Source organism: Gossypium raimondii, chromosome 2 (assembly GCF_025698545.1).
Source record: "Gossypium raimondii isolate GPD5lz chromosome 2, ASM2569854v1, whole genome shotgun sequence".
NCBI lineage: Eukaryota > Viridiplantae > Streptophyta > Magnoliopsida > Malvales > Malvaceae > Gossypium > Gossypium raimondii.
This window is the reverse complement of record NC_068566.1, coordinates 35,196,323-35,340,501: the sequence shown is the minus strand read 5'-3', so window position 1 is coordinate 35,340,501 and position 144,179 is coordinate 35,196,323. Positions and strand designations below refer to the sequence as shown.

Sequence of the window (144,179 nt, the reverse complement as noted above, 5' to 3'; positions counted from 1 at the left end):
AAAATTAATTCGGTTACTATGTGAGGTAAATTATGATTTGCGAAGCATATCTATATTCGCAATAATGGATAAAATACATTTATGTAATGGGTGAATGGTTAAACACTTGGGTTAGTATAAAGTGTATATTTAGTAAGGTTTGTTGGAAAAGAAATAACAGGTTTCGGTTTATATCGAATAGAGAAAATTTGTACTATCTTTGTGGCTAATTTTGTTAGCTGTATGGTAGATGAATGGTTAATGTATGTATGTGACAATTAGCTTACTAGATAGTGAACTATTGATATACTACAATAGTTAAAAAGGAAAATTTGACGATATGAGAATATGTAATGATACGGATCAATTCAAGTACTCAGGATGAATTCAACAAGTGAGTGAAAATTTATAAATTCATACGACGAGGAAGTGAAAGATTGTGAGTATATTTAGCCAAGTAAACCCTAACTAACGACCCAAGAATAACAATTGGAAAATTTTAATTTGGATAAAATTTTATAACTCAGATTAATATGTCTATAAGTGTATTTATTCTGGTAATGCCTCGTACCCTATTCCAGCGTTGATACGGGTAAGAGGTGTTACAATGTGACATCACCAGATTTGGCCCTAATGTTTAGGCCGGGTTTGGGGTGTTACATTACCCATTCTCATAACTTGTCTCCGCCAGTCTGCATTCTTATAATCTCGGTAGAAGTTAGCTGCAATTTGTCGGATGCAGTAAACGGATCTCCATGGCATACCGGAACACCTAATGACGGTAATTAATCCTTTCTCTCTATCGGAGATGATGCAAATATTATCATTACTAATAACATACCTCTGCAGATTTGTAAAGAAGAATTTCCACGACTCCATGTTCTTCTTATCTACTATGGAAAACGCTATCAGGAGCATATTCTTGTTCCCGTCTTCAGCAATCGCAAGAAGTAGAATCTGTGTATATTTACCATATAACCATGTCCCATCTACTTGCACAAATGGCTTACAGTGGGGAAATGCACGCATGCATGGATCAAACGTCCAGAACATCCGTTGGAAAATTCTTTTTCCCGGTTGAAGTTGGTCATCCGGGCCGTAATAAGGTCGTGTCTGCAACTCAATGACAGTCCCCGACACGTACTCTCGCATAGCGGCTATCCATCACTGTAACTCATTGTACGACGTATCGAAATCTCTATACAATTACTCTATTATCATCTGTTTAGCTATTCATGCATTCAGGTATGATACTTGATACTGGAATTATGCCTGCATTTCGGTAATCAGTACCGAAACTTTAATGGTCAGTGTGTCTTTCTCCATTGGCATGATGCACGTATAGATAGTTTTGGAATCAAGTTTTCGATGATCTTCTATCATACGTGTTGAAGTGCATGTGTGAGGCCCAACAAATTTTCGTATCTCCCACATTTGCGACTTCTGGATAAATGCAGCTCGTATCTGCTAATTGCAACCTTCCGCCAACCTCCAACACTCCTCAATATATAATGTCGGTTTAGACATGGCGACTTTGTAGTCCATTGATATATTCATACTATATCGCTTAATGGTAAATACGCACTCTTCCTTACTTTCAAATCTCTAGCCTACAAACAACCCCTCAGGATCGGAATCTACGGTTAGCCGGTGAGCAGGTAGTATTTCAAGGTACTCTGGGAACTCGGTCGCGTGCGCCGCATCGGGGTCTATCTACGACATGTGTGCCCTAGGATTATTGTGTATCACAATACGATGAATCCGATTCTTACTGAAGACGCGTTAACGTTTCTATCATTATTCACGCCTTCGTCGTCAATATCATCTAGGACCTCGTCCACGTCGGGATCACTATCACTATCGACCTTGTGATCAGAAGGATCACACTATGGTATACATCATCACCAATCACATCAGTCTCGGGTGCAGCATGAAGATCAATGTCGATCCTGCGTATAGTTGATTGACTATCAACGTACAATATCAGAACCACCATACATGGCTCTTGAACTCCATGCTCTTTACCTAATGGAGTGAGATCTTCAGTGGGCTCCACACCAGCTAACTCAGCAAATAACACAATCGGTGCATTTTGGTTGCTCCGAGTCCCACAATAAAGAGTGACCATTGTCTCCACGTCTTCATCGTCTATAGGTTCCATTTCGGTGAATTTTATGGGATCCATCAAAACTGGAAACTTGTAGAAAAGTTTTGAGATCCTTCTCCCATAACATCTATCAATTTTTGCACTAATTCTTTCCTTCATATCATCAAATGAGATATTTCTATTAAATCTCATTACTACTTGTTTGCGACATTCAAATATACATCCCACGGTTGTTGTCAAAATTTCTCCATCGAAATAAACGCATACGAAAAATTGATTCACCATCTTCAATATTAGATCTGTTAAAAAAAATTCAAAATTCTCAAAACAGTTTCGAATAGCAAAAAAGTTACATAAAATTTTTAATGCAAAATTTTTCATTCATAAGCTAACAAAATTAATAACCTAACAAAATAACTTTCAAATAACAAAATTACTAACAAAACTCTCTATTCTATTTAAAAATTAATAAACTAAAATACCTTATCCTTCTTTTTATTTTCCTTCCTTTCTTTATTCTCCCTATCTTCTTACTTCTGTTCTGCTAAATTTTTTGGATATTTTCTGCTCATTTGATTTTCAGATGAGTATAAATAGGAGAAAAATTAAGTACTGGTGCCGCTTATCAGGTAGGAGTCACAGTGGCGCCTATCAGGTAGGAGTCACTAGTGGCACCTACCACACAGACACCACCTATCCTATACCACTTTCGTATGTATATACGGATCATGTACTGAACCGGGAAAAAATAATACGAGTAGTGGCCCCTATGAAAAAGGCACCACCAATAAAATAATGTTTTTTTTAAATATATTATAAAAAAAAGGTGGTGGCACCTATGAGAAAGACTCTACCCAAAATATATATTATTTTCGTAATTAATTCCATGACAATCCATTTTAAAAATTATTATTATTTTATATTATTTATGTAAACCTTTAGTTTGTCTTGTTTACCTAATAAAAATAAGCTCCGTTTTCTTATTTTAGATCTTGTTAATAATAATTGAAATAAAATTATATTAAAGAGATCATTTTCGATTAGATTTGAAAATTACTCAAGTTAATTACTAAGATACTTAAATTAACCTCTTCAACTACCTAACTCAACAATGACCTTGAGAGATTAAAACAATGTATTATTTTATATTTTAAAACTGGATTTGTAAATAGTGAAAATTAAAAATAATAAGTGAAAAACAATATATTCAAAAAATTATGTCAAAAAATTATTCTAAAGGACCAGCAACTATATCATTATTAAAATAAATGAATTATTAAGTGTTGATAATTTTATAATGCGTTAAAATATTGTGCTATCATACTTTATGTACAAAATAACGGGATTCTCCATTTAAAAGAAACATTCATGAATTCTTATGATTGGGTTGCTACATTTTGACCTCACTTTCAAGACAATTCACATTTGTATATGCATCAAACCTTAATGGTAATGATTAACTTGAATAATTGTTCCTCAACTATCATGTCTTTCATTGGTTTCACTCTAAGTCCCATTTTTTTGATTTATCCATATTTATAAAATATTTTTATTTAATTTTCAGCAATTATATATGGAGTTTGTATTGGAACTTTAAGAATAAAATATTTTGTATTATTTAATTTAGTTTTGATTTAACGGTAAATTTATGAAAATTTTAGTTCACAAATCTTATTATGTATAAATTATAAGGATTTGATTTACGAGTAAGTTTATGGAAACTTTGAGTTCACAAATTTTATTGTGTATAAATCTTTGAGTTCCAAATATATTTAGGTTCTTTCAGTCTGGTTGTAATTGTGATAAAAGTTTTCAAAACTGGATCGGTGTTTAAATTTGTCAAATCGGTCAAGCTGTTAGTTTGATTAAATAAATCACTAAAATTTCATAAAAATAAAAATATTAAAAATAAAAAACTCGTTCAACCACCTATTCAATCATTTTTTAGTCCGATTCAACTGATCCGTATCAATTCGTGAGTTAATCGATCTGATACCTCCTTCTAAATCGATACCCCAACTATTTTCAATCTAATCCGATTCAAATATCCATAAATATGATGGTAATATATTACAGTGAAAAATCATAGTAAATTAAGTGCAATTTTTAATTATTGAAGTAAAACATTTGGTACATTTTTCAAAATAGACTTTACTTTTTGCCAAAACTCCTCCTTTTAGTGTATATTTTTATTTCAATTTTCTCTAACATTAAATAAAATTTAAAACTTGGACAAATAGCTCCATCATTAATTTTAAAACTTGAGAAAACAGTGAAAAAGTCTTTGACTTGCACTTGAAAAATAATTTTATTCTAATTATTGTTATAATAAAATCGAACTAGACAAATTAAATGAAAAACAAAACCAAGGAGCAAAACAAGGAGAGAGTTAATACACAATATTGTTAACGCAGTTTGGATTCACCAAACCTATTCTGCGGAACCTCACTCAATGCTCAGTGAATGATTTTATTCAACAAACCCAAAGAAGTAATTGCAACCCCAACACTAACCTCAATTGTTACAAATCATTCAACCAAATACCTTACAATATAATCAATAAGCATCTCCGAATAATACCTAAAAAGAAATATCACAACTTTACCCAATAAAATACTAAAAACACTATAAAAAAAAACTACTTTCAAAGTGAGCCATATTGTTGCCTCAATATCTACTTTAATTTAGTACTTTGTTGTTGTGGGTTTTATAGAAATTATACTAATTTGTTTTTTTTCTCATGGGTAGTGTTCATTGGGGATCATTACAAATTTCAAGCCTCAATTATTAATCTTTCGAAGCTTAGCAACCACCTTATTTCTAAGGTATGCGATCAATTTAAATTTACATACCCCGTAAGTTACCTCTACTTTCTACCTTATCGGATGTTACTTAGTACTTCATTGTCCATTCCATATTTGTACCCATCTTACTTTGTCTTTGTTCGAGTGTGAGTGCAATTCAAATAGGTAATTTTAGCTTCATTAAAGTAGTAGTAAGAAATTCAATGAGGAGATAAAGGCAGCTATTTTTGGGTGGGGGAATGAGAAAACCCTTGGTCCTGACGGTTTCAAATCTTTCTTCTTCAAATCTACATGGGGTATAGTGGGGCTTGATTTTCTTGAGGTTGTTTAGTATTTTTTTGCATTCTTCACTCTCTTGGCTACCTTTAATGCTACCTCAATTTCCTTGGTTCCCAAGTGTGATAATCTTAGCTATGTAAAGGATTTTCAGCCTATTTCTTGTTGCAATGTAGTTTATAAGTGGATAACCAAGGTTTTGGTTAATAGAATGACTCCTTTCTACCTGTTTTGATTTCTAGTAGTCAGAGTGCCTTTGTTAGAGGGAGTAGTATCACTGATAATACCATGTTGGCTTATGAGCTAATATGAGGATATGGTAGAAGACATATTTCTCCTAGATGTGCCTTGAAGGTTGATCTTCAAAAGACATTTGATTATTTGCACTGGTGCCTTTTACTTTTAGTACTTACAGTTCAAGGGTTCCCTAAAAAGTTCTTGAAGTGGATTGAAGTTTGTTTAACTACTCCTTAATTCTCTGTCTCCTTTAATGGAAGCCTTGTGGGGTTCTTTCGAGGGAGGAAAAGTATTAGGCAGGGAGATCCTCTCTCTCATTACCTCTTTGTGCTTGCAATGGATGTGTTATCCAGGTTATTAGATGTTGTTGCCATAAATGCTCTCTTCAAGTATCATTCTAAGTGCCTTTGAGTTCGGTTGACTCACCTAATATTTGTTGATGATATTCTTATTTTTTAAAGGTACTGCTGATTCAGTGGTTGATATTTATTGTGTTCTTAAACAGTTTTACTTACTTTCTGGGTTGTAACTCGATGCCTCCAAAAGTGAATTATTTGTTGCTGGGGTACCTTAAAAGGAGTTAGCTCTCATGACTACTTGCACAGGGTTTAAAGTTAGTAGGCTACCAGTAAGGTACCTTGGTGTTCTTCTTGTTTCTCGAAAGTTGTCTCGATCAAATCGTACTGCTTTAATCAATAGGATTCTGGACAAGATTCAAGGCTGGTTTACTAAGTACTTGAGTTATGATGGTAGATTGCAACTCATTAAGGCTGTGATCTTTAGTGTGCAAGCCCATTAGAGCTATCAATTTCTAATGCTTAAGAGTGTTCTTAAGAAGGTTTATCAATATTATCTTAGCTTCTTTTGGAAATGGAAGGTTGGCTCGAGTCGAGGGGCTCGTGTTTGTTGGAAGGTGATTTTTTTCCTAAATTTGAGTGGGGCTTGGGACTAAAAAATATGGTAGAATGGAATCAAGCTTGTATTTTGTAGCTTATTCGTGCCTTGCTTGTAGGAGAGGGGTTTCTTTAGATCGCTTGGGTTAGTGAATATGTGTTAAAAGGTAAGAGTTTTCTGGATGTGGCTCCTACTTTAATGAGTAGCTGGAATTGGCGAAAGATGCTTAAGTAGAAGCCTTTGGTTGCTGTCACTTCTCAACAGTTTGGTAATGCTAAGGTGAGTACTTATCGATTGTGGGAGGCAATTAGAACTCATGATATGAAGGTGGAATGATACCGTTTGCTATGGTTTCTTTTACATATTCCCAAGCATTTTATTATTGCTTAGATGGTCATTCTTAATAGACTCCCAACCCGAGATCGTTTACTTACTTTTGGGATTTCAGTTGATACTTGTTGTTTTTTTTGCATGGATGTTGCAGAGAGACGTGATCACATTTTGTTTGAATGCAGTTTTTCAAGGAAGGTGTGGTAGTCAATTTTGTGCCTTTTCTCCATTCATAGGGTTGTCGAAATTTAAAGGCAAGAGTTAGCTTGGGCGATATTGAAACTTAAAGGAAAGTCCTTTCTTGTTGCTATACTCAAGCTTGCTTGGAGTGCATATTTTTATGTGATATGGAGACAGAGGAACAAGAGGTATTTTGGTGCATCTTTCTTGACTGAAGATGCTATCTTGGTGCAAATTGAAGAAATTGTGTGGGCTCGCTTAGGAGGAAGATCAATCAATAGAACTTACCCTGTTAATGCTTCACTTTGTGCTTCTTGAGGTATCATTAGTTAATTTGTTTGTATAACTTAAAGTTACTGTACAATGTTTTTTGTTCTTTTGTTGCAGTTTAATTGCATTCTTGGGTTAATGGATTTCATCATTCATCCCAAAAAAGAAAGTTAAATAAACATTTCAAAAGGCTTAATAACGTGATTTAGTTTTGAAAGATATAGTTGGGGTTGTGTGGACTTGTGATGGTTCTCTTGGGGAACAAGACTTCCTGCTGTTGCATCTCTCATACAAGTATTTGCCACACATTTTGAAGTTTTGCATCTCTTAAACCTTATTTCTAAGTTAGCATTGATAAGGTGTAATGGTAAGTCCATCAGAGGCCTCCAAAACTTAATGTTACAATTCAAAACATCTTTAGTTAAAGTTCTTATTTTGAAGTTTTTAGTAATACTTTGGTCCTGGGAAATGCTTTAATATTAGCTTTCATATATTAAGAATGAATTGGATGGTTCAAGTTACAATTATAACTCTCCAATGTTCTTACAAGAACTCTCTAGATTGACCATGGTGTCATGACTAGACAATTTAATAATATTGTGGCCTGATGATCTTGAAACATCTATACATTACTCAAGATCGAAATCACATGCTATCAACACCCATTCATTATCATCGTCCAAATACTTGATTTTGAAAGCATCCACCTCTAGCTTTAGCCTATTGGTTACTTCCTCTTTCAATTCCACAACACTACAACTTAAGGAACTTCAAAATTTGCAATATTTTTATTTGAGATTAAACATATCTTTAATTTTTTTTAAAATATAGTAACTTATAATTTTATATATGTTATTTTAATAAATAATATTTAAGACTTTACTCCAGTTTGGCTTACTTGTTATCTATGCCATTTATTTGAACTAGATTAAATTAAAGATTTACTGAGTTTTAGTAAAATAAAACCCATAAAAATTTAATAACTTTGCAATGAGAAAAATATTATATATTTTTAAATTGTGCTAATATTTTCTCTATAACTTTAAATTCTTTTTACAAACCTTGTGATTATATTGAAGAAAATGTTATCACGTTTCCACTTATTATATATATAAAGTGTTGAATATTTTAATTTCACAACAAAATATACATCTCTCGCCATGTTCTATTTAATGAGCACATCTTTCCCTTTGTGGCTACAACTGGACCTCAGCCAACTTCTAATTCAAATGATTTTCAGTCTCCACCTCTACACAGAGGCGATTGCTGCCACCCCCTCCCCCCCGAAAATGAAAAATTACCATTTAGGCCTTTTAATTTTTTTAAAAAATTAGTAAAGGTAAAATTGTACTTTGCCCCCCTAAAATTATAAAAATTCGATTTAATCCTTTAAAAATTATAAATATATAGACTATAAAATATTAAAATTTCATTCGCCCCGCTAAAAAATTATTCTGGCTTCACTCCTGCCTCTACAAGTGGTGTCATCATCTCGGTCCTCTCAAATCCAAATTGGTACCTTACCTTTGTTGCCTCTTCACTCTTCCACTTTAACACCTATGGTTACATCATCAGACTCTTCCAAGAATTCTCTTGGTGATGCTTTCTCATCAACTGTAGCACCTGCTCTGAGTTTGGACAACCCCCGTGGACCTCAAAGTAATGAACCAACTATGAATATTCACCCAATGATCACTCAAGGCAAGGATGGTATTCACAAACCTAAGCTGTATCTCACTACACTCCAAGTTCAAGAGCCAATTGACATGCAAGCAACTCTTGCTGATCCAAATTTGAGGGAAGTTGTTCTAGCTGAGTATGATACTCTCTTGACCAACAATACATGGAATCTAGTTGAGCTGCCACCCAAGTGCAAGCTAATTGGATGTAAATGGCTCCTCACAGTGAAAAAGAATCCGGATGGAACTGCGGCCAAATTGAAAACGAGACTCGTGGGCGTAAGTATCTCTCAAATATTAGGACATGACTATCATGATCCTTACAACCCAGTTGTGAAATTTTCAACAGTCAATGTCTTCCTCTCACTTGCTACCAACTATGGATGGAACCTTCAGCAAATAAATATCAAGAATGCATTCTTGAAAGGTGAATTATCCGAGGATGTATATATGATCCAACCTCTATGTTTCGAGCAACACCGGGCGGATGGGACTCTTCTCGTTTGCAAACTCAACAAACCCATCTATGGTCTGTGACAAGCACCTCGAAATTGGTTTTTCAAGCTTCAACAATTTCTTTAAAACCTTGGCTTTGTCTCCTCCAAAGCCGATTCATCCCTATTTATTCTTCGACATGGGTCAGATGTCACCTATATTATAGTTTATGTTGATGATGCATTACTCACTGGAAGCTCAGACAATGATGATAAAATTCATCCAACTCATTTAACAGTTAGTGATAACAATAGCTATGGTTTAATTTGATTAATTGAAATATACTAATGCTAAAATATAAACACCGTTTCTCAATTTTTTTCACTATAAGGGTCCGTTTGATTGTAGTAAAACATTTTCCGAAAAAAGTCTTCAGCCTTTTCCAGTGTTTGTTTGGCTGAAAATATTTTCCTCACATAAAATCAATTACAAACACGGGAAAAAGAAGCCTTAATTTTGGAAAATGTCTTACCGTTTCTAATTCGGTAAGATATTTTCAGGAAAATTAGACACCGATCTTCCCTTTCCTTTTCCCTTTCCCTTCCCCTTCCCCTTCCCCTATCCTTGACACATGATCTTCTGCTTGCCATAAGCTAACACCGATTCTCAACACCAGACACTGGCGTTCATCAACCTTTTTTCTATGTTTTGATTTCGGAGCAATAATTGAGGGAATCAGAAAATGGAGAAAACTGATGGAATTGGAAAAGAAAATGGAAGCACAGAAGAAAAGCAAAGTTTCAAAGATGGATCATTTTGTGGGTATAATTCACTTTACCACCTTTTGAGCACAAATCTCAAGCCTCAACTCTACCAGGTCTTTTCTTTTTCTTTTTTCTCACTTTCTGGGTTGTAATTTATATGTCTATTCTTTGTTGATTTAATTGGGCATTTTTGTTTTTCTTAATCTGGCCATGCATTGGGCAAAAAATTCCAATCTTTCCTGCTATTTTTCTTGCTTATATATATATATATATATATATATATATTGTAAAAGCAAATTTGATCATAAAAAAGGAAACCCCATTTCAAATTGTCTATTATGAATCGATTGGTTATTTTCATTTTGGTCAGTTTTTGCCACTGAAATGATCATTGCAGTCGATCCTAGAATTTGTAAACAGTTTATCTCATTAACAAGTAACATGTTTTGCCTATTAAAAGTCAAAATCTCTGATCTTATTGCTTTGGTGAAAGTAACAATCTTTTGGAATTTTGTTATGGTTTATTAACAGGAAGTCAGCCGGTTGCTTCTTGGGCTGAATTGCGGAACAACACTTGAGACTATTGTTCCACCTGGATCAGCTAAAGCCCTCTCTTCAAAACATGAGTTTGATCTTCAGGTGCCTATTTATTTATCCAACATTACTGCATTAAAACGATTCGTTGATATAGAGATCCATAATCTTAGCTCATCAGTATTGGAAAACAATAACCACAAGGTTGGCCTGGCTGAAATCGTAATACTCTTATAAAACAATCAAAGTGAAGGAACAATATATGTTTTGGACACTTTAGATATACAAGGCACTACCATGCATTTTGACTGCAACTGAAGATTATGTTAATCTTTAGGTAGGGTTAGTTAAACTATGTCATATGTTCTGATATTTGTATGGAATATTTTTCTTCCTCCATTTTCCCCCTTTTCCAGTTTCTAGTTCATACATTTGAACATTTGGTTATAATAGTTCTAATGTATAATTTTAGTACTACCAGGATCTCCTTGAAAGATGTTGATTTTCATTCAATCCACTATTATCTAAGTGGTTGAAAAATATCCCTTTTCTCATTACAAAGTTATTCTCTCACCGACCTGACCTGAGCATACTTGTAGCTATTATCTCCGTAGATTTTTGTCATTTCAATACAAGTATGTTGTAGAAGGCAGTTATATGTTCTTTTCCATTTCAAATCATTCTAGGCTTTCAAATTTTCTGCTGACAAAGAGTTGTTAAGAGAACCCTGGGTAAGGGCCGGTCTTATTAAGAACTCCATTGCTCTCCCAACCACTGCTCCCTTTTCAGACCAGAAAACAGCTATATTTGAGAAATTGGGAGCAATAATTGATGCTGCTAGTACTTTAGGAGTCAACATACTATGCTTGCAGGTATGGTCAATTTTATTGATCGATGCATAATATTCTAAAAATGTAAATTAATGAGTCTATGATGCAAGTTCAGGAAGCATGGATGATGCCATTTGCCTTCTGTACACGAGAAAAGAGGTGGTGTGAATTTGCAGAACCTATTAACGGGAAATCTACACAATTTCTTCAGGAATTTGCACTCAAGTATAACATGGTCATTATAAGCTCAATTCTTGAGAGGGATATAAATAATGAAAAGACTCTCTGGAATACTACTGTTATAATTGGAAATCGTGGCAACATAATAGGCAAGCACCGTAAGGTAAATGCAGTAGTTTATCTGGGTTTGGGTTTATGTTTCTTGAATTTTTATTGATTTTGCTTAATTGACTGGCTTCTGGCAGAACCATATTCCTAGAGTTGGGGACTTCAATGAGAGCATGTATTAAATCAAAAGATTTAAATTAGGGACTTCAATGGAGCCTGTTGCCTTTGTTGATTGCAATTGCTGATATTTCTAGTATATTGCTAGTTCATTTGCTTCATAGATATCAGATGGTTGTCTACCTCTTTACCTGGTTGTATTAAATCAATAGATGTCAGTTGAAAATTTTGATTGTATGTATCATTCATTTTGATTTTACTATCAGTTTTATGAAATTCTTTTTTGGGCCATGAGTGATTTTTTCTTACTTGCGTGAGCACGTTTCGCCATATGACCATGAGTGTTGGCCATATTACGGCCAATTTGTTCGTGCACTTTCTCAGAAAAATTGATTGATGGTTATCGACCCTCATAAGATATTTTGTAGTCCTCTTCCTGTAACATAATATCCACTTCCTCAAATTGGTTTTCGGCCTTACATCTTCTTTCGACCTCATTAACATATCCTTGTATAAAGTTTTCTACTTTTCCAAACCTCCACCTTCCATCACTTCATAATCTGAAAAGGTCACATTGCTCCTTGTTTCTCACCTTCTTCGTAGCCCTTCCAACTCCAACGAGGTAGGATACCCTGGCCGTTCATGACTTCTAGAAGGGAAAGTTTTGGTTCATGACTTTTTTTTTTTCTTTTAATAGAATAATTCTTTTAGATGTATACAATATTAATAATAAACAATTGCTACATAATACGATTAAAACACAATCCATATCATTAAGAAAAAGTTAAACATGTCAACTCAAAAACCTTACTTAAATCACAAGATTGAACCCAATCTAAATGACAAACAAATTTTCTTGATAATTAAAAAGAAATGAGAACGATTCAAAACTAAAATTATGATAATGACATTTATAGCTTCTCATTATTATTATTATTATTACATTTGCAGTTATAATTTGAAATGATATTTTTAAGTATATGTAATTTAATCAAATTCTTATTTGAATTGTGAAATAAAACCCAATTGCTTCCTATAATGATTTTTTTAAAAAAATAACGTTTAACAAATTATTTGAAATTTCAACATTTTAGGCATTATATTTCATAAATAAATATTATTTTAATTATATTTCAAAATTTTATAAAATATATTTAGCTAAATTTATATATTTGTCCATCAATTGTATTTAAAGATATATATATATATATATATTATACGAAAACGTATAGTTATTATTTAAATCCTAAAGTTAGATTTCCCAATTCATAAGTAAACCTGAGTGACAAAACAATATATTTCCTTAAAAACCACACTTGTAAAAATTTACAAATTGTTTATATAATATTTTAAATACAAGAGAAATTATAATATTATTAGATAAATCCATATATAATCAACAAAATTCAACTCAAATTAAATTTGCAAAATTCACAAATCTCATTAATTAATTTTGTGTCATAACCTCCTATATTCTTCCAAAAACAAAAGAATAATAGTAAGTTATTAAAGAAAATCATTTTAAATTGTAAAATCTTTGCTTAGAATGTAAGACAAATTAAATGTACCTTTTAAATCATAACCTCATAACAACCAAATAAATGTAATTTTGCTTCAGCCTTGAGCAAATCAATCTCATTTCTTCCTAATCATTTTCTTTATTGCTATGTCATTAATCCAAACCATTTACTATATTTCACTTTCAAATTAAAAATAATTATGATTTTTTATAATGTAAAACTCAAATACCTTTAATTTTATATTTATTAAACTATTTTTATTTGAGTTTTCTTTTAACAAATTTCTCAATTTAGTTGTTGTCGTTTTTACTTATGATACCAATTTTAACATTAAATTCATTATAGATTTTTATCATATATTTTTTGATATAATGTCTACAATTACTCATAAACTTCTCAAGCTTTAAATAAGAGAATAATGTATTTTAAGCGCACTCGAATGCCTATATATTCTATAATTTTATATAATAATTCATATTTATAAGATTTAACGAATTTTATGGTCACATTACACTTAAAAGTTTTTTTTCCTTTCATAAAAAAAATTGTACTTATTAACAAAATCCAATAAAAAATGAAATTAATATTGACAAATGGATATTCTTTTGAGGGAAGAAGTTAAAGGAAAAGGGTTTTACGTTGGGTGATGATAAAGTTAACGGCTGTCATCATTCACACGAGTTGGTCACTGAAACTAAAGAACTGAATCCACACCTTTGACTCACTGGACTATGTGTGGTCAATCATCAATCATAGCCACATGATCTGCAAGATATCGCAACTATTGATTATATTACCTATACAAAAAATAAACGGTGTTAAGGAACGGTAGCACGTGGAAACTGATGTAGCTGAGAGAACTTCCTTTGCTACTTTTGATTTTTAAAACTATTTTATATCTTTCACATTAGAAAATTTGCAAAAGTGGAGACCCTACAATTTTTTATAACTTATATAACCGTTTGGCCCTTCTGACAATATTTTTGACCGTTATAGCCCATGGCCCCTTCACCTTTTCAAAAATGTTCTAAAAACCTACCCTCCACTTTTTGCTTCTTCCACACCACTTGAGATCTAAATATTTTTCTCCAAGATGCATTTTGACTTTGAATCATTTAAATATTTGTTGATACCAGAACTCGGGTTTAACCTAAATAATGGGGAGATTTATATATATATAAATATAATAAGTAGACTAAACATTAGCTTGCATTTTGAAGATGTATTATAAGAATAATTATTTGAATTTAAGTATTTTAATATTATTTTTCGAGTAGGTTATAAACTTAAGAATTTTTTATTTTAAAAAATGTTTTTGAAATTAGATGAAATTAGTCAGATTTTGAATAGATATTTTAATTTCTAAGTGGCGTCAAACTTGGAATAGAAGCGATTTTAGTAGGTTGGTGAAGCAATTTAAGTGTAGTTAAAGAGTTGGAATTTAAAAAAATAAAAATTGAGGGAGGTGGAATTAAATATTGAAAAGGATGGAGTGGGGATAGCGTTTTCAATTCAAAAGAATTGATGTTCCAAGCTTTACGACCAACCGTTGATAACATCACCATCAGCCCATCGCCTTTGATATATTCCCTATTCTTTCCCTCTCTTTTAGCTTTCTCTTCTCCATTTCCAAATCTTCCATTTTTCTTTTCCAGGATAATAGTTTCCTTCCTACATTCTTGCATTTTCAGCAGTTTTTTTCTCAATTGGGTGTTTAAAAAACCCATCTTTGGGTATGTTTGGATAGTGAGAAAAATCATAGAATGCCAGTATCAACAAGGTCTCAGATCAGCAGCACCCAAGATGAGCAGCAAAGAAGTAGAAGCAGAAGATCAAATGAAGAAACAGAAGAAGAAACCCAGATGAGCAATGTTACTAACAATTTCACATTCAGGAATCCACATCATGGGTTGAAGGAGAAAATGAGAGCTTTAACTCTTTTATATGAGCAACAAAAGAAAGCTTCTGCCATTGTTAGGAACAATAATATTAGTAACCCATCATCATCCCCAAAGCCTGATCAAGAGAAGCGTTCTACATCTCACCCAAGCGCTGATCTTCTCACTTCTTGCCAAAGACAAGAGCAAAAGGATCCCAAATTCAACAATGTTATGAGGGAAAACACTGTGCCACTATTGCCTACGATGGCTAACCCTACAGTGAGTAAAACTTTCGTGTTGCCTGAACCACCTTTGGATGATGGAAAGGAGAATCTTTTGATTGGTACTGATAAGATTATTGGGTTTCCTTCTTGTGCAAGAAAGGCGGAGACGGCAAAGACTACGGTGGTGAGGAAGCTGTCAATGGTGGGGACTAGGAATGTTCAAGAACAGGAGAAAATGGAGACCTATGCCAAGACAGAGAAAAATGGGAGAATTGGTGGAGATGAAAGTAGGATCCATGTGTTTGTGAGGCTTAGGCCTATGGCTAAGAAAGAAAAGGAAGCTGGTTCAAGATGCTGTGTCAAGATCGTGAACAAGAAAGATGTTTACTTGACTGAGTTTGCTAATGAAAATGATTATCTTAGACTGAAGAGGCTTAAAGGTAGACATTTTAGTTTTGATGCTTCATTCCCAGATTCCACTACTCAACATGAAGTTTATACAACCACGTAAGTTTAGCCCTTCATCAAAGCCAGTTTTGACCCTTGACATTGTTTTAATTTGGTGTGTTTAACTGTTTGGGAGCTAGGAAAATTTTCATCCAAGTTATATATGGAATCTCTTGATTGTGAATCTGACATTATAATCCTTGTTTCAATTCTTAGTTTATATTTTTTGCATCTTGCTGACACATATTTGGATATAGGTGTAAGGATACGAGTTACGACCCTCCAAAATACATGGAATTTTTTTTAAAAATGTAAACATTTTGAATTTTCAATGAATTAATTTCATAAGAACCAACCAATTTTTATTTTTCAGGACAGCAGAGCTTGTGGAAGAAGTTCTGCAGGGACGGAATGGCTCGGTGTTCTGCTATGGCGCGACAGGAGCTGGTAAAACTTATACAATGCTAGGCACCTTAGAAAATCCAGGGGTGATGGTTTTGGCAATAAAAGATCTGTTTACAAGTATTAGGCAAAGGAGCTTTGATGGAAACCATGTAGTTCAACTCTCCTATCTCGAGGTCTACAACGAAACCGTTCGGGATTTACTCTCACCCGGAAGACCTCTAGTCCTTAGAGAAGATAAGCAGGTTTGCTTTATACTGCCTTGACATAATTGATTGCTCTTGTTGAATGAGATTAGCTGAAAATACTTTCGTTTCTCGTATTAGTACACTAATATCATATTGTTGTTTTCGGAAACTTCATATGTTGTCCGCTATATCGGTAAACTTTATCCTAAGGTCAGCAAAGTGCATCAGTAACAGTCTTCTATATATTGTTTAAATTCTAATTTTAAATGCCTTGATTTCACCTCATAAAAAATGTTTGCTGAAATGTAATGCAGGGAATTGTTGCAGCCGGTATTACACAATACAGGGCTTATTCCACGGATGAAGTAAATTTCGAACTTCCATTATCATACCTTTGAGGGTTAGATTATTGATTGAATGGTAGGGATATAACAGTCGTACTTGGTTGTGGCAGGTGATGGCATTGCTTCAAAGAGGAAACCAAAACCGAACCACCGAACCAACTCGGGCGAATGAAACATCTTCACGGTCCCATGCAATTCTTCAGGTACCAATAATGATCCGGTATTGATTACTTGCCTTGATCTTCTAATTTTAAGATATTCTCATGTATATGAGTTGCTTTTCCTATAGGTTGTAGTTGAATATAGAGTCAAAGATGCTTCAATGAATATCGTTAATAGAGTTGGAAAGCTCTCACTCATAGATCTTGCCGGTTCTGAAAGAGCCCTTGCGACGGATCAGAGAACACTTAGATCATTGGAGGGAGCAAACATTAACCGGTCACTTCTAGCTCTGAGCAGCTGCATCAATGCCCTCGTTGAGGGTAAGAAACACATACCGTACAGAAACTCGAAACTCACTCAACTCTTGAAAGACTCGTTAGGTGGAGCTTGTAACACTGTAATGATTGCTAATATCAGTCCTAGCAATCTCTCATTTGGTGAAACACAAAATACCCTGCACTGGGCTTACCGGGCAAAGGAAATCCGAACCAAGGTTAGTAGTAATCTCAGTTTCATGGTACACCACTTAAACCTTGTGTTTTCTGAGTTGAATCTTTCAATGTCTTTTAACACCGTATTCCTTGAACATGCAGACAAGTGACACAAATGAGGAGGTAATTCAAGTATCCGAAACCGGAACTGATCAGGCAAAGCTTTTGCTTGAACTGCAGAAGGAAAATCGCGAATTGCGAGTACAACTGACATGCCAACAGCAAAAGTTGCTAACCCTTCAAGCACAATCTTTAGCTGCAAATGCTTCACCTCCAACCCCCTCTTCGGTTATGTCTCTCGAAACTCCATCTACAGCCCAGCCAAAAGAGAAAAGCAAACCTAGATCCACCTTCTTAACCAGAACCTGTTTCACACCAGAATCCAAAAAGAGGGGACCAGAAGAAGCGGTAGTTAAAGAGCTTAGACTGACTGTAAAGGCTTTGGAACTAGAAATGGCAAGAATGAAGAAAGACCATGCCACACAGTTAAAGCAGAAAGATGATATTATTCGCGAGCTTTCAAGAAAGAATGAAAAAACATCAGAAGTGGGTGTGAAGAAGGGTGTCACAAGAGCTAGCTTGCGGCCGAAGGAACCAAACCCTGGGGAATTGAAGAGCCCAAGTCATCGCTTTCAATCACCAGTTCCGACAGCCAAAAAAAGAAGTTTCTGGGATATAACAACAGCTAACAGCCCTTCAGTCACTACACTCAATGGAAGAAAAACTAGAAGCCATGTCATTTCAGAACCTGTTGCAGCTCCCTCTATGCTACCTCAGGTACACTGATTTTTCAACCTAATCCTTTCTTTTCTTTCGAGCAAGTTCATTTCACCTTTAAGAAGATATATGTGCATCTATGAGTCCATATTTCTGATTTGTGTTTAATGTGCATGGCTGGCTACGCAGCCGGGATTTGCTCGACAGAGACCTGATGTTCACAAGTAACGACGAAGAGAAAGAAACAGAAAAGGAAATTGTGGTTTGACAGTGTAGCATTGTCAAACCTTCCCATTTCATTCTCTACACAAACTGATTGCTCAACAATGAAGCACAAGTTATTGCTTGCTAAGTGGTGTATTGATTTTTTACTAAATATGTCCCCCTTTTTTTTTCCTCATTTGATTTCTTCTCATTAAGGTCACCAACAATTACTCCATTGATGTGTTTATTTTTTTCAAGTTGAAGCTCTTGGAGCATTTGGAGACCCAAATATTCATGTATATTTAAGTTGTTTTTATTCATAATTTTTAAAAATTGACTAATGTTTATTTTTTCTTTACAACCTCATTAATTACCAAAATAAAACAAATTTCTGTATCGAAAAGCAAAATCGATTTTTCGTAAACCGATTTCTCCATTTTTCACTCTCCAATCAACATTAATTCTCATTTCCAATGTTGTTATCGTCAATTTTATTTGTCATACAACATCAATTTCATTCCTAAAGAGCATTTCTCGATTCAAGCCTAAAATTTTTAAAAAAAAGAATTTGAGATCACAATCAAAATGATTAAAGATTAATGAACAATCAAATCAACACCAATTCAATCAAACGTCAAATCAACAACAATCCAATCATGTTGATTGAAGCTATCAGCCTTCGTAACCACAAAATCGTCTTTCAAAAGACCAATTTTGGCCCTCATTTGTTGCACCTTGATGGATTTGACGACTTGACGGTGTGTGACACTTTAGTTCGATTTTCCATCCTAAACTGATGCTGCCCAAAACAATTTACTGAAAAGAAAGGAAGAAGAAAAAGACGGAAGAAGAGAGAAAAGAATCGAGGAATAAAAGAGAATAGGGAAAGGTAAGGGTTTGAATATTTTCTTCGGTGAGTAAAAGAGTAACTGCTCTCCACCATTAATAGCCAATCACCACAATTCAAGTTTGTTAAGATTGTTACAACTAATTACTAAAGGGAAATGTACCATTTCACATAAACATTTCCTTAATAGAAAAATAACATAATTAACAGAAAATGATAAAAAGGAACAAAACACCACTTTTTCAGTTATTCAATTATTTAGCTCATATCACCTTCTCCCCTAGTCGAACAATCCTTGACCTTAAAGATTAAGGAAGGAAATTGTTGTTGCAAGTCATAAAGACTTTCTAGAGTTGTGTCCTTAGGGAAGGAATTAGTCCATTGAACCAAGACTTCAGTGATGGCTCGATTTCCCCTCTTGCCAACTCGTCTATCCACCACTGTAATTGGTTCCTTCACTATTGCCCCATCTGAACCCACCACAGGTAAAGCGGTTAGATAAGGTGCATTTCCAATGGGTTTCTTCACTTGATGAATATGGAAGGTTGAATGAACTCGAGACCTTCTGGTAGTTGCAACTGACAAGCCATTTTGCTAACCCAAGCCAGCACTGGATAAAGACCAAAGTACCATAAAGCAAGCCTTTGATTACCTTTCCTGTGAACAATATGCTACCTATAAGCCTGAAGCTTCAAGTAAACCAAATCCCTAACACTAAATTCACAATCACTCCTCTTTTTATCAGCCAAGTGCTTCATACAGTTTCGAGAACAATGTAAATAGAACTTAAGCATCTGAACAGCAGCTTCTCAATACTGAATACTATAATCCACTATAGCAACCACTAAAGTGCAAACCAAATATGGAAAATTTAATAGAGGAGATTGACCATATAATGCCTCATAAGGAGTAGTGCAAATGCCTAAGTGATAAGATGTGTTGTACCACCACTCAGCCAAAGGCAACCAACAATACCAATCACCTGGTTTCTATCCAACCATACATTGAAGGTACTCTTCCAAACATCGATTAAGCACCTTAGTTTGCCCATCAATCTGAGGATGATAGGCAGTAGAATACTTGAGCTTGGTTCCTAGCAACTTAAAGAGTTCCCTCTAAAAAATGCTCACAATATCCTATCTCTGTCAGAAACAATAGAATTAGGAGCCCCATGCAACTTAAAAACATGGTTTAAGTATTCTTAAGCCACTGTCAAAGCATTATAGGGATATGAAAAGCCCAAGAAGTGGTCATATTGGTGAGTCGATCTACCACCATTAAAATGGTATGCTTCCCTTTTGACACAAGGAGTCCCTAAATGAAATCAAGGCTGATCCCAACCTAAGCTCTCTCAGGAATTGGTAAAGGTTGTAATGAACCAGGAGAGAGGGCATTTGTTGGATAAATCCGATTGAAAAACATTTTTTTATCACAATGAAAAATTAAAAATTTGAAAATTAAGTCGGTTTATGATATTTATGTTGGAAAAATCTGGTTTGAAAACAATTTTCTTATATAGCGGAAAATTAAAATTTTGAAAACCGACTCGATTTGTGATATATATAGCAATAAACCCTAACCTAATTCATACCTGTGTTTTCGGCTTAGTTGACGTTCGTTGTTCCTAACTTTCAACCAAATGATCTTTTTCGCTATTCTCGTACCACAAATTGCTTCAAGTGTGGGCTCGAACCAATTGAATCGAAACACGAAACTAGAAAAAGTTTTATCTCCTTTTGTTTGAGGGGTGAAAATGAAAATTCTCTCTTCTTAATAAAAACCGGTAGAATTTTTATTCTGGAAAAATATATGTAACAGTTGAGAATAAATTCTCTCAATTTTTTGGCAGAATAACAATCTCTCAAAGATCTGTCAATAGCTCTTCCGGTGCCATCTATTTATAGGAAGAGAAAGTAGAACCCTTGTAGACTTGTAGAAATTTATTTTCATTAGAAAAAGAATATCCTAGTTTAACTAGAATGTAGGGGGCGACAATCCTAGTCAATAATACTACGGTTTTTTCCTCCCACCTTATTACACGATAGGCTTTTTGGGCCTTTATCACAATGGGCCCAATTACTAGTACTTCTTAAACTTTTTGACCCAATACTTTGTAATTTGATCCAACCCGATTCTGTTTTCTTATTTCCCAAAATAAACTTCAATATATATATTAAAAAATTTTCTCATTCCAATTTTACCCCTAGTAAAATTTTGACGATTTTACCTTGGTAAAATTTTGAGAAAATTCGTTCAATATTTCACAACTCAATATGTTCACTATGATCGAATGATTGATTTTCATTTTCGGGCTTCAAAATAGCTCAAAAACATAAACTTATTTTTCTAATCATTTTTAAGTAATCCATATAGAATTGCAAATGGATCATTTCCATTTCGAAGAAAACCATGATCATTCATGAATATTTTTCGTTTCTCTTTTTCTATTTATTTCGTTCATTTCTATTCAAACACACAATTCATTTTTGGTTTACATAAGCTAGCAGAGGGACTGAACATATATAGTTGAGACTCAAATGATTTATAATTAAGTTTCAGCTTTTCGCCTATTAATTATAAACTCATTTAGTCATAAAGTCATTCCACTATAGTATCGTGACTGAGCTCTCCCTAATGACATACCATTACGAAAGCAACTACTATAGAATATTAATTAGTCATTCATCACAAAGTATAAATTTTATTTTCTGGGAATAATAATGCTACTAGTTTCTATTGTGATATAATTACTTTCCTACTGAAAGAAAGAAATTGTTTCTAATTTTGTGTTTGATTTGAGATTGTCCGAGCCCACACTTGAAGTGATTTGTGGTATGAGGATAAAGGAGAAGATTGTTCGGTTGAAAGTCGGGAACGTTTAGGATTCGTCTTACACAAAGCATAGTAACTTTTCTGGAAAAGTTTATTGCTATAAATGGTTAGATTTGGTGCCCTAAGTATAATATTTTTGTCTAAGTATACTTGTAATTTTTCGACCAAATTGGATAATAAAATTTTTCATTAATTACATTAATACTTTATGTATTGTCCTCACATGATTTTTGCAAGCAAAGCAAAATGGAAGAAAATATTGCTCGCTGGTTATCTAATGCTTAACTAATATTAAATGGTATTACGTGGTCGAATCATAATACGAAAAGACAACTTGTATTAGTAGATGAACCTAAAAATGTCCTTAGTCTAATTAGAAATGAGCAAGTCGATTGAAAGACTAATATGTCGTTTATCAAGTCCAATTAGGGAGATGCCTTGTCTTGGGCATTGGAGCGATGACTCTTAGAAGATAGAGACGTAGATGTGACTGATTGGACTAATAGTACACCAGACAAGACCCAAGTAGAATAGATCCTGAATCCGTTTATGGATTTATTCACTTGAGACATTCATAGTGTGGCATACCTAAATCCTCAGTGGATGGCGGACTATGTATGCGTGACTCATACACTTTGATGTAAGTAAAAGTCTGAGTTTAAATAGATAAGGAACTGAAAGCTGGTGCTTGGGTGTGCGACTTCTACAGTATGTAGCATCATTAAAAACAGGGGAATTCATAGCTCGAGACATGGGTAACTGATATCCTCTCATTGGCATTACATGATTGATGAAAGTAAACATGGTCATGGGTCTTTCGTCTTTGTGATGAATTACTTAATTACTATTCAATCGTAATTGACTTTTCATGAAAGAACATGTAGCGGTTACCATGAGAAAAATAGGATCATATTGGGAGAATAAATATTATCCCAAAAAGATTAAGAATATCCTATGAGGGTAACACACTTATGACAAGGTCATTGGACGAGCACTGAGTAATTGCTTTCGTAATGGTATGTCGTTAGGGAAAGCTCAATCACAATACTATAATAGAATGACTTCGTGACTAAATAAGTTTATAATTAATAGGAAAAAATCCAGAATTGAATTATAAATCCTTTGAGCCCTAATTACATATGTCCAATTGGTCCCTCTGCTAGCTCATTGAAATCAGAAATGAATTGCGAGTTTGAATAGAAATGAATAGAATGAATAGGAAAAGAGAAACGGAAAACATTCAGGAATGATTATGGTTTTCTCCAAAATGGAAAAATGGAATCATTTGGAAATGAATGTAGGTTCCGAAAATGGAAATGGAAATAATCCATTCGCAATTCTATATAGATTATTTAAAAATGATCAGAAGAATGAATTTATGTTTTTGAGTTGTTTTGAAGCCTGAAAATGGAAAAATCGTCATAATTTTACTCGAGATAAAATAGGGATGAAAAAATTGTTTAATATAGAATATTAAAGTTTATTTTGGAAAATAGAAAAATTGAACCGGGTTGGATCACATTACAGAGTACTAGGTCAAAAGGCCTAGGAAGTACTCGTAATTGGACCCGATCTAAGAAAGACCCAAAACTCCTCATATAACATGAAGGGATGACAACCCTACTTGGAATACTAGGGTGTGTCATCCACCCCACTCCTACTCTAAATAAGATGTTGTTTTTCTATTTGAAATAAATCACTACAATTTAACAAGGGTTATACCTTTTCTTCCTATAAATAGATAACATCGGTAGAGCTATTTACACACAGGTGCGAAACCAGTGGGGTTGGTAGGGGCCCCGACCCCCCTAAAATGAAAAAATTTCCATTTAGGCCCTTTAAAATTTTCAAAATTTTAAATTAGTAAAGATAAAATTGCACTTTGGCCCCCCTAAAAATGATAAAAATTTGATTTAATCTTTTAAAAATTATAAAGATAGAGGCTATTAAAATGGTGAAATTGTATTTTTACTATTGTAAAAATTACAATTTAATTTCGGCCCCCTTAAAAAATTTTTCTGGCTTCGTCCCTATTTACACAACTTTGAGATATTGTTACTCTGCCGAAAAATAGAGAGAATTTATTCTCAACTATCAAATATAGTTTTCTAAAAGAACAATTCTACAGGTTTCTATTAAAGAAGAGAGAATTTCTATTTTCACCCCAAATAAAAGAAAGAGAACCTTTTCTAGTCCCGTGTTTCTATTCAATTGGTTCGAGCCCACACTTGAAGTAGTTCATAGTACGAGAATAGTGAAGAAGATCGTTTGGTTGAAAGATGGGAACAACGAGTGTTTGCTAAGTCAAAAACACATGTATGATTCAGTTAGGGTTTATTGCTATAATATCACAAACCAGTTTAGTTTTCAAAATCTTAATTTTCAATTGTGCAAGAAAATTGTTTTCAAACCGAATTTTTCCAACATTAACAACATCAACACCTTACTTAAATGTTGAAAATGATTGGACCAGTCCCTGGAATAGACTAAAATATCATTAAAGAAAACCAAAACTGTTTTCCTAAGCAAGGACTTGAAAATTGTATTCATCAAGGCCTTGAAGTTGGCTGGTGCATTGGTAAGGCCAAAATGCGTCACCAAAAACTCATAATGGACCTTATAAGTCCTGAATGTTATATTGTAAATGTCATCTTCCTACATCCTAATTTGGTGATAACCAGACCTGAGATCTAGCTTAGAAAAATACACAACATTAGCTAGCTTATCCAAAAGTTCTTTAATAATAGGGATGGGGAATTTTTCCTTGATGGTGAGCTAATTTAATTATCTGTAATCTACGCACAATCTCCAAGAACCATCACTCTTCTTTACCATAATAATTGGGGAAGCAAATGAGCTGTAACTATGCCTAATTATCCTCGCTTCCAACAATTTATAAACCATTTTCTAAATCTCATTCTTTTGGATAGTAAGATACATATATGGCCTAATTTCACCACTTGAGACTCACCCATCAAAGGAATCTTATGGTCCTGTAACCTAGAAGGTGGCAACTTTGTTGGCTCCCCAAAAACATCATTAAAATCTTGTAACAGACTATGCAACTGCTGATCCAAAGGTGCTCGAACCATTAACTCAACCTACATAATACTAGCTAAAAGATGAAGACTAGGTTGTAATGGTCCCAATAATGAAAAACATTTAGAACTCATATTATCAGACAACAAGTGAATAGAAATAGGTGTCAAACTATGCAACACACAAGGTTTCTAAGCATATTCAAACTGCATGGTAAAGGAAGTAAAGTTCTAGGTAATTGAACCCAACTCCATAAGCTAATTGTAACACCCTTCGCCCATCTCCGTCATTAGATTAGGGTTATGGGATGCTACAACAAATAAACAGACAAGAATATGCAATTTCAATCCAAAAATTCAATTTAATCATTCATTAATAGATAAACATTCAATAATCATACTATTAATACAAAACGAGACTTAAATTGAGGTTCTGAAACTTTAAAATCAATTTGGAAATAAGAAGGGACTAATTTGAAACAAAATAGAAAAGCCAGGTAAAAAAATAGGGGTCACATGATCGTGTGACAGGTTTAGGCCGTGTGTGCTATGGGACATGACCGTGTTGTTCAACTGTGTGGAAGGAGACACACTGTCGTGTCTTCTAACTATGCAACTAATTGTGGCCATGTGTGCAAAATGAAAAAAAATTACACAGACCACACGGCTATGCCAAGAACTCGTGTATGGTACACGACCATGTGTCAGGCCGTATCTCAGCCTGTGAGACCTGAAATGCACCTTCAATAGCAAGTCAAACATTTCACACTTACTTAAGCTACAAGTATTCCATTTACAATCATTCAACCTATTCAAATTACACTATAAACATACCAAAACATGTCATTTTCCTAGTTCTAACCAATATGCCATAGAACACCATCACAAACAACAATCCCAATTAACATCCAAAGTTATTTCCTAATCAATTCAAGTTTGCTTAACAATGCTATACAAAGTGTCAAATGACACCAATTCATTCACATCCAACAAACCATATATCAAAGTATATAAATAGGCATGTATTCAACAATAGCTATACCAATTCACCTAATCAAAAAAATATCCCAAATCAATAATTAAAGTACCATGTCATATCTATTAATCATTAAACAAGCAATCAAAGACCGATTATACATATATGGCATTCAATAATCCATCAACCATGCAATTTAACTTTGAAAACCATTTCCACTAGTTTATCATCACATACCACATTAACCATAATCAACCACATCGGTACATTAACAAGTTCACATGGCTAGAAAGTCTCAATCATACTCTAAACACATCAAACACTTATGTACATAACTTCACTCCTATTGCATGCCACATATCCCAAATAAACGTTTTCATAATCTACCGAAAGATAGCTGGATAGTGTGATCTTCAACTTGATATGATTTCCTGGTTTTGCAAAACTAAATGTAACACCCCTTAACTGTCTCTGTCACCAGATTAGGGTTACAGAAAATTACAATAATTAATAGAACAATCATAGATTATTTCAATTCAAAATTTTACTTTTAAAATCAATCATCAATAATTTCATTTAATAAACATGTCATTCAAACTAAAACGAGACTTAAATTGAGTCTACAAAGCATTAAAAATGATTGAGAAACAACCAATGATTAAATTAAATTAAAATATTTAAATAGTGTAAAAACTGAAAACAAGGGGGTCACACGGCCATGTGATAGGACTCATCCCATGTAGAGCAGAGATATGGCCGTGTGGCCAAACCATGTAGTAACCTATGCCTATATAACTCAGGGTCACACGGCCGTGTCGCTAGGTCGTGTAACTCTCTGAGACCATGTGAACCTAAAATCACTAAAATTAAATAGGGCACACGACCATGTGGCAGATTGTATCATAGGCCGTGTGTACCTAAAAATACCTTCAATCACAAGCCATTTCACACACCATTTCTTAGGTTCCAATTCATACATTAACCAACATCCAAACCTATTCAAAATGTGCTAAAACATGCTAAAATATACCATTTATACCAACTTTCCAAAGGCAAACATAGTCAACCTAAAAACCATAAGATACCAAAACCAAAATGACCATTTCCACATTTATTCTCCAAATAAAACACCAAAACTAACTACCATTTCAATACATCTAAACGCCAACTCATGCTTACCATTCAAATAACACTAAATATCATCTCACCAAATAGGGTTAACATGACATTTCAACTAGCTACTCCGCATTCATCACAAGTTTACTATAAAACATAAACTTAACATTTTAGAACAAATTTAACCAAGATTGCACATTCAACAAGAACTTTAAGTTCAACAACTTTATACCCTATATACATGCCACAAAACTGAAATAACAAATTAACATACTACCGAAGCAAGAGCTGGATAGTATGAGCCTCAAAGTTGATCCGTTCAACCAGTTTTGTAAAACGTTAACTACAAAAAACAAAAAAAAATAGAGTAAGCTTAAGTAGCTTAGTAAGTCCATAGATGAAATTCAAATAACTTACCTCAATTAAACAATTTGAAAACTAAATAACTTAGATTAATTAAACCTAACCATCATTTACGAAAACACATAGAATTAGTACTGAAAATGATTTATCATATGCTTCATGTTCCATATTGATTCAATTCAAGCCAATTCATATATGTGTCTATATATCTACTTTTCATTACATTAATACCATAATAAAACATATTTACATGATCATTCTTGATACAAATATTTAAACAGTTATGCATCATCATTTTAACATTAGATACATATTTTCATAGCTCGATGAACTATAGTAATAGGACTCGGATGCCCGGGTTCCCCAAAACACACCAAAGAGCATCGAAATGCTAACAGAGGCACTGAAGTGCAAACAGAAGCATCGAAGTGCAATCCTGTACAAGCGCGTGTTTAACCCTTTTGGCATGCCAATCATATCCTAATCGTTTACTACGTTCAAACGGACATTTTAACAGAATTATCACATTTAAAATTTAGAGGCACTTCCCGAAATATTCTTGTACACATTCTGATAATAAACTGAATTCATTCCAATATCATATAACCTCATTTCCAAAATATTCAATAACAACCAAATATCATCTTCTCACCTGTACTTAATTGTAAACATTTTATAATTTCAATTTAATATCAAAATTCAACTAGAATACAATTTAACCAAATCATAATATCACAAGTTATAAATATATGTACATATATTCATCTATACTATGGACTTACTTAGGATATGCTATTCGTTGACTTGTAGGACTAATCCGCGATTTTTCCCCAATTATCCTTTATACGATTCAATTCTTGATCTATATAATGATTAAATTCAATTTATCAAATTCACATACATTATCAAACTCATTTCTATTCATGTGACCTTTAAATTTTATTTTTATAATTTTCCTAAACTTTTACACTTTATTCAATTTAGTCCTTAAAACCAAAACTATTTAAATTTCATATTTAACTCCTAATACTCTCAACCAAATTTAACATTATCTTAAATCAGCCTATAACACACGAAAATTTCACAAAACACATGCTGAATTTTTACATAATTTCAAATTAATCCTTAGGTTCAAAACTATCAAAATTCCTTTACAAAATAGTTCTAAACAACAATCAAGATTACACATCTTTCAACTAACTTCAAGAACAACTAAAATTCATTAATGGAAAATCCTAAAATATTTAATAGTTTTACGAAATAGTCTCGAGGTTAGCTAGATTAAGCTACAGCAATCTCAAAAACATAAAATTTACTAGAAACAAAATAAAAATGCACTTACATGCATAAATCTAATGTTGGTCGAACCTTAAGCTATCAACAATGGGTTCTCAAGCTTTTTTTTTCCCCTGATTTCGATGGTAAAATGTAACACCCCAAAAACGGCCTCGTCGTTATGCCCTAATTCAGAAAGCTACATTGGCCACCGGAATAACCTAGAGAAACTTTTCTTGATTTCGAACTTACTTTTTTTAAACCATTTGCACAGTTCGTTCAAAACTAATAAACTCGAATGTTCAGCTTTATTTTCAATCTCATTTTAAAATAATTTTCCATGAAAATTGTTGAAATAAAATTTCAAAATTTTAAAAATATTTTAAAACTATTGGCTTATTAATTTGAAACAAATGAAATAAAACGTTTGTTTTAATTTCATAAAAACCATACAAATTTCGTGAATCAAAATAAATAATATTTCAATTGTAAGCATTCAATCATTTATTTAAAACTATTTCAAATTTTCAATCATACTTCTAAATAATTTGTCTTTTATTCAAAATTGGAGAACTTGGTTATTTATCATTATTCCGAAATAAAACATATTAACTTCATAAATCAAATGTCTTTAGAAAACTCATTTGTAAACATTAATAATTTTGAAAACTAAATCTAATTTTATTAAAACTCATTTTTCGAAAATACAATGAAAAATGTTTTATTGACAAATTCTATTTTAAAAACCGAGTTTCAAGCGAAATCTTATCAAATACTAATTTATGCAGTTTTTTTAAAACTTAATGTCATGCAAGCAATTTATGCAAATCAGAATGAAAAATCCACAAAATAAAGTACGATGCCACAGTCCATACTAAGACTTATTACAAACCCAAAATATCAAAATATCAAAATAAAATTTAATTACTTTAATTTAAAAATACTTCTGAGAAACTCCTCCAAATGCCGTCATCAAATCCTAACCTCGAGGTTATCTGTAAAATCAGAAAACTGAAGGGGGTGAGCTATAAAGCTCAGTGCGAGATTAATATAAACATAATCAGATACATATAAACATGTACATTATACAATCATAATAATCATATAAATTTCTTATAACTCAATATTTCACACTTATAGTATGCATAATCATGTCAATGCACATTTCGTAAAACGATACATATTTTATGAAAATGGTCCTACCCATCTCCACTACACACAAAATTAAGTTCCCCAGAACTCGTCCATCTAACACACCAAATTCTGAATAGTGTCTCCAAAATCGTAGATAAATTACTAATAATCAATATCATGGACAAGACACCAAAATCGCAGATATACTGCCACATAATCAAAATCGTGAACAATGTCACATTAATGCAGATAAACTGCCACATACTTCCACTTTTCACATATCCCACCCCATGCATGTAATATGACCAAAATCACTCAAATCATATAGGCATGTTTGACATGCAAATCTCATATGTACACATTGTACCAAAATTTCACAATTTATTTTCATGCTAACATTACGTATGCCATATAATCACATAATATGAGAATGAGATGTATATTATTTTCAAATCAATAATAAGCATCAATATCACACAACATGATTTTCACAACATATACGGTTTGGGGAATACTTACTCGACAAAATCCAAATTGATGGTTTATCTCTCTTTATGGATACATAAAGTATTCTTATCAATAAAATTATTTAAGTAACAACATTTTATCAATATAAAATAAAGACTTAATTTAGTTTTGTGTTAAAACCCACACCTAATTGTAGATCCAATGTGCAATAAACCTCTAAGAACACCCACACGTGGATCTAACAGTTAGACTACCTATTCAATCAACAATAGTGATCTTATGTTAATAACGATTGTCAATAAGGTTGATACAATAGTGGTGTCAATTTTTCCATTATCACTTACCCTTAAAATAATCTCTCGGATAATCGATTTAAATCCCAACATTGAGTGGTCTCTCGGGTTGATGTCGATTGACTCTTCAACAATACATGACATAAGAGATGTTAATACATAAGGAAAATAATTTACTAAGGCTATCTAAAGTATTCAACCAAGGGAAGAAAAATAAGGAGAAGAAAAATATTTCTTCACAACCCTTACTCTTATACATACTACATTGAAACAAAAGGTTCAATGGATCGTAATGATCAAGAATCGGAGGGGAAAGGATGATCTAAAAGGAGGATTATTCGAAAATAAGCCCAAGACAAATAGAGTTTAGATTTAGGTATTAAACAAAATATTTAGTGCAGAATTTTTGATTATATAAAAAAATGAACATTCAAAATGAAGAAGAAAAAGTGAAATGATCTCCATCGTCGGTGATGGTGCTACTACGACGGCAACGTCAGCGGTCTGGCAAAGGAGAAAGAAGAATATGGGTTACGTCACTCTCTAAAAAGAGGAGAAATGAGAAAAGAAAAGAAAATAAGAAAAAGAAAGAAGTTGTGCGGTGGTTGCCACAGTGGAGGAGGGCGGCGCTAAGGGTGGCGTTTGGAGAAAAATGAGAGGGGAGAGGTGGCAAGGTGTTAGTTCAGTGGTGAGGTGATGGTGGTGTAAAGCTAGGAACAGTGGAAGAAAAAGAAAAAGAAAGCAAAAAGGGAGGTTGAAAGCTAATCAAAAGAGGAAAAAAATGAAAATGGAGAGGAAATGGGTGGTGCAGCAATAAGGGGAGGAGAGTGAGAGGATGGATGAAAAAATTTTGGTCAACCTTGTCTAGGTTCAATGAACCATTCATAAGGAAAAAAATGGATAAATTAGCAAGTTAGGGGGACAAAGAAGTGAAAAGGGGATCACAGTCTCCACAATTATGGTATGTTGACCAAAAGAAAAGGAAAGAATCTTCCCCTCTTATGGCAAGCTAGGTTGGATGGCAAGAACTTTAAGCACATGTGGAAAATCACAAAAAAAATTAAATTATAAGATGTAAATGAGGAGACTTAAACCGAAGACCTTTAAGAAACATATTAAACATTTAACCACTTGACCACTTTCTTCCTTATAATCATTTTAACAAGAAAATAATTAAAACATGGGATGATCTTTGCTAAGGGTTTAAAACAAATTTGCACCAAAAAGAAATTAATGAGAGCGAAGGGATTCAAACTCAGATCATCAAGGACAACTCCACCACTTCTCAATCACTATAATTGATATTTATTTATTATCAAATGAGCAAAAGACTTTCTAAATAAAAATTCGATCGTAACCACTCTCGGTTCATTAACACAATTTTTACTAACCTAATTTTTGGGATGTGACATAAAATTCTAGGTGGAAAATGATTTTTTTATGTTTATAATTACTTTATTTAATTAAATTTATATTTTACTAATTTAATTTCAACTAAAATCTCCACTTAGCCATCCAATATACTTAATTATGGTCAAATTGCATCATAAACCCTTGCACATTAATTGATTGAGCCATTTAACTAATAAAATTCAATAGTGATTAAGTAGTCCTTTTTACTTAATTAACTAGTCAAACAATAAAATTTCTGAACTGGGCATTCATAAACCAAAGTAATAAATCTATAAATATTTAAGAAAAATATTTATGAGCTTAGTTTACAGAAACGAGGTCCTGATGCCTCATTTTTAGAACCACTTGACTTTCGGGACAAACAACTTATAATTAACTATTTATTCAACAAAAAAAAAGAATTATCAAATCAAAATTCAATATAAACTATATTTGACTCGTATAAAATAAATAATAATAAATACAGAATCATTATCGGAATAGTGGTCTCGAAACCACTTTTTTTGACTCCACTTAAAATGGGCTATTATGTAACATACTATACCCGGTCTGATCGCCAAGCCTGAATATCAGAATGCCACACCACTGTCTCACATCATACACAATATATCTAGACACTTAAAGAAGGAAACATCTTTCACTTTGACATTCGCATAGTTTTTGATCGAACATATTCTTAATTATCGGTTATACATGTTGAACATACATCAAAAGGTCTTAAAATAATAATTAAACATACATAGAGATCATTTAGAAAAAATTACAACATAAGTACGTAGGTATCGATTCTGGCACATAGGTAACGATATTTCCTTCATCTGGTATTGATACCAAATGGAAAATCGATACCAAAACAACATTTTGTTTCTAGCTAAAAAAGAATAAACACTAGAAATTATTGGTACCTTTCGAAAAGTATCAGTAATTTTACCCTGAGTATCGATACCAAATTACAATTCTGACTTCCTGCACATTTCAAAATCAATTTGGTATCATTTTTGGAACAGAATATTGATACCTCTGCTCCAGACCAGAAAATTACAACAGTTCAAAGCATGCAAACCATTCCAATTCAAGTCTAATCAAAATGCATCTTCTACCATATCAAATAAACCTCAAAACGTCAATAATAAAAATTTCAAACATCGAAATTAAGTCCAATTAATAATTAACATATTATAAAACAAATCTCATAATTTTAAGAACAAATAGACTATGGAAGCATCCAAAAACATCATGACAAATACCAATAAAATTTTACCACATTGCCTTATTCCCAAAACGTAAATAAAATAACAATAACACCTATAAAAAAAATAGAAACGGTAATCATAATGATAGAAGATTACAACATTGCCTTATTCCTAGGCCTTGTATCTCACTGAGTAGATTCACACGGCCGTGTGTCCCTTGTTCTAAAGTTACACGACCTGGGTGATATGACACGGCCTAGTCACACGGTCGTGTGACCCTTATTTCTAATATTTGCAACTTTTTTCTAAAATTTTTAATTTGTTTCAAATTAGTCCTGAATTGCCTCAAAGCTATTTTTAGGGTCTCGAGGGCTCAATTTAAGGACAGAATGCATGTGATTGAATGGATTATGATATGTTTAATTTATTTAAATATTATGATGTTAAATGTTTCTGAGACGGGTTAGGAGTGTTACATTTAGTAATATCAGAGCTACGATTTAGTCGGTTCTTAGGTTGAACGTAGCATGTATGGAGTTTAAAAACACATACCATTTTATAACTTGTGATAGTGTGATGTCTCCTAATAGATGGAATTTGCTTTACATATAGTTAAAGGATGTCTTCCAACCGAGCTAATTTTGATGATGCCGAAAGCGATACTTAGGTATCTGATTAAAAGGTTTCTAATGATGAGAAAAAATTTATAAAGGTTAGGGTAGAGGTTTACAATGTTTATATTAATAATGAATGTTATGTTTGATGTAGATACATGAGAATTAAATTTTGTGGCATTACGACCTCCAGCCCCTCTTTCTCAAAACTCTATATCACGAAATGTTTATAGTGTTTCTGTTGAGAAGGCCACAAGTGTGAAGCTGAAGAATTCAACATATGAATAAGTAATAATGTGGTCAGAGCTGAGAGTTGGTTAGTAAATAAAGAGAGTTCTAGATGAGATATTAGATCATTTCGAAGACTATTTGGGATATTCAACGTCACTACTTAAAGAAGAAGTTATTCACTGGTAATCAACTTTAACTGGAATGGTATCTAAAGAATGGGTTAACCGAGATTTCTTCTGAATTGATTACTACAATGAAACAGAATAATGTGAGATCACCGATGAATTTAGAAGTCAGTGAGGTAGTTTCAAAATGTAAATAGATCTGAATGCAACTATTGTGGCCGAATATCTTAAAATAATCTCATATGGGTATTCTATGTGCTCTTCTATCTTTAGTGGCATATGCAGTTGTTTTATCTCCAGATGTGGTTCTTATCGTGTGGGGATGCTGACTAATTATAATGATAGGCAGAGGTGTTGTTAGTCAGGCGGATTAATGATCGACATTGTTCTATTTTTAGCATTCTATTCGAATATGTTTTGGTAGAGGACTCAATGGCAAAAATCATGTGTTATTATTATTTTTCTTCTACTAGTTGTTATTCTGGTTTATGTATATGAAATTTGTGTTGTATATGTTACAGTTGGTTTTAGTGCGTTTGAGCGATATTCTCCTTTTGTATTTTTATTTGGGGTATCATCAATTTTTTAACAATCAATATGTTCTTAACATGCCACATGATCTTCAACAGAAATAGCTTTGATGTAGACGAGTGTGTCCGGAAGGCTCATAAATTTGCATATTCTGATAGTATAGAAATTAGTTATATTCTTAGGAGTTTAGTAGGGCTTTACATCTTGGACTTCTGTACCTTGGCTTTCTTATTGTTTTTATTATCTACTCTATCAGATATGGTTCATCTGCAAAGGATACATATTGGCTGGAAACTATTACATTTGTTACAGTTATAATTCTTGACTAGATCATTAGAGCGTGTTGATACAAGTCTCAGCTTGTCGTGTTGCTGCACTTATTGTTACTGGAACTACATAACTTTTTCTTATTTACTTTAGAGTATATTATTGATACTTGAGGCATTGTGTAAGCTATACGGTTGTAGCATCTATCTTATTAGAACACTGTGGTCCGTCTGAGGGAAGGTTTTTGTAAGAAGAAGTAAAATAATACTTCTAGTTCATTTGATGGTTGTGGCTCTAGTATGGTTCAATGCTTTGATGTTAATAATGGAAATAGTTTCATTATGTATTCAACTTTTAGCTTTTAAGAAGGGGTAAATAGTGGCAAAAGTGTAGACGGTGGAAGATCAAGTTTAGCATCGCACATTAGTTCTCATTACTTCAATGATATCGAACTATGTCAACAAGTCAAAACTGGATGTCATGTTTTGTATGAACTAATACAGTTTGGTATGACTTTTGATTGATATTATGAGGATTGTATGTCTGGATTATCTTGACGATAGGAAGAAAGAATTGATTTGAATTATTATTATCAGGTTGATAAAATCAACTCATTTGTTTTATTCAGAATGAATTATTCACTTGAAGAGTTAGTTGAGTTGTATGTATTTAAGTTTATCTCTACATTTTAGTATAAATTCCACGAAGTCATGAGCAAACAGACGGACAATCAGAATGAGAAATTCAGATTCTATAAGATATGATATATTGATATATCGACCAGATCCGAGATAGTTGGGAAAATGTTATTATGGGTTAAATTCGTTTTGATAATAGTAGCTCTCATACTTGTATTTAAATGATACTATTGAAGCTTTTCATGAATGGAATGTAGAACCCTGGTATGCTAACCAAATGGATCGACAACAAGTTAGTTGGGTTAGAATAACCGTAATTATTATCAGTTGAAAGTTACAGATGCAGATATGTCGGAAACATCATTTAGAATCTATTATGAAAATTAGAATTCTAGCGAAACACTATGAATTATCTAATTTATCTGGAATCTAGTGATCTGGGTTTTCCGATTATGTTTCGACATGTGATTTATTAGGAATTTCTCATTAGTTGTACTACTAATGTTGAAGCTATTACAGGAAAGCATCAAATTTGTTCAGTCAAGTTAGGAATCTATTTCTTTTAGACAATTTTGAATTATGATGGTTTGAGTATTATGAAGACGAGGGTTAAACCTTTAAATCTTTAGAGAATTTTTTAAATGCAGATAAAAATATTCGAATTGATGAATTGAACAGTTCTAAGATTTCATAGGATATTTTATATGAGGTTCTTGGCATTGTCTATTTGATTTACATCAAACATCAACGAAAATGTATAATGGCTTGAGATAAAGATACTGGTACTCAGGATTTGGACGTGAAATTTCAGAGTTATTCCGAGATATCTATTATGTTTATAACTCAAGATAGAGTATCAAGTCCCGATGTAATATTATGATCTGGTATGAGTTTTGATTGGGGTTGAGTTTGATGAATTTCATATATGGACTACCTCTAAGGTTGAGAAAGAAAAACTTGATTTGAATAGCTATTATCAGGTGAGAAATTTTGAGGATGACATTTTCGTAAGGGGGGAGAGTTGTAACAGCCCGTTTTTTAGTGATGTAAAAAATAGTGGTTTCGATGCCTCAAATCCAACGAGTAAGTTCATAAATGTTATTATTTAAATTTACGAGTTAAATATAATATTAAAATAAATTTTGAACTAGCAATTTATGCTATTTGAAGGAATAATTAGGTTCAAGTGGTATGACTCTAAAGTCAAGTGGTTTTAGAAAATGAGGTATCGAGACCTTGTTTCTATAAAACGAGCCCGTAAATGTTTTATTAAATATTTACAGAGTGTTATTAGGGTTATATTAAAATTTGGTTAAGAAATTTTAATGTTTAGATAGTTAATTAATTGAAAAGGATTAAATCGTAATAATTAAAAATTTAAGTTTTATTAATTAAAGGTGTCAAATAGTTAAGGAAAAGTAATTCAATAGACTAAAATGGAAAATATACCATACCATAAATTAGTGGACGGTTGGTGGCTAATTTTTGTTAGTTTATATGATATATTTTAATGATAATAAAGTAAATAATAGGTAATAAATAAAAAGAAAAGCAAAAACATATTTTTGCTTATATTCTTCTTCTTCAATCGTGAGAATTTTTGGAGCAAGGGAGGTTCGGCCAAACTCTCTTCAGTGCATGTGGGAGATTTTGAGGTCTATTTTTAATTATTTTTATGTTTTTGAAATTGTTTTAGCTTAATTTAGCTAACTCGGGGGTCAATTTGTAAAATTGTTAAAATTTTAGGGACTTACCATGAATGAGTTAAGTGTGTTTGTGAATTTGGTTGATAGTTTCATGAGCTTGTTAGATAAATATAAATATTTTGTTAAGTGATTTTTAATGATTTTATTGTTTAGGGATTTATTTGTGAAAATTGAAAACTTCATGGAAATATTGTGAAATGATTATTAAAATGGGTAGATTATGAACCCTATGAAAAATTTTATAGCATGAATTTTAATTAAAAAGTGGTTAAATTTCAAGTTTCGAGTTTAGGGACTAAATTGCATAAAAGGTAAAACATTTGGGGTAATTTTGTAAATTTCCTATTGATAAGGGTTATAATTTGAATTAGTTATTTTAAGCTATTTGAATGGTTTAATTAAATGAATTTATATTATTTAGATCAAGAAACACTACAATTGGATTAGTTGTTGATTCTATTTTAGCAACCGTTTCAATCGAGGTAAGTTCATATAAACTTGTGATAGTTTTAATGTTTGTTAAATTGAATGCTTACTATGTTGTTTTAATATAAGTGAATCTAAATATAAATGTATTAATTCCACGATGAATTGACGGATAACGAGTCTCGTTTGAACCTTAAGAATTCTTAGGATACAAATGACATGTCATTAGGGATTTCATGTTTCTGGTGCTGGTCCTGGTGCTGGTCCTAAATGTCTTATTGATGGCTGAGATCCTGCGTTTGTTGTGGGTTCTCCATAGCTCGTGTGAGCAGCATTTTGTAGCTTACATTCCAATCGACAGCTCGTGTGAGCATTAATGTAAAGGAAATTTTACGATTATATATAAAGACACACTATGTGTGAGCTTTCTCGAGTATCCGATGTAATTCTAAATGGTTCAACGAATAGGAAAAGGAAATGAAATGGTAAGTTCATAATTGGGATGTAACATGATGTTATAAAAAGATTGATGATTTAAATGATGTACTTGTATATGGGAAATCTATTTATGCTATGGATGAACTCATTTATATCATGGACAAGTGCACTAACTTGTGATTTGATGATGTTGTTTAGGATTATACTAAGCTTTTGGAATGTAACGGTAAGTAAGTAAATGGAATGGTTCATAATCTTTTGAAAATGTTGATGAATATGTGAAGTATCTTATGAAACCCACTTATGTTATAAATGAACATATATGTGATATTGATGAACTTACAAGCTTGTGAGTTTGACAGTGTTTTAATAGGCTTATACTAAACTTATGGCATTAGTAATGGTTTATGCTTAATCTATGAATTGTAATATTGAAGTGGTAAGCTATATTAGAAGTTTATACTAGCTTACTAAGCATTCGTTGCTTAAGCTTGTCGGAGATCTATCACACTATCCAGCAGTTAATTTGGTAGTTTTTGAGCATTTTGGCCAAGGTTTAAAATGACTTGTATAGGGTGAATTGAAATGGTGTTTTGATGAACGTGTTGATGTTGTTTTGGCATGTAGAAGCTTTTGAAAACTATGTTGGTTTGGTTCATTTTGATTCCTTACCAAGTTTTATCAATTTGGGTACTTTATTATGTTTGTTATTATGGTTCTCTTTAGTAAGTTGACGTTGTCTTGAAAATGGCCTATTGTGGTATGTTTTAGTATCTATTTGAATTAGGTTTAAATACATGTAATGTAGCAATATTGACATGTTAGGTAAGTGTTGTTTGGATGCAATCGAGGTGCATTTGAATGACATATTGGTTAGGTGAATTAGGTTGTTTAAAATTGGCATGATTATGTGTATTTGAATGATGCTTTAATCCCTTGAAAGTGTGCACAAATGGATTGAATGTTTATGCATGAATTGGGTAGGAAATGGCTTGATTTTTGGTGAATTTTTGGGTCCACACAGGCTATCACACAACCGTGTGTCATTTGAGATTTTCTTAAGGTTATAAGTTAGTGTGTTACACGGCCTAGCACATGGCCTGGCACACGAGCGTGTAGGGCAACTCAGAGAGTTACACGGGTGTGTGACCCTACTCAGTGAGTTACATAGGTGAGGACACGGGCTGGGACACGGCCGTGTGTTCTCTGGTCGAAAGTTACATGGCCTGGGTGATGTGACAAGGCCTAGCCACACGGCCGTGTGACCCCTGTTTCCAATTTTTGCAATTTTTCCTAAAATTTTTGATTTGTTTCAAATTAGTCTTGAATTGCCTTAAAGCTATTTTTAGGGCCTCGAGGGCTCGATTTAAAGATAGAATGAATGTGATTGAATGGATTATGATATGTTTAATTTATTTAAATATTATGATGTTAAATATTTTCGATTGTAGAGTAATGCTCCGTAACCCTAATCCGACGACGGAGACGGGTTAAGGGTGTTACAGCAAATACAAATAACTCGTGGCCACATTTACTTTTCATCAACCATGTAATGCCAATCAGAGGATTTCATTTACCCATGTCATGAGCTATGAATTCCACTATTGCGAATGATGCTACATATTGCAAAATTCATATACCCAACACACCAAGTTTCAATTCATTATCTATTTGAACTCAGACTTTTACTTACATAAAAGTATACGAGTCACACATACATAGCCTGTCATTCGCTCAGGATTTAGGTATGCCACATATGAACATCATTAGTGAATAAATCTATAAACAGATTCATGATCTATTCTTCTTGAGTCTTATCCAATGTACTATTAGTTTAGTCAGTCACATCTATTTCTCTATCTTCTAGGAGTCATCTGCTCTAATGCCTAAGACAAAACATCTTCAAAATTGGACTTGAAAGATGCCAAATTAGTCTTTCAATTGGTTTGTTCATTTCCAATTAGACTAACGCCATGTTTAGGTTCGTCTACTAATATATAAGCTATCTTTTTATATTAAGATCCGATCATGTAATACTGCTTAGTATTAGTTTAAACATTAGACATCCAATGAGCAACATTTGCTTATATTTTTCTTTATGTGCAAAAACCACATGAGAAAAATTATACAAAGTATATTAATGTAATCAATGAATTTATTTTATTAACCAACCGGTTCGAAACAATTACAAATTTATAAACGAATATACTACACCTGGGGCACTAAATCCAACATTCTGGGTTGAGATGTTTGCATAGCATGTGAAGAGTTATCTCTTAGCTTTGAAGCGCACTTTGAATCATTCTATTTTGAGTTTGGGAGCTCAAGTTATGACCATTTTAGTGAAGACTGCGGAGGTAAAATTTTTGGACGAGATTATTACGGGAAATTATGAGTTTCAGGTTTTAATTCAAGTTTAAATCATATTGGGTTCAATTTTTAGGCTTAATTTTTATTATATATGAGTCAAATATTTTATTTATTAGGTTTTATTATTTTATTATTTATTTATTCCGAATTTTGGATTTTAAAGTATTTTAAGCTATTTAGGAGTTTTATGTTTCTTAGTCAACAAGAAAAGTTAATTTAAAATTGTTTCTTGTTTAGATTAATTAGAGTTTCATTATACTTTAGAGTTTTATTTGGATGTAATTAGCTAGACTATACAAAGGCCTCTTCATTGTTCATTAAAAACACAATGATTTTTTATTCATAAAATTTTCAACTCTTACAGTTAGTTTCTTTTGTGCATGATTGCTTTCTTGTGAATGATTGTTTTCTTGTGATTTTTAGTAGTAGTTTTCTTCTTGATTTTTCTTTAAAGAGTTGTAGGAATTCATTCTTCATCCTTCAATTTGCCAAGGATTATTTCTTGGAGGGTTGATCAGAGCCATTAATTGAATTTGTTAGGATTTATATCTCAAAAGGTTCAATTGAACACTTATCCATCTATCCATCATATCCATCAGTTTATTTGATCCATCTTCAACTTTTTAATCTATTGTTTCTTTATTTATTCATTCTTTTGAACATTCATTCTTTGTTATTAAATTTCTTATTTTAGTTATTTTTTGTTTTCTTTGCTTTCCTAAATTGGTTTGGTTTCTTCTTTTCAGGTCAGATCCAAATCTTTCTTTCTCAAGTTGAACAACTTGAACATGATTTTCTTTCGCTGCCCCTTATCATATTGTATCAGGTTTGGGCGTTTTAAGTTGTTTCCTTGTGCTTCACCGATTTCACTTAGGCAAGTGAAAAAAGTCTAAAAAATATTCAAACAAGTGAAAAAAGTCGAAAAAATTCTGTGGGTGAAATTTGGTGTCGAAAAATATTAAATTTCATGATTTTAGCACATCAGAAACACCTTGAACGAAAAATTCAAGTTGTTTTCCATTTTTTCGGGTTTTTCTGTTGGGTAGTTTATTTTCTTTGATTCTAGCCTTCATTTTTCTTTTGGTTTTAGCTTTTTTTTTATTCTATTACGCATTCTAACACATTTTCACTTCTTGTGTTAATAGGTATGAATGGAGTTGCCTTTCCTTTCTCTATACACCTTACTTCTTTTTGGAGTTGAATTTTTCTTTGACTTCTTAGAGCCTTAGGTCAGCTTTGTTAGAGAGCAATCCTACATCTTTTTTAATATTATTGAGTTTGATTACTCTTGAATAGTTAGAAGCGAGAAAAAATCTTAATTTCTTTTCTTTGCCTCTTAGAGTTTTTTATATTTATTGCGAGTGCATAACGGTGAGGTTTAATTTTCTCTGTTAAACTTTTCTTATTTGAGTGTTTTTTCTTATTTCAACCTCTAATAATGGTATGTGCACGTATTCAAGATGAGGAGAATGATAAACCTTGGGCAAAGTATAGATGTCGTGTAACACCACATACTCGACCTGATCGTCAGGTCCAAGCTACGGGATGCCACATATGTTGTCAAAGCAACTACAATAAATTAAATACATAATGCAACCATTTAAACATTCAAATAAATATATTACACGATCATAATATGATGCATAATCATTTGCTGGTCATACGAGCTTACGAAAGTTCTTTTGCTAACTCGAGGTTAAATTAAGACCAAATTATAAAGTTTACAAAATATCAGGCTGACGTCGTGACTTTAAGGGTTCCTTGTCCACGACGCAACTTACTGACTTGGTCTTGTCGCGATGTTATGTTGGAAAAAAATAGATTTTTAGAAGCTTTGAGGCATATTGTCAATTGGTAAAGGTAGAGATTTGAATCATAAAATTATATTTTTATATTCTACCCCATGAGACTTTTACAACAGTAAATCATATTCTTAAAATGGTTTAGTGATGAATGAAAAATTTAGTTCCACATTGGTTAGATATCAAGTGTGGAATATGTTTATATATATGAACCAACTTGGTGGTTATTGAATGACTAAGCTAATGCTCTCCCTCGCGCGTAGGGGGTGTGCAAATCCAAACCCTCTGGGGTTGGCAGTGCACCCGCATGACGTGGGCGATATGAAATGTCCGTTCTGGGCCTGCAGATATTTTAGCCCAATACATAATTTTATTTCCCAAGTAAAGCTTATCTCTTCAAAATTCTGTTTGGAATTAAAAAGAAAAATATTAAATTGAGTTTAATGGCTCTTTTAATTCAAACGTTAATTTAGGTTTTAATGGCTCCTTAATTCGCAGACGTTAATGGGTTCATTAGTCAAAATTTCCAAAATTTTGAATATTTTATTTAAACCGAAATAATCTGCAGGAGAAAATACATACTGGATTTTTCTCTATTTTTCCTACAAAAATTTTGAGATATTTTCCCTGCATATTTCGAACTCATTTTCGGCGATAGAAGAAAGTTAGGCTACAGTTCGTTGATCACTGCAGTTGTGCTACTACCGTACTTATCTCGTTGTTGTATTCTGGGAGACAGTCGACCAACATTTCTCCAGCACCAAAGGAGCGGCAGAATCTGTCTTAAGGAAACTGTGAAAACAAGCCTCAACTACCAGTCGAATTTCTGCCTACCTACGAGTACAAAATTTTGATCCAGTCTTATTTTCAATTTCTAATTTTTAGATTTTTTTTATTATATATATATTGTTCTGGTTCGATCTTGTGATTTAAATCAATATTTTACATTACTGTTTATTTCACTAACATATTTTTGCAACATGTTAAAGGGATGACATTACGACATGACCGCTTGTTTCCATAAGGTCCAATTGGTACCTATTCAACCCATTCAAACACCTAACCAATTCTTCCATTCAACCATTTAACCAAATATGCCACATTCATATACTCAAATTTAACCATAAAACAACACTTAACATATACAATATTCAAGATATCATTCAATACTTTGATACCTATGACAATTTCTATTATTTTGAAACATTTGAACATTTGGTACCAAGTCATTCCATTTAACATAACATATCATGATCATTATAATTCCAACCATCTCAAACATGACATTTACATTACCAATTGACCATAATAAGTTAACCATTACTAGCCTAACATCAACATGAACATGTTATATATACAAAATTGACTCGCGACCTAGGTACATACCATATATCAAAAACGAAAGGAACTATACAAACATTGCTGAGTCGAGGATCACTAGTTGGATGTTGGATCACGTCTTGGGACTTCGTGAGTTACCTATACCTACGCACGAAATAAACAAACTGTACATTGAGTGATAAAGCTCAGTGGCACTTCCATGATTCAAGTCAATATAACACAAGCTTAAATCAAATGCATACACTCGATTCAAGTTCAAATTATATCCATTTCACATACAAGTTCATGTCAAAAGTTTTCATTACCATATAAAACATACTTATAACCATTTTGCACGTTAATTCATTACATATGCACTTAAACTTACCATTCATGTCACTTAACATTAAGATACCAATTCTGTCATTTGTAGCATACCGAATAGTAGCATAAGGTTAGTGACCAATTCATATAATTGAACCATACCATATTTTCTTATACTTACCATATCATTTCCTATTTATTTCACATACTATTTAATCATTTCATATCATCATCTATAAGCATCTGCTTACACATTTTCATTCATCAATGTACATATTCAATTTCATCTCATTATTTTAATCATTTCTGAGCCTATTGGCTCATTCATACTCAACTGGCCCTCAGGGCTCGTTTTTAACAAATTTGCATGGTCTTTCACATGCTATCGAATATCATATTTCATATGTGTACAAGTATACCAAATTCAATCACATTTCATTCCAATTACCATATAGTCAAATCATGTTTTCATAACCCTATTAACTAGACATGGACTTAGAACGAATACACAGATCTGTCGCCCCAGGTTTCCCGACAATGATAACTTTGAAACATATACATACTACCACCCGAGTTGCCCGACAACAATGATTTTTATAATCTAATTATTCTGTCACCCCGGTTTGCCCGACAACATGACTCTCATGTACATTCTACCACTTCGGGTTGCCCAACAATGATGGTTTTCAATCAATATCTTGACCCTATGACATGCCAACTATATTCGACCCTACTCGAACAGCTAATAGGGTAACCAAATTTCCAATTTCATTATATGATTCAATTCATATTCCAACATTCTCAATTCATTATCATTTCACAATTTTATCACATTATATAAAATGTTTCAATTTATTTCCTTACCACATATCACATCTCAACCAAATCCTACCATTTTCTATTTTATTCAATCCAGTCCACTATCTCAATATTTAATCTCAAACGTTGCAAATCGATTCATACGACCATTGCAAACTTACGTCAATACTATATTATGCAAAATACCATGAATATGAAATAATTAGATTGATCTCGAATCTTAGAAATACAAACCGAAATCTCATGTCACTCGTCGGTGACTCTCACTTTTCCTATCCCTTTTGATGTTCAGGTGTCGTTGTAGCTTAGTGAAATTGAGGATCGAAATGTAAAAGAAAAACCAAGATTTATTCTTCTTTTTTTAATGGCTATGGTGAGCTGAAGGAAGGAAGATGACAAGCTTTCACTTATTTTAGTTTATATATTAAGCTTAATGTTTAATTAACCATAATTAATTCTTTAATTTGATTATTTTTAATTGTTATTTTAATCTTAATGCAAATCATCATTACAATCCAGTACCATCCATTTAAAATTGGTTTATTAACTATTTTAGTCACTTGGATAATTGCTATCTAGGTCCCTAAGTCTTTCCTTAATTAAAACTCTATAGTGATTAGACTTTTACAAGTCAATCATTGAGCCTTAATTAACCACCTTTTTAGATAAATTATTTAACCGAACTTCAATATATTTTTATATTATTTCCATAGATATTTCTATTTAATATTTATGGACTTGGTTTACAAATTAAGGTTCTAAAACCGTATTTTCTAACACCATTGGAAATCGGTTCGTTACATATCGTGTTTGTAAAAAATCCGCACGAGCATGTTGTCCCCAATGCCTCTCAATATTTTATTGTTCTTGAGTTTGTCGAGGACGATATTGGTACAAAAGACATAGCAAGTTCTGTGAGCTTAAACAACTTTTTGAGGAACACAAAAAAGTGTTTGAAAAACAAAGAAGAAACCAAATAAATTTAGGAAAACAAAGAAAACAGAAAAATAACTAAAATAAGAAATTTAAGAATAAATAATAAATATTCAAAACTATAAAAATAGAACATTGGTAATGACAATATATCGCAAAGAAAAGAGAAATAAAAATAAAGAACACACAGATTTTTACGTAGAAACCCTTTCGGGAAAAAACCACGGGCAGAGTAGAAGCAAATTCACTATGTCGAATTCAAATGATTACAAGAGGAGTTTCGATTACATCTATTTATATGTTTAAAAAACCTAATTCTAATCAAAGTCAAATATATTATGCTAATAAATGCTAAATATATTATACTCATAAATACTAAATCTTCTAGAAAGAAGATATATTTTGTTTAACTTGACTTGCAAGCAATCTCTTAGAATTTGGGTCACACAACTCTAACAATCTCCACCTTGACACGAATTCTTAACAAAAAAGTTTTTCACCTCTTCTATAAAACCCCTTAAGGGTTTAACTTCAACAATGAACACTAACCAAGTCTAAGTAATGCTCAAACTTGGTTATAGGAAGTGACTTAGTCATCATATTTGCAGGATTTTCATTAGTACTAATTTTTCTTACAACAATATCACCACGATCAATAATATCACGAACAAAATGATACCAAACATCAATGTGTTTTGTTCTCTCATGAAACATTTGATCTTTTGTAAAGAAGATGACGCTCTGACTGTCACAAAATACTGTACTGATTTGAAGGTCTTCATTGAATTCACTAAAGAGTCCCTTCAACCAAATAGCTTCTTTACAAGCCTCAGTTTTCGCCATGTACTCAGCTTCAGTGGTAGACAAAGCGACAGTAGTTTGCAAAGTGGTTTTCCAATTGATTGAACAACCTCCAATTGTAAAGACATAACCTGTGAGAGATCTTCTTCTATCAAGGTCTCCAGTAAAATCAGCATCAACATACCCAATGACTCCATCTCTAGTTCTTCCAAACTGCAAGCAAACATCAGTAGTACCTCATAAGTATCTTAAAATCCACTGAATTGCTTACCTATGTTTTTTACCAGGATTCGCCATGTATTTGCTAACTGCACTGACTGCATATGATAAATCTAGATGTGAGCAAACCATAGCATACATGAGAGATCCCACTGCACTAGAGTATGAAACATGTGACATGTACTTAATCTCATCATCTGATTGTGGAGACAAAGCCAATGAAAGTCTGAAATGGGCTGCTAAAGGAGTACTAACATACTTAGCACTCTGCATATTTAACCTGCAAAGAACTTTGTCAATATACCCCTCACTTGTTTTTCTATCTTTGAGAATCTCCATACCAAGTATCTTCTTTGCTAGTCCCAAATCTTTCATCTCAAATTCTTCACTTAGTTGGGCTTTGACCTTTCTTATCTCTCATTTATCTTTTGCTGCTATCAACATTTCATCAACATATAGGAGTAGATACACAAAAAAAAACCATCATTGTTTTTCTTAAAGTAAACACAACTATCAAAACTACTTCTTTTGAAATCATGAGAAGTCATAAACGAATCAAACCTCTTGTACCACTGTCTTGGTGACTGTTTCAAACCGTACAGAGACTTTTTCAGCAAGCAAACATAGTCCTCTTTTTCTAAGACTGTAAAACCCTCTAGTTGTTGTATATAAATATCATCCTCAAGTTTTCCATGTAAAAATACAGTTTTTACATCTAACTGCTGAAGCTCCAAATCATGCATGGCCCAATACCAAGCAAAGCTCGAATCGAACTATGCTTCACAACTGGGGAGAACACATCTGTGAAGTCCACTCCTGGAATTTGAATTTAACCCTTTGCAACAAGCATTGTTTTATATGTGGGTTCTTCAACTCCTAGAGTTCTTTCTTTCTTGCTAAACACCCATGTACGTAGGAAGTTTCACAAGATCTCATGTTCTATTTTTGTGGAGTGATTCCATCTCCTCTTGCATAGCAAACATCCACTTTTCTGAGTCTTCACAGCTAACCGCCTCAGAATAATTAGATGGCTCTTAGTTTGCATCTATTTCTTCAGCCACATTTAAAGTATAAGCAACTAGATCAACCTCGACATACTTCTTTAGAGGTTTAATTTCTCTTCTAGTTCTGTTTTTGGCGATAGAGTATTGTGGTAAAAAAGCAACTCTATTTTGAATTTTGGTACTAGCTTGAGGAGTCGAATCTGTTGTAGATTCTGGATTAATATGATGCTCCAATTGCTTTTGATTTTCTTTATTGGAAGAGTCTTTAAGAGATAAGTTAGGTAGCATAGTAGTTTCATAAAAAAACATTTTTGCTAATAACAACTTTTTTATTTTCAGGACAGCATAAATTATACCTTTTTACACCGGTTGTATAACCAATAAAAACACATTTAATAAATCTCGGTTCCAATTTTCCATTATCAACATGAGCATATGAAGGACACCCAAAGATATTTAAATCAAAATAGTCAGTAAGATTACCAAACCATACCTCTTGTGGAGTCTTTTTCTCAATGGAAACGGATAGAGATCGGTTGATCAAAAAATGCAGTAGAGGCTGTTTCAGCCCAAAATGACTTTGATAAGTTGGCATTTGACAACATACATCAAACATTCTCTATGATCGTTCTGCAACGCCGTTTTGCTGTGGAGTATGATGACCTGTCAAGTGTCTCATGATCCCTTCTAACTTGCACAATTTATTAAACTCATGAGGACAGAACTCTAAGCCATTGTCTATGCGGAGGTATTTTATTTTTTTTCCCGTCTATTTTTCAATCATAGTTTTTCAATACTTAAATGTGGAAAACACATCGCGTTTTTGCTTCAGGAAGAATGCCCAAACTTTTCTGGAAAAATCATCAATAAAAGTTAGCATATAATTAGCTCCACCTCTCGAAGGCACTCTGGATGACCCACAGATCAGAATGAATATACTCTAATGTTTCCTTTTTGTTATGGATTATTCTAGTGAATCGAACTCTCTTTTACTTCCCAAAAATGCAGTGCTCACAAAACTTTAGCTTACAAATTCCTTGCCCATCAAGAAGTCCTCTTTTGCTCAATTCTGTCCTGCTATTCTCACTCATATGCCCTAGGCGCATATGCCAAATTTTAATAATATCATCATCTGACAAGGAAGAAGAAGCAATAGCTATATCACCAGTAACAGTAGAACCCTGCAAAACATATAACTTGGCAGTCTTTCTCTGACCTTTCATCACAACGAGGGAACCTTTGGAAATCTTCAAAACCCCACTTTCAGCTGTGTATCTGTACCCTTTTGAATCAAGAGTACTCAATGAAATTAAATTTCTTTTCAATTCTAGAACATGTCGCACGTCACTAAGTGTTCTGATAACTCCGTCAAACATCTTAACTTTAATCATTCCAACACCTGCAATTTTACACGAAGTATTATTTCTCATCAAAACAACACCTTCAGACACTGTTTCATAAATTGTAAACCAATCCCGATTGGAACTCATGTGGAAGGTGCAGCTCGAATCAATGATCCACTCATTGCTCACTTTAGAATTATTGACAGAAGCGACTAGAAGTTCACCATCGATGTAGTCTTCTATAACATCAGCTTTACCGGAATTTTCTGGTTGTTTTCCCTTTTGATTTGCAGCCTTTCTTTTGATCTTGTTCTGTAGCTTATAACACTCCGATTTAATGTGTCCTTTCTTCTTGCAGAAGTTACAAGTTTTACCTCTGTTTGAAGACTTCGATCTACCTTTAGATTTACCGCGAGGATTCCATTCTTGTGTCCTTCCACGATCATCATCAACATTTCGTTCTTGTCTCCCACGAACAATGAGACTCTCTCCCTTAGAATTCGGTTTAACCACAAGATGCTTCATCTTATCATACGAGGTTAAAGAATCGTAAACCGCATCAATTGTGAGAGACTCGCGACTATATAAAATCATGTCTCTAAAGGTTGAATAAGACGGGGGAAACGAACAAAGTAGAATCAACCCTAGATCTTCCTTATCATATTGAACCTCCATGGCCTCCAAGTTTGAAAGAATTTCTTTAAACACTGTTAATTGTTTGTGCACAGATGCACCTTCCTCCAAACGATGAGCATAAAAATGCTGCTTCATATGCAACTTGCTGGTTAGAGTTTTCGACATACATATTTGTTCCAGCCTCTTCCATAATGCAGCGGCGGTCTTCTCCTTCATCACATCCTGTAAAATTTCGTTAGACAAATGCAGATGTAATTGTGTTAACGCCTTTCGATCCTCACGCTTCATCTCTTCATTCGTTAATGTCTAAGGCATCTTATCTATCCCTAGTAGGGCATCCTCCAGATCCATCTACGCAAGAACTGCTTGCATCTTAATCTGCCACAACACAAATTTGATGTTGCGATCCAACAACAGAGTTTCATACTTCAAAGACGTCATTACCGTGATCGAGATGAACAACCCGGAAACTCAGATACCAATTTGTAAAAATAGAACGTCGTTAATGACAATATATCGCAAAGAAAAGAGAGATAAAAATAAAGAACACACAGATTTTTATGTGGAAACCCTTTCGAGAAAAAACCACGGGCAGAGTATAAGAAAATTCACTATGTCGAATTCAAATGATTACAAGAGGAGTTTCGATTACATCTATTTATAGGTTTAAAAAACCTAATTCTAATCAAAGTCAAATATATTATGCTAATAAATGCTAAATATATTATACTCATAAATACTAAATCTTCTAGAAAGAAGATATATTTTGTTTAACTTGACTTGCAAGTAATCTCTTAGAATTTGGGTCACACAACTCTAACAAAAACAATAAATAAATAAATGATAGATTAAAAAGTGGAAGATGAATCAAATAAACCGATGGATATGATGGATAGATAGATAAGTGTCCAATTGAACCTTTTTAGGTATAAACCCTAACAAATTCAATTAATGGCTCTAATCAACCCCTTAAGAAATAATTCTTGACAAATTGGAGGATGAAGAATGATTCTCACAACTCACTGAAGAAAAATCAAGAAGAAAGCTGCTTCTAAAGATCACAGGAAAGCAATCATGTACAAAAAAAACGAACTCTAAGAGTTGAAAATTTTATTAATGAAAAACAATTGTGTTTTTAATAAACAATGAAGAGGCCTTTATATAGGCTAGCTAATTACATCCAAATAAAACTCTCAAGTATAATGAAACTCTAATTAATCTAAACAATAAGCAATTTAAACTAAGCTTTCTTGTCGACTAAGAAATATAAAACTCCTAAATAACTTAAAATACTTAAAAACATATCCAAAATTCATAATAAATAAATAATAAAACCTAATAAATATAATATTGGGTTCATATATAATAAAAATTAACCCTAAAAATAAAATCCAATATGATTTAAACTCGAGTTAAAGCCCGAAACTCATAATTTCCCATAATAATCCTGTCCAAAAATTATGTTCGTGCAGTCTTCACTAAAATGGTTATAACTTAATGAAGCTCCCAAACTCGAAATTGAGTGATTCAAAGTGTGTTTCAAAGATAAGAGATAGCTCTTCAAGTGGTGCAGTCTTCACTAAAATGGTTATAACTTAATGAAGCTCCCAAACTCGAAATTGAGTGATTCAAAGTGTGTTTCAAAGATAAGAGATAGCTCTTCAAGTGATATGTAGACATCTCAACCCAAAAATGCCTAGATCCCATCCAAAAATTCATTTTCAAGTTGATTAATCTTTTGAGCTTGAAAATTGACAACTTCATTGAATTGACTTTAATAAATTTCACCCCATCCGTGCATATATCAGTTTAAAACATATTTCTAGATTCATTTTTATAATATATTTGATAAATTTTAAATATATTTAAATATTTAAGGTGAATTTGAATCACACCACATATTATTGAAAGTCTTATATTGATATATATATACAACTAACGAGGTTAATTATTTAGCTGTTATAAATGGTTAGGGTATTGACGATTATCATCCTTTACTATTTTGTTAACTTGTAATTATTAAATGTAGTTTCAGTGGACATCGTATTGGGCAAAAGACATTCAAACGATGCTACCTAAGGCCTTAGTGGATGAGGGGCACACACTGGGTAAGATTTACATAACCGTTATATGTTTCGACATTGTCAAACAACAGTACAGTGATTGGTTGCTACGCCAATTTGGCATGTGGCAATCAGTTTTGAGGGAGTCGAAGGACTTAAACTCTATATTAGATGTCGAGATTCACACATCTATTGTATTAGGGTTAAGTTAGGTTAAATATTTAAGGTTAAAATATACACCCATCTAAACTCAAAAGGAATCTTAATTATTTCATAATTATCATGCAAAATCTATAGCGGAGATGGAACTTTTGTGGCACATAAATTGTAATTGAATTCAACACCCACGAGTGTTGAAGTATGCCAAAAAAAAAAAATCATATTTTGAGAAATAGTTTTCCCCAAACTTAGAATAATAAATAATACAACTTTTTAAATATTAGTAAAATTAGTGAAAAAACCTATATCGAAACATATAAAAATATTTTAATAAGGTTAAAATATACTGTTAGTACTTGTATTTTGAAAATTGATATTTATTCTCTATACTTAAAAAGTTTAAAAATTAAGCCCTTTAAAATTTTTTATTTAAAATATTAGTCCAACTATTAAATTCATGAGTATTTTTCGTCAAAATTTGTTAATTTGAAATTTTGATTGTGTTGTCCTCCTACAATATTGCAAATGATTGATAGAAAATAAACATATTAAATTGAAAAATTGACAAAACTATCAACAAAGATAATAATTGGACTAGGATTTTTAAATTGAAAAAGTAGGAGGATTGAATTTTTAACCTTTACAGGGACCAAATTTCGAATTATATACAAGTACAGGGATTAATAGCACATTTTAACCTTTTTAATAATAAATGAAGTAAAGCTTTTAAAATCGAAAAAATATTGTAAAAAGGGCCGGCCTTTTCACAAGTCTGGGTACAGGTTTTTCAGTAACCCAACCCAAGCTTTTAATATTCGCCTTCGGATCCTACTGCAATCAGAGCTTTCCTTTCAAGAACTCGGCAATTCCCCCCAAATAAAATAAAATCCATTTATAATCAATCAACAGCCATTTTCCAATAGCTCTTTTAATCTCACTCTCATTTAAACACTTAATCAATCAATTAGGAAAGGAAAATTATGGATTCGGACGAGGAGGATTACGTGTTCTTCGGTACACCGATAGAGCGGGAAGAGGAGATCACCAGCCGTCGGAAGAAAGCCGCCGCCGAAGCTTCTGGTAACCTCCGCTCCCTCCCTCCCTGGAAGCAAGAGGTATATACTTCCATCATCCTCTTGTTTTTTTTTTCCTGATTTTCTAAGTGAGATATTTGAACCTTCCTAGAACCCATATGAGGTTGAGTTCTGTTTTTTTTCTTCTTCTTTTTCGTCCGCCCTTTAGCTGGAAATCGTATCTTTCAGAGGTCGTTTGGTTTCCGTGAAATTTAGGAGCAAAGAAAATAGAAGAAAGCGGGGATGATAGGGATGGAACTTGCTTTTACATTTTTTATATGAACAAGTTTGGTTGTTTGTTTTGTGTTTTTTTGAAAACTGCTACTTGTTATTTGGAGGTTGTATAAATTGGATTCATGTGATGATCAAAGCAAATTGTTTGCTTTTAGGTAGTATTTGAAGATAAATCAGTTCCTTAACAGGAATGGAAGCCTTTGATGGATTTCACATTACTTGCAGTTGATTCTAAACAATATTTCTTGGAATTGCTTTAAAAAAAGAGAACATTGATGGGTTTCTTTTTTGATGGCATCCATAGTTTAATAATTCTTTAACTTATGAATTGCCAATCTAGCTCAATCTCTTGCATGATATAATAATATAGATAAGGTGTATTATGTGATCTTGTAAGTGTTTATTTGTTATACATGATCAAAAGACTTTCTTTCTATCATCTTTGAACTACATTTTTCCAGGTTAGAGATGAAGAAGGACGCAGAAGATTCCATGGTGCATTTACAGGTGGATTTTCTGCTGGTTACTTCAATACGGTGGGCACTAAAGAGGGTATATCTCTATAATTCATATTAACTAGATTACTTCCATTCACTTGTAATGATATCATCTAGCATGCCTTATGGGTTGTGAAACATATTTGCAGGTTGGGCCCCACAATCATTTACATCATCAAGGAAGAGCAGAGCTGAAGTCAAACAGCAGAGCATTTTCAACTTTTTAGATGAAGATGAGAAAGCAGTATGTTCTATTTCATTTTCCCACCTTTTATGATTTTCTTTGACTGCAGATAAGGATGATGCAGTGTCTGTTAGGTTTGACATGCTCTATGCCGAAATCACATTTTTTCATAGTTGTTTATTTCCTTCATATTTTACAACTCAGTTTCCTGCACTTCTAGTATTCTAGTTTAGAGATGTTTTAAAAAAATCTTGATGCCTTCTCTAAATCTGAAATTCCTAATTCTGTCATGTGACTGCTAATAAAGTTTTGACCTTCATGAGTTTGAAGTTTAGTGATGCAAAAATATTTGTCCTATTATTTTCATTAGCAGATATGATTGTGTCTTTTTTTAGGATTATTTGTTATTTCACTGTGAAGAATTTATATGCATAGATATTGGTCCTATATTTTCATATCTGGAGTATCACGCTTTCTTTATCATTCATATGTGCCTGATGTTAGATGCACAATTAGCCGTATAGAACACCCACTTTTAATATATCTTTCTTCAAAGTTTCATCTGTTTATGTATTTTCATGGCTCTGACATGGTTTCATGGTTATCAGTATTCCGTAATATATACTAAAATACTGTTTAAATCTTTCATTTGTTGCAATATTGAAAGAAGTGATGATTATTATACAAGAATTCCATATATTTTATTAAAATTTTCAGCATCTTTCCAGTTAAATTATGTTTTAAAATATTTGTTCTCTGCATTCATTAACGGAAGTTTGCTGAAGAGATCATTTTTTAGCTCGTATTTCATTCCAAAACTGTGCTACAGGAATCATAACAGAATTTGCCTATATGGAAGTCTTTGAAAGTAGTTTCACTACCTACTCAATGTGTTCACTGATTATTGTTATATGTGCCTCTCAATATCCTTTTGTCTTTTCAGACATGATTGCTGTTTGAACAAGAACTGGTTACCATATCATCCTCTCATCTATGACTTATTATAGATAGAAAATAAGGGTTTGCTAAAGTTGTTTTCATATTTTGTTTCTAATTGCTAGAATTTTTAATGATATATCCTGCTTTTCTATTTTAGGAATTGGAAGGTACTTTGGGAACATCTTCACAGTTTGACACATTTGGATTTACAGCTGCTGAGTTTGCTCGCAAACAAGCCGATAAGGAGCAAAAGCAAAGGTCTGTGAAATGGTTGCATATTCTTCTTATCAGTAATAATTTTGTTACTAGATATGAAGCTGAAATTGCAGACTGTTCAGAGTCCTGGTTCTTAATAGAAATCCATATTTTTGAAAATTAAGTGCTCTCAATGGGAATATTGATTTTTGCCACAAGTGTGACCTTTTTCTTTGGCATGAAATAAAAGAATCTAATTTTTCATTTTTATAGAGCCCAACCCCACATCTATACATGTCCATTTTTGCACCCTGTGTTGCTGAAGAAGACTTTTGAACTCGTTTGTTAGGATATAGAGACATTCCATATGGTTACTGTTATTATCCCAGACTTAAGGCGGCCAATGTCTCCATATCACGACAATATTTCTTGATGACAGCATTTTTCATTACCATTATCGTTATTATCATTGTTCTATCATCCTTATGATCATCTTCTCTCTCATTATTGCTTCCTTTGTTATCTAATATTCTTCTTTTCACTATGGACGTGCCAGCTAATGCATTTGCACCTCATAACATGTGCACCCATGCATATGTGAACTGTTTGATTTTTGTGTCTTTTGTACTACCTGGAGATATTTCCAATTATATAATGGATTCTTAGTTAGTTCTGTGTTTCCTGTAGGCCATCTGCAATTCCTGGACCTGTTCCTGATGAACTTGTCCTGCCAGCCTCTGAGTCTATAGGTTTGCTGAGATTTGTGAACATATAAATGCTTTGCCACCAACTAGTTTATCTGAGTAGAACTTATGCAACTTAGAGCTCATCTTACATACTTGATTAGGTGTGAAATTGCTGCTGAAGATGGGATGGAGACATGGTCGTGCAATCAAGGATTCTCGTGCTAGGTCATTATATGGTAATTTGGTCTATTGTCACATCGATCTTATTTGTTCTGTTTGGCTTTTTAGCTGTATTGGCAGAATGTATTGAAATGGTATATGTTGAACATACAATTAGAATGCGTTAAGGCCTACATGTTCTATGATAATATGATAGAGTATTAGATTTCTCAACAGCAAGTTATTTACTATTTTTCAATATTAAACCACTATCTTCAGTCCTCAGCTCATAAAAAAAATATTGATCTGGATCTATTTATTGATGGAAACCCCTTCATCTAGTGCATCCTAATTTCTCATGATTATATAGCATAAATGGATCTTTATATACCTTTCCTTGTGCGATGCTTTTGTAACAGAGGTACTAAGTTCCAGGCTGAATATTCTCATCTTTATATTTACTACAGATGCTCGTAGAGAAGCTAGAAAGGCTTTTCTAGCATTTGCTTCTGAGGATGTGAAGGCACCATATCCTGCTAATGAGCCTGATGAAGAACCTGAAAGCTTCATGGCGCAGCCTGTTGACAATGATACTCGATCTTCTAAAAGCTTACCTGTGAGAAGTTCTCCTTGTTACCAATATTATTACTCTTGCTTTTCTTTTTATGACCCTTTGCCTAATTATGAAAGGTGTTTATAATTATGTGGGTTTTTCCTGTCATAACAAGCTCAAAAGCAGTGTCTCCTGGCTCATTAATACTTGCTCCATTTGTGGGAATGTTGAACAAGTGGAAGGATATTTTATTTACTTCTTTGTTTTTTGTAAATTTGGAAGAAATATTTAGCTTGGTCCATATATACATATTAGAATTTGCAACTAGTATCTTCTTAAGCTTTGGAGGTTAAAATCTCTGTCAGCTTGCTTGCTTTTGTGGGCATGAATGAGCACAGAGAGAGAGAGATCGGTTTTTTGACGCACTGAAAGCAATTGAGTTATTTTTCTGTTATAATTATGTGCAGGCTTTTGTGTGCAACCCTAAGCAGGATTTACATGGTTTAGGATATGATCCATTCAAGCATGCTCCTGAATTTAGGGGTATATGATTTCTTTATGTGATTTCTTGAAGACAACTGTTTACTAATTATTTGTATTGTTCTCAGAAGCATTGATTTTTACTGTCTTTTTCTTTTTTTCTTTTATTTGGAAATGCTTTCAGAAAAGAAGAGATTGCACCTGTCGAATGATAAGCAGCATGGGTACAGGAAAGCTATATCAATAAAAGATAGTCTCTTTGGTTCCAAGTGTAAGATCTAGTTTCTTTATGAGCATGTCTTTTCAAGTCCTCTGGCATGTATTTTTGCAATGGTTCATCTTTCTCGAGTTTTCCTTGCATGCATGAATTATATATCTTGATAGAGGTTGTTTCTACACCAGCAGGAAAAGCTGCTCCTGGATTTGGAATTGGTGCACTTGAAGAATATGATGCTGAAGATGAGGATATCTATGGTGCTGGTTAGTGTTTCACTTTTTGTGAGTGTGCATCTTGTAATCATTCATCAACGTTTATCGCCCCCTTAAACAAATTGATTGCCAATGCCTACTATCATGAAGAAATCAGTCATATTGGTCAATGTTGGTGTTGATAACTCATATCTGTTTTTTTTAAATATCAAATAAAGGGCTTGGAGTTGCATTCATTAATTGGGGATGTTTCTTCAGAATGTTTTATCACCTTCCTTTTGTATTTGTGTCTTTGGCGGATGGTGATTGATTTGTTACTATTCCGAAATTCTTGTCCTGTAGCTATAGGGTTCTCTTGGTAGAATGTTTCTTATTTTTGGTATTGTGATGAAGATTGGTATTTCTCAAGTTGGTGTTGATATGCCAACTGTTTGTGATTCATTAATATCCTCATTGTTTGGGTTGTTGATATGGTTAAACTAGTTTTTGGCATTTAGTTTCTATCTCGGTGATCATGAAGTTCCAAAAATTTTATTCATGGGGATTAATTTTATCATTAATTTGCCAATTCACCCTGAGGTTATTTGTTTAATTCAAGTTTTAAGCTGAAGGTAGGCTTGCTATCTTAGGTTATGACTTTGAAGAAACATGCGTTGAAGAGGATGAAGAGCCATCAATATTGAGCATAGAGAGTAAACAACCTTCAAGGTTGAGCATAGAGAGTAAACAAAAGGTGGTTGCTAAAGATCAGGGTGTTCTGCCTGGTTTCAAAGTTGCATCAGTTTCTGACTACCAGTTAGAAAGGTAATTGTAAAGTAGTTGATGCTGCATGCTTGATACCACATTTGTCGCATTGTGTTAAGCCTGTAATTTGCCTGCCTTTTTATTTGGAGAAGTAACATGCCATCTGTAATTCTTGTTGCACGTTATGGAAATTAGGAAATTCTTCATTAACATATCCTCTTCCTTGGTAAGGTGGGGGTTATGATGCATGCCAGAGTTTTTAATTTAATACTGATACTGATACTGAAGAAATGATGTTAAAGTTATTTATCTATTTTTGGGGGTGGGGATTATTCTGGTCAGGATTTGCGTCTGAAATTTTTAGAAATCATGTTGGATGATTTTGAGTTGCTGGTTGAGTGTAGTAGAATTGGGTTTAAAAATGGTCTTGGGGCTTAGGTCATTAATATTTAGATTTTTTAATTCAGAATTCTGTGGGTAATACTGAAGTACTTGGAAAATGGAAAATAGAGGATGTGAAAAAATGCTCATTAAATAGGGATGAATTAGAAGGAGAGTGATGGATGGTTTTAATAGCCTACTGGTGGGGAACTTGTGTTTCCTTAAGGTGCCAGTCCTTTGATATTTATGCTAGCAAAAAACCAAAGAGACAATGACTAACATGGACCTCAAAGTAAATATTAGTTTTTAAGTCGCTCATTAATCATTTATTGGAATGCCAAAAAGCACAGTAAATATAAATATGCAGTCATGTAAGTGATCATAGTAAACATACTTCATGGGCTTAGTATGTACCATATCAATATTTATGTTAAACTGCTTGTAGTTTTAATAGCCTACTGGTGGGGAACTTGTGTTTCCTTAAAGGTGCCAGTCCTTTAATATTTATGCTAGCAAAAAACCAAAGAGACGATGACTAACATGGACCTCAAAGTAAATATTAGTTTTTAAGTCGCTCATTAATCATTTATTGGAATGCCAAAAAGCACAGAATAAATATAAATATGCACTCGTGTAAATGATCATAGTAAACATACTTGATGTGCTTAGTATGTACCATATCAATATTTATGTTAAACTGCTTGTAGTAGAACTTTTGTTTGGATGAATTGTTTGAGTCATTCACTGGTTCTTCTTTATCAAGGCTATTTCCTTGCTAGCCTGTTTTGCATTATTTGGAAATCAAAACTAAAAAACTGTCATAGTTCTTTGTATTTTTCTTTAATAAAATTTTTAATATCATTTTGCATATTGTTATTCAGGTTTGATCCTCCTATAATCCCAAAGGATTTTGTTCCACACCACAAATTTCCTGGACCTCTTGAGACACTGAGGAAGCTCGATGTTCCCTCTCCCCCAGAAGTTCCTCCTCCAGATGATAGTAATCTGAAACTCTTAATTGAGGGGGTTGCTAAATTAGTGACTCGATGTGGTAAATTATTTGAGGATCTCTCAAGAAAGAAGAACCAGTCAAATCCATTATTCAGTTTTCTTTCTGGAGGAGATGGACATGATTATTACGAAAGGAGACTGTGGGAGGAGCATCAGAAACTTGGTGATCAAGCCAAGCTGTCATTGGATGGAAAACATTCCCCAAGTGCACGGAAGATGACGGCAGAGGGCCGTGGCAAATTATTAGGAGAAAAACCTTTGGACAGAAGCACAAAAGAGACTACAAGCTCATCAATCGCATCTAGGGAGTTTCAACTTCAGTTCAATCTTTCTGATACATTTAAAAAACCTGATTCATTTGTAAGTACTGTACTTCTCTTCTTATTATTGTTTTCAACAAAGTTATGCAAGTCAAGTATCCTAGATTTTTTTCTTTCTGTTGGTGCTTTGATTTTCAAATGCTGTTAGATCTCAGTTTGTTGTCTTTTAAACTTCACCATATTGTTTTTACAGACTGCTTAATTCAGACTTCTATTCTTTGTTTATTGTAGAGTAAGTTGCCCGAAGTTGCAAAACCGTTCAAAGATGATCCTGCAAAGCAAGAAAGATTTGAGCAGTTTCTCAAGGAGAAGTATGAAGGAGGGCTTCGTTCTACTGGTTATAGTTCGGCTAGTAACATGTCAGAAGCTGCTCGTGCTCGTGAAAAATTGGATTTTGAGGCAGCTGCTGAGGTACTAGAGAAAGGGAAATGGGGAAAGGAAAGCATGGTTTCAACACAGCCATTGGACTTTCTAGCCGCTGGAATGCAGTTTACTTCTGGCGGACTAGAGGTAAATTTAAGGTGGTGTTTTTTTAGTTACTGAATTTTTTTGCTGGATTTTGACATTTCCATAAATTTAACAGCAAGTTAAAGATACTCATGCTGAAGATTTGGTGACAAAGGAGAAGTACCCAAGAAGGGAGGAGTTCCAATGGCGACCTTTGCCTGTTTTATGCAAGCGCTTTGATCTCATTGATCCTTTTATGGGGAAGGTATTCCTTAATTCTTTTCTGCTGTTTTCTTTTCATAAGCCTGAGTTAGTAGGAACAGTTTATGGAAGGTTTTATGATGTAGTAATGTGCTTATGGACAAACACGAGTGTGGTTTTCCATCTGCGCATCCATTCAACCTGAAATTTGTATTTAGAAATCTATGCTGGTTTTACTTTCTCTCTTAGAAAGGAGAGGCATAGTGCTATTTATTTTAATATTAATTGTGATTTCCATTCTAAAAATATAATATTTCTGTTTGCAGCCACCACCAGCCCCACGTGCGAGAAGTAAGATTGATTCTCTACTTTTCATTCCAGATTCTGTTAAAGGTGCTAAACCGGAAGAAGATGCTATTACAAATAGAGACGTTCCTGCTGCTCAAACTGGCGCTCAAAAGACAATTGAAGGTGCAGCTGAAGAGGAAATTGATATTGTAGCTGAAAATGTTGAAAGGCCCGTTGATCTCTATAAGGTATTCTTTGTTCAGTTGGAAAATACTTCTGGTTTAATTCTAGTGCCAGTTAATTTTCTTTTGGTGTAGTGTCCTTGCACCATGATACAAACTAGACATTGTAATTTGAAATGGTTAACATGACAATTTGGAATGAACTTAGTTATCCAACTGACACTATTTTCTCTGCATCCGTGTTCGTAACTAATCATTTCGGCATCAACTGTTGATTGAAGGATACAATGTTCTTTGCCGTTATTTTGTAATTGGTGTCACATGGAAATGGACATATGCTCCTAATTCCTTTATGTTACAGAAAATCCATAAAAAAAATATTTTTGTGTTCAGTTTGGGGTCTTCAATTTTCCTCACTTTTGAATGTAATAGCACTGTGATAAGGATGATTGTTTCCTTAAGTAGCATCTGGTGCTCAGAAAAGCTAGCAGAACGTTACTATACAGGCTTTCACTATTTGGTGAAGATCAAAGTGCCGACCTCTTTTCTGTATTGTTCTTTGAGTTTGAACAGTTAGTCCTAGGTTTTCTCTCTTGTATGAATTTGTTTCACTGAGCAACTATTGTTTGCGTTTTCTTTTTTCTTTTTTGTTTTAATGATTTTTTACATCCTGCATTTAATTTCAACTTTCTGATGCAAGGATATCTTCTGCTAGCTGCAGAAATTGTTAGATGAATTGCTACTTGCCATTTTTGCTTCATGTTTCATTATCTTCTAGATCATGAAACCTTGTTATGGATATATTCTTGTTTGCACCAGTAGAGAATGTGCCTAGTCCATAAGCTTCTATTTCATCACTCCATGATATGTGTCCGACATCCTGTTTTCCCCTTATGCTTTTCATGTCTGCATGTGGCTGGCAACTGGCTGCTGTGCTGTTCGTACATATGAAACCTCTATATTTTTTTTGCCAAGTACATATGAAGTCTTTAATAACTAATCCATGATTTGACTGGGATGACTTCTTATTCTGTTCAATTGATCTTTGTTCAATGCAGGCAATTTTTTCTGATGATTCTGATGAAGATGAAGAAGACACAATTACCAAAAAGGTGGAGGATCCGGAGAAGAAGATTGAAGTGGCAACTACAACACTGAACCGTTTGATAGCAGGTGACTTTCTAGAATCCCTGGGAAAAGAACTGGGCTTCGAGGTTCCCCCTGACACACCCTACTCAACAAATAAAGCCAGCTCGTCTGCTCAGATAGAAACACCAAACAGTGATGCTGTGATTGCGAAAGTTGGTACTGTTGAAGGCCATAGAACCTTCTGTGCTGCTAATGTTGGCACTGGAACATCTCTAAACCCTGAACAAGAATCTACTCAAGGCGGTGAATCCCCCAAAAATGAATCCATTCCTGGCAAGTCTGTGAGATATAGTAGCAAGCATACTGATGGTTTATCTGAGAACATATCTGGTACAGTCAATGCAGATAAGTTTCCTCCAGAGGATAAGAAAGTCAGATCACCCTCCAGCTGTCAGAGAAACTGGAGCAGCAGCTCCTCATCAGAATATGAAAGGAGTAGAAAACATTCTAGGCGACATCGTTATAGAAGCAGTGATTCATACAGTGACTCATCCAGCGATGATCGTGATCGCTACCATTCCAGGTCAAAAGGAAAACGGAAAAGATCCTCCAGGGAAAAGAGTAGTAGCAGCAGAAAACACTCAAAACATCATAAGCACAGAAGCAGGGACTCTCCCAGTAGGTCCCATCATGGTTCAGAGAGAGAACATTCAGAATCCAGGAAAGAGAAAAGAAAACGAAGGAATTGAAAATAAGCTCTATTTGTTTCCCAATCCCATCTCCATACAAAGTTTCCTGTTGTATAGCATACTGGATCCAACACCAAAATTTGAGGGATAATCAGTTTGTTTGATGTTCTGGGGGAAGGGTTTCTCCATGAAATGTTGATGGAGATCCTACACTGAGATGGTGCTTCCAGCGAGGCTTTCCTTTTGGGTCCAGATGTTGTTGTGACTAAGGTACGATCCATGGAGGTATGTACTTTTATGAAGTGAACTTTTGGAAATGATGATGCTTTATTAAGGCAACTTCTGGGTTCTACTTTTGAAATTAACTTGTCAATGATTTTCCTCCTTAATAATACATCTATGAACCATTTGATAGTAGTATGGTATTATTTTGAGTTCCTCCCAGGTTAGTCCTCGTCATAAGGTACATTTGGATTGTAGTTAGAGGTCAGCGGTGACGTTTTATGATTTGAGTACCGCCTAAAGTGGTGGAGGTGTCTTTGGTTCAGGGATCTAAGTGGACCGACTTAAATTTTTCTAGTAAATTTATATTCCCCTGCAGTTATTATTAATTGGTTTAAGATTGGGTGATTAGCATTGTATCAAAATCCAAGTTGTTCCTTCTGCCTAATCCCATGTGTAATCTATAACCCTTTGAGGGTGTTCAGTTTTACCTTTTCTTTTTTTTTTAAAAAAAAATGAGTTTTGTAGGTTTAGATGTCTTTATAAATTATTTCATCCATTAACAAAATGAATTTTCACCTTTAGCATAATATTCGAATATGTTGTGTTATTTAGTTGGGTCAAATTCATTCTCAAATTGGAACTACAATAAAATCAAATTAGGATTTTATTTTTGTGAGATTTTATACAAGTGAATATGGTAATATGTATGTAGGTCCGTTCATTTTTCACAACTCATTGGTAGATTCCTATTGGTATTAGGTAAAGTGAAAGAAAGAAAGAAGGGGCCATAAGCAACCAGTTGGTAGTAATGCGGTCTTGCTTTGATGCGCTTAAAACAAACTCCATAGGCTCTTCTAACAAAAACTTATACCTTGAAAATTGAAAAAGTCTTGTAATGTAAAGCCTAAACCTAATCAACCAAATAAAAGCTATCAAGTCTTCACTTACTACCACCATTTTCCAAAATTCTATTTTTATATTAATGTTTTCGTATCTTTGTAATTAAATTTAAAGCAAAATATTTACATTGGTTAAATCTTTATCTCTTGCTTTTTTTTTAAGGAAAAATATTTTCCATTAAAAGGAATCATAGATAATGAATACATAGATATAACACATCATGTATAAAATACATAAAACAATATAGGTTGATGCACAAATATCTTTTTGCAGATAAAAGCCTAAATAAAGGAGAAAAACAAATTGAATCGCAATACTGAAAAGATTCAGAAGCAATCTAGAGATATATTATCTTGATTAAACTACAGATATTTGCATCCTACTCCCATCATCATTAGACTTGACAGCGACCACAAATCAATTAAGATATCACTTTCAAAAATCTCGAGAGGCCTATAAAATTAGATGTATAAAAGGTCAAGTATCAAATGGCTTATCCTCTTTGTTACACAAAACTTTATTTGAAAATATATTTTGATTTAACAAATTAAAGAGATTTTGAGTAAAATTTAAAAATAAACAAAATTGACTAAGTGACTTTTCAAAAGAAGTCTAAGAGATAAAATTTTTAATTTCTAATTTTTAATTAGAAAATTTGTGAATCAATCTCAAAATCAAGTTAAAATGATTTTAACTAAGTATGGACTTTTTCAACTAGACAAATTGTTTTTTTAAATAAGTCAGAATTGCTCTAGGCCAAAAAGTATCAATACCTTTTTGGCCAAGTATCAATATTTTCAAAATATCGATACCACTTGAAACAAACAATACCCAATTGACATTCCGACTTTCACAAATTCAACTAAGTATTGATCCGGTATCGATACCTTTTATGTGGTATCAATAAAATCTTCTTAGTATCTTAGTATCGATGTTTTAGCTCCAACAACCACTGAATTTAGCATTTATTACAAAAAATATCGATACATTTTTTATTTGGTATCAATAATTGTTGTTGCAGGTGTATTAAATGCTTTGATTTTCACATCTCCAACGACTCTATTAACTACCACAACAACCTCAATGGTTGGAAATCAGTTAAGGCGTATAAATACCAACTTCTAAAATCCTACAACAATAAGAAAACATATTCAAGCAAAAATCATCAATCAAACAATTTTTGTACCCAATACTTCCATAATTTTCTTGTACACACTTGTGAGCTTTTATTGTTATTCTTTAGCTCAAGTGTATTCTTGTCTATTTGTGCTTAATTGGCAAATATTCTGATCTTGTAAGGATTATTTCTTTGTTTGCTTCTTTGTAATTCTTTGAGAAGGTTTGTGTCTTAAGATTTGGGTAGAAATCTTAAAGGAGTTGTAAGGTTAAACCTTGTCCTCAAAGGTTGAACAAATTAGTAAATTTAGGAAAATCCTTAGCTGTGGAAAGCTAAGGTAGTGGAGTAGGCAATTGGGGTCGAACCACTCTAAATTGTTGTGTTCATTATTCTATCTTTTCTTTGTAGCTTTCCTAATTTTTTTAAAAGGTCAATTCACTACCCTCTTGGTATTTTAGTTTGATCAATCGAGCTAACAATTAATATTAGAGCTAGTATCTAAAAGACGTCTAACAACTAAGAGAAGATCCTCAAGGTAGCTCAACTTTCATCTATTCAAACCACACAAGATCACGTCTACTTCTGGCTCCATTATTGTTGGTGAGTCTTAATTCATTAATAAACCTCCTTACTTTAATGGTGCCAATTGTTCTTATTGGAATACTAGAATAATGTTGTTCATACAAGTCAATGATCTTGTCGTATGAGACATCATCATGGATGGTCCATCCATACCTCAAAAGCAACAAGGAGAGCTCTTAGTTCCAAAGAGCAAGAAGGAAGGGAACGAGGAAGATAGGAGAAGCATACAACTTAATGCTAAAGCCATGCACACTCTCTTTTTTACACTTGGTTCGGAAGAATATAGTTGGGTATCATCATGTGCCAATGCCAAGGAAATTTGGGACAAATTGGAAGTCACTCATGAGGGTACCGATCAAGTCAAGAAATCAAATGTGGGAATTCTCACATTCAATTATGAGACATTCATAATGAATCTCGAAGAGGACATCAAAGCTATGTTCGATAGATTCATCATTATCATCAATGAGGTTAAATAATATAAGAAGATCTATCCTAATGAAATAGTACAAAAAATGCTTAGAAGTTTGCCAATGTTATGGGATGCCAAAGTTACAACCATAGAGAAAGTTAAATATTTAGAGACTCCTTCATTAGATGAGCTGATTGGTTCTTTGCTCACTCATTAAATTAGGCTCAAAGGAGTGAATAAAGGAGAAGAAAAAGTCGAAAAGAATAAGGTTGGTATTGCCCTTATGTCCACAATAGAAGAAAGTAATTCTAGTGATGATGTGGACAACGATAAAGAAATGAAAATGTTTACTATAAGATTTAAGAGGTTTATGAGGTCCAATAAAGGAAAAAGATTCCAAAAGAATGAAGGAGTCAAGATTGAATCTACCAAGGAAAAAGACCCTATCATATTCTTTGAATGCAAGAAATCGGGACACATTAGTTTGATTGTCCCCAATGAAAGAAAAATAGGTCAAGCAAACAAAAACTCAAGGCCCATGTTACTACTTGGAGTGATTAGGATTCATCCGATAATGATGATGATAAAGTAGCCAATATTTACTTTATGGCCATCGACGACTCTAAGGTAACTTCTAACTCATCCAATTAAACTTCTTATTCTTTTGATGAGTTGCAAGATGTCTATGATGAATTGAGTTTGAAGTTTAAATTAATGGTTTCAAAATATAGAGAAACTATTTCAAAACTAAAAAAGGAAATAATTCACTCTCTAAAGTCAAACATGAACTTGAAAGCAAAATAAATTATATTCAATCTAGTATAAATGATCTTGAGAAAAATAATGTTGACTTGTATAATTTGCTTTCTAAAGTTCATGATGATCACCAAAAGCAACTTGAGTTGCTTAAGAGTAAAAAACCCCCCTCTAACAAAGTTTTACCAAAAAGATTTTTTAAGATAAGAAAGCTCAAAACAAAACTTTGTCAAAACTAGCTTTAATTTTTATAAACATAGAGGTCCCCTAAGTTTTTACAAAGGAAAGATTATTAGAAGTGTGTGGGTCCCTAAAGGACTCATAAATGCTTAAAATAAAGACATCCTTTCAAAATGGATACATAAAGGGACTAAAATTATAGGAACTAATGCTTATGGACCCAAAAGAATTTGGGTACCAAAAATCAAAGCTTAATTCTATGTTTGCAGAAAGAGGAGTATTGCTTCAAAGTGGAGGATTCATTCAAAAACTCATGGTACCTTAAAAGTGGATGCTTAAAGCACATGACTGGTGACAAGAGTCACTTCATCAATTTGAAGCCAAAAAATGGAGGAGTAGTTATATTTGGTGACAACTCGAAAGGATAAGTAAAAGGAATCGGCTCTATCAGTACAAGATCTTCAATTCTTATTGAAAATGTTCTCTATGTCAACGGTCTTAAGTATAATCTACTTAGTATTGGCCAACTGTGTAATAGTGGTCTCAACGTCATTTTTGAGTCTAATAGATGTAAAATAGTTGACATTATGTCTAATAAGACTATACTTGTAGGACATAGGATAAGAAATATATATATATATATATATATATGGTGCATTTAGATTATTTGCATGATTCACACATATGCTTTGTTGCTAAAAATGAAAATAATTCTTTTTTATGACATAGAAAACTAGGAAATGCTAGCATGAGCATATTGCATAAACTAGCTAAAAATGGCTTAGTAAGAGGAATGCCTAAAATTGATTTTGAATTAGATAAATTTTGTGATGCATATGTTAATGGTAAACATAAAAAAGCTTCCTTTAAACCTATTAATGATGTATCAACTAGTAGAGTTCTTCAACTAATTCACATAGACTTATTTGGTCCTATTAGGACAATTAGCTTGGGTAGAAAACAATATGCTTTTGTGCTTATTAATGACTACTCTAGGTTTATTTGGGTTCTTTTCTTAAGTACTAAAGATGAGACTTTAGAAAAATTCATCATATTTTAAAAAAATAAATCAAAATGAAAAAGGTTACTCTATCACTAGTGTTAGAAGTGACCATAAAGCTGAATTTCAAATCTTGGTTTTGAAAATTTTTGCAATTCAAATGGAATTAGCCATAAATTTTCTACATCTAGAACCCCTCAACAAACTGGAGTTATTGAGAGGAAAAATAAAACTTTAGAAAAAATGATTAGAACCATGCTTTGTGAAAATAATTTATAAAAATATTTTTGGGTAAAAGCCACAAACACCGCTTGTTATATTGTAAATAAAGTAATGATTAGGCTTATATTAAAGAAAACTCCATATGAACTCTTCAAAAATAAAAAGCCTAACATTAGCTACTTTCATCCTTTTGGATGCAAGTGTTTTGTTTTAAATAATGACAACGATAATCTTGGTAAATTTGATGCAAAAAGTGATGAAATAAATATTCTTGGCTATTCTTTAAATTCTAAAGCTTTTAGAATATTTTAAAAAAAAAGAATTTTAGTAGTAGAATAGTCTATTCATGTTGTTTCGATGATTCTAACTTTCCTCCTAAAAAGGATTCTTGTATTGATGGTGATGCAAAAATTTTTCACAATGATAATAAAGTTGATCCTCATCAAATGACAAGATACAAGAACAAACACAAGATACTCTAAAGGAGCTTACAATAGATGAAAGGGAAGTCACTCATCCAAGAGAGTTCAACTATGTGAAGGATGGTAAGATTTTAGGAGATCCATCCAAAGGGGTAACTACTAGATCTTCTTTTAGAAATACTTGTAATTATGTTGCATTTATCTCATGCATTGAGCCTAAAAATATCAAAGAATAATTGAATGATGAATATTGGATATTGGCTACGCAATAAGAGTTAAATCAATTTGAGAGAAGTAAAGTATGGACCCTAATTGAAAATTTTTGTGAAAAATCTACTATAGGTACTAAGTGGGTTTTTAGGAATAAGCTAGATGAGAGTGGTAACATAGTAAGGAACAAGGCTAGGCTAGTTGCTTAAGGTTACCCTCAAGAAGAAGGAATAAACTATGATGAAACATATGCTCCCGTAGCTAGAATGGAAGCCATTAGGATGCTTTTAGCTTTTGTATGCTTTAATGATTTTAAGTAATATCAAATAGATGTAAAAAGTGTTTTTCTAAATGATTTTATAAATGAAGAAGTTCATGTTGAACAACCACCCAGTTTTAAAGATCCAAAATTTTCAAACCATGTTTTCAAACTTTCAAAAGCTTTATATGGTTTGAAACAAGCTCCTAGAGCTTGGAATAAAAGGTTATCAAATTTTCTTATTAAAAAAAGTTCTAGTAAAGGGAATGTTGACAACACTTTATATTAAAAGAAAAGACAAGGATTATTAGTAGTTCAAATTTATGTTGATGATATTATTTTTGGTTCTACTAATGATTTTCTTTGTCAAAATTTTTTTAAGTTAATGCAAGGTGAATTTGAGATGAGTATGATAGGAGAACTAAACTTCTTCTTGGGAATTCAGATTAAGCAAAGGAAAGATGAAATCTTTATCAATCAAGCTAAGTACACAAGGGAAATGCTCAAGAAGTTTGGGATGGACAATCTCAAACCACAAGCTACACCAATGAGCCCTTCTACTAAGCTTGAAAAAGATGAGGAAGGTAAATGCGTAGAGTTAAAATTGTATAGGTCAATGATTAGCTCTTTAGTTTATCTTACCGCAAGTAGACTCGATATTATATTTAGTGTATGCTTGTGTGTTAGATATCAATCTTGTCCTAAGAAATCACATTTACAAGCCCTTAAGAGAATCTTTAGATACATTAAAAACACTCCTAATTTAGGCTTTTGGTATCCTAGAAATTCATCCTTTAGCTTGCATGCATTACTGGATGTGAATTTTAGAGGTTGCTGATAACACTCTAGAATAACGTATTTTTATGTATTTATTCTGAGTATGATCCTGCTAATTTGAGCTATTTATGATCTTTTATCTCATAGGGACTAAATTTGAGGCAAAAGTAAAATTAAAGGCTAAAAGCGTGAATTTAGAGATAAAATGGGCCAATGTGCGACACAAGAAAAAGTTGGTGCCAAAAGTGCAATCATGGAGGAAACAAGGGTTGAAATGCAAAAAAAAAAAGATTTTATTCTATCAGACTCTATTTTAATTATATTAGGATAATTATTATTAAGATAATTATTAATGATTATTTAATTTTAGGATTTTGTTTTATTTATCTTTATTTATCTTCAATTAAATGTATTTATCTTTTAGGAGTTTAAGTAGGATTAGACTATCTCCCCTAGCACTATAAATAGGGGGTGAAGTGACTCAAAAGGCATCCATCTTTTTCTGTAAACACTCTCTCCCCAAAAGTCTAGGCTTTTGTTCTTCTCATATTTCCCTTCAATAAAATTTCAATTTTTATTTTATTTATTTTCTTTTCCACCTTAACCATGAGCCACTAAACCCATCTAGCTGAAGGTTGTCGATATTCCTTAAAAAGGGTTCTTGAGGCTTAGAGTCCGTACTTAGCCTCCTCGCTGAGTATTCATCATTTCTTTGTACTACGGGGCTGACGCTTCCGTCTATGTCCCTTAAAAAGTAAGCTTTTTAACGTATGCAAAGGCAGCTGCTTTGTATATTTTGAAAAGGTTGCACAGTCGGTTCGTTAGCTTACTGCGTCATAGGTTGGCGAGCCTAAGAGACAAAATGACGCAGGATTCGCCATTGAGAAGTGTTGATCTAGCATAAGACGATCCCACAAAAGCAATTGTTGGCTAGAGTCAGGTTCCACTAAATTGTAAGTCTAAATCCTTGGAGCTGGTGGTCATAGGCGTCCTCTTCCACTATAATTGGCTTATTCGGTTTGGGAAGGATCATCTAAAGCCGATGATTGAACCCAAGGCGGAACGAGACAACTGGATGCTGGAACCTCCCATAAGAATTTCCTTTCTCTCAACTCTATTTTTAATTTCTCGAATTTTTGATTCAACATTCTTAATTGTGTTTTTATTTTATTTTTCATTTCCAGATCAAAACCTTTAACTCTGTTTTTTTTTTCCAGGAGCGCAGGTTTTCTTTGGCAAGATTATGCCTGAGATTTCACGGAATAAGATATTGCGCAAATCCAGTCATTGAGGATTTGACCTTACTTCACTTTTACTATTCTTTTCCATTATTTATTAGGGATAGGATATTTTTGGTGCTTTCAACGACAGCATCAAATTTTGGCGATGTTGCCGGGGACTGGCAACATACTAATCTTATTTTTTGTTTCTTTTGACCAGATCTACTCCAAGTACTCTTGCGTTCAATTCAAAAATTGAAAAGACTGCTAGAGCCAATCACAATGAGACAAAGTTACGGAAAATCAGTCAGCGGTGGTTGGAACTCAAAGTAACCCACTGCCAAAAATCGAAGTTGACGACGAAGCTGACTCCAAGGTTAACGAAAACCCTACTCGAACACTTGAAAGCGTAAAAGTAGAAGTCAACTCACTAGAAGAAGTGTTTAATGCTAGGGTTAACGAAAACTCGAAGCTCTGACAACTGTAGATATCGATTTTGAGTTGAAGTCAGGTCTAATCCAGTTACTGCCAACTTTTCGTGGGTTGCAAAATGAAAATCTTCACAAGCATCTGAAAGAGTTTCATATGGTTTGTCTTAGCATGAAACCTCAGGGGATAACTGAGGATCAGATTAAATTGCGTGCTTTCCTTTTCTCTCTAGCAGATTCCGCTAAGGAATGGTTATTTTATTTACCCCCTGGATCTATTACAACTTGGGCTGATCTATCTCGTTTGTTTTATAACGAAATTTTTCCAGCGTCTCGAGCAACTGAGCTAAGAAGAGAGATCGTTGGAATAAGACAAAAAGAAGTTGAGTCCTTTTACGATTATTGGGAGTGGTTTAAGAAGTTGTGTGCAAGCTGCCCACAACATTGTATAATGGAGCAATCTCTCCTCCAATACTTTTACGAAGGTTTCAAGCCCATAGAGATGAATATGGTAGACGCCGCTAGTGGAGGAGCATTGGTAAACATGACTCCCCAACAAGCGAGAAACTTGATCTCACGATGGCTGTAAATTCTCAGCAACTCCGAGCCATTACTTAACCCCCTAGAAGGGTTCACCAGCTAAGTAATTCAACCTTAAAGGATAAAGTTGATAGACTTACTAATATGATAAACTCTCTTATTGCAGAAAAAACGAAGACAGCCCGGTTATGCGGAATTTGTGCTACACCTGATCATGCAACTGATGCATGTCCCAGTTTGTATGATGATACCATAGCCTATTTGGATACTGTGGGAAATTTCCCTGGGCCATCACAAAGGCGATACGACCCCTACGCTAATACCTACAACCCAGGGTGGAGGGACCATCCTAACTTAAGTTATGGGGTCAATCCACGAAATAACCAGCCATACCAAAATCAGTTTCCACAACAGCCGCAAGGTTCAAATAATTCTCTAAAAACCATGGTCAATAAGTTAGCAACTAATGTGCTTGATTTTCAACAGTGAATCTAATAGCAAACTCTTAATTTCCCAAAAGAGACGAACGATTTCTAACAAAAATTCGAGACGTCCATCAGAGAGTTAACCACATCGATCGAGAAATTAACCTCTCAAGGGAAGTTACCGTCACAAACAGAACCAAACCCTAAACAAAATGAGAATGCAGTGATGTTGCGAAGCGGAAAGGTACTAAAATCGATTCCTGACAGGAATCTTGGCCAAGAAATCGCCCAGGAAAAACCCGAGAAAGACGAACAAGTACGACCGAAGCTTCCATTGCCTAAAATTCAACTTCTATTTCCAGAACGACTCAACCAGTGTCGAAGAGGTAAAGAGGACAAGGAAATCCTCGAAACATTTAGGAATGTCAAGATCAACATTCCGTTTTTGGATGCCATCAAGTAAATACTTCGGTATGCTAAATTTCTTAAAGAGCTTTGCACCAACAAACGAAAATTAACTGGTAATGAAAGGGTGAATGTTGGTGAGAATGTATCCGCAGTGTTATAGTGAAAAATGCCGAAAAAATGCAAGGATAGGGGCATGTTTGCAATACCATACAAAATAGGCCATCTGGGAATTAAGAAGGCTATCTGTAATCTAGGGGCTTCTATAAATGTAATGCCATATTCTATTTATGAATCACTTAACACGGGTTTTTATGACAAAAACAGGTATTATCATTTAATTGGCGGACAGGTCTGTTGTGCATCCAGAAGGAGACTGTGAGGATGTTCTGGTAAAAGTTAACGAGCTTATTTTCCCTGCAGATTTTTATGTGATCAAAATGGAGGAGGATAGCACTCCCGAATCTTCAGTTCTCCTGCTGGGTCGACCGTTCCTTAGTACTGCTAGTACTAAAATTGATGTTTGAAGTGGAACTCTCACGATGGAGTTTGATAGTGAGATCGTAAAGTTTAATTTCGACGACGCCATTAGCCATCCAAGCGAAATCTTGAGTGTAAATCGTATCGACATAATTGACTCTTTAGTGGAAGAGAATTTTGAGTCAATTTATGGAGATAATTATGAACTTGATAAATTTGAATTTGTTAATGAGTTATTATCTCTAAATACTAAACCGTTACCTTTTGTTATACAGGCACCAGGGTTGGAGTTGAAACCGCTTCCTGAGCATCTGAAATATGCATTTTTGGGGAAGGGTAATACCCTACCAGTCAGTCTCCAATAGACTCTCTACACATGAAGAGGAAAGTTTGGTTTATGTACTAAAAAGTCATAATGAGGCGATTGGCTGGACCATTGTAGACTTAAAAGGGATAAGCCCTTTGAGGTGCACACATAGGATCTACTTGGAGGAAGACACGAAACTGAGGCGAGAGGCGCAAAGACGGCTAAATCTGAATATGATGGAGGTAGTAAAAAAGGAAATAATCAAGCTTCTGGATGTTGACGTAATTTACCCTATTTCTGACAGTAGATGGGTAAGTTCGGTACAAGTCGTGCCCAAGAAAACGGGCATGACAGTAAAGAAAAATGCTGAAGGTGACTTGGTACCTACCCGAGTACAAAATGGGTGGCGTGTCTGCATTGATTACTGGAAGTTGAACTCATACACTAGAAAAGATCATTTCCCTCTTCCTTTTATAGATCAAATGCTCAAAAGATTAGCTGGAAAAACTCACTTTTTTGTCTTGATGGATACTCAGGTTTCTTTCAAATTCTAGTCGCACCGGAGGACCAGGAAAAGACCACTTTTACATGCCTATTCGATACATTTGCGTACAGAAGGATGTCATTCGGTCTTTACAATGCGTAGGCCACCTTCCAAAAATGCATGATGAGTATATTTTTAGAATATGTGGAAAAAATTATCGAAGTTTTTATGGATGATTTTAATGTATATGGGAATTGTTTTGATGAATGCCTTAAAACCCTAACGATAATTTTGAGTAGGTGCATAGAATTTAATCTTGTCTTGAATTATGAAAGGTGTCATTTTATGGTAGACAAGGGTTTAATTCTAGGTCATGTTGTTTCATCTAAAGGAATTGAGGTCGATAAGGCCAAAATTGATATTATAAATTCTTTGCCTTATCCCTCCACTGTAAGGGACATTTGTTCTTTCCTTGGCCATGCAGGGTTCTACAGGCGCTTCATAAAGAACTTCTCGAAGGTAGCTGAACCACTGTGTGAGTTGTTGCAGAAGGATAAGAAATTTTAGTTTGGCCCAAAATGTAAGAAGGCATTTGATACACTCAAGCAAAAGTTAGTCTCCGTTCTTATAGTGCAACCGTCAGATTAAAAATACCCATTTGAAATTATGTACGATGCCAGCGAGCGCGGTCTAGGAGCCGTGTTGGGGTAAAGGATAGACAAAGAACCACATATCATATCTTATGCCTCGAAAACCCTAGATGCTACGCAGAGCAACTACACTACTACGGAAAAAGAACTCTTAGCCGTTGTATTTGCTTTAGATAAATTTTGACCTTATTTATTGAGATCTAAAGTAATTATTATTTTTTTTGATCATGCAGCCCTCAGGTACTTGATCGCGAGGAAGGAAGCAAAATCGAGGCTCATTAGGTGGATTTTGCTGCTCCAAGAATTTGACATCGAGATTCGAGATAAAAGGGGATGCGAGAATTTAGTGGCTGACCACTTAAGCAGAATAAAAGTATCTTTTGACGACATCCCTATTAAGGAAGAATTCCCTGATGAGAGCCTATTCTCAACCGAGGCACCTCCCATGGTATGCAGATACAGTAAACTTTCTAGCCACAGGATCATTACCTACTGAGTTAGCACGTTTCATGAGGGACAAGCTTAGACGCGACGCTCGATATTACATTTGGGATGACCCATACTTGTGGAAACACTGTTCAGACCAGATAATACGAAGATGTGTTCTAGAAACCAAGGCAACTTTTATCCTTAATTTTTGTCATGCTGAAGCTTACGGAGGTCACTTTGGCCCTAAGAGGACCGCTCATAAGGTGTTAGAATATGGGCTATATTGGCCCACAATTTTTCGAGACGCATATAACTTTTGTAAGTCTTGCAATAGGTGCCAACATACAGGTAACATCATTAAACGAAATCAAATGCCCCTTTCCTCGATTCATGTATGTGAAATCTTTGATGTATGGGGTATCGATTTCATGGGCCCATTTATTTCTTCATTTAGCAATGTATATATAATTCTTACAATAGACTATATTTCTAAGTGGATAGAAGCAAAGCCTACTCACAATGATAATGCCAAAACTACTGTAGAGTTTCTAAAATGAACTATTTTTTCCAAGTTTGGCACACCACGAGCCCTAATCAGTGATCGTGGCACCCACTTTTGCAATAAGGTCATAGAGGCACTGCTGGCAAAATACGGAGTCCACCACCGTATAGCTACGACTTACCATCCCCAAACGAATGGTCAAGCCGAGGTCTCGAACAGGGAAATCAAGACTATTTTAGAGAAAATAGTTCGTCCTAACCGAAAGGATTGGAGTCTTCAGCTAAATGACGCACTTTGGGCCTATAGGACTACATATAAGGGACCGATTGGCATGACCCTGTATTGACTTGTTTTTGGCAAAGCTTGCCACCTTCCGGTCGAATTGGAACATAAAGCCTATTGGGTCGTTCGACAATGTAACATGGAGTTAGAACCCGCAGGAAAGGCAAGGAAATTAGACATCCAAGAGTTAGAAGAAATTCGCAATGATGCCTACGAGAATGCTCGCATTTATAAAGACAATGCAAAGTTGTTTCATGATAAGAGAATAGCTCAGAAGCAGTTTTTGGTAGGACAAGTTTTACTTTATAACTCCGTGTTAAAGTTATTCCCAGGTAAGCTTCGATCACGATGGCAATGACCTTTTATTGTTACTGAAGTGTTCACATATGGAGCGATTGAAATAGAGAGTGAAGAATTTAGAAAGCGGTTCGTAGTCAATGGCCAGCGGTTGAAGCCATTTTATGAGAATTTTCAAGCCCACACAGTTGAGAAAATCCATTTAAAACCACCATAGAACCAATAACGGCGTTGAGCTAACGACGTTAAACAAGTGCTTGTTGGGAGGCAACCCAATTTTTATTTTTATTTTATTATTATTTATTTATTTATTATTTTATTTTCTTTACTTTATTTATTACTTTATTTTATTATTTATTACTTATTTGGATATTAATAAATTTATTTTCTTTTGCTTAGATAAAACAGAGCGAAAATACAAAGAAAAAGGAAAAAGCTAGAAAAATAGAACCAAACAGCCTTATCCATGGTACCAAACATCCTCTATTCCAGATACTATTCCAACCCAGAATGCCTGCAGCCAAACTACCCTATTCCTACAGCTAACCACCCTTATCCCTGCACCCAAGCACCACCCCTCAGCACAAATTAACCCCCCAACCCTAAAATATTAAAACATTTTTTTCCTTTTCCCACAAAACCACCATAGCTGCCGCTCTTCCCTCCACCATTCTCCCTCACCATCGATCGCCACCACCATGGTTCAGACCCGTAGCCACGCCGCTGCCATTTCTCTACAGCCCAACCATCATATGCGATTGATAGTAACAACACGGGGAGTTTTTCTAAACTTTTCTACCTATTTATTTCTTTTCGTCCATATTAAGGACAATGTGCTTTCAGTAGGGGGAGGTACTCTTCGTTATTACTATTATTTTCTGCTGTGATTTTGGTTATTGTTGCTGTTGCTGTGATTATTTTTGGCTAGTGTTGCTGCTTGAGGCTCCATTTTGTCCATATTTGTTTATTTCTTTTAGAATCTTCTACCTCTTTTCATGCCCAAAATTTTTACCAAGAATTGCCTACTGTTTGACCTACAAGCATGATTCTTGTTTTCTAAGGAAATTACGGATTTTCCATAATTGATGTCATCTCCACTGTTTTATTCTTATTAGGCTAAAAATAATTGTGATTCATAGAGTTAACTTTATCTTGCTTTTCGTAAAATTAATCGAGTTTAATACAAAGTGGACACTTAATATGTATGCATGCTAAAATATGTTCATGAATATTAAGGTAATTGCTGAAATTTATTTTTGACACTGGATTGTTTTTTCTCTAAAGTCCTCATAAAAAAATTATTATTAAAATGTCGTTTAATGTTTCCCTGGTTATGAGTGCAGCTTAAAAACGTGACTGGCTGAGTAACCGGGGCAGGGTGCTTAGGTTGTCATCCTATTTCGCTTCAAAAGGTTATGTGACATGTTAGGTAAAACTCCACTAACCGGAATTAATTTTTAAGAACATGTTGGGCTGAGAAACTGGGGTGAGATGCTTGGCTTAGGGTTTTAAAAACTTTTTCTGCTTTACTTAAAGCAAGCTTAGGGTTTTGTTTATTTTTCATATGCATTTTTGACTGATTTTTATAAAACTTTGGAGTGGTATTTCTTTTATGGCAGAATTTAACTTTCACAGTAGATAGAAACTATACTTGAGGGCAAGCATGGGCTAAGTAGGGGAAATTTGATAACACTCTAGAATAACGTATTTTTATGTATTAATTATGTATTTATTCTGAGTATAATCCTGCTAATTTGAGCTATTTATGATCTTTTATCTCATAGGGACTAAATTTGAGGCAAAAGCAAAATTAAGGGCCAAAAGCATGAATTTAGAGATAAAATGGGCCAATGTGCGACACAAGGAAAAGTTGGTGTCAAAAGTGCAAGCATGGAGGAAACAAGGGTTGAAATGCAAAAAAAAAAAAGAGATTTTATTCTATCAGACTCTATTTTAATTATATTAGGATAATTAATATTAAGATAATTATTAAAGATTATTTAATTTTAGGATTTTATGTAATTTATATTTATTTATCTTCAATTAAATGTATTTATCTTTTGGGAGTTTAAGTTGGATTAGACTATCTCCCCTAGCACTATAAATAGGGGGTGAAGTGACTCAAAAGGCATTCATCTTTTTCTGTAAACACTCTCTCCTCAAAAGTCTAGGCTTTTGTTCTTCTCATAATTCCTTTCAATAAAATCTCCAATTTTATTTTATTTATTTTCTTTTCCACCACAACCATGAGCCATTAAACCCATCTAGCCGAAGGTTGTCGATTCCCAAAAAGGGTTCTTGAGGCTTAGAGTTCGTACTTAGCCTCCTCGCTGAGTATTCATCATTTCTCCGCACTACGTGGCTAACACTTCCGTCTATGTCCCTTAAAAAGTAAGCTTTTCAACGTATGCAAATGTGGTCGCTTTGTATGTTTTGGGAAGGTTGCACAGTCGGTTCGTTAGCTTACTGCGTCAGAGGTTGGCAAGCCCAAGAGACAAAATGGCGCGGGATTCGCCATTGAGAAGCGTTGATCTAGCATAAGACGAACCCACAGAAGCGATTGTCGGCTAAAGTCAGGTTCCACTAAATCGTAAGTCTAAATCCTTAGAGCTGGTGGTCGTAGGCGTCCTCTTCCACTATAACTGGCTTATTCTGTTTGAGAAGGATCATCTAAAGCCGAGGATTTAACCCAAGGCGGAACGAGACAACTGGAGGCTAGAACCTCCCATAAGAATTTCCTTTCTCTCAACTCTATTTTTAATTTCTCGAATTTTCGATTCAATATTCTTAATTTTGTTCTTATTTTATTTTTCGTTTCCAGATCCAAACCTTTAAATCTGTTATTTTCTTATTCTTTTCTAGGAACGCAAATTTTCTTGGGCAAGATTCTACCTGGGATTTCACGGAACAAGATATTGTGCAAATCCAGTCCCTGAGGATTTAACCTTACTTCCCTTTTACTATTATTTTTCATTATTTATTAGGGATAGGATATTTTTGGTGCTTTCAGCGACAGCATCAGCTGCAAATTAGATAGTAAAAACACCTAAGGTACTTATCATTTCCTAGGCAACATGTTTGTATCATAGTTTTCAAAGAAACAAAATAGTGACATTTTGTCTACCACTGAAGTGGAATATATTTTTGCTGGTAGTTGTTATGTTCAAGTTTTATGGATGAAAAAAAACTTATGGACTATGGAATTGATGTAGATACCGTTCTTATCAAGTGTGACAATACTAGTACTATTTGTCTCACTAAAAATCTCATCCAACATTCTAGAACTAAGCATATTGAGATTATACATCATTTCATTAGAGATCATGTCCAAAAAGGAGAAATAGTTCTAAAATATGTAGACACCTTAAATCAATTAGTAGATATTTTTACAAAACTATTACACCTTAAATATTTTGGACACTTAGAGGAGAATTAGGTATTACTGCCTTGCACTAATTTTGTGTTTAAATGAATTTTAGCACTTTGTTGTTTAACAACTGTTTTATAACTTAAAATTGATTGCAAAAGTATATATGCATGATTTATATGGCCCTTGTACGTAAAAAGTTAGGGAGAGTTTTCATATGGATAGTTGATCTATTTTGACCTTACTTGTCTAGCATAACTTACTCTTTTGATGCTCTTGAACTTGTTAGAATGGGCTAAATCTTGTTACCTTAGTCATTTTTTGTTTAATTTTACTTTCATGAATCATATGTATCATGCTTACATTGTGCATTTTCATGTATATAAAACCATTAGGAATTATACTAAAGTCATTTTAGGACCTTAGAACACATTAGGACCAAAAAATTTCGTTTTTGCAATTTTACTACATTTGGAAAACAGAACTGCAATTTGGTATCGATACTAGTTAAAAAATATCGATACTTTAGTAAAACCACCGATACTTGAGAATAATTATCGATACTTCTTGTGTTTAAGGGCACCTGTACCGTGATTTCAAAATAATTTTTTGCCAAAGCCCTAAGTTTCTCTTCTCTTATCTGAAAACCCTTAGTACCTTCTCCAAAGTTTCTTCAAATTTCTTGATTTTTTTTCATCAAATCTTGTCTTTGCAACACTTTCAAAACTATTTTCTCAAGATTTGTTCAACATTGCTTGGAGCTTTTCACTATTTCAACACTTTCAAGGTAAAACTTAAAATTTTCAAACTTTTTATTTTATGCAATATAGGTTGAAATATTGATTTTTGATGAACTATTGGGTTGATTTGTATTATATACTTTGCATTTTGTTGTAGTGGGTTTCCTATTCCTAGACTTTTTCTTAAATTTTTACGTAAAACTTTTGCACACCAAGTGTTTGACAAAATTCCTAAACGAGATTTTTTGTGTTTTAGTCGAAATTTTGTGTTTAATTCTCTAGTTATGGCTCCTAAGAAAAGACCAAGAACTAGTGCATCATCGTCTCATCAACCTAGTGATCCTAAATCATCCTTTAACGAACACTTTCGTACCGATGCTTTTCGTGAATGTTTTGATAAAAACTTTTCATTTAAAAGAGTTTGGGAGTCTAGGAAAGTTGATATAGCCATGTTAAAGGGTATTAATTTTGGCTATCTTTCTATTTTGCAAAATTGGGGTTGGATGAATTTTCTTAAAATTTCATCGCTGACTTACTATAATCTTGTTTGAGCATTTTTCTCTAATGCCAAACTCAAACACGATGAGTCTGGTGAAACCGTCATAGCCATCCCTTTATTTTTAATGAACACCCCTATACGTCTTACCTTAGAAAAGTTTGGAGATTATCTTCATTAGCCTTCCGAAGGTAATTCTGATGAAAAAAGACCTTTCAATCCCGCTCTTTAAATTCAGTTCGGATCAGCCTCTGAACTTAACCTTCATATTTGTGTCCTCTATTTGATCATAACTTAGATCTTACGCCCCATTAAAAAAATATTCTAAGCTTCGAAACATGGATTATTGGTGGCTTGATTCTTTCCATACCAATAGGCATCCCGATCTATCCCTCATCATGTTTAATGACATAACTAAGGCTATCGGGAGGGGGATGAGTCCAAATATCACCCTTCCTCATGGCACTTATTTGTCATATCACTTTAGGATGTTAGGCATCATCACTCATGGAGACAACGCCGTTACTTCTAACCAACCTATTAGTTATGGGGCATTTCATCATACGGGATATCATTTTGATGTCACCTCCGGTATGTGGGTTAAGAGTGATCACCTGGTGGAAAATGAAGATGAAAACGTCGAAGGCACTTTTGAAGACATTCCGGCACCCGAGCATGTTCCTTCACTTGAACATGCTCAACACTTCACTTGAGATTAATGGTGTCATCCTCGATGTTATCCATTCTTTGAGTAATGATGTTCAAGGACTTTGAGATGAGGTTCGATCTTATAGGGATGAGGTTAACTCTAGCCTATTGACGTTAGAGATGCAAATGGCATCTCTCTTCGTTCGTTTTCCATCGACTCCTCCCTTCTCTCTTCATGATGACGTTTAGAGTAGATTTTTAAGTTTGCATTTTCATATCATTATTCATCACATTTGCACTATTACTTTTGATTCATTTCCTATGTCTATGGCTTCTTTTTGCACCTTATTTTCTTTAATAAGTAATATAAGATACTTTGGTTATTTTTATGTTAGTTCTTTATTTCTTCATGTTCATATATTTTTGAACTAATCATCTTTTTGTCCTCAAGTTTTATTTTTCTTTTTTGATAGAACAAAATGGAGAGAAGAAAAGGTAAATTGATTGATGTTATGCCAACCATGTGCAAATTATGTGGTCGTTTTCCTTTAAGTAAAATAAATGTCAAATTTTGAAAATGTATGTCAATTTTATTTTGGCCTTAATTTCAAAATGACTTTTATTAAGGGGAGCAATATATTCAAAAACAAATTTATCAAAGGATTTCTTATATCAAGAAGGGGAGATTGTTAAACCAAGCTTTATTTGAAAATATATTTTGATATAACAAATTAAAGAGATTTTAAATAAAAGTTAAAATTAAACAAAATTGACTAAATGATTTTTCAAAATAAGTCTAAGAGATAAATTTTTAATTCTTGCTTAGAAATTTTGTGAATCAATCTTAAAATCAAGTTAAAATGATTTTAACCATGAACTTTTTCAACTAGACAAACTACTTTTTAAACAAGTTAGAATTGCTTCAGACCAAAAAGTATTGATACTTTTTTGACCAAGTATCGATATTTTCAAAATATTGATACCCCTTGAAACAAACGATACCAAATTGACATTCTGACTTTCACAAATGATGCTAAGTATCAATCCGGTATTGATATTATTTATGTGGTATCAATAAAATCTTTCTGGTATATTTTAGCTCCAACAGTCACTGAGTTTAGCATTTATTACAAAAAATATCGTACATTTTTATTTGGTATCAATACTCGTTGCTGCAGGTGTATTAAATGCTTTGGTTTTCACATCCCAATGGCTCCATTAACTACCACAACAACCCCAACAATTAGAAATCAATTAAGGGGTATAAATACCAGCTTCTAAAAATCCTACAACAATAAGAAAATATATTCAAGCAAAAATCATCAATCAAACAACCTTTATGCCCAATATTTCCATAATTTTCTTATACAGACTTGTGAGTTTTTATTTTTATTCTTTAGCTCAAGTGTATTCTTGTTTATTTGTGCTTAATTGAAAAACATTTTGATCTTGTCACTACACCAAAACAGACTTTTAGCGGCGTTTGAAAAAAAACGCCGCTAAAAATTGAGCATTAGCGGTGCTTTACGTAAAATGCCGCTAAAGATCGAGCATTAACGGCGCTTCCAGGAAAGCGCCGTGAAAAATGAGCATTAGCGGCGTTTTTTTGAGAAACGCCACAAAAAACCTAAGCCCAACGACATCATTTTCTGACCTTTCGAGGCTTTAGCGGTGTTTTTGAAAAAGCGCCGCTAATGCTCGGGTCTTTAGTGGCGTTTTGAAAAAACGCCGCTAATGCTCGGGTCTTTAGCGACATTTTTGAAAAAGCGCCGCTAATGCTCATGTCTTTAGCGGCGTTTTTGAAAAAGCACCGCTAATGCTCGGTCTTTAGCGGCGTTTTTGAAAAAGCGCCGCTAATGCTCATGTCTTTAGCGGCGTTTTTAAAAAAGCGCCGCTAATCCAAAATTGATCCTCCATGCCAAAATGAGCGGAAATGAGTTTAAAAGATGTCCAAAACATTAACATTTAAACATTTAAACATAACGGCGTTTTTATAAAAAAAACGCCACAAAATTCATTTTACCTAAAAAAATTTCGCGCTGATTTTTCCCAAATTTCCCCTCTAAAACCCCTAACTTTGCAAACAAAATGAAAAAAAGAAGAGGAAAATGGACGCACCAAAGATGATTCAGCAGAAAACCTCTCCAATCTACTTACGAGTCAGCAATTCCTACTACCGTTTGTTTCCCTGGAAAATATATGAGACTTAATATTATTATTTTGTTTGTTTATTTGTGTGTGTGTTTCATCTTGTTGTGTTCATTACTCAGATCCCTATCGCTTTTATTTCTGTTCCATTTTTACTCTTTATTTTCTAATTTTGGGTGTTATTTATTCCATATAGATTTTTAATTATAATTTTGATCATCTTCCAAAAGAGGGAACTCGTTTTTGAAAACCCTAAGCAGAAGGAAGAAATCGAAGTGAGGTGTGCCACCGTCTCTGCTCTGCCGCCAGCCATCAAGGTTCTATCTCTCAACCATGAATGTATCTTGCTTACACAAAAAAATAAGCTTTACGAAGTTTAAAATTTAACCGTGCACCCTTTCTTTTTATTATTGTTTTTTTCTCTTTGCAATTTAATATCGCCAACCTCAGTACGGGATGCTAGAAGAAGCTAGAAATCGACGATGACTAGAAACTGTAAGTTTCATTGCTTATCTCTTTATATATTTTATGCTTATCTTTCAATTTTCTTTAGCTTTATTTTTAAAATGTTTTATTCCAAAATAATCAGCATTTGTAGCAGTCTAAAATAATTAGCAGTCCCTGATTCAGTTCTGTTTTCTTTTTTTTCTTTCTATAATTCATGAGAGTTGTATTTTAATTTTGCTTTTTGTTTTCTGATTCAGCATGCAAATGTGGAACCTCTTTTCAACAGCTTGGCCTTGCAGCAATACATTCTTTTATGCTCACAGGTTCAGTATTCAAACATGGTTGACTCAATATGCTTCATTGTTCTTTGGTAAAGTTTGAGATTTAGTTTTGTACTTAAAAAGGTAAAAATTTAATAGTATATATATTATTCAATTTAAAAATATAGTCCAAAACACAATATTTTCGGTCAAAATTTGCTTATACACTTACTGAGTTTTTTACCAAGTCGTAAGCAGGTCTTTAGACTTCCGAGATTTGCAGGTTCAGAATGTATGATAGATCCTGATTGACAATTAAGTTATGAATATATAAAAGAAACATGTATAATTATGGTTTTTTTCTATTGAAATCAATAATCTCTCTTGTCAAGACAGATATTGATAAGTCGAAGGATGCTTTACTAAAATCTCAGAAATCAAAGAGGTATCGTGAATTCGAGAAGGGATTCAGGTCCATTACATGGATGGAATGTAATAGTATTGATTTATATAGATGTAGTGGATGGAATGTAATAGTATTGATTTATATAGATGTAGACTTTGTTTAGCATGATATGAAAAGCTTAGATTAGATTGGGATTATGGTCAGAAATAGGGTCAACTACAAAAATGGTCACTACACTTGTGGTTTCTTTTTTGTTATTGAATTATGAAACAACTTTTCTAGCTACTTTTGTAGTATAATTAGTTCAAATTTCATTAGTAAAAGTATCTACTTTAGACACCTAATAGTTTTTGCATGGATGTTTTGAGTTTATTATATACCTTATGACTTGCACATTGGCAATAACATAGTAGGTTGCTAGGTAGTTCAAGCCAGCGGCTTGTTGATCTATGCAATTTATTGATTTTCATTCTCTTGTTAGGTATGTTAAAAAATTGCTCATTTGGCAGGTGTGATGTGAACCTCTTGTTGGCGACATTATGTACTCGTACCATTCAAACCCGTGAAGGAAGTATAGTTAAAGCTCTTGATTGTAATGCTGCTGTGGCTAGTCAGGATGCATTGGCAAAGACAGTTTATGCTCAATTGTTTGATTGGTATGCTTATGTTAATTCATGTTTGGAGGCATTTATTTTATCATATGCTCATATTTTGTATTACTTGCCTTGCCTGCATGGGGTCAAAATTAAACTGTTTCTGTTCTGAAAATTTTCTATCTATTTTGTAAGGCTTGTTGATAAGATTAATATATCCGTGGGGCAAGATCCAAATTCCCATGTGCAAATTGGATTTTTGGACATCTATGGATTTGAATGCTTTAAGCATAATAGGTAAAATATTGTTCTTTGGTTTTGTATGTTTTATTTAATATTTTTATCGTTATTATTATGTAAATTATGAGTAAATATTTGATGCCACAATTTTTGTCATGTTTTTGTGATGCAATATGGTTTGAGTTCCATTTTATGAAAGACATGAAAAACAAAATATTAGATACTGTTAAATTGAGTTCTATTTTACATTGACCTTTTTAAGAACTTGGGAAACATCAATGACCTTTCTTCTAAGGACCATCCAGGATATTATGTGATAAGCAGCATCGAATCCCGATTGAGTAGAGTATTAACATGAATTTATTAAGATGAATACTTCTTTTGGGGGAGGATTTTTAGTACTCTGTTGGATTACCTTCTTAGAATTATATTCTTGACATTGCATCAATTAATCTCTCTTCTTATTGATATTTTTTATTCCTCAGATTATGACCCCCTCTCTCACAAGCATCTTTGGTGGGAAATATGTTCCAAGAGATGTTGTCTTTGCCTTTGCTAAACTCAACACTCTGTGAATTCTTTTGTCGCATAACTTTTCTTTTCTCCAAATATTGTTCATTCCTTGTGGTTAGTACTTAACCAGACCATTACCCCAGGTGGTCTAAATGATGTTACATTATCTGGTTTGGATGTTACATTTAAGTTTTAGAAAATGAAAATATTAGAAAAAAAATTACAAATGGTGGTGGATCTGTATCCTGATGCTACTTTATTGATGGTGGATTTGTAAATTTAAGTGTTTAAATGTTGTAAATTGAAGTGTTTAAGTGCTGCAAATTGAAGTATTTAGTTGCTGGAAATTGAGATGTTTTATCGCTGTAATTGAGGTGTATAAATGTTGTTAATTGATATGTTTAAGTGCTGCAAATTGAAGTGTTTAAGTGCTGCAAATTGAAGTGTTTAAGTGCTGCAAATTGAAGTGTTTAGTTGTTGGAAATTGAGATGTTTTATCGCTGTAATTGAGGTGTATAAATGCTGTTACTTGATATGTTTAAGTGCTGCAAATTTAAGTGTTTAAATGCTGTAAATTGAAGTACTGTTTAAGTGCTGCAAATTGAAGTATTTAGTTGTTGGAAATTGAGATGTTTTATCGCTGTAATTGAGGTGTATAAATGTTGTTAATTGATGTGTTTAAGTGCTGCAAATTTAAGTGTTTAAATGCTGTAAATTGAAGTGTTTAAGTGCTGCAAATTGAAGTGTTTAGTTGCTGGAAATTGAGATGTTTTATCGCTGTAATTGAGGTGTATAAATGCTGTTAATTGATATGTTTAAGTGCTGCAAATTTAAATGTTTAAATGCTTTAAATTGAAGTGTTTAAGTGCTACAAATTGAAGTATTTAGTTGCTGGAAATTGAGATGTTTTATCGTTGTAATTGAGGTGTATAAATGTTGTTAATTGAAGTGTTTAAGTGCTACAAATTGAAGTGTTTAGTTGCTAGAAATTGAGATGTTTTATTGCTGTAATTGAGGTGTATAAATGTTGTTAATTGAAGTGTTTAAGTGCTGCAAATTGAAGTGTTTAGTTGCTGGAAATTGAGATGTTTTATCACTGTAATTGAGGTGTATAAATGTTGTTAATTGATATGTTAAAGTGCTGCAAATTGAAGTGTTTAAATGCTGTAAATTGAAGTGTTAAAGTGCTACTTTCCATTGTCACCTCCCCCATTTCTTTATGCATCAATAACTATATTAATGAAATCAAGTACTACAATTATATATTATTACAGATGGGGGTTGGAGAATACGATCAAAGGGAAAACATCAGATATGGTGATTCCCAGCCAAGAAGTGGCTTTTTAGACACCCAACATTTTGCACAACCAAACATGACCAGAACTTCTAAACCTACATGTTGAGGTTGCTACACATAAGTCCCTTCCTTTTTTTAGTTTATGTGCTATGTGATGATTGTGTTTTAAAATTTAACTTGTTTTAGTTCCTTACATTCTTATAGGATTCACACTCAAGGAGCAAGAAACATCTCAGCAACTCATTGGGATCGAGTAGTCAAAATTCAGAATCAAGTAACACACAAGAGCTAGATTTGGAGCTTAGACTGTCACTGTAATCAGTAATTTTTTTTGCTACTTTAAATGCATGCTCATGGAACTACATTTTATGCTTTCCTAGAATTGCAAGTTCAAATAAGGTGTTGATCTGCAATTTATACATACAACTTGAGCAAGTTGATATGAACTAGTTTCAATTTTTTTTTTTAAATTTCAAAGGAATGTTATGTAATCAAAGGTAATTTGACTTGTTGCATGAGATATAGTGAAAACATTTATCTTCTTGTTCATGAATTTCCATTTTAATACGTCTTCAAATTAAATTATACATTTCTTAATTGGTGGAATCTCACTTTTGCTGTTGCTGCAATCTCTAACCAAAGAATGGAGTGATGTATGTACTGATAACAGTTCTAAAGGATTTGCTTAAGCAAGTAAAGGGATTGGCATTTTTATAATAATTTAGGATAGGAATGGAGCAAATCCAAAGAATGGAGTGGCGTTTTTATAATAATTTTTTTTCGTGACCTTTAGTGGCGTTTTTGGAGAAAGTGCCGCTAAAGGTCTTGTTCCTTAGCAGCGTTTGTGGTAAAAGCGCCGCTAAAGGTCTTGGTCTTTAGCGGCGTTTGTGGTAAAAGTGCCGCTAAAGGTCTTGGTCTTTAGCGACGTTTGTGATAAAAATGCCGCTAAAGGTCATGGTCTTTAGCGGCATGACCTTTAGCGGCATTCATGGGAAAAGCACCGCTAAAGGTCCTGATCTTTGGCGGCGTTTGTGGGAAAAGCGCCGCTAAAGTTAGCGACATGGACTTTAGCGACGTTTTTTCCTATTTTTAGCGGCGCTAAAAAGCGCCTCTAAAGGCCTAAAAAAGCGTCGCTAAAAGCCTGTTTTGGTGTAGTGTGTAAGGATTATTTCTTTGTTTACTTCTTTGTAATTCTTTGAGAGGGTTTGTGTCTTAAGATTTGGGTAGAAATCTTAAGGGAGTTGTAAGGTTAAACCTTGTCCTCAAAGGTTAAACAAATCAGTGAATTTGAGAAAATCTTTAGTTGTGGAAAGCTAAGGTAGTGGAGTAAGCAATTGGGGTCGAACCACTCTAAATTGTTGTGTTCATTATTTTATCTTTTCTTTCTAGTTTTCTTAATTTTTTTAAAAAGCCAAAGCACCCCCTCTTGACGATTTCGGCTTAATCAATCGAGCTAAACTCTTTAGCATATTCAAGAACGATTCTCAATAAATTTGGTGGTGCTCTTACCTAGGCAAATCTCAAATATAGACTAAAACACTAAAAAACTGAAAATACGGAATCTATAACTAAAATAAGAGAAAAAAAAAACACAATGAACGAGAATAATTATGATAAAATAATATGATTCAGTAAATAGGTTTATTAAATGATATGTTATTTTATAAAATCTTATTTTTTAAAATTTTAATTCAATTACAATGGTCTAAAATATACATGCAAAAAGTTTAGAATATGCATGTTAAAAAATCATGTTATACTAAGGATTTTATTCAAAATTATTATTTTAATATAATGTCTAACATTATCAAGAATCCCTTTTAAATCCTTAAATAGGAGGATAAATCTATTTCAACGCGTTTGAACCCGTATCTTCTTATACTGACAACAAGTTAAAAAGAATTTATAAATAAAGAAAAAAAGGAAAATCATAAAAAATGGGGAGTTGCAATTAAGCAATAATGAGTGACGTAGTTAAGTGCCTTAATTATTGATACCAATGCTGCTCAAAACTGTATTCGAGTTTGGGATTGGGATACCAAACATCCAACAATCCCCCAACCAATTTACCTTTAAACATTTATTTATAAAAAGAAAAAAAAACCAATCAATCAATAACAAATTATCATTAAAATATATATACCCAACTCTAATAAAAGTAGTAAATCCAAATAAAGGTGTTTGAGACTTTCAATTTTTAAACTCCTTTCTTTTATCATTAAATCAAAATTATATCCACATAACTAATTTTTTTATATATAAAAAAAGAAGTATTCATCAGTACTGATATTTTCTTTTTCCTTATTTTAAGTCGCATTCTTTGCTAAACATATATCGAAATACATCGGAAAATCATTATTCTAATTTATTTTATATTAAATTTCAAATATCATTTTAGAAATTGACAGCACTTAATAATTGTCAAGATTTTGGCAACCGCAGAAGACTTGAAGTCAGCATGGTCGTGTCTCTGGGGCTTGGTTTAAATCACATGGATGACCAATTCTACATCATTTATTGCACCTTTTTGTGGGCTTAAATCAAGCACACCCATGTGCTTTAATCACTATCTTTTTCTTACCTTTCTCATAAATCTCACTTTTTGTTTTACACCTCATGGACCGTGGAATTAATTTATCCAGTTTAATTAAATAAATTATTTATAAAATTTATAAAAATAAAACAAATATTTTAGAAAACAAAAGAAAATAGATTCAATTATTATTTTTAGTTTAGTTCAATATGCCTCTATCGATTCAATATTCAATTGATTCAACTCATATCTCTAGATCAGTACTTCGATCGGTTCTTAGTCTAGTCGGTCTAATTTTGAAAATATTGTTTTTAATCGGTAGAATAACTTTTTCAATTCCATCAAATTGAGCAAGCAAGTAATGGAGTTTGAAAATATAATTACTCGTCGTGTTTCGACCTTAGAAGAGTAAATTTCGAGCACGGTTGGTATTGCAATACATTATAAAGGAAAAAGGAAAAAAAATAGCGAGAAATAATGTAAAAGAAAAAAGGAAAATAAAGAATTTAAAAAATTCTTTTTTAAGTTTATATGACATGGCGGTTTATTATTAGTTGGAATTTTTTAAACTAATATAATATTTTAGTGTAAAATGGATAACAAAAGAATAGTTTAAGTATCAATTGTGACAAAAAAAACTAAATACTAAAAAAATGATATAATTTAAGTACTAATTTATGGATTAAGAAACTGTCCTCATCTATTGTATCTCATAACAAACACTGCTAAGCTACGCATTGAGTTCAAAGTTGTTCTACAAATTCGAGACCGAGAGGTAGTTTTGTGGAATGACCTCCTAGCTCCCCCCAAGTAACGAACTTTGGCATTTGTTTCGAACAAAAAGGGGAATAGAGCAAGGAGGAGGATTATTAGGAGCCTACTATTACTACTCAGGGGCGAAGCCAGAACATTTTTTAGGGGGGCTGAATGAAATTTTAATTTTTTATAGTCTATATCTTTATAATTTTTAAAGTATTAAATTGAATTTTTATAATTTTAGGGGGCCAAAGTGCAATTTTACCTTTACTAATTTAAAATTTTAAAAAAATTAGAGGGCCTAAATGGCAAATTTTCATTTTAGGGGGGCCGGGGCCCATGCCAGCCTCCTTAGAATCGCCTCTGTTGCTTCTATTGTATTTTCTTTTATCTGCTTTTGATTGTTTCAGTTTTTATTTTTGAAGTGACCTGTTAAGTGTCAATAGAAAGTGACCACTTTTATTGTCCCTACTATAGTATACTAACTTTTAATATTTGATTTGTCAAAAAAAAAAAAAAAAGCTTTTCATATTTGAATTTGTCAATTACTTTGAACAAAATTTTTGGACTTTGAATGGTGTTGATATTGTGAATATATGAGAATCCGACTTTAAAGACCAATCCATTTAAAGTAACTATTTTTAGAAATTGGATTAGCTTGGGCCAAATAATTAAAACTCTCGTATTGTGGAGAAGTGATCGAGATTGCATTAAAATTTTTTTTGAGGAATGAATCCCAAAGAGTTCACTTTACATTGGCTTCTATTAGTGTATTGTTTTTGCTATTTTGTGGCTTTTATTATTAAGGGGTTGAATTGTAATTTATCACTATTATGTTAACAAGTCTTGAAAACTTGTATATATTTTGTACAAGAGTATAAAAAGCACTTTATTATTCATTGAGGAACTTATTTTGTGAGTGTATTTGAAAAGTAAACAAATTATGTTTACAACTAAAATTTTCAAATAGAGAATTTAGAGGTTAGTGTTCTACTATTTAGGTACAAAATGAGATATCTATACTAGAAGAACGATAGAGTTTGATTCGCTTATTATATTATGGGCTAAAGATAGTATTCGCAATTAACAAAAATACATTTTTTAAAAAATCTGGGGACTATTGCTTGGGTTTATGTATTTGGATTTCGATTGATTATTTTGATTTGTAGAAACCCTTATCTTCTTCTCTGCATTCTTGATGGTTTTCTTAAAATTCCTCTTATTTTTCGATTTTTTTCTTGCATTTCTTTCCCCATGAACAAAAATAATAAAATTAAAAGAGAGAACCGCTTTTGAAGATTTGAGGAAAAGACTTTTGGTAAATACAATTATTTAATAAAAATTATAATTAACATTAAATGATTTTAGAAAATACTGAAAGTATAACTTAAAAATTTTGAAATTAAAAAAATAAAAATAAGACCAGCCAACAAGCAGTTTAAAAATTATTAAAAAGTAGAGAAATAGAAAATTTCAAAAAATCATAAATAAAATTATAATTCTAAAAATATGAAAAAATTTAAAATCAAAACAAAGAAACATAAAAAAATCAAACAATTATAAACAAAATTCATATTAATTGTTCAACTCGTTGATAATGTGTCATTATGTTATTCTTAATTTTAATTTTTAAATAACTCATTTTCATAGTTTTAGAATTATAATTTTATTTATGTTTGTTTAACTTTTATATATTTTAAATTATTTACCAATGATGGCTATAAAATAAAATGATGTTATATTAGCAATGAAAGGTCGAGAGTTAATTTGTTCCAAACAATCAAATAGAAGTCAAATCAAATAGATATATAAAAATTAATGATTAAATTTATTATTATTTCTTACATATAAAACAGTAAAGTAAACATTTAATGGCACAATTTTAATGAATGGATTATTTTGCTCATTTATATAATTTACAGGAATCAATTTACTCGTTTTATCAAGTAAAGAGATTAAAATGCAATTCAAAGTATAGTAAGGAATTGATATAATACTTCTATCATTCTATAGCGATTAAGTTGGTCTTTTGATCAAAATAATATTTAAAAAATAATTAATTATAAAAATAGGGTAGGGAACAAAATAATTACAAAATCGAGTGTTTGTTATAGTAATTTTGAGTGTTGGCGACACCGATGAACCTTTTAAAAAAATATGTTAAGAAAATAAAAAAAAGTGAAAAAAAAATAAAATTTGTAGTGTCGCATGTAGGGGTGAGCATTCGATCGAATCGAATCGAATCGAATCGAATAAAAATTTTCGAGTTAATCGAGTTTTCAAATATCATTTTATCATCCTAACTTTATTTGAAGTTTTCTCGAATCGAGTCGAGTGAGATGAAATTCGAATCGAATCGAATATATTTGTTCGAGTTAAATTTTAAAAAATAATTTTGGGTCCTTGTAACCATTGTCACCCATCGTAATAAAATTTGTCCACCTTAATCAAATTTTTTATTAACTTTCATCACTTCATAATTTATTTATTGATTTTTTATATATTGGTTAGCTTCTTTGCTTGCTTAGTTGTTTCAATTGTCTTGATTCTTGTCACTATGTATTTTAGAATTAAAATTATATTAAACGTAAAAATATGATTTTTAATAAAAGTTATTTTAAAATAAAATGTGAAATTGATACCAATATAAAATTTTAACACGAATATTTTTGGCATAATTAATAATTCAATTTTAATATAAATATTCAATATGACTAAACAATTCACTAATATAAATAATATAAAATGTGAAATTTAATTTAATAATATAAATAGTAGATATAAATAAAATTATTACTATTTATGTTTAGTGATTTTTTGGATAATTTTGATTTTTATTTGAGAGTAAAGGGTGAGAAGTAAAAGTTTAGGGAAAAATAAAAGTTTTGGTGAATAAAAGTTTGAGGAAAGTAAATAGGGGAGTAAAATTTTGGAGGAAAATATTAAAAAAATTGGAGGGGAGGGTTTGGGATAGATGGGAGATGGGAGGAAGGAATAAAAGTTTTAGGGAAAAGTGGGAGGGAGTAAAAATTTTGGGGGAAAATAAAAGATTTTGAGGGTTTTTGGGAGTAAAATTTTGAGAAAAAATAAATGGGAGAGTAAAATTTTGGTGGGAAATAAATTTTGGGTAGATTGGGGGGTTGGGAGGTAGGGGTGAGCATTCGATCGAATCGAATTGAATTGAATAAAAAATTTTCGAATTAATCGAGTTTTCGAATATCATTTTATCATCCTAACTTTATTTGAAGTTTTCTCGAATCGAGTCGAGTGAGATGGAATTCGAATCGAATCGAATCGAATATATTTGTTCGAGTTAAATTTTAAAAAATAATTTTGGGTCCTTGTAACCTTTGTCACCCATCGTAATAAAATTTGTCCACCTTAATCAAATTTTTTATTAACTTTCATCACTTCATAATTTATTTATTAATTTTTTATATATTGGTTAGCTTCTTTGCTTGCTTAGTTGTTTCAATTATCTTCAGATTCTTGTCACTATGTATTTTAGAATTAAAATTATATTAAATGTAAAAATATGATTTTTTAATAAAAGTTATTTTAAAAATAAAATGTGAAATTGATACCAATATAAAATTTTAACACGAATATTTTATGGCATAATTAATAATTCAATTTTAATATAAATATTCAATATGACTAAACAATTCACTAATATAAATAATATAAAATGTGAAATTTAATTTAATAATATAAATAGTAGATGTAAATAAAATTATTACTATTTATGTTTAGTGATTTTTTTTTGGATAATTTTGATTTTTTATTTGAGAGTAAAGGGTGAGAAGTAAAAGTTTAGGGGAAAAATAAAAAGTTTTTGGGAATAAAAGTTTGAGGGAAAGTAAATAGGGGGAAGTAAAATTTTGGAGGGAAAATATTAAAAAAATTTGGAGGGGGGAGGATTTGGGATAGATGGGAGGTGGGATGGGAAGGGAATAAAAGTTTTAGGGGAAAAGTGGGAGGGAGTAAAAATTTTGGGGGAAAATAAAATGTTTTGAGGGTTTTTGGGAGTAAAATTTTGAGAAAAAATAAATGGGGGAGTAAAATTTTGGTGGGAAATGGATTTTGGGTAGATTGGGGGGTTGGGAGGGGAGGGGAGTAAAAGTTTTGGGGGGAAAGTGGGAATGAGTAAAAGTTTTGAGGGAAAAGTAAAAAGGTTTGGGAGTTTGGGGTAAAAATGTAAAATATTATAGTTTGATATTCGAATTATTCGAATTATTCGAGTTATTCGAATTAGAAAACTCAACTTGATTCGAACTCGAAATTCAAAAAAAATATTCGAGTTGATTCGAATAACTCGATTAACTCGAATAACTCGATTCGTTTAACTCGAAATTCGAATTTTTTTCGATTTTTTCGAGTCGAATTGAGTTTTGCTCACCCCTATTGGGAGGGGAGGGGAGTAAAAGTTTTGAGGGGAAAGTAGGAAGGAGTAAAAGTTTTGAGGGAAAAGTAAAAAGCTTTGGGAGTTTGGGGTAAAAATGTAAAATATTATAGTTTGATATTCGAATTATTCGAATTATTCAAGTTATTCGAATTCGAAAACTCAACTCGATTCGAACTCGAAATTCGAAAAAAAATTCGAGTCGATTCGAATAACTCGATTAACTTGAACAACTCGATTCGTTTAACTTGAAATTCGAATTATTTTTCAATTTTTTCGAGTCGAATCGAGTTTTGCTCACGCCTAATCGCATGACACCTTGGCGGCATCGGTAAATTTTAAAAAGTTTCTGATAGTAAAAAAATTGAAAAAAATGAAACAAAAAAACTAAACAAAAGAAAAAAAAATCGATTTGTGGTTCCAACACACGAGACAATAGCTTTTTCATTGCATTTAATACTTTAATGCCTTTTATCTATATTTAATCCCTAAAACAACAGTTTTTTTTATTTAATCAGAGGAGTGCCGCCTAACACTTTGGCGACATCAATTAAATTTTTTTTCGCCGATTGAATCTTAACTTGATTGGCATGAGCATTATTGCCAATGCAGAAAGACGTGAGTTCGAGTACGTTGAAGCGCATTATTCTCTTATTTATGGGGTGGGAATGTGATATGGATAATTTTAGACATTGTGTCAAAAAGAGGATGTGTGATTGTAAACTATAATGAGATTGTTAATATATATATTTTTTCTTAATGATTTTTTTAAAAATTTATTGGTGCCACCAATATGTCAGGCGATACCTAAAATTACTGTAACAAACATATATTTTTTGTAATTAATTTGTTCCCCATCTTATTTTTGTAATTAATTAATTTTTAATGATATTTTTATAGAAAAGCCCGTCTAAGTTGTATTTGAAAATTTAAAATGATCAATTTTAATTATTTGAACTTATTGAATTAAAATTATTTATCTTAATAAAAATATGGGCTAAATTACAAATCGTGATTAATAATTAAAGTAAAAAAATGATTAGACCTAAAACCATCCAATCAAACTTCACTCTTTTGAAATGACTCAAAATTAGTTCGACAATGACAATGACTAACTAAATTTTCTTTTCTGCAAAAGCCATAAAAAGAAAAAAAGAGTTGTTCAATCTAAATGGAATAATTGACTTGTCAATTTCTTAGTCAAAGTCATAATGCATAATGATGTACATGAAAAAAAATTCTTTAGACTTTTCCTCACTTTTTGTCTTCAAATTACTATGTTTCTCAAATTAATTATAGTTTTCATGTATTTTTATTTTGATGAAATTAAAATATAATAACGAATATACATGTGGAAATCATAAATATAAAACATAAATATATGTTTAAAAATAATATATTATAAATAATGGAACTATAGCTTGAAATTAATTAAAATATGTTAGATATTAAAATTAAAAATAATGGTTAAATTGTTTATCATTATGACATCATTAGTCTTGAATCGATGTCGAGTTAACTTATAATACCGACTCAATCAAATAAATTACTAATAATATATACAATTGATGAAAGTAATAAAATATACATAATAATATTAAATTGTATAAATATAAAAATAAAATTTTAATGTATATTTTATTGTATTTTTAAAATAAAAGATAAAGTATCTTGGAAGAACATTTTATAATCTTTTAACCGAATTGATGACCTTATTAAGAGTGACACTGTCTTATTCGAAGCTCAAATAATAGTAAAGATGGCATCAATTATAATAGAGAAAAAAATTATATTTAAAATCTACATTCAATTACCTTTAATTGAAAAAAGAGAGTAAGTTTAATATTAAAATCAAAGATACAAAATTTCTGTTTTTTTATCTTTCAATTTCCTTAGTTTACTTTTTCCTTTCTTTTCTCTAATTTTTCCTTTCGGGTAATTTACATTCTAAGTCATTAAACTTAACATCAACTTCCATATAAGTTATAAACTGTTAATTTCATCAAATTGAATCACTAAACTTATTATCAACTTTCATGTAAATTACACAATTTTCATTTTCATTTTATTAATTTATATCATTGAAAATTTTATTGTTAATAAATTAGATAATTTAAATAGACTCGATAAGTAATTGGGTTTTTACAAAAATATTATAAAAATAAAATTTACCAAAATATTATAACTTTTTTATTTACCAAAAATATATAATTTTTATTTACCAAAATATATAAAAACAAAAAACAAAAAAATCAAAAAAAATCGATCGATATGATTAAGACCTTGGTCACGCCAATGGCATTGGCGGCACCAATGATGCCAATGCCATTGGCGGCACCAATGGTGCCATATTGTTTGGCGGCACTATTCGTATTATAAATCCGGGATCTGTCCAGCTGAAGGGAGAAAAATCAAAAAAAAAAAGAAGAAGAAGAAGAGTTGCTGCGGAGAAGAAGAGAAAATGAGAGAAAAAGAAGTGAAAAAGAAAGTATTTTTTTAAAAGTTTTTGATTATATTGTTGTTATTATTTTGTATATTTTGTAATATTTTTTGTTTTAGTTTAGTTATTAAGATTAATAAAACTTAAAATAATAGTATTAGTTAGTATTATTATTATTATTATTATTATTATTATTATTATTATTATTGTTGTTGTTGTTGTTGTTGTTGTTGTTGTTGTTGTTGTTGTTGTTGTTGTTGTTGTTAGTATTAAGATGTTATTAATGTATTAAGATGTAACTTAGTAATATTATTGTTAGCAAAAACTAGTATTATTATTATGGTTACTTATTATTTTATTTACCAAATTAATAATTTTAGTGTGTATTATTTTTCGTATAAAATTATTAATATTATTAGTGTGTTAGTTATAAGGATTAGTGGTTAAACATTAAATTTTTTTAAGTAATTTAGTTACCGTTCGAGAATTTTTATGAGATTTTTTTTTGACAGATTAAATATTGAAGATGGATGCTAAGTTTCTTGTATGCGTTTATTTCGATGGAGTCATCTTGACAACAAGTGTTGGATGTGTATTTGAATGTCGACAACAAATAGCAATGAGATTTAATAGAAATGCATCGTTCGATGAAATGAAGGCAAGGATTAATGCAAAAATCCATAGACGTTGTGAGAGAAGGGTATCAAAAATTTTCTACAAGTTTCCAGTTGCAGGTCGGTAGCCATAACCATCTGAGGAATTCGGCGCAATCGATCGTTCCACAGTGCGACGTATTTCCGGTCCTTAATTCTCCAGTCCAATTGAACTTTTCCTCTCTTTGTCAAGCCGTGATCATCCCCCAACTGGTTCGGCGGATCCGGGATAGGTTGGATGCAACCAAACTGCCGAAGCACCCGATCGCCGTGATACCACTAGACGTTGAAATTTATAATTGGTGTGTTAGTACACCATATGTGGGAATCAACGAGTGCGGACGAGGGTACAACATTTGTAATTTCTGGCCTCCGGTATGGCATCCATATAAACTGCATGAGTAATAACATTGTAACGAGTTCGACTAATAACATGTGAGTAAGATATATAAATAGAATAGATGTCACAAATATTAGAATAGCAGCTTAACCCTTTCCAGGCATGCTGTTCAATCCAGAGGCGGTATATCGGGACATCACTCGACTTCCCGATGCCTGGACGGGTCGTCCACCTACAAAAAATAGTATAGGGTTTAGGGTTGGTAACATTACCATATATATTATGACTACAAATAATGACAATTTATATTTTATCACCTGAGTGGCAGTGGATACAGATAGGGTTGATGACTAACGCATGCCAAAAACGACATCCGATAAAGCGCCCATGACTACAGCAGTATGAGGCATCCGCCGATGTCTTTAACTTGGGGCTTTGTTGCCCGACAAAGCTCCCGGTACAGCGTTGCTAGAACGGTGGAACCCCAGCTATACGACCTAGCAGTGGAGAAATCAGCTAGCAGGGGCAAGTATGACAAATGCACACTGTCACCGTTTGCATCAGGCATGAGTACTGCCCCTATCATATGCATGATGTACGCCGAAAGCAACAAGACATCAACTCACCTTCAATGGCGGTTGCTGATAATCCACATATTTTGGCTTTTAGCCATGTAAATTTTATGCCGGAAAAATATTTATCACCATCCTCTGGTGACTCTCTTAGGAGTTGATAGCAAACTGCAGTCGGATCGGTGAATGAAGATACTCCCGCTACGGGACTCCCGTCAATTGGAAGCCCAAGCTGCACTGCAACATCCTCCAAGGTCACCGTGCACTCCCCGCACGGAAAATGGAAAGTATGAGTCTCCGGACGCCACCGCTCCACTAGCACAGATAATAAATCAAACCGCAAGTCGGAGGACCGGATCAATGCTACTGACCCAAATCCGGCTAGCTCCAGGTACGGCATAAATCGTGCATCCGGAGCTATCTTTAAAACACTCACACGGCCCCTTAATACTCGGAACGAGTCCTGATAGTGTAAAATTACAGAAAAATATTACGATAACATAATTTATTTGTATATACTGCGTATATCGTTTTTAAATAAATAGAACTCCTGATTAACAAATAATAAATCATACCGCGTTATTAGCCGCATCAGATATGTGTCTAATATCGCTTCGTATCAATCGAGCCATTGAGATGCCTGCAAGTTGAAAAAAAAGTTAGTAATACACTCTTACTTCGGCCATTTGTTCGTATTTTTTTCTCCGCATTTTATTACTTTAAAAAATATCATAATTTCTAATTTTATAATTTTACATTATTTCAGTGCATAATGTTTGAAATTTATTACTCTAGTGTGTTATTTAAATTAATTTGGTGTAAAAAAATAACCCTTACCCATGCCCTTTGCTCGTATTATTTTCTCGATTTTTATTACTTTAAACAAAAATATATTATTCTCGTATTTTATTGTTTTATATTATTTCAGACATTTTCTTTTAAATATTTTGTATTAATTATTTCTGAATTTTATAAAAGTTAGTAATACACCCTTACTTCGCCATTTGTTCGTATTTTTTCTCCGCATTTTATTACTTTAAAAACATCATAATTTCTAATTTTATAATTTTACATTATTTCAGTGCATAATGTTTAAAATTTATTACTCTAGTGTGTTATTTAAATTAATTTGGTGTAAAAAATAACCCTTACCCATGCCCTTTGCTCGTATTATTTTCTCGATTTTTATTACTTTAAACAAAAATATATTATTCTTGTATTTTATTGTTTTATATTATTTTAGTACATTTTCTTTTAAATATTTGGTATTAATTATTTCTGAATTTTATAAAAGTTAGTAATACACTCTTACTTCGCCATTTGTTCGTATTTTTTCTCCGCATTTTATTACTTTAAAAATATCATAAACTTAGTCTTTTATAATTTTACATTATTTCAAAGCATCATGTTTGAAATTTATTAATTTAGTGTGTTAAGGGGAATAAAAGAAAATAATAAATAAGGAGGATTAAAATGTAATTAGCCACATATTTGTGCCGCTTTTTTCCCTCCATCACCCTTTTTTTCCTCTATTATTTTGGTAAATAAAGAAAAGTTTATAATATTTTGGTATTTTTTGTAATATTTTGCTAAAAACCAGCAATAAACCCTTTCCCCGCCTTTGGTCGTATTATTATTTTCCGATTTTATTACTTTCAATAAAACTATATTATTTTCGTATTTTATTATTTTATATTTTTCAGTACATTTTGTTTCAATTATTTGTATAAATTATTTCTGAATTTTTTAAAATTTACTAATTCACTCTTACTTGCCATTTGTTCGTATTTTTTATCCGCATTTTATTTTTTTTTAAAATATCGTAATTTTTATTTTATAATTTTACATTATTTCAATCTACTACATGTGCATTTTTCGCATTTTTCCGCATTTTATTATTTTCGATAAATATACAATTCCGCTTTTTTTTTTCGTATTTTATGTTTTCTTAAACATACTTCTTTGTCATTTTACTTTTAATGCTATTTTCCTAAAATTTTAATTTCAAATTCTAAGTAAATTTCATAAAAAATCCCTAATCAACATACAATGTACATATCATTATTTTTTCATTCTAAATATATTTCATAAAATATATATGCTAAATAAAATAATAAAATAACTATAATGTACATAACATAAATTTTAAATACACAAATATTACAAAAATTTTAAATTTATAAATAAAATTACCTTTTTTTTCCTTCATTCCTCTTCTTCTTCTTTTTTTCTCTTCTCCTTTCCTTTTCTTTCCTTCTTTCTTTCTTTTTTCTTCTCTTTTCCTTTTCTTCTTCTTCTTTCTTTCTCTTTTTCTCTTCTCCTTTCCTTTTCTTTCCTTCTTTTTCTTTCTTTCCTCTCCTTTCTTTCTTTCTTTCTTTCCCTCTCCTTCTGCCCCCCCACCGACCCCCCCTATTATTAAGTGGTGCTGCCAATGGTATTGGCACCATTGATGCCTCTAATGGTATTGGCACCATTGATGCCGCCAATGGTTTTGGCACCTTTGGTGCCGCCAATCCCAATGGCGTGACCAAGGTGCCGTCACATCGGTCAGATTTTTTTTGCAGGTTTTTTTTTATTTTTTTTTATATATTTTGGTAAATAAAAAATTATATATATTTTGGTAAATAAAAAAGTTATAATATTTTGATAAATTTTTATTTTTATAATATTTTGTAAAAACCCTAAGTAATTCTAACATAACTACTAACTTAGCATCCCCTACTACGAATTTATAGTTTTTTTTTCATATTTGCATTTTACGATCCATTTCAGAAAAGAGAAATTTTATTTTGTGGACAAAAGAATCTAATGCATGTCCAATATTTTTTTAAACGATCTGAATCAAATCTAAAAGTTAATTAATGTATATATATATATATATATGTTAAGTTCATTCTTTTAGAATTATTTAAAAAAAGTAGCATAAGTGATTTACTTTATTAATAACATAAATTCAACGATGTAATTTTATAAAATTAAAAGTTTATGACTTAAATAAAAGTTGTACTAATTCCTATCATTCTTTTTTATTAATAATAGAAGCTCAACTATGTAATTATGACCTAAATGGAAGTTGTGCTAAATCTATTGATCCAAAACATAAATGACCCTTTTCTTTCTTTTCCTTCCAATTCACCCCTTGGAAAAAAAATAATACTAATATAGGGAGACGTGTCATTTTCTTAGGTCTCCATATCTACAGTAAAAATATGTATCTTTTTTTTTTAACTATGTTATAGATTTTGTAAGATTCTTTTAGTTGAATTTGATAAATTAATGTAAAGTAGTATTTAAACATTAATTTAGTAAAAATAAAATTAAAATATTTAATTATAAATAGTATCTAAATATCAATTAGGTAAAAATAAATTTAAGTAATTATCAGTATTTATCAAAATTAAAATAATTATACGATAAAAATAATTAAAAACTAAATTTAATACAAAATCATATTAAAATTTGTAAATGTATAATTATATTTTAGTAGAAGATAAAACCCACCAAATAAAGAAATTAAAACACAAAAAAATGATAAAATATCATAATATCATAATATTACCGCACTGTATTTCAAATTACATCTCAGTCCTTCTATTTGAAGAATGCTACGTGCTATACAATAATAAGCAAGATTGCACCTACCGTTTTGTTGCTGTTAATTTGATGAATTGGTATATTAAATACTGATCAATTTATTAATTTAATTAACCAAATCCATCAAATTAAGAAAAAATAAAAGTGACTAAAATAAGAATAATCTAATTTTAGAGTGATTAACGAGTTGTAACTACTCAAAATATATAGGGTTATATGTAATTATTAAGTAAGAAATGGTTTAATTTTGATGGTTAAGAACTTAGTATGCTCCTTAGAGATTTTAAGTTCTATACACTCCTCTCCCATTTTCTTTTCATTTTATTGTTAGCAAACTAGGATGGAAGTTAATCCAAAAATATTAAATGGAGTTAAAGCTTATTAAGAATGAGCAATAGCCCAAGGGTTAAACACTCTTTTCCCCCTACTTGCCAAGGTTCGAATCTTCCCATTTTCACTATCGTCAACCAAAATGATGGGTTAATTGCCAAAATAGCCCTTAGGGTTCCCAAACCTTAAACTTGTTACCCTACCTTCTCACAATTGAATTAGAATTTTTCCTAATCAAATCCTAATAAGACTTTTATCAACCTTTACTATATCTTCTTCTATTTCTTTTCTTCCTTTTCCTAACTTGAAATTTTTACATCTCCTAGCTACCAAATATTTTTGTTTTTCAAAATTAGATTGTTTTCTGTTGATCGATTTTTCACTAGAATCGTAATTATCGTCAAATCGTAACCCTAGTCTTCACCAAAGAATCGATAAGTCCAATTCAACATTGGTAATTAATCCCAAATTCTCATAGTATTTCTATTTGATATTAATCTTTCAAATCAAATAGTCAATCTTTCATGATTCTTGACAACTCTTTCGTTAAAATCATTGAATCTTAAAGAAACTTGGAATCAAATGTTAACCCATGCAAAATTGTCCTTTGAAGGACCAATTACAGGTGCATCAGACCAGATTTGAATGTGAGGGACAACGTTCGAGATCCCGATGACAGGTGTGTGTTTCTTTACAAGTGAACCGGAGAAAATCGTGCCTCGGAATAGGACTACACGACCAACCACATGGTGTGGGTCACCCATGTAGACTACACGACCATGTTCCTTTAAAATCTTAGGAAATTTATTTTTTACACGGCGTAAAACCCTCCACATGACCTACCACACGACCGTGTCTCCTCTGAAGGTTGAATTTACGAATGCCACACGGCCACAGTCTGTCACACGACCGTGTGTCCCCTAATTCTCATATTTTACAAATTTACCTGAAATTTTTATAAACTGTTTAATTTAGCCCCTGCATGATCCGTGAACTATTTTTAGAGTTTTATCTCTTACAATTAATCCCCTGATATTTTGAATAATGTGGAATATATAATTTGATTGATTAGATTATTTTTGTTTATGCATTATATGCGATTGAAACTTGTTTATTGTCATTGGATTATTGATGTACTGTTACTATTTATCATACTACGATATTACTGATTGCATGAACAACATGCTTATATTATTGATAAACTAAAATTATGACATTCATGTCCACTACTACGGTTAAAAACTAAGTACATGTTATGCATGTCTACTATTTCTGTACTGTTAATAGCATGCCATATTGGATTGCATGGATGGGATGCTTCGAAAGAATGAAGTACTGGTAGTTTTAACTGCAAACACTGGTGATTTATTCATAAATTAATGACAACTTTTATCTATAAAGCCATTGTGTATTCACAACTACTAGCATCGCATTAACCTGCAAGCTCTTGAGGTTTATCCATAACTTATACCGACAGCTATTATCAGTAAATATATTGTATATTCACAACTATTGGCAACATATTAACTTGCACCTGGTGGTTTATCCACAAATTAGAGTGTTTGGGATATAAGGGTTATGAGGAACTCTAACTATGGAGTGTAGCGATGCGGTAAGACCTATTTAAGTAGATAAATGTTCCACTTAAGTGGGGATGAGGAACAATCTAGCTTTGAAAAGCTTAAAGCAGTGTTAACTCAAGCTCCCGTGTTGATTCAGCTCGAATCAGGGGAAAAATATGTGGTGTATTGTGATGCGTCCTATACTGGCCTTGGTTGTGTGTTGATACAAGGTGGTAGAATAGTGGCCTATGCGTCGAGGTATTTGAAACAACATGAGTGCAACTACCCGACTCATGACTTAGAGTTGGCTGCAATAGTTTTTGCATTGAAAATTTGGAGGCACTACTTGTATGAGGAGAAGCATTACATCTATATTGATCATAAAAGTCTTAAATACCTTCTCACCCAAAAAGAATTGAACCTTAAGCAACAGATGTGATTAGAGCTGTTAATAGATTATGATTGTGTAATTAAATACCACCCCGAGAAAGCCAATGTTGTAGCAGACGCTCTTAGTAGGAAACAAATGACATATTTAATAGCAATGTTTGCTAGGTTAAGTTTAGTGAATGATGGAGGCTTCCTAGCTGAGCTACAAGTGAAACCCATCTTAGCCAATGAGATCAAAACTAAACAAACTTTAGATGTATCCTTGTTGCCATGGATTAGGAAGGTTAAAGATGGCAAAACAAAGGATTATGAGTTTAATGAAGAGGGTATTTTGTATTACCACGGAAGATATTGTGTACCTAATGATGTGGACCTAAAGCAAACCATACTTCGAAAAGTGCATGCTAGCCCTTATGGCATGTATCTCAGAGGAAATAAGATGTACCGGGATGTAAAAGAGTTGTATCGGTGGCCTAAGTAGAAACGTGATGTAACAAAATTTGTGGCTAAGTGCCTAACATGTCAGCAAGTGAAAACTAAACACCAGTTTTATTTTAGATTGCTACAACCCATCAAAATACCATAATGGAAGTGGAAACGTATAATAATGGACTTTGCTAGTGGGTTACTCTTAACACCCACTAAGAAAGATTCAATATGGGTAATAATAGATCGATTAACGAAGTCAACATATATTTTACCCGTCCGAAAGGATTAGTCATTATAGAAGCTGGCTAAGGTAAACATTTCAGAGATGTAAGGTTTCATGGGGTGCCCATATCGATTATCTCATATCGAGATCTCTATTTTACATCTAGATTTTGGAAGAAGCTGCAGAGTCATTAGGAACTCATTTGGATTTTAGGATTGCCTTCCATTCGCAATTTGACCGGTAATTCGAATGAGTTATACAAATATTAGAAGATATGTTAAGATTTTGTATTATCAAATTCTAAGGTAGTTGGGAAGAACATTTGCTCCAATCCAAATTTTCCTATAATAATAACTTTCAATCGAGTATCCAAATGACACCTTATGAAACTTTATATGGTCATAAATGCCGAACACCTTGCGTTGGACTGAATTGGATGAATGGAAAGTGTTGGATCCAAAATTAGTGCAAGGCTCTAAGGGGAAAATAAGGCTAATACAGGATAGGCTGAAAACGACTTTCGATAGAAAAAAGTCATATGTAGATTTGAAGAGGAAGGACATTGAATACAGTGTCAGCTATCAGGTCTTTTTGAAAGTGTCACCATGGCGAAAGGTGTTAAGGTTCGGTCGAAAAGGTAAATTAAGTCCAAGATTCATAGGACCCTACTGAATCCTTAAGAGAGTCAGTCTAGTTTTTTATAAACTAAAATTATCTTCTGAACTAGATCGAATCCACGATGTTTTACATGTTTCCATGTTAAGACGATACCGCTCCGACCATTCCCACATTCTTACAATCGAAAAGATTGAGGTACAATTGGATTTGTCCTTTGAAGAGGAACCAATACAAATTCTAGACCGTAATGTAAAGGTTCTGAGAAGGAAAAGAATCCCTCTTATTAAGGTTCTATGGCAGAACCATGGAATCGAGGAGGCCACATGGGAACCAAAAGATGTATTTCGACAACAATATCATCATCTATTCAAACTAGGTAAATTTTGAGGTAGAATTTTTTTTAAGGAAAAGAGAATTTTAACACCCCAAAATATATAGGGTTAGATGTAATTATTAACCAATAAGTGACTTAGTTTTGATGGTTAAGAGCTTAGTATACTCCTTAAAGATCCTAAGTTCTATCCACTCCTGTCCCATTTTCTTTTCATATTATTTTTAACAAACTAGAATGAAAGTCAATCAAAATAAATATTAAATGGAGTAAAGACTTACTAAATATGGGCAACAGCTGAATGGTTAAGCACTTTTTCCCCTACTTGCCAAGGTTCAATTCTCCTTATTTTCACCACCGTCAGCTAAAATGATGGGTTAATTGCCCAAACAGCTTTTAAGATTTTCAAACCCTAAACTAGTTATGCCACATTTTCCTAATAGAATTAGAATTTCCCTTAATCAAATCTTAACAAGACTTTTATCAACCTTTACTATATATTCTCCTATTTCTTTGCTTTTCTCTTTTTCACTTGAAATTTTTACATCTCCAAGCTACCAAATATTTTTGCTTTTCAAAATTAGATCATTCTCCGTTGATCGATTTTTCACCAGAATCTTAATTACCGTCAAATCGCAATCCTAGTTTTCGCCAAAGAATTGGTAAGTCCAATTCAATCCCTATAATTAATCCCAAATTCTCATAGTATTTCTATTCGATATTAATCTTTCAAATCAAATAGTCAATCTTTCACAATCCTTGACAACTCTTTCATTAAAATCATTGAATCTTGAAGAAACTTGGAAATCAACTGTTAACCCGTACAAAATTGTCGTTTGAAGGACTCGTTACAGGTGCATCGAACCAGATTTGAACATGAGGGACGATGTTCGAGACCCCGCTGACAGATGTGTGTTTCTTTACAAGTGAATCAGGGGCAAATCGTGCCTCAAAATAGGGCTACGCGACCAACCATACGGGCGGACCACACAACCCTTTCACACAACTCTGTTCCCTTGAAACCTTAGGGAATTCATTTCTCACATGGCCTAGGACCCTCCACATGGCTTACCACACGGCCACGTCTCCCTTGAAGGTTTAATTTACGAATGCCACACGATAACTGTTTGTGACACGATCTAGCCACACGGTCGTGTACCCCCTCCACACGATCCAAGGCTTCCCACACGGTCCAGTAACACGACCGTGTGTCCCTTGATTCCCAGATTTTATAAATTTTCCTAAAATTTTTATAATCTGTTTAATTTAATCCATGAATTATCTGTGACCTATTTTTAGAGTTTTATCTCCTACAATTAGACCTATGATATTTTGAATAATGTGGAATCTATGATTTGGTTAATTAGATTATTTTTGTTTATGCATGATATACGATTGGAACTTGTTTATTGTTATCAGATTATTGATGTACTGTCACTATTTCTCGTATTATGGTATTACTGATTGCATGAACAACATGCCTACTGTTATTGATAAACTAAAATTATGACATTCATGTCCACTGCTACAGTTAAAAATTGAGTACATGTTATGCATGTCTACTGTTTCTGCATTATACTGTTAATAGCATGTCATATTGGATTGCATGGACGAGACGCTTTGAAAGGGGAAAGTACTGGTAATTTTAACTGCAAAGTTTGGTGGTTTATTCACAAATTACTGGCAGCTTTTATTTGCAAAGTTGTTGTGTATTCACAACTATTGGCAGCATATTAACTTGCAAAAACTTGTGGTTTATCCACAACTTATACTGGCAACTATTATCTGCAAATCCGTTGTGTACTCACAATTGCTGGCAGCGTATTAACCTGCAACACTGGTGGTTTATCCATAAACTGGAGTGTCATGGATGTAAGAGTTCTAGGGAACTCTGACTGTGGAGTGTAATAGTGGGGCAGAACCTATTTATACTGTTAAATTGAAATTGCTATGTATTGCATTATCACACATAAACATGCACGAATGAACTATCACTTTCTTCTATGCTATGAGATTGCTAATGAAATGTATAATGTTATTACATATGCTTGGATTACTGTTTGACATTAATTTACTTATAATGGAACTCACACTGATTTACATGCGGATGCGACATCCTGAGGGTCTCGACTCGATTTTCTAATATACTTTTAGATATATTATTTGATGTTTCATTATGCAGAGTTTTTATTATTAATTTATTTCGAACTGTGACATGCGATTTAGGGTTTGAGTTTTATATTGCATTACACTTAATTTAATTTTAGGATAACAAGATATGTTTATTATTGAGTTATGCATGAATTCCCGATTTTTATTTAAAAATAACCACTTGTCACATTTCCGTTGCTACATCTTAATTAAGGTTTTGAAGATTAATAAATTGGTATTTAACTAAGTTTTCTACTAAATTAAACACATGTTTCAAAATGACTGTTTTCAAAACCGCGATAGCTAACTGGGTCACCTCGGTGGCTAATGTAATCTTTCGAATTTGGATCTAACGTTTAGGCCGAGTTGAAGAGGTTACACGAGTAGTCTACCCAGTTAAAAATTAGAAATCCAAATTCCAAAAACCATCTAAAAGATTGATCAATTTTTATTTTTTATTTTTCACCTCAATTAATCCACATCGGAATTTAAAATGCCAAATCACCAACTTAACAACAACAATTCTCAACATGGATCATCTGGCTCATTTTTCTAATGGACAAGATCGTTTCTATAAAATTTTCAAGTAAAAGGACTGAAATGCAATACAAACACAGCACAGGGATTGATATATAATTTTACCCCGAAATTTATCAAATCTTGTGTGTTTCACTTTTTCTTACAACACATTAAAACTGTCCTAATTTGTTTGGTTTGCTTGTTTTCCAAAAACTTTTCCTTCATCCGCAAGGGGATGGAAGATACTAGAAAATGTCAATTTTATGTTTTTGTAGCATATGTTCGATGAACAGTATACTTTTTCATGTATACGAACGAAAAAATAAAAAACAACAATATATCTATCTAATCTGTTATAAAACATAAATATCAGATAAGGAAGATTCTCAGCCTCTTCTCTGATTAAACCCTTTTTTCTTTGAGAAAATTCTCTTCTTTTGTTTGTCTTTTTATTAAAAGGGTTTCTTTTTCTTTCTCACGTTTCCCTTACAACTTTGTTTTCCATTGACTTTCTGACTTGATCAACTCAAGTAATAATTGCTCGTCTATAATTATAACTGTTATTCAAATATTCTTTCTTTAGCTACAATTTTTAGCAGTTTTACATTATTGGGTACCTTTGAAAAACAATTTCCTATCACATGATTCAAAGTTATTTTCTATTTTATCTGGTTTCTCTTACTCTTTCATGGCATCTCTTTTTCTTTTTTTTTAAATTATCAATAATAATTTGTTTGGGTTTTAAATGAAATGCAAAAAGTAGTTGGGTTATACTAAATGTGTTAAGTTTTGGTTTGTTTATTTCATCTGAAAGTCAAAGTTGAAACATGGTAGTCTGGTCCACAATCTCTACCAAAGATTAAACTATTAAGATGAAAAAGAAATTGTGAACAATGTATGCTGTTTAAGTAAATACTTTGCTTCTCTCTTGTCATTTCTTGGAATCTTCATTTATGAAATGGGGTTCTTTTCTTCATCATTTTAGTGGTTCATATGGCTGCTTGCTAAGTTTCAGATAGAGAGAGCTTCATTAACTTTTCTTTTCTTTTCTTTTCTTTTTTTCCCATTTCTTTGCTTGTTCATAAATAGAATCCTTGTCTGATTGGTTCCTGGATCTTCTTTGCAGCCGGTTTCCGTTTCCAGAATCTTGCTTTATAACTTCATCTTCTTCTAAAGACTGCAAAAGTTTCTTGAATTTTAGTGTTCTCCATGTGTTTGAAGTTTGGACCATTTGAATAGGATTAAACTTTGTGCAAAAGAAATGGTTGGTGGAAGGAGGAAAAAACAACATTTTAGCAGAATTCATGCTTTCACATGTGGGAAAGCGTATTTTAGAGGGGATCATTCATTGATTGGAGGCCCTGGTTTCTCTAGAGTAGTATATTGCAATGACCCTGAATGTTTTGAAGCAAGTTTGCTTAACTATGGTGGAAATTATGTTAGAAGTACAAAGTATACACTTGCAACGTTCTTCCCAAAATCATTGTTTGAGCAATTCAGGAGAGTTGCCAATTTCTATTTTCTAATCTGTGCTATACTGTCTTTTACACCACTCTCTCCATACTCATCTATCAGTAATGTTCTTCCATTAGTTGTTGTAATTGGAGCCACTATGGGAAAGGAGGCCGTCGAAGATTGGAAGCGAAAAAAGCAGGTAATTGACGGGCTTCGAGTTGAACGATAGTTTAGGATTATTGTGTTTCTGATTTTTGATTTTACAAATGTATATTCAGTTGCCGACAGTTCTTAGACCAAAATATGCTGTGATGTTCTTTTTTTAATGAATTATGGAGAATGTATAGTAGATTTCTGAAATTTCTGGTAGGCAACGTATATGTTGTTGGGTTTTTAGGATGAGATGTCAAAAATTTGTCTGTTCAGGATAGGATTTTTGAGAAAACATACTTCATAGGTGCTAATAGTTAAACATATTTCGTAGGAGGTTGCCTATAGCGGTTATCTTGCAGGTGAGACAGAGAAGGGTGCTGGTAGAGCGAAGTGGGTTGCCGATGTCTTAGAGATATGTCAATTTAGATGTAGTAGATCTATTGTCCATCTTGTTAAAGTGTTCAAGTCCCTTCAAATGATACTTTGCATAAAAAATTAGTGTTACATAGTGTATAATGCTTGAAAAATGTTTATGGAAATGCTACTCAAATATGTATAAATTTTTTCTTCTTATGCACATTTGTGTAGAATTTCCTTCAAAAAAGAAAATTTGCTTCTTTAGTATGTGGGATTGATGCTATTCATTTATGCCTCGCTTTCTCTATCTCCATCCTTCAGTTTGTTTCTTTTTTATCTGGTTTTTTTAGTCTATGTTTCTCGGGTTTGTAAACCGGTTGTTGATGACATTGCAGGACATTGAAATGAATAACAGGAAAGTTAAAGTGCATCAAGGTGATGGTCGTTTTGAGCATACGAAATGGATGGATTTGAAAGTGGGGGATATAGTCAAGGTGGAGAAGGATGAATTCTTTCCTGCAGATCTTATTTTGCTGTCATCAAGTTATGAAGAAGCTATTTGCTATGTTGAAACGATGAACCTCGATGGGGAAACCAATTTGAAACTAAAACAAGCATTGGAAGCAACTTCAAGTCTGCATGAGGATTCAAGCTTTCAAAATTTCAAGGCTGTCATCAGATGTGAAGATCCGAATGCAAACTTATACTCTTTTGTTGGCAGTTTAGAGTTCAGAAAAGAACAATATCCACTATCTCCTCAGCAGCTTCTACTTAGGGACTCGAAATTACGGAACACAGATTATATTTTTGGTGCAGTTATCTTTACAGGACATGACACAAAGGTCATTCAAAATTCAACCGAACCTCCTTCTAAGAGAAGCAAGATTGAGAGGAGGATGGATAAGATTGTGTACTTTCTGTTTGCTTTGCTCGTTTTGCTGTCTGTTATTGGGTCGATTTTCTTTGGAATAACAACCAGGGAGGACCTGGAAAATGGAAAAATGACAAGATGGTACCTTAGACCTGATGAGACCACAATTTATTATGATCCGGAAAGAGCAACAGTTGCTGCAATTTTGCAATTTCTGACAGCCCTGATGTTGTATTCGTATTTGATTCCCATTTCCTTATATGTATCCATTGAAGTTGTCAAAGTTCTCCAGAGCATTTTCATCAACCAAGATCTACACATGTACTATGAAGAAGCAGACAAGCCGGCACGAGCTCGAACCTCGAATCTAAATGAAGAACTTGGTCAGGTTGATACAATACTTTCTGATAAAACCGGAACTTTGACTTGCAACTCAATGGAATTTATCAAATGTTCTGTAGCTGGAACATCTTATGGTCGTGGAATTACTGAAGTCGAAAAAGCTCTTGCTTGGAGAAAGGTTTCGCCTTTGGCCCAAGACTTGACAGAGGAAGAGGGACAAGTAGAGGAGTTTAAGAAAGAAAAGCCATCTGTCAAAGGGTTCAACTTTTTGGATGAAAGAATCATGAATGGTAATTGGATAAAAGAACCTCGAGCAGATGTAATCCAGAAGTTCTTACTGCTATTGGCTGTCTGTCACACTGCAATACCTGAAGTGGATGAAGAAGCAGGAAGAACTTCATATGAAGCCGAATCACCAGATGAGGCAGCATTTGTGGTTGCTGCCAGAGAACTGGGATTTGAGTTCTATGAAAGGACACAAACAAGCATTTCATTCTACGAGTTCGATCCACTCTCCGGCAAAAAAGTTGAAAGGTTATAAACCTTAATAGCTTAATCATTTCCAAGGCCTTCCATTGCATCAACTTTAGCCGCAAGCAGAATACATAGGCTTTTGTGGCTAATGGTATTTTCATATCTGTATTCAACATGATGGAACATTTCTATGCCCTTTTGCAGATCTTATAATCTATTGAACATCTTGGAGTTTAGTAGCTCAAGAAAGCGGATGTCGGTGATTGTGAGGAACGAGGAGGGAAAGCTCCTGCTACTTTGTAAAGGCGCCGACAGGTTCGTAATCTGAAACAGCCGTTTACTACCTAATAAGACTATTTAGAGTAATTTTAGTGATAATGATGAACATAGCACCAAAACTAACGACTAGGACGTCATTCTATCTCCAAGACTTAAAAGGATGAATGTCAGGGAGGGGCAAGAAATGTATAACTCTTGACTGGCTAAATTATGTTGCTTAGTAGTTCTTTCCAGTATCCAAATACTTGAAAACAAATTATAATCAAAGTTTTCAGTAGAGGATTTAATAAAACTGTTCTATATCTTATTAACTAAACAATTGAATTTAAATAGAGAAAAGAGTCATAACTATTCTAATAAACTACTAAAAGATAAAAATAATTCCCTTATTCTAATAAACTACTAAGAGATAAAATAAAATATTCTTAGAATATCTCAAATGATTTATTCTAAGATTTATCTACTTAAATAAGATTTATCTACCTCAATAACTTTAAAATATATCCCAAATTATATGGGTTTCACATATTTCAACACACTCCCTCAAGTTGGTGCATATATATCAATCATGCCCAACTTGCTTATAAGAAAATCAAAGCTTGTCTTAGAGAGCCCTTTGATGAGTATGTCAGCAATCTGTTGTTTTGAAGGAACAAACGGCATGCACACTTGGCCTTCTTCAATCTTCTCCTTGATAAAGTGTCTATCAATCTCAACATGTTTAGTTCTGTCATGCTGGACTGGGTTGTGAGCAATACTAATAGCAGCTTTGCTATCACAGTACAACTTCATTGGTGAAGTTATTGGTTTTCTTAGCTCTTCCATAATTCTTTTTAAGCACATCATTTCACAAATTCCTTGAGCCATTGATCTAAACTCAACCTCTGCACTACTTCTTGCTACAACATTTTGTTTTTTGCTTTCCCAAGTCACAAGGTTTCCCCAAACAAATGTACAGTATCCTGATGTAGATCTTCTATCTGTTATTGAGTCTGCCCAATCTGCATCTGTATAAGTTTCAATTCCTCTTTGTTCGGATTTTTTGAAGAATAAGCCCTTTTCATGTGAACTCTTCAAATATCTCAGAATTCGAAACACTGCTTCTTCATGTTCCTCCATTGGGGAGTGCATAAATTGGCTCACTAAGCTCACTGCAAAAGTTATGTCTGGCCTTGCATGTGATAAGTAAATTAACTTACCGACTAATCTTTGGTACTGTCCTTTATCAACTAATCGACCTTCTTTATTTTCGAATTATACATTTAGATCAATTGGCGTATCAGTTGGGCGGCAACCACTCATCCCAGCCTTTTTTAAAAGATCAATCACATATTTTTTTTCGAGAGATCACAAGACCCTTCTTTGATCGAGCAACTTCCATTCCAAGAAAGTATTTCAAAGGACCCAAGTCTTTGACCTCAAACTTCAATGCTAGATGCTCACTGAAACGTCTTATTTCATCCACATCATCTCCTGTAAGAATGATACCATCGACATAAACTATAATAACTGCTATTCTACCTCTTTGTGAGTGTCGATAGAACATTGTATGATTAGCTCGCCCTTGTGAGTAACCTTATTTTTTAACAACTTGAGTGAACCGTTCAAACTAAGCTCGAGAAGACTGCTTTAGACCATACAAAAATTTCCTGAGCTTACATACTCGAGTTCCAAATTTTTCTTCAAAATCTAGAGGAGGATTCATGTAAACTTCTTCTTCAAGTTTCCCATTTAGGAAAGCATTCTTCACATCTAACTGCTGTAAGAACCAATCAAGATTAACAGGAATTGATAAAAGAACTCTAATAGAATTTAATTTGGCTACTGGAGCAAATGTTTCAAGATAATCTATCCCGTATGTTTGAGTGTACCCTTTAGCCACCAGTCGAGCTTTGTATCTATCTAAAGATCCATCCGGTTTGAATTTGGTTGTGAACACCCATTTACAACCCACAGTTTTCTTCCTTACAGGTAATTCCACTGTTTCCCATATACCTGTTTTTTCAAGAGTGCGCATCTCCTCTAAAATAGCCTCCTTCGACTTAGGAACTTGTAAAACATCTTTCACATTTTTGGATATTTTCATAGTGTCAAGACACGAAACAAAGGTTGAGAATGTCGAAGACAAGGCTTTATAGGACACAAATTTAGACATGGGATATTTGACAATATTTCTAACACCTTTTCTTTTAGCAATTGGAATATCTAAATTAGAAAATTCATTGGTTGGATTATGAGCTTTACCTGGACTTTTGACAAGATCTTGCGGGTCGGATTCTTGGTGATGAATCTGGTGGATTCCACTTTATTGATTTTGATTTTTTCTTGAGTAAACACTTAACTCCTTTTTTTGTTCTTTATTCTCATGATCAAACTCTACACATTCATACTCATTTTCATTAACAGCATTAACATCATTAATTTCTGTGTTAATCATAAATTCACCTTCCCCATTATTAGAATCCCTATGTTGTATATTCCTAGTGTTTTCTTGATCAATTATAGAATCTTCTGTACTATAATTCCCTCCCTGAAGATTAGAATCAAAGGAAGATTGCGTTTCAACAAATGTGACATCCATGGTAACAATAATTTTACTATCAATTGGATCGTAACATTTGTAACCCTTTTTATTAGAAGCATAGCCAGAAAAGACGCATTTTTTCGCTCTAGGATCTAGTTTACCTTGGTTGTGAAGATGAACAAAAACACTACACCCAAAAACTCGGAGGGATAAATCTGTGATCAATTTAGAGTTAGGAAAGTTATCTTTAAAGAGGCTGAAAGGAGTTCTATAGTTTAGAGTTTTATTAGGCATTCTATTAATAAGATATGTAGCTGTTAACAAGACTTCACCCTAAAGATAATGTGGTACCTGACTAGTGAACATCAAGGCTCTAGTTATTTCCAAAAGATGTCGGTTTTTTCTTTCTGCAACCCCATTTTGTTGTGGTGTATTTGTACAAGAGCTTCGGTGGACTATACCATGTTTGGTTAAGAAAACACCTGATTGATCACTACAGAATTCCCCACCATTGTCACTCTGAAATACTTCTATTCTCACACCAAATTGTGTTTTCACCATAGCATAAAAAGACTGAAACATATTTTTAACTTCAGACTTATCTTTTAATAAAAACACCCAATAAATGCGAGTATGATCATCAATAAATGTGACAAACCAACGTTTTCCTGAAAAAATTAACTCTTGAAGGTCCCCAAACATTACTATGAATTAACAAAAAAGATTTGAAAGTTTTATATTTTTTAGGTGGGAAAGAATGACCGATGATGTTTAGCCAATTCACAAAATTCACAGTGATATGAAGAAAGACTTTTATTTTTAAATAGATCAGGTAACAAATATCTTAAATAGTAAAAATTAGGATGTCTAAGCCTATAATGTCAAATCATAACCTTATCAAAACTAGAAGCAGAATTTAAAGTAGTTGTTGGTTGACTTAGATGGTCGTCGTCAAGAAAGTAAATTTCACCAGATCCTTTAGCATTGACAATCATCCTACCCGAGACTATGTCCTGAAATTTACACATGGAGAAGTCAAATATAACATGACAATTCGAAGACTGGGATAATTTACTGATCGATATGAGATTACAAGCTAGATTTGGCACATGCAAAGCATCATGTAAAACCAAGGAAGGCAAAATTTTAACAGTGCCTTTCCCGGCTATTGCCGAGAACGACTCATCTGCTACTTTGATTTTTTGCTTCCTGTACAAGGCGTGTAAGTTGAAAAAAGAAAATGACTACTAGTCATGTGATCACTAGCTCCAGAATCAACGATCCACGTGTTTGTTTTACAAGGCTTGGCACTGAAAAAAATAGAAAAATCAGTACCTGATTGGGCAAAGGAGGAAGAAGGATTATTGGATGAGTTAGGAAGATAAGAATTCATTTGAAATTGTGGTGATTGAAAAAGCTTGTGTAGATGCTCTAGTTACTCCTTAGTGAATGGAGACCCTTCTAGAGAACTTTGACCCTCATAATTTTCATTAGTTGTTTCAACGATAAAACTTTCTTCCTCTGTTTGATTACTGGATCTCTTATCTCCAATGAAGGCTGTTTTAACCATGATGCTACTAGAGATAACCTAGCTAAGATGCCATGAAAGTTTTCAAGAGAGCATTTAATAAAACTTTTCTATATTGTATAAATAGAGAAAAGAGTTATAAACTAATTGGGAAAATAATTCCCTTATTCTAATAAACTACTAAAAGATAAAATAAAATATTCTTAGAATATCTCAAATAATTTATTCAAAGATTTATTTACCTAAATAACTTGAAAATATATCCGAAAATATATGGGTTTCACATATTTCAAGATATAATAAGTGCATTTTGTTTCTTTAATCAAGCAGTGTCATGTTCGAAAGACTTGCAAAGAGTGGACAAGAATTTGCAGAGCAAACCAAGGAGCACATTGCAGAATATGCCGATGCCGGTTTGAGGACTTTGGTAATTGCATACCGTGAAATAGATGAGCAAGAATATGTCGAGTTCAATGAGCAGTTCACAGAAGCCAAGAACCTAGTGAGTGCTGACCGTGAAGAAATGATTGAGGAAGTTGCAGGAAAGATTGAGAGGGACTTGATTCTTCTTGGTGCTACAGCTGTTGAAGACAAACTTCAAAATGGGGTGAGTTTGAAAGCAACAAATATGACTTGTTTGTGTTTCATTTCATGTTCAAACGCCGGAGAATCAAGTAACTTTTAATACGAAATCTTTGGTTTTATATTGAGTATTTCGCCTTTCTTGCCGGACAGGTTCCTGAATGCATTGACAAACTCGCACAAGCTGGGATCAAAATATGGGTTCTAACAGGAGATAAGATGGAGACAGCAATAAATATTGGGTACGGTGATTATTAGAAGTGCTTACCATAGACTCTGATGTGAGCTTCCATATGCTGATTTTTGGAACTTTTGTGTTGAACTTTGCAGCTTTGCTTGTAGTTTGCTTAGACAAGGAATGAAGCAAATAGTAATAAATCCAGAGACTCCAGAAATCAAGGCATTGGAGAAATCGGATGACAAATCCGCTGCTGCAGCTGTATGCATCTCATACCTTGAACTCTGATTGCATATCATTATGTTTTCAGATTCTCACTATTTTGAACTCTGATTGCTTATCAACTCAAAAATTCTCAATGACTTTGTTCTTTTATATTCAGATTAAATCCTTCAAATTGTTTCCATACATTTTGGTAAAATGAATTAATTGCAACCAAACTTTCCAAATTCGTGGATGGATCATGGATCAACTCATTTTCTCCAACTCTTTTTTTTGATTTAATTGAGGCTGTGCTGTTGTCTTATCTGTTCAAACATGACAGTAGTTATGGTAGACAGTGGTTTCTTATCTGAATCTAACCCCAAAATTTGACTGTGCTTGTGAGCTTGATGAGATCCTTTTGATTTTCTAGGCATTTAAGGCAAGCGTTCTCCAGCAGATAGCTGAAGGAAAGCGGCTGCTTTCTTCATCAAACAAAAATTCCGAGGCAGTGGCATTAATTGTTGATGGCAAGTCACTAACTTCTGCTCTGGAAGATGATGTCAAAGACAATTTCCTAGAACTTGCCATTGGCTGTGCATCCGTTATTTGCTGCCGTTCATCTCCTAAACAGAAGGCGCTAGTAAGTTCATTATCCTTCAATGGCGCACAGAAATTATTTTAGTTTGTTCGTATTGAGCACAAAATGGTATTTTTTGAGTCTTAGGTCGGACTTAGGGATAACATATACCAGCAGAAAAAAGTGCTAAAAAAAGATCTCAAGAACTGCAAATATGTTGTTATAGAACTTATGGAATCTTTGAAAATAAAATGGGTTTAAATGAATGGTTGAAAATTGTTGTATATCAACTCAACTAACAAGTACTTTTTCTAGCAATTTCGAGGACTCAAACTAATTAAGTTAAAATAAACAATGCAGGTTACACGGCTAGTTAAATCTAAAACAGGAAGTACAACTCTAGCAATTGGTGATGGAGCAAATGATGTCGGTATGCTTCAAGAAGCCGATATTGGCGTTGGTATTAGTGGTGTGGAAGGAATGCAGGTAATTGCTCCATGTATAAAGGTGGTGCATATTGGTTTGTTTCACTCGATGCGTTTTGCTTCTCAGTTCTAATCGCTGCTTCTTGAATCTTCAGGCTGTCATGTCGAGTGACATCGCAATTGCCCAGTTCCGTTTTTTGGAACGCTTGCTTCTTGTGCATGGACATTGGTGTTATAGAAGGATTTCATCAATGGTAATATAAGTCGCTCTGAGAAGTTCTTGAAGTGTTAATCAATATCTGCAATTTATATTGAGATGACAATCAGTATAAGCAGCAAATGCCTTGAAAATGAAACTATCTGTCTGGTTTTCGTTTTTAATCCATGTTCGAAAATTCAAAGCATGTTCTTAATCCTTATGTTGTGCCCATGGCAATCAAATGCCAGAAACCTGACTAATGGTCTATGATGTAATCTTTTTGCAGATATGCTACTTCTTTTACAAGAACATTGCATTTGGCTTCACAATCTTCTTCTATGAGATATACGCATCTTTCTCAGGTCAAGCTGTATACAATGACTGGTTCCTATCCCTCTATAACGTCTTCTTTACATCACTTCCCGTGATTGCTCTGGGAGTTTTTGACCAGGACGTCTCTTCACGTTTATGTCTCAAGGTATCTCTCAGATTTCTTGAATGGCATTACTAAAGTTTTGTTTCTAAAACTCGATACCGACAACAATAAAATGAAATTGTGATGATTGTATCTCATTGCAGTTTCCTCCATTATATCAAGAAGGAATCCAGAATGTCCTCTTCAGCTGGCTTAGAATCCTTGCCTGGTTATTTAATGGTGTGCTTAGTGCCACCATAATCTTCTTCTTTTGCATTCGAGCGATGCAACATCAAGCATTCCGCATAGGAGGTGAAGTCGTTGGCTTGGAAATCCTTGGCGCTACGATGTATACATGTGTGGTATGGGTAGTTAACTGTCAAATGGCACTATCCATCTCTTATTTCACATATATACAACATCTCTTCATCTGGGGTGGCATAGTTTTTTGGTACATATTCCTCATTGCATATGGAGCCATAGATCCGGACATATCGACCTCTGCATACCAGGTCTTTATTGAAGCATGTGCACCGTCCGGGTTGTATTGGCTTCTGACACTCCTCGTGCTAATTGCCTCGCTGCTGCCGTACTTCGCTTACTCGGCCATCCAAATGCGGTTCTTCCCATTGTATCATCAGATGATACAGTGGATTCGAAGTGATGGACAAACCGATGACCCTGAGTATTGTCATATTGTGCGACAGAGATCACTAAGTCACACAACAGTAGGTTATACGGCACGTTTCGAAGCAAAATCGAAGAGCTCGAAAGAGAGAGCTCGGGATCATTGATGATCGTCCCGGCCGAAACGCGGATTCATTCATAGACGGGTGAGAGAATTTAAACTGCAACTTATCGTATTACGGTGGTTATTTAAATAGCTGTATATTGCTCCTGCTACAGGAGTTCCTTTTAAATGTACATAATACACATAAGATCAAGATATATAGGCTCTGAGTTGTATTTCTGTGGCCATATCACATTTTGCAGCTAAACCTGTAATTTTATGAAAGATGTACCCTTTATACAGAGAGAGAGAGATTCAGTTCAGTATGATTGGTAACCTTTTTTAAAAAAAAAAAAAATGGAATTGAATTTAGATAAAAATAATTTGTAGTGTAACTCACAAATATACTTTAAAGCTTCGATTGAATTAACAAGTACAATTTATTATAATTAAATAAAGCATTGAAAGATGTGAAGTTAGAATGGTTAATGGATTGGATAGGATAGGAATTCCAATTAAATGACAAACGTATTTAGACAAATCAAATATAAAATCTAAACTGAATTAAGGAAAATGAATGCATTTTTCAAACTGGAGGTGGATGGGGATGGGTTTCATTGTTATTTTGATCCTCACCAAAAGACATAACTTTGGCACCAGCCTCCACCACCTCCCCCGCCATACAACCTCCACACCTTAGCTTCAACCATCCCAACCAACCTCCATGCTTTATCGTATCCAATGGCGTTATCGCCACTACCGCCGCCCCCTTCGTCCGACGTCGGACACAAATCCTTCCCACCACACAAGAAACAACAGCTAGAAAAGTCAGAACTGAGATGACGGCGAAGAATGGCCCTAGAGACCCTGACGACGGTGACGAAGTAGTACTGCTTCCCACTGCCGCCGCTTGGCTGCTTGCGGTGTCTCCTTGAAGTGGTAATGATGAAATAGAAGATGCCATTGCAATTGTATTAATTGGTAAATTAAGCAAGAAAAACGAGGCTATAAATACACAATATTCCATGGATTTGTGCAAAAAGGAGAATATTTTGAAGAAAAGCGAGGGTCGGCCATAAAAAGAGAAAGATGGGAAGCCAACATGGAAAGGGAGTTTACTTGCATCAGAAAGGAATGCTAACTTTATCACTACACTGTTCCACTTATTAGCACTTTGCTTCTCTTTGTTAACTTCTATTTCCTATTCAATAAAAAATTGACATTTTTCTTTTCAGTTGTGCGACTAAACTTTTATTTTGATACTTAATTTTATTTATAGTTAAAAAAAAAAAACTATCTTCTCAACCCAAAACCCTTAACAGCTTCAACAAATTTCTTCTCAAGCTTTATAAAATTGAAAAGCACAAATTTTTAAGTGAAACATGATTCGAAGATTACGAATATCACGAAGAAAGAAAAGGAATTACAAATAGATGCTTCCTTTGGTGCCAAAGGGGTTTCAAACTCTACCAAAACAGTCCCAGAAATCTTTTCTCCTCTTACTGATTGTCACTCTCCAAGAGTGAGGGTTGGAGTAAGAACAACTTCTCTATCATTCACCTTAAAAGCACTTTCTTGTTGGCTAGTACAATCTATGAAGAGTTTAATATATTACAAAAAACTTAACTTGTTAAGATTTTTTTTTTTTTTGAATTTCAACTAGTTAACAACTTAAAGTCACAAGTGGGGGCATTCTAAACCCTTTTATTCTATTTTTAAAGGAAAACAAAAGGAGCTTAAAATCTACAATCAAATAAAAAACAAGAATGAATATTTGCAGAGAAAGAAAAAAAAATTGGTTGAAGCAGTGTTTTTAGGGGACGAGGTGACGTTAAAGATGAAGAGATGTATGTATATATATTATTAAATTATTTTTATTTAATTAATGTGCCACATGTTAAAATATGATTGGTTAAGTATTTTTAACGGATGTGGACCAAAAGTGGTAGTAGAATCGAAGAATGTTAAAATTTTAGAAACTATTTTTTATTTAAGCCTTTAATTTGTATTATCTATATTTTCATTCTTCCACTGTATTCCTTTTACAAAACAATCTTTTTTATTTATATTTTTTGAGGCATAATAAAAACATCACGAATAATATGAACATAATAAAATGGAAAACTGAAACGAAGTTTAAATTTGAATTGAAAAGAATAATCTATAAAAAAAAACAAAGAAAAGATTAATAATCATGAAATAAAGGAATAAAATTAATATTTAAATCATCAAGAAATTTCATAAATTCCACCTTAAAATTTTTACTGTAAATTTCAATAATTCTAACTTCTTTTATCTAAAAATAAAATAAAATAATTTTATGTATTCTCACAAATGAAATCCTACTTAATGCCTCTCATTCAAACATACCAAGTCTAAATACTCTTTGGATTCATTCTCATTAGAGTTAATATATGATTTGTTACTTAAATTTAGATTTAATGTGTAATTTAGTATTTGAATTTTTTTAATGTAGGCCCCATTTGGATGGATGGTGAGATTGATTCTGTTGAGATTAATTAGTATAACAATGAGATTAAAATCAATAGATATGTATTTGGATGTAAATTCAATGATGACGGTGAGATGAAAGTAAAATAAACTTTAAAGGTATTAATTAAAGAAACATTATTGAATTCTTTTTATATGTTTTTAATATTATTAAAATTTTAATATCTATTTTTATAAATTTATTTAAATATTTTAATTAACCAATAATATAATTTATAAATATCTTTTTATATTAAATAAACTATTTTTCTTACTTGGCGATGCATGGGTTTAATTGTATGTATCAATTAAAATATTTTATATTATTTAAAATTTTTATAGATTTAATTTTATGATAGATATCATAAATAAATTTAAATAATTTATAATTTAGTTTATATATTTTGTAACCCAATAATTTATTTGATAAAAGGATGTCACGATTTATTTATTTAAATATGTAATGTAAGTTTAGTTCAAGATATAAGTCATAATTTTTTTAATAATTAAGATTTTTTGAATAAATTGACTGGGATATTATTAAGAGAGGAAAAAAACCAATACTAAAGTTTAAACAATACCTCAGCAGTGCTGGGCTAGTCTAAAAAATAAAAACATGGGCTACTTATTAAGTTAAGAAGCCCGCTGAAAAATAAACAGAAAATGAAGCCTAAATGAAAACAGAAGCAGAATCGACAAGTCATTTCCCAGTCAAATCTAACAGCCTGGACTCTATTACTTCTTTCAACTTTTCATTTCAAAAGCATCAGGTTTTTTCGGAGGATAGCAATTTCCAAGAAATTTTCTTTTTTAGCTATCTTTTGCCGTTTCAGTTCATCTTCAACAACTCTCTTCAATCAGGATTTTGTGGCCATCTTTCTTCAAGAGCAGACTCTTCCATCGTCTCCCCCACTAGGTATCTTTCTTCCCCTTTTCTTAACGCATCTTTCACTAGGTTATGAGCTTCAAGATTCTCTGTTCTTTGGATGAATCTAAAAATAATTTTTTGAAATCGAGATTTGTTGCTCTAAGTATCTTCAATAATCGCTCCTAAAATCGATTTATCTCTAATTGTCATTCGGCATTTGTTGATAATTGTTTTTGAATCTCCCATAATCGTGACTGAGTCTAAGCCCATGTTGATACCTAACTTGGTTGCCTCTAAACATGCATATGCTTCTGCAACGAACGGAGAAGAAACGTTGAAGTGAAGAGTTGACTTTGAGACTTTAATCTCCCCATTTTGATCCCGAGCTACTATTCCTAACGTTGATCTGGAATTGCTGATATCAAAGGCTGCATCAAACTGTATTGACTCCCTTAGCTCCACTCCGCCTTGTCCTTGAGATCTAACGGGCGTAGAGGTAAGCTTTTTTTCTCGCACACCTTCAAGTTCTATTAGGTAGCTCTGTATTTTATGGGATAGATCCCTTCCTGATCTGAACTTCCTCTCGTGGACCAACTGATTTCGTGAGCCCCAAATAACCCATAAGGCGCAACAAAATAATTGGATCTGCTTCTTTGTACCTCTACTGAAGACCCAGGTGAGCCATGTCCATATATTCTGATCCGCATGTTCTGTTACTCATGACATATTGAGACTAATCCATACATTAATGCTTGTAGGACATTGCCTAAACACGTGGTAGCCGTCTTCTTCTGCAGAGTAGCATCGTGGACAACTAGCATTAGTGACCACTCTCTTGTATCTAAGATTAACTAGTGAAGGGATATAGTTCCAGGAAATTTGCCATATAAGTATTAAGCTTTTTGTTGGTAATTGTAAATTCCATAATTTCCTGTAGAGATCTTTAGTTTCGGCCTATACTAAATAACTACTAGGATCCAAGCTAGCTTCTTGTAATAGTTTGTAAGCGCTTCGTACTGAAAACTCACCGGAGTGTTCCTCTTTCCACACTTGCATGTCCTCACAATCTGTTCTCGCAAGTGGAATCTGCAAGATTTTTTGAGCGATATCCCTTTGGAAGGTAGTTGTAATTATCTCAGTCTTCCACTTCTTATTTGTGCTATCAATAAGGTCGGATACTAAAGCTAACTCACCATTGTCTCCTCTATTTTGCCACGTCTCAGGTTCAATCCCTGGTATCCATCGATCAGTCCAAATAGATATTGCATCTCCTCTCCCGACTCTCCAGCTGAGACCTTTAAAAATGAGTCCTTTCGCTGCCCAAATACTCCTCCAGGTAAGAGATGGTAAGTTTCCCAACTGTGAATTTAGAAAACTAGATATTGGATAATATTTGGCTTTAAGTACTCTAGCTAAAAGAGAATTTGGATAATTTAATAATTGCCAACCCTGCTTGGCTAACAATGCAATATTAAACTGACTAAGATTTCGAAAACCCATCCTACCGTTTTCTTTTAAAAAACAAAGGTTTTTCCAAGAGCACCAATGAATTCCCCCTTTTCCCCAACCCTTTTTCCACCAATATTTCGCAACAATACCCTCCATTTCTTTACGTAGGGACTTCGGGAGTAAAAAACAAGCTATTGAATATGTCGGTATGGCTTGCAGCACAGCCTTTATGAGTATCTCTTTTCCACCTTGCGATAAGAAACGAATACTCCAAATTTCAATCCGCTGTTTCAGTCTATCTTTTAAGGCTTGAAAAGATTGTTTCTTTCTTCTACCAACCATGTTTGACAAACCCAAGTATCGCTCTAGCTCATCTGAACCTCGAACTCCCAGCAAATTAACGACTAATTGTCTTTCCTCCTCTAGCGTGTTTTTACTAAAGAAAACAGTCGATTTAACAAAATTCACACACTGACCTAAACATCTTTTATACTCACTAAGAATCTCCTTGAATGCTAGAGCTCCTTTACTTGACGCTTCTCCAAATAAAATGTAATCGTCTGCGAATAGTAAATGTGTTACCTGTGGACCGCTTTTGCTTGACTTGACTCCTTTTAATAAACCTTCTTATGTAGTTAATCTCATGAGGCTAGATAATCCCTCTCCGCATATTAAGAAAAGAAACGGACTCAATGGACCACCTTGTCGAAGCCCCCTTGTTGGACGGAAAGTTCCTCCAACACTTCCGTTAAGCACTACTTGATAAGAAACAATAGACATGTAGTTGATAATAGAAGCAACCCATTTTTGGGCAAAACCCATCCGCAACATTGTCTCCCTGATAAATCTCCATTCAACCCTATCATAAGCTTTACTCATGTCTAGTTTAACCGCCATATATCCCTTTTTCCCCATTCTCTTTTGTTTAAGTGTGTGCAATAACTCATAGGCTAGCAGTATATTATCTGAGATTAATCTTCCTGGCACAAAGGCACTTTGCGCACTATCAATGCATTTGTCAGTGACACCTCTAAATCTATTTGCTATAGCTTTAGCCATGATTTTATAAATAACATTGCATAAGCAAATAGGCCTAAAATGGGACATATTAGAAGGGTTATTGATTTTTGAGATAAGAATAATATGAATTGAGTTAATTGAACTGACCTCCATTTCTCCATTTAAGAGGTGTAAACAAAAAGCAGTAACCTCATTTCCAATAAAGTGCCAACATTTTTGGTAAGAAAGAGCAGGAAATCTATCTTCGCCAGGTGCCTTCGTGGGATGCATTTCAAATAAAGCCTCTCTCACGTATTCTTTTGTATAATTCTCTGTAAGCTTTCTGTTATCTTCCTCAGAGACGCACCGATCAATTCCCAAAAGCAAACGATCATAATTCTCTTGATTTTTTGAGGAGAACAAATTTTGAAAATAGGATTGTGCAATACTTTCCATTTCCTGAATGTCATCCGTTTCCCAACCACTGTTGTTTTGTAGTTTGCTTATCAGATTCCTCCTCCTTTGCGTTGCTTGACTATGGAAGAAAGCTGTGTTTTTGTCATTGAGTTTCAGCCAGTTCAATCTAGCCCGTTGTTCCCAGTATCTTTCATCTTTTTTAATTTTGAAGTTTAGCTGGATCTTTGTATCAATCATCTCAGCCAGGTTAGAATCATCCATTTCGGCATCAGTCAGTGTGGATAACTTGGCTGCTAGAAGTTCTTTTTTCCCCTGTTTATTTCTTCGCACCTGTTTTGCCCAGTTTATTAGCCCTTTTTTTAAAGTTTCCATTTTCTTCAGAAAATCTCCGAATGCCATCCACCATAAATGTTTAGCTTCGTCGACGAATGAGTCTTCCAAAATCCACCAGGATTCAAGTTTGAATTGGCTTGCTTTTTTCCGTTGGTCTTCCTTGTTTGTGTTAATGAAAATGGGACAATGGTCAGAAAAAGAGTGTACCAGGTGTTCAACTCTTACCTCAGGAAACATGGAAATCCAACTCTCATTAGCGATGCCCCAGTCCAGACGCTCTTGAATATTTATTTCTGGTAAATTACCTCTTTCCCAAGTAAACCATCTACCAGAATATCCCACATCAGATAGATGGCAAAAATCTAAAGCTTCACGGAACATCTCCATTCTTCTTTCATCTCTAAGCAAGCCTCCTTTTTTTTTTCAAAATCATACATTATTTCATTAAAATCTCCACAGACAAACCAAGAGGTGTCTTCATCCTTATGGAGATTTTTCAAAGTTTCCCATGAATCTTCTCTATCTTGTGTATATGGTGTCCTATAAAAACCAGTAAAGCACCATTTGACATCTCTTTCATCATCAGCCACCACCACGTCAATATGTCTTTTAAAAAAATTCTGAAGCATAACATTGATATTATTTCGCCATGCCAAACACAAACCTTCTCTAGTTCCCTCCGAATCAACATCAATGCCATTCCTAAATCCACATCTACGTCTAACTCTTTCCATCTGGTTTCTACATAGCTTAGTCTCCATTTGGGGGTTATTAAGTCCTCATCGTATGTTGAAGCCTTCAAACTGTCCGTGGACTCCCCAATCCACAGACATTCTTAGTATTTTCATTACGTCTGGTCGGCTTGACATTTGGCAGCCGCCGATGATAAGTGATTAAGATCCACCATTCTCTTACTTCTTGCCAGGATATTACTCGTCTCTTCTTTTCCTGTTAAATCTTCAATTATCTCTCTAGACCTCTTCTTCCCCTCCTCTCCTACAAGAGCTACATCCTTCAAATCATGGTCCATCACATTTGGGGCTAGATTCTCCTTTCCTCGTCCTACGTATGAAAAACCTCCTTCCAGATTAAAGCCAAGAATTGGATCAACAGATTTCCCATATTTTATTTTCCACCCAAGTTGTTGTTGGCCCATTCTGAAACCTCTAAATTCTGTACCGATTCTTCTCTTATCACCATCGACTTCCTCCCGTAGCCAGACACTATTCATGGATAACGCCCTTCGTGGTTGTGCTTTTATACATAAATCCTAGCCCATTTTTACAATTTCCACTCCGAGGTTCATCTTTGCCTTACAAAACGAATCATTATGGCCCAATCTCCCACAATAGAAATAGAACAGTGATAACTGTTCATATTTAAAAGTAACATATGAACGTTTTCCACCAAATAAAATTTGTTTCCTTATTTTCAAAGGACACCTTATATCAATTTGAACTCTAATTCTCATAAAATTCCTGTTTTCTTTCCCCAGATATGAGACATCGTGTTCTATAAAATTCCCCAAGAAATTACCTAACTGGGTAGCCAAGTTTTCAGAGAAAAGGCCAATAGGCACATCATGAACCTGAACCCAAAAAGGTGTCAAAACTAGAGGGACTTGTAACGGATCCTCCCCTAATTCCAATTTGTAAAGCACCAGCAGATGATTATTAAAGGTCTAAGGTGAACCTTTCAAAACCCTATCCATATCCATAACGTGAAAGAAGTGAAACAAATACCTTTTTCCCCTAGATCTCGAATTCGTACTCCCTAAACCGAATGCCACAGATTCGCCATTGTGCTTTTCATTGCTAGGAAGTGGATCGTGCTGGCTGTGAGAAAACATCCTACTAGTTGAGTAAACTCGCCCCCATTTTTCAAACTTGGATCAATTAGAATGTGAATAATTTCCTCCTCTTCTTCATTAATCGACAATTGGGCTAATTTATCCTCCATAATACGCAGGTATAAATCTTCAACTTTGTGGGTCACGATTCCTGTTGCAAGAGAAAGACTTACGCAGACCACAGATTTCAAAGGACAAAATTACAAAAGAACATGGAAAACCTAATACTCTTGCCAGTGGCGGTAGACAAAGGTGTGCTAGGGTAGCAGACACATGATATTTTTTTTAATTCTTACTTATAATTAAGATTTATGTGAATTGAAATTTATAAATTTACTAATATCATTTGAACTTTGAGGATAGCTCTAAATATGATTTGTATATTGTTTAATAATTTTTTTATGTTTAGATTATGATTCAAGAAAGTGATAAATATCTCTTCTTTTTCCCTCATAAAGAAAATAGTGCTTATATTTTGACCACTTCATGAGTGGTTATTTTATAAGTAACATTGAAAAAGTAAATTTGAAATGAAACCTCAATCAATTTTATAAGATGAAATTTGCAAATTTAAACTACAGTTACTAAAAATAAAAGCATATAGAACTATGCTCAAGTAAATATATTTTGCTAAGAAAAACTCTAAAATTTTCTCTTTTTTTTTCTTTAAGCGGTTTGTTTCTTATCTTTTGTTTTGCTCAGCGGTGGTGTTAGTCTCTGGGCTGGCTATCGCCCGCTTTTTTTTCTCCTGTCAACCCTTTCTTTCTTTTTTCTTCTCATTCACTACACACGTCTTCTCTCTTTTCAGTTTGTAGATCTATTTTGTAGGCATATTTGTTGTCTTCACATGTTGTGATGGATAGATGACGGTGCCTGTTATTTGCAAAAGCTCCACCAGCCACCAGTAGTTTTTCTTGGAAAGTGGGTGGCTATTTTAATCCGTTTATGGATTTATTCACTTGCGACATTCATAGTGTGGCATACCTAAATCCTGAATGGATGGCAGACTATGTATTCGTGACTCGTACACTTTGATCTAAGTAAAAGCTTGAGTTCAAATAGATAAGGAATCGAAATATGGTCTGTTGGGTGTACAACTTCTACAGTATGTAGCGTCATTGAAAATAGTAGAATTTATAGCCTGAGATATGGGTAAATGATATCCTCTCATAGGCATTACATAGTTGATGAAAAGTAAATGTGACCACGGGTTGTTTGTTTTTCTGATGGATTACTTGATCACTATTTGATAGTGATTGACTTTTCATTAAGGAATGTGTAATGATTACCATGATATAAAATAGGATCATATTGGGAGAGCAGATATTATCCCAAAGAGATCAATGATATCTTTTAAGGGTAACACACTTATGATAAGGTCATTGGATGAGTACTAAGTAGTTGCTTTCATAATGGTATGTCGTTAGGGAGAGCTCAGTCATGATACTATAGTGGAATGAATTTGTGACTAAATGAGTTTATAATTAATAGGCGAAAAGCTGAAACTTAATTATAAGTCATTTGAGCCTCAACTACATATGTCCAATCGGTCCCTCCGTTAACTCATTGAAACCAAAAATAAATTGCGTGTTTGAATAGAAATGAACGGAATGAATAGGAAAAAAAGAAATGAGAAACATTCAGAAATGATTATGGTTTTCCTTAAAATGGAGAAATGAAATTAGTTGAAAATGAATGTAGGTTCCAAAAATGGAAATGGAAATGAAAATTATAATGAAAATGGAAATGATCCATTTGCAATCCTATATGGAATACTTAAAAAAATGATGAGAAGAATAAGTTTGTGTTTTTGGACTATTTTGAAGCCCGAAAATAAAAATAAATCATTCGGTCATAGTGAACATGTTGAGATGTGAAATATTGAACATATTTTCTCGAAATTTAACCAGGGGTAAAATCGTTAAAAATTTACCAAGGGTAAAATTGTCAAAATTTTGTTGGGGGTAAAATAGGGATGAGAAATTTATTTTGATATATAAATATTAAATTTTATTTTGGGAAATAGAAAAAATGAATCAAGTTGGATCACATTACAGAGTACTAGGTCAAAAAAACTTAGGAAGTACTCGTAATTGGATCCAATGTGAGAAAGGCCCAAAAACCCCTCATGGACATGAAAGGGGCAGCAACCCTAGTAGGAAAACTAGGGTGTGTCGTCCACCTTAGTCCTATTCTAAATAATATATTATTTTTCTATTTGAAATAAACTGTTACAACTCAACAAGGGTTCTATTTGCTTTTCCTATAAATAGATGGCACCGGTAGAGCTATTAACACAACTTTGAAATATTATTATTCTACCGAAAAATAGAGAGAATTTATTCTCAACTATAACATATATTTTTCCAGAATAACAATTCTACAAGTTTCTATTAAGAAGAGAGAAATTTTGTTCTCACCCCAAAAAGAAAGAAAACTTTTTCTAGTTCTGTGCTCTAATTTAATTGGTTTGAGCCCATACTCGAAGCAGTTTGTGGTATGAGAATAGCGAAGAAGATCATTTGGTTGAAGGCCAAGACACGTGATATTGATCAAGACGGTGCTTGACACCGAAATAGAGTTAATAAACCTTAGTTTGAGGGTCGAGGTGATAGTGATCTACTCCACACAATAGTGGATGTACCCCAGAAAGTAGCAGGAGTTGCCCAACAAGTTGCACTAGTAGTTGCAGCTCAACCTGCCCTAATAAAAGGGTTGCAAAAGTATGAAACAATTGATTTCTAAAGGTTGAAGGTGTTGTCCCTTCTTTAGTTAAAGTTTGGTTAGAGTTAACCGAGTGAGTTCAACAATTAGAATGCCCACTGCCTAAGTATGTCATTTGTATTGTATCTCTTCTAAAGAGAGAGCTATGTTAATGGTGGCTAATTGTCACCTGTCATGTGCCAGTGAATTAGGTTACTTAAACATTCTTCCAATCCAAGTTTCAAAAAAAGTATGTTGATGAATGACATATGGGAGGTTGGAAATAAGAATTTATGATGTTGTGGTAGGGAAATTGAAATGAGTTGTTAAGTATAACAACATTTGTCCCAAGTTCTTTGAAATAAATTGTACTCGTTGATCAAGTGCACAAGCGATGCACATTAGAAATCTAGAATAACTTATTCTTAGTTACTTTGTTAATCATACTGTTTAATGATTTTGATATAATTATGGGAATAGACTGGTTGACCGAGCACAGTGTGGTTCTGGACTATTGTAAAAAGAAAGTTCTTTGTGCAAATCTTGAAGGTGAAATTATTGAATTCAATGGTGTAAGAATGAGTGCTCTACTCGTATCATTTCATCAGTTTGAGCTAATAAACTCTTGAATCAAAGTTGTGAAGCATATCTGGCTTACATTATTAACTCAGACTCGGATGAAAACTAAACGAGTAATATCCATACATTATGTTAGTTCCTAGAAGTGTTTCTTAAATAATTTTCAGGATTACCTTTCGTTAGTGAAGTTGAATTTGCAATGGAGATTTGCCTCGGTGCAGCTCCTGTGTATATTGCTTCATACCGCATGACACCAATAGAGCTAAAAGAACTAATAATTGAATTGCAAGATCTCCTGGACTATGGCTTTATATGTTTCAGTATTTCGCTGTGAGGAGCTCCAGTATTGTTCGTTAAAAAGAAAGATAGGTCGATGCGGCTCTATATTTGTAACGACCTAGTTTTTAGTTATGTCAGAAATTAAGGGTTTGGGACCCTATTTCCATAAAAAGAGTATGCAAATATTAAATATAGGTGATTATGGACTTATTATATAGGTGAATTGAATTTTGGGTAGGTAATTTAGCCGAATTAGTGATTAATTATAGTTCAGGGACTAAATTATAAAGTCCAATCACTAGATATTTTTATTAGAAAATAACTTAAGGTCTAAAATAACAATTATATAATGTCAAGGTTGGTGTTAGTGGATGGTGATGTCAATAGTGGATTAACTAAATAAATTAAATTTAATTAAGTGGTAACAACATGTTTTCAGTGGTGTCAGAAACGATAGTTTCGGAGCCCTATTTTTGATATTCGAGTTTGTAAATATTATATTAGGTTAGTAGAAATGTTAATTGAAGTTTTATATTTTAATTTTGTTAATTGGATAGTTAATTGTAGTACAATGACTAAATTGTAAAAGTTATAAACGTCAAACGGTGGTGGAATGGCATTAAAATCCACTAACTTATTAATTGTAATTAAATTTTACTTAATTAAAGGTTAATTAAATAATTATGATTAGTTAGGTTTTAATCAAAAGTATATAAGCTAAAACTTAAAATGTCACCATTTTTTTTCTTCATCTTTTTTTCCCTGGCTGAAAATTGAACTATGAAAAGGGTTTGAAACTTTTCAACTTTAGTACTTCAATTGGTAAGCAATTTCAAGTTTGTTTCTTATAACTTTTATATTTTTGAGATCGTGGGAGCTTGAGTTAGTTAATCCGTGTACTATTTACTGTTAAAGTTTCTAAAAGTTTCCATTGATGAATGCTTGAATAAATTGGTACTAAATTGATACTAAATTGTTAGATTTTAAGCTTAGAAGTGAAAAAGGACTAGATTGTAAAGTTAAATTGCTAGTTTTTAAACATAGGGACTAAAATGCATAAATTTTGAAATTTGTGTAATATTTCTATAATTATAGATAATATAGGGCTATAGAATGATGTAATCGAGATCGATTTTAAAATTGAAGATCAAATTTGAAATATATGACTATATCGGTTTTAAGGACTAAATTGAATAATTTGTAAAATGTGTATAAATTTTTAATTGAATGTGATTTGGATAGAATTTCATATTATACTATTACTAAATTATTATTTGTAGCTAAAAATGATGTAGGATCATTGAAAGGGAAAAGAAAGGCGATAGTCGACGATGAGTGACGTGAGCTTTCGGTTTGTATTTCTATAACCCAAAACCAATTTAGTTACTACATATTCATGATATATTGCATTATATAATATTGATGTAAGATATTAATAGTTATTGAGTTGAAACGCTATGGTTGGAATTGAATATCAAGACAATGACTAAATTTTATAAAATATAAAGTTGCATGACTTAATTGATAAAGGAAATTGGTATATAATTGAGCTGAAATATATTATATTACATGATGATTTGATGTTGAATTGAGAATGATGAGATCTGAATCGAACTATGTGATGGTACTGAAAATTGATTACTCTATTAAATGTATAGGTCTATACTTCGAGTTAGACGGTGATGTACTACGGTGCTAGTTTAAGGTACTGATTAACTAATCTAAGTTTTCATCTTGAAAATTCGATTAAGGTTAATAGGATTATATTAATCCGAATTGGCTATAGGGTAGATTGGATATCAATGTGAAATGATTGGTATAATCGTATACTTACAAAACATGATAGGTGATAGTATTTAAAAGAGCATGCAATAAGATTTGAAAATAAGCCAATAGACTCGAAAATGATTGAATTTGTGAAATGAAATTGAATATGTAATTTTTTGAATGTAAAGCTTGGTAACTCCAAGTTATAAGTATATGGTAAATAGGTGTATGTGAGTTAAATGTTGGTTGATATGTGGTTTAGAAATGCATGATTTGACATCGGTGATGTCTAGTTGTGTAACACACCAAAAATTAGGGGGTTAGAATTTATAAAATCATCATAAATTAAGCTCTACTATTAGTATTTAAGAGCTTAGTAAAACCCTTAAAGAACCAAGGTTCAAGCCCTATTATTTACATTCTTTCCTCTTTATTTTTCAGCAATTAAGGATGAAAACTAAGCTTGTATAAGAAATAAATATGGTAGAAAGTGATCAAGAAATGGACAGCAACCTAATGGTTAAGCATCATTCTATTATCCCTAATATCCTAGTTTCAAATCATGTCAATTCCTTTCTATTTTTATTAATTTCGGTAGAATGGTTTAATTACAAAATCGGTCCTTTAAAGTTTGCTTAACCTAGCCATTTAATCCCTTCCTAATCATAATAGAATTTTGATTATCTTTTTCAACACTATTTAGAATTTATTTTCTCTCTTCTTTAAATACCCTTTTTTCATAAAATTTTCATATCCTTTTGCTGAAAATTTATTGTTGAATCCCGAACTCGAATTCCACCCAGTTCAATCCATTCTTCGTATTATTTTAGCATAACACCATCAAAATTCGTTTCTAACGTGCCAAGACTTATCAAAATTCGTATTGTCTTAGAACCCTAACATTCTGAAACAAATAACATTCTTGTCAATCTTTCAATTGATTTCGAATATTTTTCAAATTTTCCCGAAAATCTTGCTAAAATTCAATAAATCTTGGAAATCGATAGTGATTCTTGCATTTTTTCGATTGAAAGACCCATTGTAGGTGACTCGAATCAAATTTGGACGTAAGGATCGTCGTACGAGACCCTGGAAGTTAGGTGTGTGCTCTTTTACGAGAAAATCACGAAAAAATCAAACCCAACCAAAGCCATATAGCCTGGACCCTCCCACATGGCCTAACCAGACGACTATGTGCCCCTATTTCTTAAATTTTACAAATTTGATCCAAAATTTTATGTATTGATCAGTTTAGTCCCTGAATAGGTTCTACACTATTTTTAGAGAATTAAATTATGCAATTAGGTCCTTAATTATATATGACATGTTAGGATCAATGAATGATTAGATTAATTTGGTTTTTATTTGCATCTATGAATATTTGCATGAACTATAAATCGTATATGTGTTACTTTATATATTTGTTTGATCGTATGAACAATATGCCTTAAATTATTGTTGAATCGAATGTGTGAATATTCTTGAGTTTGTTATTGATTTTCCATGTGTTAGAACATTAAATGTTACAATATATGAATGCATTAAATTGACTGGATTACATTGTATGGGATGGGACATTACGATCGGAGGAAGTATATGACAGCATATCTATATTTAATTGTGCGCTGTATATCCACAGCAAAAGCAAATTCCAACTGTGTCCATTTTATGCAATCACTGCCCTCTGAAAGCTTTTATTTGCAAGTATATTGTGCTTCCAAGGACATTGATAGGTTTTATCTACATTATTTTGTTGTGTACCCACAACCATTGACATTATTTTATCTGTGTCAGTTTTGCTGTGTGTCCATAGCCATTGGCAGTGAAAACTACAAATTAATGGTGGTTTATCCACATCCCAGAGCGACTGGAGAAGGGATTTCTAGGGAACTCCCATTATGGAATGTAGCGGTGGGGTAGGATATGTTCTATATGAAACCTAAACTGAATGACATATTTGATATCATAAGCATACATGTCAAAAGCTATGTTATGAGATTTATGTGCATAAGTATGGATACATATTTATATACATAAATGTGTGGATATCCTATATAATTGTAATGGGAAAATCTGAGAAATTGATTATTATGAAATCTGAAATTGTGAGTTCTAATGCTTAAGTGATGGTTGCATAGAAAAATCGTACTATCGAATTGAATTGTTATCTATGATAAATATATGCACTGACATTTATTGTCCCTTAATATCTGTCTGCATTTGTATTATTGTAAACGAGTTCACATTGAGCTTTCATAGCTCACCCCATTTATTTTCCATTTTTTCAGATAACCTACAAGGTTAGGATGCGGGCTTGGCATTCGAAGGGCTCAGCCCAGAATATTGATTTCTATATAAAAGTATTTTAGACTGATTAGTTTATAATTTTAGTTATTTGAAACTATATTATTATTGTGGCATGGGATTTAGTTTATGATTTTTACTTAGGCATGCACAACATTTAAATCATTTAGGCTATTAGAATATGACTTTTTATTTAATTATGCATGTAATGTAACACCGCTAACCCATCTCCGTCGCCGAATTAGGGTTACAGAATATTACAGTTCAATTAGAAAGATTTAAACACTTTATCATTCAAATAACTTAACCACATCATAAACCATTCAAATACATGCATACTGTCCCTAAATCGAGAAAAATAGCTTAGAAGCAATTCGAGACCAATTTGAAGCAATTTAGAAAATTTGGGAAAAATAAGCAAAATTTGTAAAACAGGGGTCACACGGCCGTGTGCCTCACACGGCTGAGACATACGTCCGTGTCTTAGGCTGTGTAACCTTCGAACTAGGGACACACGACTGTGTCCTCACTTGTGTAACTCTCTGGCTTACACCCTAAGAAAATCATCATATGACACGGGACCGTGTCGCTAGGTCGTGTGCCTCACACGGCTGAGTCACACGCCCATGTCTCAGGCCGTGTGGACTCAAATTTACCTAAAATCAAACCATTTCAAAACCAATTCATGCATGAACATTTAGACCAATTATGGGCATTTTCAAATCACCAAAACCTTATCTAATCACACACATATTTTCCATTTTCCAAGACCGTAATTCAACTAACCAATATGCCATTTAAGGCACCACAATTAGTATCTAAATATCACACACTTGAACAAGTTCATATGGCTCATTTCATGCATATAACTTTAGTCTATTCAAGTATTAAAACATACCACATTTAACCATTTCCAAATCATTCAAGACATACCATAAGAGCCTTATCCTATTATGTACCTAAAGGACATCACAATTGACCATTTTCAAACAAACCCATTGTACCAATAAGCCATACACATCCATTATAAAAAAGTGAAGAAAAGGACCTACCTAAAAAAACATTATAAGTTCATCAACCATACATAAATATCATAGCACAAGCATACCAAGTTACCATTTACATGTTCATCAAAAACACCAGTATAAACCACCCTATACATGTTAATATTTCCATTTCCAAACATAATAACCTAGTTCAATTATGATCTAAAACATGTCACAATTAACCATTTTCAAACCATCATCAACATGCCAAGAGAACCATATCAACAAGCACTCTAAAGTAACCAAAATCACATAACTTGGTAAGGCATCAAGGTGTGCCAACCAACATAGCTTTTCAAAGCTTATACATGCCAAAAAACTATTAACACATACATCAGAATACTAATACAAAGTACCTTATACATACCATTATAAACCTTAGCCAAATTACTCAAAAACTACCGAATCATCTAGTAGATAGTGTGATAGATTTTTGACGAGCTTCCAACTGATTGAGCTTTCGATAATCTAAAAAAAAGAGGAAAATAACTACGTAAGCAACAAGTGCTTAGTAAGCTCATATAAAATTTAAACATAACATACCATTTCAATAATGAAATTTATGAAATAAGTATAAACCTTTACTGATGCCTTAAGCTTAATAAAAACCTATATAACACCATTAAACTCAGAAGTTAGTATACTTGTTCATGATACATATGAAATCAACCATGTGTAAACATAACATTTAATTTATCATCGTTACCATACGATCATGATTCATTCCATTTGCTTACTTACCGTTTCCAATACCATGAGTTTAATATAAGCCTATTCAAGCATCATCAAGCTCACTTGTTAGTAGATTCATTGACAATCGTATAAACTCATTTATAACATAAATAGATTTTATAAGATACATTACATAAACATCAACCTTTTCATATAGTTATGAACCTTTCCATTAAGTTAATTACAGTTCCATTCCTTTTCTTACCCTTTGAACCATCTAGAATTATATCGGATACTCGGGAAAGTGCACACGAAGTGTGCCTTTACATATAACCATAACTTTACATATAACCATAACCTTTCCTTTACATGAATGCTCATACGAGCTATGAAGTGAGCCTGCTCACACGAGCTGTGGGTCAGAATGTATGCTACATGATGCTGCTCACATGAGCTGTGGAGAATCTGAAACAAATGCAGGACCTCAGCCATCGGTAGGACATTCAAGTCCAGCACCCAAAACATGAAATCCCCAATGACATGTCATTTGCATCCTAAGAATTCTAAGGTTCAACCAGGACTCAATATCTATCAATTCATCATAGCATTGATACGATTATATATCGATCCATCTACATAAAAAATAATATAGTAAACATCCAAATTAAATAACATTAATACGATAATCGTTCATACGAGCTTACCTGTACCAAAATGAGGCCCTGGCATGATCCAACGATTAATTCGCCATTTTGGTTTTCCCGCGATTAGTGTCCGTTTGAGTCGTTTCTTGATCTAGATAAATATTTTTATTCAATTTAATCTCATTCTGGCATTTGAATAATTAATTCAACTTATAACCCTTAGCAATGGAAAATTTACAAAATTACGCCCAATATTTTACCTTTTATGCAGTTTAGTCCCTAAATCCGAAACTTGAAATTGAACCACTTTTAATTAAAATTCTTGCTAGACAATTTTCATAGGGTTCATAATCAGCCCATTTTCATCATCATTTCACAATATTTATAAGATTTTTTACTAATTAAACAATTTAATCCTAAACCTTAAAATCATTACAAATCACATAACAAAATGAGTTTATTCATCATCTAAGCTTAATACCCTATCAACTAAATTCAAAATACACCCACATCATTCATGTAAATCCCTATAATTTTAATAATTTTACAAATTAACCCCGGGCTAGCTAATCTAAGTTAATACGAGCTCAAAAATATAAAAATCATTAGAAATAAGCGTATGTATACTTACATGCAATTTTTGGCCGAAAGACAAAGTAGCTTGAAGCTTTTCTTTTTCTATTCCCATGGTGGTTTTCGGTGGTTTAAAGAAAAAAACAGAGAGATGATGCCATTTGTTTTATTTTATTACCTTTTAATTGTTTTTATTTTAATTAATAGAACATATATATACATAACAAAACAATGCCGACCGTGCCAACCTTTTTAAAATGGTATATTTACCTCATAAACCCTTGTATTTTGTCAATTTATCTTATTAACTAATAGAAAGTTACTTTTGTAACTTTTACAATTTAGTCCTTTTAATTAATTAACTATTTAAACATTAAAATTTCTTAACTAAATTTTAATACAACCTTAATAACACTCCATAAATATTTAATAAAATATTTACGGTTCGGTTTATAGAAAGGAGGTCCCGATACCTCATTTTCTAAAACCACTTAACTTTAGGGTCATACCAGTTGAACCTAATTATTCATTCAAATAGAATAAATTGCCAATATTAAAATTTATTTTAATACCATATTTGAGTCGTAAATTATGAACTCACTTATCAGATTTGTGGCCCTAAAACCACTATTTTTGACACCATTGAAAAACGAGCTATGACATGTAACATGGTTATTATTAAAATCACATTAATATCACTTTTTCGCTGCTAAATTGTAAATGTGTTTTGTTAAGAAAGTAATTCAGATTTTCAAACTAAGTTTTCAATAGTAAATATCGTTGTAGTGAAGATGTTAAACTTAATCGTTTTTTAAGTCCTATGTTTTTCTAAAAATAGACTAACCTTTCTTACAAAATAAATAAATATTTTAAATTAACTATTTTATAACCCTCGATCGCTACTAGGTTATTTTGGTGGCTAGTGTGATGTCCCGAATTCGAGTCGAACGTTTAGGCTGGGTTGGGGAGGTTACAAGTTGAATTGGTATATTTTGACATATAACTTTGAGATGTTTACTATATGAAATTACTTGTTTTAGTGTGGAATGGGATAGGTGAGGTTGGTATGAATTGATTTGATGAATTCGTGATTATTGACATTGATTTGTCGAAGTTTGAACTATGTTCATGTGATGAATGTTTTGATGGAACTTCATACGTTGTTGATGAATCTTTTGGTATGATTGGTAAGATTCGAGACCTATTTAATTAATGCATTTTCATGTCATTTCGCATCATACGTTGTTGAGGTAAGTCATTGTTGACTATTTGAGTTGATTTGGTGTGTTTGAGATTGATATTCGAGACAGAGACTAAATTGAAAAATGTACAAAATTTAGAATTTTACTTGATATTTGATAATTGACATGGAATTATGTTATATAAGCTATAAAATTGTGATGTGTCTAGTTAATAGGGTTAAAAATGTACAAATTGGTTAAAGAGATAATGGAATGAAATATGATGAAAATTTTGAAATTAATACCATTTAATTTGAGTTGGAAATGAGCTTTAAAGGCTACTTGAACAAAACCAAGCTTATGGATTTGGAATTGGTTATTATGATACCTGAAACTGAGAAAATATGAATATGTAATGTATGCTAATAATTTCTATTCATGCTTGTGACATGTGGAAGAGTTTATTTGCCTAGTTGATGAGTAAATTGTGATTTCAAATAAATAGGTTAATATGATTATATTCTTAAGTAGGCAATTGAGATTTGAGTAAACATGTTATTTATAACTTGAAGGAATCAATGTGAAGGGCATGAGTTAAGTATGAAATGTATTTGATTCAATTAGGCGAATTTTCATAATTATGTTATGTTAACTGGAATCATAGATTACCACTGAGTTGTTTACTCAGTGTACGGTTTATTTTCTGTGCACAAGTTAGGTTCAATTCGAATCTCCTGAGTGTCATCTTCAGCATCCAACAGCAATCCCGAGTTCACAAAGTTTGTTCATATTTGGTTTTTGTTTTAGTTGGAATGTACACAATAGGTTAAGTCATGTTGGTTTGATTTGCCTAGGTATGATATGTGTTTGTTTTGAAGTTACATGTATGTATATATAATCTTTTGAACTCAAATGGTGATGTATTTATTGGCCTATCCTATTAGTAGTTACAAATGATTAATGTCATAGAGGAAATGGTAAAATGATAAATATTCTAATGACCTTATTAAGATTAGTGTGTTTTGTTTGGTTAGATAGTGAGAATGATTAGATGATTAAAAGAGGATGATGTTTAGAAAGGAATACTTATATGAAGCTCATGTGTATCAAGATTAAGTTTTGAGGTGTGCATTTGATGTTTGGGAATGGTATGCATTGGTTATGTATGACATGGACATTTGGTTTGGTGTATACTTGTAATACCCCCTGGTTTGACCGGTCAACTGACAAATCGAGGTGTTACCGAAGAGACTGAGATTGATATACAAAACATGACAACCAAGTCCCAAAGTCGCTTTGCAAACTTTGGACTTGTTTAACTCTAACTGAAAACATACATTTATAAAAATAAGAAATGTCATTTACATAGTGAAAGTCATGTTTGGCAATGTGCCACAAATATACACCTTATACAAAACTTTAAGAGAGTATGAACCAAATTCACTAAATACAACAAAAGTAAGCTATTAGCTAGTCAAGCCTACGAGCTACCCCAATATGTACATGTTACAAAATTTGAACAAAGAAGTGGATCATAAATGAGGTCGTGATTTGGTTGAGTCCCTTTATTTAAGTTTGAAGTGAGACCTAAGGTATCTGAAAATAGAATGAATGAAATTGGGTAAGTTCAAATTGAACTTAGTGAGTTCCAGGGATTATAAGCTTCAAATCAAAGGTAAATAAATTGATCCAAAAATAGATCTATCAAGCATAACATGTAAACAAAAAAAAAACATACAAACATGCTAGCTGCATCTACCATTTCAAGTTACGTACATTTAGCACGGCAAAAGCTAACAAGATAGAAAGATAACTTAGCAGGGAACTAAACAAAACTAAACCAATACAACATAAACATCGCCACTACTCACACTTTTCCACGACTCACACATTTGATTTAGCTCACACATTAACTTACCTTACACATTTGACATAGCTCGCACATTGACTTATTTAGTTGGCAAGCACATAACTATTTACAAAGAGTTCACACATAATTACCATAGAAAGAGCTCACACATAAATACTTTTCAAAGTTAGTTCACATATACTATACAGGGTCATGTCACACATATTATATAGATTCAGTTTGCACATATATACAGAGACATTTCACACGTACAATAAGTTGACAATTCACATATTCTTTGTAAAGAGCTCGCATATAAACACTTTACAGAATTCATGGATCCTTTCTTGTGCTAGCCCCTGATCCCAACATATCATACCTCTACAAAGCCATTATTTCATTTCAAATAACATCCGTCTGCAAAGCCAATATTTCATTTGTAACAACATCTCTCCACAAAGCCACCTTGAAATTTGAACACATTTCTGTTCCTTCGCAAGGCCTGGGTTTTTCACCAATCATGGTTTGCATTTATATGCCCTACTGGAGGTAAAAACATATCAGAACATTATTCTCCATTCAGAACAAAATTTAATTCTCCCATCACAAACACACTTCAACAGTCACCTCAATTCCCTCAATTCCTCCGTCTTCGGATACGAGTCACTAGCACCAAGGAAGGTTTAACCATTTTTATCTTTACACTTACATTCAATTTCTATCTTTACAGATTGATAACATAGAAAGCACATTCACCAATAAACATACAACCACTCGAATGCAAAAATTACAACCAATGGTCAGATAACGTAGATTTCTAACATTACTAATAGTTGATGCTAACAAGTTGTTGGATTTAAACTTCAAATAGACTTAAACAACATGCAATTAGTAAACTAAAGACATCACTTAGCTTTACTTGGATAGTCGATACCTTTATGCTAGTTCATCAATTTATCAAGCTCAAAAGTTAAAGGAACTCACAAAACTCTTCCAATGATGCTTTTATCTACTCATCATGCTCCTTCTCTTTTCCACTATGGCCTTCTCCCACTTCTTTAGCAACAATACTCGAAAGAATAACTCATAAGTAAGCCAAATCTAGGGCTTTATCCCACATGCGACTGGTGTTATCCTCTCATCTTCCTATAGAAACAAATAAAAGGAAACATGGAAAGAAATTGTAGTTCTCTCCCTTAACCCAGTCCCTTCCGCGCTTGAAATAAATTAAGATTAAAATACTTAACCAATCAATACTCTTAGTCAGCCACCAATCAAAACACATACGCATACAAATCCACTAACCATTTACTATTATTGATAGGCCATTAGGTGCCATGCACAATGACACGTTCACCTCCCTTAGGCTTGACATGTACCTTGAAGTGTGTCTCTTCCCATAAGGTGGTAAGGTGGATTGTTAAACTTGTGAACTGACGAGCTTACAAAGTAGAAGTGACAAGCTTATGAAATGGCCAGGCAACTACAAAGTAACTCGTGAGGAAGTGTGAAAATTAAAATTAGACTAAATTCTCACCTAACAAACGTGCTCAAAAATTCCTATATTGATTCTA

General features: G+C 33.1%; 7 protein-coding genes, 1 long non-coding RNA gene and 1 other non-coding gene across 13 annotated transcripts; 7 read left to right on the top strand and 2 right to left on the bottom strand.

Moving 5' to 3' along the window:
- Positions 1 to 9,761: 9,761 nt before the first annotated feature.
- LOC105788518 (beta-ureidopropionase) lies at positions 9,762 to 12,014 on the top strand. The gene is made up of 5 exons (XM_012615455.2): positions 9,762 to 10,068; positions 10,487 to 10,594; positions 11,176 to 11,361; positions 11,435 to 11,662; positions 11,745 to 12,014. Exons 1-5 carry the CDS (start codon positions 9,934 to 9,936, stop codon positions 11,787 to 11,789), a joined length of 702 nt encoding a protein of 233 aa, XP_012470909.1. The 5' UTR covers positions 9,762 to 9,933; the 3' UTR covers positions 11,790 to 12,014.
- Positions 12,015 to 14,786: 2,772 nt separating this feature from the next.
- On the top strand, positions 14,787 to 18,644 carry LOC105788517 (kinesin-like protein KIN-8A). 2 transcript variants are annotated; one of them, XM_012615454.2, is made up of 8 exons: positions 14,788 to 15,403; positions 15,509 to 15,855; positions 16,169 to 16,442; positions 16,700 to 16,750; positions 16,840 to 16,932; positions 17,019 to 17,384; positions 17,485 to 18,159; positions 18,289 to 18,644. In XM_012615454.2, the coding sequence occupies exons 1-8, from the start codon at positions 15,008 to 15,010 to the stop codon at positions 18,325 to 18,327; spliced, it is 2,241 nt and encodes a 746-aa protein (XP_012470908.1). In that variant the 5' UTR covers positions 14,788 to 15,007; the 3' UTR covers positions 18,328 to 18,644. The 2 variants fall into 2 exon arrangements, with proteins under 2 accessions (XP_012470907.1, XP_012470908.1); XM_012615453.2 differs by having other exon boundaries at positions 14,787 to 15,855.
- A 34,186-nt stretch (positions 18,645 to 52,830) lies between these two features.
- On the top strand, positions 52,831 to 63,413 carry LOC105788516 (G patch domain-containing protein TGH). Its single transcript, XM_012615451.2, has 16 exons — positions 52,831 to 53,135; positions 53,789 to 53,879; positions 53,974 to 54,068; positions 55,105 to 55,205; positions 55,830 to 55,891; positions 55,990 to 56,064; positions 56,455 to 56,603; positions 57,008 to 57,083; positions 57,205 to 57,291; positions 57,423 to 57,500; positions 58,079 to 58,253; positions 59,456 to 59,945; positions 60,137 to 60,415; positions 60,489 to 60,617; positions 60,880 to 61,089; positions 62,082 to 63,413. The coding sequence occupies exons 1-16, from the start codon at positions 53,001 to 53,003 to the stop codon at positions 62,859 to 62,861; spliced, it is 3,012 nt and encodes a 1,003-aa protein (XP_012470905.1). The 5' UTR covers positions 52,831 to 53,000; the 3' UTR covers positions 62,862 to 63,413.
- An 8,441-nt stretch (positions 63,414 to 71,854) lies between these two features.
- LOC128039419 (small nucleolar RNA R71) lies at positions 71,855 to 71,961 on the bottom strand. The gene has a single exon (XR_008193922.1). It is a non-coding gene; the product is annotated as a small nucleolar RNA R71 (small nucleolar RNA).
- Positions 71,962 to 84,087: 12,126 nt separating this feature from the next.
- On the top strand, positions 84,088 to 86,168 carry LOC105788515 (myosin-15). The gene is made up of 4 exons (XM_052623573.1): positions 84,088 to 84,481; positions 85,334 to 85,480; positions 85,613 to 85,714; positions 86,143 to 86,168. The coding sequence occupies exons 1-4, from the start codon at positions 84,417 to 84,419 to the stop codon at positions 86,147 to 86,149; spliced, it is 321 nt and encodes a 106-aa protein (XP_052479533.1). The 5' UTR covers positions 84,088 to 84,416; the 3' UTR covers positions 86,150 to 86,168.
- Positions 86,169 to 86,407: 239 nt separating this feature from the next.
- LOC128034732 (uncharacterized) lies at positions 86,408 to 87,913 on the top strand. 2 transcript variants are annotated; one of them, XR_008190868.1, is made up of 3 exons: positions 86,408 to 86,681; positions 87,278 to 87,574; positions 87,672 to 87,913. It is a non-coding gene; the product is annotated as an uncharacterized LOC128034732 (long non-coding RNA). The 2 variants fall into 2 exon arrangements; XR_008190867.1 differs by lacking the exon at positions 86,408 to 86,681 and adding an exon at positions 86,795 to 86,958.
- Positions 87,914 to 104,722: 16,809 nt separating this feature from the next.
- Positions 104,723 to 105,520, top strand: LOC128034117 (uncharacterized). Its single transcript, XM_052622875.1, has 2 exons — positions 104,723 to 105,084; positions 105,205 to 105,520. Exons 1-2 carry the CDS (start codon positions 104,723 to 104,725, stop codon positions 105,518 to 105,520), a joined length of 678 nt encoding a protein of 225 aa, XP_052478835.1.
- Positions 105,521 to 109,701: 4,181 nt separating this feature from the next.
- On the top strand, positions 109,702 to 120,926 carry LOC105788513 (putative phospholipid-transporting ATPase 9). 3 transcript variants are annotated; one of them, XM_012615438.2, is made up of 12 exons: positions 109,702 to 109,840; positions 110,437 to 110,964; positions 111,671 to 113,022; positions 113,167 to 113,277; positions 117,624 to 117,900; positions 118,029 to 118,117; positions 118,206 to 118,314; positions 118,688 to 118,897; positions 119,195 to 119,320; positions 119,415 to 119,513; positions 119,745 to 119,936; positions 120,038 to 120,926. In XM_012615438.2, exons 2-12 carry the CDS (start codon positions 110,572 to 110,574, stop codon positions 120,665 to 120,667), a joined length of 3,588 nt encoding a protein of 1,195 aa, XP_012470892.1. In that variant the 5' UTR covers positions 109,702 to 109,840; positions 110,437 to 110,571; the 3' UTR covers positions 120,668 to 120,926. The 3 variants fall into 3 exon arrangements, with proteins under 3 accessions (XP_012470892.1, XP_052483330.1, XP_012470891.1); XM_052627370.1 differs by lacking the exon at positions 109,702 to 109,840 and adding an exon at positions 109,946 to 109,961; XM_012615437.2 differs by lacking the exon at positions 109,702 to 109,840 and having other exon boundaries at positions 110,218 to 110,964.
- Positions 120,927 to 121,074: 148 nt separating this feature from the next.
- Positions 121,075 to 122,383, bottom strand: LOC105788514 (uncharacterized). The gene has a single exon (XM_012615440.2). The coding sequence runs from the start codon at positions 121,628 to 121,630 to the stop codon at positions 121,190 to 121,192; it is 441 nt and encodes a 146-aa protein (XP_012470894.1). The 5' UTR covers positions 121,631 to 122,383; the 3' UTR covers positions 121,075 to 121,189.
- Between the last annotated feature and the right edge of the window lie 21,796 nt (positions 122,384 to 144,179).

Bases quoted from the DNA above. Each gene is read 5' to 3' on its own strand.
- LOC105788518 (XM_012615455.2), top strand. From the start codon at position 9,934: ATGGAGAAAACTGATGGAATTGGAAAAGAAAATGGAAGCACAGAAGAA. The intron at 10,595-11,175 runs GTGCCTATTTAT...AAATCATTCTAG, and splicing joins AACATGAGTTTGATCTTCAG to GCTTTCAAATTTTCTGCTGA. The intron at 11,362-11,434 runs GTATGGTCAATT...ATGCAAGTTCAG, and splicing joins TCAACATACTATGCTTGCAG to GAAGCATGGATGATGCCATT.
- LOC105788517 (XM_012615453.2), top strand. From the start codon at position 15,008: ATGCCAGTATCAACAAGGTCTCAGATCAGCAGCACCCAAGATGAGCAG. The intron at 16,751-16,839 runs GTAAATTTCGAA...TGGTTGTGGCAG, and splicing joins GGGCTTATTCCACGGATGAA to GTGATGGCATTGCTTCAAAG. The intron at 18,160-18,288 runs GTACACTGATTT...CTGGCTACGCAG, and splicing joins CTCCCTCTATGCTACCTCAG to CCGGGATTTGCTCGACAGAG.
- LOC105788516 (XM_012615451.2), top strand. From the start codon at position 53,001: ATGGATTCGGACGAGGAGGATTACGTGTTCTTCGGTACACCGATAGAG. The intron at 54,069-55,104 runs GTATGTTCTATT...TTTCTATTTTAG, and splicing joins TAGATGAAGATGAGAAAGCA to GAATTGGAAGGTACTTTGGG. The intron at 57,084-57,204 runs GTATATGATTTC...AAATGCTTTCAG, and splicing joins GCATGCTCCTGAATTTAGGG to AAAAGAAGAGATTGCACCTG.
- LOC105788515 (XM_052623573.1), top strand. From the start codon at position 84,417: ATGCAAATGTGGAACCTCTTTTCAACAGCTTGGCCTTGCAGCAATACA. The intron at 84,482-85,333 runs GTTCAGTATTCA...CTCATTTGGCAG, and splicing joins ACATTCTTTTATGCTCACAG to GTGTGATGTGAACCTCTTGT. The intron at 85,481-85,612 runs GTATGCTTATGT...CTATTTTGTAAG, and splicing joins TATGCTCAATTGTTTGATTG to GCTTGTTGATAAGATTAATA.
- LOC128034117 (XM_052622875.1), top strand. From the start codon at position 104,723: ATGTTCCACTTAAGTGGGGATGAGGAACAATCTAGCTTTGAAAAGCTT. The intron at 105,085-105,204 runs GTGATTAGAGCT...AATGTTTGCTAG, and splicing joins TTGAACCTTAAGCAACAGAT to GTTAAGTTTAGTGAATGATG.
- LOC105788513 (XM_012615438.2), top strand. From the start codon at position 110,572: ATGGTTGGTGGAAGGAGGAAAAAACAACATTTTAGCAGAATTCATGCT. The intron at 113,023-113,166 runs GTTATAAACCTT...GCCCTTTTGCAG, and splicing joins TCCGGCAAAAAAGTTGAAAG to ATCTTATAATCTATTGAACA. The intron at 118,118-118,205 runs GTACGGTGATTA...TGAACTTTGCAG, and splicing joins GAGACAGCAATAAATATTGG to CTTTGCTTGTAGTTTGCTTA.
- LOC105788514 (XM_012615440.2), bottom strand. From the start codon at position 121,630: ATGGAATATTGTGTATTTATAGCCTCGTTTTTCTTGCTTAATTTACCA.